This window comes from Coccinella septempunctata, chromosome 2 (genome assembly GCF_907165205.1).
Source record: "Coccinella septempunctata chromosome 2, icCocSept1.1, whole genome shotgun sequence".
Taxonomy (NCBI): domain Eukaryota; kingdom Metazoa; phylum Arthropoda; class Insecta; order Coleoptera; family Coccinellidae; genus Coccinella; species Coccinella septempunctata.
Window position 1 is genome coordinate 36,215,677 of NC_058190.1, and position 144,179 is coordinate 36,359,855.

Here is a 144,179-nt window from a genome sequence, read left to right on the forward strand (position 1 = left end):
TATCTTAAATAGAATACATTTTAGGTCTTAAGGACATCTTTGATGAAAGTCTCACGTGAGCTTTGAACCCGAGAACCAATCGTGGTAAAAATAGGTCGAATGTGAAATGTTTTTAGTTGCCTCGACAGTCGATAAATTGAAAATAATCGTTTTGCTTTCGGTTCGTACGTTGATAAAATTTGTGCACACGAAATCATTCCAAAATTTTCATATTCGGAAGCCATAACCAGAGAATATGATTTTTTGTAAGTAAGGACTAACTTGAGATTGATGGGGTTTAGTCTTCCTCGTGTATGGCTGTTGAAGGCCCCAAATCCAAATCCCTTATGAAGCTTGAACGAACTATCTGACGAAGTATCGAGGAGCAAAAACCAGAACAACCCATATATGTCGTTCGCGACTTGGCCCCGAAAAAGCTTGGTAGGTCAGACGAAATAACGCTAAAATCCCGTGGGAAATATGTGACTAGACGCCAAAGCACGCACGGCATCCAAAGAAACGTACGTAGCATCCGAAAATGTAAAAGAGCACAGAGCTTCCGCAAGGATATAAGGACATGTCGTCTGTATTCTTTGTTTCTCTTTAATTTATTTGTCGGTTCCTATACACGAGTATAAAAGACAATCGGTTTTCGTTCCTTGTGACATAATCCGTTCAGGTTTTGTGGAAGAAAGGTGGTCTTAGTAAGTTCATAGAAATATGAAGTACGTTGTGCTTTTGCCTTTTATGTTTTGTGCTGTGTACGGTGCACCGAAGCTTAGGGTGAGTGTCGACTTATATAACGCTATTGGATAGTTTTCATTCAAAAACCGGAAAGAATCGCAAATTGAAGAGTTAAAGTACCTAGGTACTTGATTTCATCAATCCGCCATAAATATCGTTTGGATGTTCTATGGTCCTACAACTCACAAAATGAAATGAATAGGACTGAATGGACTGGAGAAGACTTAATATGGCAATAATGGACATTCAAATCCTAAAATAAAAGTTGAATATAATATCTTATATTTGACTGAATGAATTTCGATTCTTTAAATGAGATAATGAATGATTTGCTGAAAAAGCTATCTGAACTTTTTATAAACTAAAGAACTTTCAAGTGGAATATTTTCAAAATCAAGGCAAGGACAGTATAATTCGACTTTTTGCGTAACCTGCTATAAAATCTGACCAAATATTGTGTCCGATTTTTTCCTCACTTTGAAAATCATACAGAGAATGTTAGGAAGTTTCACCTTTGGTGAAATAGGAACTGAAAGAAATTTTTTTAATAGTTTCTATTTTCATATTTCATTATTTTTCCACACAAAGTTGACATTATTGTATTATGATAAGTTCTTGGAATAATTTTTATTTGCCAATTGCAATTATTAAGCGCATGTTTATAAAATATCAAATATAGAGTTTTTATATGATACAATTCCTGAAAACTTTATATGTGTTTCTCCATACCATAGTTTAATATCATTTCATTCATGGAAGTTTAATTAAATTTCATCAAACCAGTATATTTTTCGTAAAACATAGTTATCAATTTTTCGTAACAATGAGGAAGTGTCTAATTTTTTGACTTTTAGCAAGTTAAAAATCTCTTTTGATGAGGAATTATTACTGATGCCGATCATTGAAACCAATCACCTAGATATAATGAAATTCCTAAATGTTTAACAGAAAGTTCATAGTGATTTTTGCATTTGAAAACCTGCAAATTGTTGGAATTATGATTTGAACTCTGTTTTTCTGTATGGAAATTCTAATTGCTGAGAATATTACCTTCTCCAAGAAGTGTTTCTTCAGAGGTTTTTTAAATGAAAAAACGAGTACGAGTTTTTAACTCATACTTATTATAACAGTAGATCTTGGAGCTCAGAAGAAACGCTTTTATTCCTATACCATTTTTTTTCGATTCGGCCCTGATATAGCGACTTTAAGTTTTCATAATGAGCTGTGCCACCCCTGGAAAAACAAAATTACCTTCAGAATACCTAGCTAAATATGTGACACTAGACATCTATGGATCTTTTGAACAGAGTTGTATTCAGCCAAAGTACCCAATTTTTCAAATTTTTTAACATCAAATTACTCGAAAATGTCGCATTATTTGAGAAAATATGAAGAATACTTTCATTTTACAAAACGTTCAAATATTCATAAGATAGCATCTAACTTAATTTCAAGAGTTGAGTTCTTTGAATTTTTGGTAATTTTATGATACATTATGATCATAATGAAAAAATTGTAAGACGTGGGCGATATCTTGTGTTCGAAAAAGATTAATCGAATAAATAAAAAACTATATGCCGAAATTCATTTCATTCGATTAAACAGTCTGTGAAACAGAACTAGAAATAAATTTTTTAATGGTTTATCAATAGCCTGTATGTTTTAAACCGAGCCGATTCGGAAAAAACAGTAAACGAAAAAAGTGTTTCTTTCGATCTCAAGGATTTACGGTTAAAATATTTGAATGAGACAAAGCCTCAACCTGTATAGTATAGGGTGGGGTAAATTCGTTGAGATTAAATCGCAGCTCTGTAACTGCGAGAGCTAGGAAGTAGGAAGAAATGGATATTTCCACGCTTTTCAAGAGATGGGTGATGGAAAAATCGCAAATCTTCTTTTGTTTTCAAGTTATAAGAGAAAACTAATTTTTCGGCCTTTTTAATTGGCGACTCTGTATCTACTAAAGTCTTAGTAATATCGAAAAATAAAAAGTAGCATTTATACTTATAGTCACTATATTATGTAGAAGTCAGTGGCGTAGTTGAAAATTTTTTTCATTTCATCTCTTCAGTGATTAGTCGTAACTTCAAATGTTGGTAGACTGAAAAAAATTTCGACTACGCCTCTGAGTTCTACAATAAAACGTGAGTATTGAATGTAACATTTGAGACTTTATGAGATAGAGATTAGAGGCGCCAAATCAAAGGACCTTTTTTTCAATTCTTGATTTGAATTCGAAATTTCCGAATTTATTCACAGCAAGTCGCTTCAGCAGACACTCTCAAGTCGGGTTATTGCGGAATTTTCTCTCTGCGAATAACAATTCGCAGATCTCCTTACAAAATTCCTCATTTTTCAGGTGATGCCACAAAGTATTCCTCCTCCACAACTTCTGACTTTGCCAAGCAACGCTACAAGTATCAGAACAGATATCAGCGATAGCTTCCAATGTGATGGCAGAGACTACGGTTACTATGCTGACGTAGACAACGATTGCCAAATCTTCCACGTGTGTCTTCCAATTACATACTCAGATGGCCACAACCAGACTTTCAGGTGGAGTTTCATCTGTCCTGAAGAAACTGTCTTCAATCAGGTGAGCATGAGATTCATTTCGAAGTTGTCGAATATAGAGTAATGGAAAGAAACAAATCATTGATATCTTCTCCTCTTCTGCTAGTTTTTTTAAGTATGTTTATCCTTTTTTTTGTTAGAGTTGTATTGTACTTTTGTGTTTGTATTTGAAACCAAACGCTAATGAAGTGAGTAGGTATGTTTGCTTAACCAGTCGAAAGAAATTTTCCAAATAGGCCATAAATAAGTTCTTAACTTTTTAAGTCGATACTCCTTAGTCCACCTAGTGGGACGATTAAAAAAAATCTCAAATCATCATGTTTTACCATGTAACAGAAATACTTTTATACTTTTTATTGAAGCTGGTTAAACAAATTCAGGTACAAAGCTATTTCTTCCAATATCTAACAGTAACTTTCAGTTAGGACGACTTGATACTTGAGACACTTTGAGGACCTGTTAAGACTGGTAATCAAAGCATATCTGGAAATATCGATAATTTGTAACGATCTATCATCTGTCAATACTAAAAAAGATAAATCAATAAATCGATTTGCAGGAAATTTTCACATGTACCAGGGCTGACGAGGCTATGGACTGTTCTGATAGTCCAAGGTTCTACAATTTGAACCGAAACTTTGGAAACATCGAAGAAGAGGCAGAAACTGAAAGCGCCCACATCGAAGATAATCAAGAAGTTTCGGAAGTTGAGCAAGATATCCAGGTTCCTACCAATACTAATGCCCATGTGAATATGGGTAGAAGATCTCGTAAAGTTAGGTTAAGTTCGAAACAATGATAGACGAAAGGTTTTCCAGAATTTTTTTATAAGTTGATGAATGTTCTGATTATAACATTTATTTTTTGTATGGAGAGCCAGTATTCGAATCGATTTGTTATGGGGTATTCATCGTTGTTCATGGAAAGACTGAAAAAATCAAAATAAATGATAAAATGGATGTGCTTTACTGTTTTCCCTTGACTGAAGGTCCGAAACTGATCCACTGTTTTGTAAATGGCCAAATGGTTAATATTTGGCGAAATGCTGACTATACCTACTTCTGATAACCCATGGAAAATCCTATTAAATATGAAAAAACACGTCAGACAAGAAAATGCTTATTGTTGAGATTAAGGAATTTAATAAGTATTTTCCATTTAATGAATTTTTAGATTTTCTGGGAATCCCAGATATTCCAACGAAAATGAATTGCATGAAAATATCTTGATTGATACATTAAATTTTGTGTGATCTTAAGACAGAATAACCCTGTAAAGATGGGGTAGGCATAGAGCATAGAGTAGCTCTGTTCTGCGAAGCGTGCTTGGGTGAGATGAGATTTGAAATATATCCTTAAAACTGACACCAAATGTTTGAAAACGCATATCTGAATATTTTCCTGGAAATTATGATAGCACTACTTCTGTTTTATGATTAACAGCTATGTCAAACACCAATTTATCTTTAGTAGAAGTAGCTACTTATAATAGGCTTTTAGAAGCCATAAATGTCTAAGAATTGCTCAGGAAATCTAAAAAAATTATACAGAGAACTTATGTAAATCAATCAATTCGAATTAACTTATTACCTTACCTGCCAATGAGAGGACTGGTTTAGTGCCATCAGCCTTCGTCAAACCCTACGTCGGTTATTTGAAAATGAAAATAAGGTACATCCTATTCTTTATATAACTATCTTTTCAACATGAAAAATAATATATGCACATAAAATAAATATCTTAGAATTAACACTTTTGGTTTCAAGCATCAGTTTCTTCATCTTGTCCTTCCCCAGAAGCCTCAGCTGCTTGCTGTTCAGGCGTCCTCAAATCAATGGCAAATTTCTTCTGTTTGATTATTTTTTTAGAATCCTTCATTTTTTGTGCATAATCCGCAAAAGCAGCTGCAAGTGCGTATGTGAGCTGCCTTGCTTGGTGTTTATTCTCGCAAACGAAGCTATGACAAATGAATGTCAGTCCTGAAAAATATGAATTTTGAACAACTTGCATCTTTTCAACTGAGCCGAATTGGAAAAAATAGTGAAGAAAAAAGTGTTCCACTAGACCTCAGGAATCGTCTGTTGAAATATAAAGGGTGTTTCAAATTGCGCGGTTTTTTTTAAGAATAAATAAAATATGGATGACGCACCGAATTCGTCTGGGTATTTTAACATTTAAAAAGTACGATGTACGACATTTATAAAAATGGCTTCGTACACGATACAACAACGCGTTCAAATTGTTAAATTAATTAATGAAAATCAGGGTTCTGTGAAAAGTGTTTTTAGAAAATTACGTGAATTTTATGGTTTACATTATCGTCCATCTGAAAGCACTGTTGGTTGAATTATTAACAAATTTCAAGAGACTGGTTTGGTGATAATCGAATTCTTGTGGCCAGAATATTGATAAAGAGGACATTTGGTTTCAACACCTCACTTTGCAAATGACACAATTAATTTATTGAAACAATAATTTCCTGAACGAATAATCTCCATAAACGCTGATGTCAATTGGCAACCAAGATCATGTGATTGGACACCGTGGGACTTTTTTCTTTGGGGGTTATGTGAGAAGCCAGGTCTATAAGAATAATCCACAATCGACTCCAGAACTAAAGAATGAAATAATTCGTGTCATAAGTGAGTTAGAACATTAATTATGTCAAAATTTCATTAAAATTTAAACAAAAGAGTAGACGTCTCTAGAGCTGCAAGAGGAGGCCATTTGGCAGATATTATTTTTCGTACATAAATGTCATAACTGATACTTCAATTACCAATAAACAGTTTTTGAAAACGATTGCAAATTATGTGTTTTATTTATTTTAAAAAAAAACCGCGTAATTTGAAACACCCTTTATGTATAAAACAAAGAAAAGCACTGCCGTGGAGAGGATTTTTAGAATGCTTCTACGAATTCATAATAAGAGGGGTCACCTATCCAACAGCTCCCAAGAAAAAAATATTTTCAATATTGATGTGGCAGATTACCTGCTGAAAACTGTCAATTGAACCTAGGAGACCGAATGATATCATAATCAGTAGGATGAATTTTTTATCACTACAAGTTGTAAGTTGTAGTAGCTGAAGAAGCACTTATGAAAGCGAAACAAGAGGAGCCCTAGTAAAAATCATGTTATTCAGTCTTTTACTTCAAAATTCAGATCTGAGTTACAAACTATACAGGGTGTTTCCTAATTGAATGTCAATATTTATGGGGGTGATTTTTGAGCCCATTTTAAGAAAAAAACTTCATATGAACATATGTCCTAAACTTCTTACCTTTTGAGATACAGGGTGGTAAAACTGGTAAAGTCTTCAAAAATAAATAAGACGCGAAGAACTGAATCTAAAGACTGATGAACTGTTACACGAAATAATGACAACCGCCTTGACAACAGAAATATCAAATTTTTGGCCACAGCTCACTAGGATAAGTACCAATTCTTACTTACATACATAATTTAATTTATTTCAATGCAGAGAGACGTTTTTTATTTTTACAAGCGAAAACGATGCATCGGATTGAAAAAAATCAAGTGATTAACCATCAACCTAAAAATAATTATTATTTCAGGAAAAATCTGTGGCGTACCATCGATGTCTGCCAAAATAAGTAGGTCAAATTACGTACGAACGCCACTGGTGGAAATTTTAAAAAAAGTGACACATTAAAAAATGCCTTTTGATTCATAGTACATGTATGACAAGTTTCATTAAAATAGCTGAAGTGTTATTGTAGATATTAATAATAATTAATTAATTTTGAAGACATTACCACCCTGTATCTCAAAAGGTAAGAAGTTTAGGACATATGTTCATATGAAATAATATTAGGAAACACCCTGTATACAGTTCTTGGCTCTTAAATATCTTGAATAATCTTGCAAAATTTGATCAACATGTACTTCCTGAGATGCGAAATATTTTATTATTTTCTTGTAATGCCATACTTGACTTACCTTCCTCCAGTTTCTTATCAGTAACAACAATCATGCTGAAAACCCTGGTGTATATAACATCTTGTACCCCATAGGAAATTTCGTTCACCCCATAGAAATGAGATAATGGTGAGGACGACTTCTTTGAAATTTCCTTATAAGAAAGACCCTCTTTAGTCACTTCGACTACAACACGGGGAAGTATGTTATTTTCTGGCAAGTTCTTAGCTTTGTTAACTAGAGTATCCACAGGTTTTCTGGTGTTTTTCATGCCCCAAAGTCCCCTTGCTGGTTCCCAGCCTGAAATAAGAAAAAGAATTTCAGTAGTTACAATTTTTAGGTCCTTACAGCAAAGTCTTCAATCGTAATCGAAGCTTTTCTATTTGGAGAAGAAAAGTTTTTGAAATTATCTCGATCTTCATTCGTAAAGATTTCTGTGCGAATTCTTTAATTTAACGTATGTGATTTTTGCTATTGAATAGTATTAAACGTCAAGTTAAAGGTTGATCCTGAAGTGTTTTCTGATAAAATGAAACCAAGGAAGTAACAAAATCATCAGAAAAATAATCAGATAATTACCAAATTAATTAATCTAGTAGCACATAAATATTCGAGAAGTTAGTTATAGACTTTATACACAAGGCACCAAAGCACACTGGTAAAACAGAGCCGACTCAAAATATAGGCATTAACGGTTATAGATTTTTCTGGATCATTGAGCACTCAGTAGTACCACGGCTGGAAAGCGGTACTTTGTGCGTCTTCAAACTGTCGCATTTCGCATTGATCACAGAAGTCAAGTCATTCCATACCCTAAACGATGTCTTTGAAACTCTGTGCACAATCTTCTAATTGATGTAGGTATATTTGCTATCTCCAAGGTTTGGCGATCTTAAACTACCACATATAAATCTGTCAAACGATCTCTTCAATTTGGATAAAGATTTGTTCCTCCATAACAGATGTGGCTTTTATCACTCCTTATTTCAACTCTAATTACCTGTCGAATTCAGTTTCGTTTACGAAATGTGAGCTGAATGATATCCAAAACCGGTACTAAATAAATACCAAATTTCGGTCTAGAAATTGGAAAAAACAATTGCAAAATGTGTTGAAATCAACAATTTGAGCTGTATATGATATCATTCTCAAATCATGAGATCAAATATGATGAAATTCATCAAGTGGCATCAGAATTGAAATTAGAAAGGAAATGAGTAATCCAAATGATATCAATTCATAATGTATATGTATATTATAGTAAATTACGAATTGCGATAATAATCACAATGAGGTTTTCCATTTGTCAAACAATATCAATGTTTGTGAAATGTTTTTTTATGACTTCTGCCTTGCGGCTTTCACACTCCTCTCCAGAGGGACATTCACTTATTCCAGATATCTTAGATGTCAAGAGGATTAAGCTATTTTGGAATCCCAGGTGTCGATCGAGTCATGTTTCCTCCTCGTCTCCTTAGAAAGCTGTTGGTCGTTCAAATTCTCTGGTAGTTTCTTCGGTATCAGGCCCGTTGATGAACTGACAATGAAGAATTGGGGATGGTCTCGATATCTTTCAACTTACATTGTTATTTGAAATCGCCAAATAGGAGTAGATGAGTTTTCTTCAACATTATTCAGCAAGGTCTGTTGTGAGTTATTTGTCGATCTGTGAGAAGCGTGCTATGCCAGTAGAATACCAATTCATTGTGCAAAATCTTGGCAACAGCATAATATTCTATTCTTGTACTCCATGCTCGCGAACTTCGGTGATGGGCTGGATGGTTTCATGTGTCACACAGCTATAACGACAGCTATCATCCACCACTGAGGCACAATATATTTCACATAGTTGCCTGTTGGAATCACTTGATACTGGATGGCAATGATAAAGCCTTCTGTCTTGGGAAGCAACATTCTGGAAGTCTTTTAGGTCTGGTTCATGCAAAGGTTTGCCAACCCATTTCCGTATTTTTCTTTCTCCTGAGTGTTCAACGATTTCTAAGTGATCCTATTACAGCTTTAACGAAGTAAAACTATCAGCATCACATATAACTCGATGAAGTTCTGATGAAACTGTCTTGTTGATCAAATATTCTCGGAGTCGTTCAATTTCCTGTGACAAACGGTTGGATAAATCAACAATTCCTCGACACCCAAGATGTCTCCGCAGTTTCGTACGTTCTAGTGAGCTTTATGGATGATGTTTATGTTGATTCGTCATCATTGTTCGCATTTTTCCTTGTAGGGCTGCTAAATCAGTGGTAGTCCAAGAGATTATACCGAATAATAATTTGATCAGATTCCTGCTGTTCCGACTAGTTTTCATTATCCTTTTTAATCTCTTCCGACAATAGGAAATACTCCTTCGGACGAAAATGATGTAATTTTTATGAAATATCTTTGAAACGTCACATTTTGAAATAGCCATTTCAACCGTTTCCCAAAGAAATTATTTTAAGTAGGTACTTAAAAATGAAAAATAAAAATGGGTTTTCAAAATTTAAAGCGCTCGTTTCTATCGCACAAGTTGGCAACATCGACTGAAATATACGTTCATAATAAAAGACAACAAATACACTATCTTGATGAGATAGACAAAGATGGCTGTCTATGAAGTCTGCGACGAACGAGGAAGGTCGTAAAATTTTATGGGATTTTTATGGCCGGTTGCTGTTGAGGCTCGCCAGTGAGTACGAGCCTTATGATGGCTGTAAATCAACAGCTGTTATTTTATAAGCAAGACAATGTACTTTTTATTTTCTAGTAAACGCTGTTGCCAATTCGTTAACTAGAAACGAAGCGATTTAAATTTTGAAACCTCATATGTGAAGAATGATTTTGAATAGTTTTCGCCGTGCATTTGAAAAATTCATGAATGAGACTCATAATTATTCAGTTTAAATTTGCATATGCTGTGATAACCCAAATTGAAGAGAATTCCCCATTCTCTCTTCATCTGTTTGATTGGTCCAGCCTGTTTGATCCCTAGATAGTTACATGTATTTCCTTTCTTTAATGTTTACTTGAGTTTGAATGTACCGTCTTCTGTTTCGCCTCTTGTTTTATCGAGAAGACGACTTATTTAGTTCAAACTTCATTCAACAAATCATTGTTATCATTATTATTCAGAGAAACAATCATAGACATATTGAAAGGAGTAATAAGTGAATAAGAACAATATACAAATAGAGAATTGATGCAACGTTACTGAATTCACGTTTTTTTGAGGCAAATTTTCCAATTGAAATGGCATGTACCTTCATCATTTAACAGGAAGAATCTGTTGTTGACAAGTATGGGTAAATATAGGACTTCTTTGCATTCATTACTTGACTGAATAGATTAGTCATTTGTAAAGATATCGCAAAGATATTCTTGAAAGGAATAGTATATAACATTACTAGCAAGTTAGCAGGTTTTTACTCACTGGCGAATGGAGGATATAACTGACGAGCCGCAGGCGAGTCAGTTACCTCCTTGAGCCAGTAAAACCCGTTACCTTGCGTGTATTGTTTTATGTTTTATTTGTTTCTCATTTGTAAAAAGGTTAGATAAATTCCAAAAAAATCTCAATAATTTGTCGCAAATGTCGTAATCTATGGAAGCGTTGCCACGAACATGTCTGTTTATTTTTCTTTACATTTGTTTTGGCGAAAGCGAAAATGAATGTACCAAAAGAAATTATTGAGGCAGCCAGCAGTGTAGCTTCAAGTTTATAACCTGCAAGATCAGCTTCAAGGTACGAGCGAGAATACGACGACTTCAAAAAGTGGCATAAAAAAAAATAGTGTGATTGGGGTAACTGAAGATGTTTTGTTGGTCTACTTGAATCAACTATCAGCTAGATTCAGCCCTAATACTTTATGAGCAAAATGGTCTATGCTGAAAAGCTGCTTGGAAATGAAAGAAAATGCCCCTGTTCGCAGGTTTCTTTTGCCTAAAAAATTTATTGAAAAATATGACGTTTAGTTGTCATTTGCAGATTTCAAAAGGTATTAGCCATAGATAAGCGTTTCTGAAACGAAAAAATGAGCGTTATACGCCGAAAAAGGCCAAGGTATTAAGTAAAGAAGAGGCTGAACAATTTCTTTTACATGCTCCTGATGACCAGTGGTTGCTGGCGAAAATGTTACAATATTTGGGATTTTTGGATGTTGTCGATGTGACGAAATTCTCTCCTTAAACATGAATGATGTAGAAAATATGGGAAAATACGTTATTGTGACATTGCGGCAAACAAAAAATTTAACAACAAGAAGATTCACCATAACCGATGATGGCTGCAGCTTCAAGCCCTGCATGTTATACAGAAAATATGTACATCTTCGGCCTCCTGGAACAGAAAGCCTAAGATTTTTTTTGACATACCGACATGGAAAGTGCATTTCCCTTAATGCTGGCCAGCACACTATTGGTGGTGTCCCAAAGCAAATAGCGAAATATGTGGGTTTAAAAGACCCAGAGTTATACACCGGCCACTCTTTTAGCAGAACTGGAGCCACTATGGTTGCGGATTCGGGTGAAGATATCTTAGCACTAAAGCGTGCATCAGGAGGGTGGAAGAGCACCGAAATTGCGATGAGTTATGTCGATGATTCGGTCAACAAAAAAATCTAAATGTCTAGCAAATTATTTGGTAGTAAGTTCAGCAGTTTCTGAGTCAACAGATGGTTCATGAAAAATTTGGAATTTAATGATTTACCTGACGAAATAACAAATTTATGATACGGAGTATTTATTATTTGAAATCACTTAAAAAGTTTTGTGTGTCATGTCTATTTTCATTATAAACGACTCATATTGAATAAAAAACCACCCGAAAACTTACCGAGATACTTCACAACGAAACTTATTGGCAAATCATTAACTGTGACAACAGGCTCCTCCATTATTATCTATAGTTTCCTATCACTTATCCCAAAGGCTCGAAACTCTTTCGAATACTCTTATTCTGCAGCACCACTCACTGAATAAAGCCGAAATGACTCACATCGTTACCAAAAGTCGAATAGCGATGGTCACCTGTTGAACTTCCGCTTTCAGCAAGGTTTTGCTATTAGGGACAAAGGTGCGCTGTCTGTCCCTTCACGCTTGAATATACATGACCCCCACCTGCTGTTTTATCATTTTTTCGTCCCAATGATTCTATATCAGTTTTAGAGGAGAATCTGCGATTGCACCATTGTTTGAACGGAGATTAGTGTTATCTTCTTGACGAGTTTCGAGAAGTGGCTGATTGGATTTTTTTTTGCTTGTTATGAAAGCTGGAGAGAGAATTGCGAAAATTGATTTCCACAATACAGTGCTTTTATTTGAATTATTTATAGGTGTGGTCACAAGAATAGATCATTGTTTGGTATCTAAGTACCACCGTTAAGGTTTTTTTTTTTGGTATATACAAAACTTAAAAAAATATGGTTTCATCTAATAATTTCTTATCCCTACACCGTTTTCGGTCTGTGAAAAATTTTGAGATATTTCAATTTCTGCACACACCTTGTTCAACCAAAATAAATAAGAGTTAATCAATACATTTTCCTTCACCACTTCGATATGTAAAAATTTTATTTCTCGTTGTGTCAAGGTAGAGACTTTCTCAATATACAAGGGGCAATCATAACAATGACATGAACTAGAGTCTAAACTAGACCAATAATAGGATAAACTATTCTGCTCATCTCAGTTTACTTTTTCCACTTGACAGATTTTTCAATCAACCTCTATAAAAAATCTGTCAATCCTCATCACACTATTGAAGGTTTTAAATTTGATGAATTGGATTTGGTCTCTGTCGTAGACTGTTGTCTTAATATTAAGCTAGAGATATGTTCATGGAAACGAACATAAACGAGGATATATTGAAAAATTCTTAGCCTACTATAAAACCAAACAAAATTTCAATGTCAAAATATTTTAATACTCAACATATTCTCCTCTTAATTGGATACATTTATTACAGCGAACCTGCCACGTCGCTAGACCTTCCAAAAATAATGTTTCTTCTTGCTCTGCAAACCAGACCTCCACAGATTTTATTAACTTCTCGTTGGAAGAAAATTTACGACCTTTTAAACTTTTTTCCAGCTGGGGAAAGAGATGATAGTCGGATGGAATCAAATCTGGTGAATAAGGCGGGTGTTCTAGTAATTCAAACCCTAAATCAGGAATTTTTTGCATGTGTGCAGGGGCGTTGTCCTGCAGAAACTAAACATCTTTGGATAGCTTTCCGCGTCTTTACTCATTAATTTTTTCCCGTAGAGTGGTCAGTAATGTCGAATAGTAATCTCTGGTTATTGTTCTACCCTTATCCAAAAAAGCAATCATGATTACTCCATGGCAATCGCAAAAAACTGAAGCAAGAACTTTTCCAGCAGATTTTTGGACACAAAACATCTTAGGTCTTGTAGAACCAGAGTGTCGCCATTCCATCGATTGTTGCTTTGTTTCTGGATCTTAGAAATGTACCCAAGTCGCATCCATAGTAACAATTCGGTTCAAGAAGTCTACATCGTTTTCAAATCGAGTTCAGATCGAACACGATGCTTGTACCCTTGCACGCTTTTGATGAAGATTCAAACATTTGGGGATCTATTTTGCAGCAATTTTTCTCATGTCCAAATTGACGTGAACTATATGATGAACGCGTTCGTATGACATATTCAGTGCTTCAGATATCCGTTTTAGCCCAATTCGACGATCTGATAAAATCATGTCATGAATTGCATCGATATTTTCGGGGACTGACACAGAAATTGACTTTCCCGATCGTTCATCATCTTCAATGGAAAATTTACCTCTTTTGAAGCTTGCAGTTCAATTTTTCACGGTCGCATACGAAGGACATTGATCACCAAGGGTATTAAGCATATCTTTGTGAATCTGCTTACCTCTTAACCTTTTTAAATACAGGTACTTGATGATGGCTCGATACTCTTCGTTTTTCACAATTTCGGTGGACATCTTCTCTCTTTTAATTTATTGCGTAACTCTGGTTTACTTTTTTGACCTCAAACTTCACACTGACAACTATAATGAGTTATTGTTCGTTGCTACGGTAAGGCAATATTTTTTTTCTTGGCTGAAGGACTTCGGTCGATGGCCTTTTGGATTGTTCCAATAAAGAACTGTTAATAATAATAAATATTTTTTTTATGCATGGAACTGGTCTAGGCTAACTAGATATCAATACATCCTCGTACTGTCCTCGAATCCTTCGCATCAAACTCAAAAACCTGTATGAACTGAATTTTTGCGTGTCAGAATGGTGCCATCCGAGTTGATTATTTTTACGCATACAAAAGAATCTATCTTTAACACCTCGTAAAGATGACAACACTCATTTCACAACAAGTTTTGTGCCGCCTAAATATCGCTCACGGGAAAGATACCATAATCTGCCGAAATCAAAATCGACCTAAAAAATTATTCAGATTTGGGTAAGCGCTACGAACTCATTGTTCAGTTAAAATTATGTTGCGTCCTGGTGAATATTCCAAATACCTACCTTGTTATTTGTGTAATCATCTACTTATGTCATCTCCTGGGAAGAATATCACAGGAAAATATTTTATAACAAAATCAGAATGGCGCAACTGTAATTTCTCACATTATAAATTGAAAATGGGTGGAATTATTCTTATATGTTGCTGATAGATATTATCATCTTATGTTCCTGGACGATATAAAAATGTATGGGATTGATTTTCGCATTGAGCAACTCGAAAACATTCATCTAGTTCCTAATCGTACGAGTGAGAAATATTCCACTACCTGACAACCTGGAAAACCAGAATTTTTATTATTTTGTGAAATTGAAGGGCCTTGATAAAAATATAGAGGGTATTCCTAAATTGGAGGTACAAACGAAAAGAGGAGATTCCTTCAGTAATTTTAAGAAAAAAAAGTTTTTCTCTTACAGTATCTGCACTCCGCAAGATATTTAACTGAAATTTGGTATAAATATTACAATTGATACTTCACACCATGTGACATGCTAATTCCGATAGCAAATCTACAGATTGTACTATATTTTTTCTGGAACACTGTTATCTGTCCTTCTCCAGAACTTTTATGGTGAGCAACTTTTTATATGAAAAAATGTAAAAAGAAGTTTGTTGTTCAACTAAACTTTATGTTCTCTTGTAGTTTTGTCGTATCTGCTAACGATTTCGAGAATAAAATGTGGAACGATCCTCAGAAGAATCCATATTGTCATAAAAATTCAGTTAGTAAGCTGTGATGAATGAATTCATTGTTAGTTTTGACACATCGAAACAAACTCTCTATTTATAATAATTTATTTATGTGTTTTCACAACTTTAATGCCCTGTATCTCGAAAACGAAACGTTTGCGATCCCATATTTATGATACCTTTTTTCTTCCAAGTCTTTCATATTGCATTTTTGTTAGGTTTTTGCTTTCACAGCTTTAATTCAAATGAATCGGAATTTTTTACTGATTCAACTTTTCAGCTTCCGATAACTCACCTGAGTAATAGGATGATATTTATCATTAGTTTTTCGTATGGGATAGGTGAAAGTTTATAAATTGTTAATTGGTTCCGTAACTCACAATAGTTTGAAGCCTGCTAAAACTTAGAGGAATCATGTCAAACATCAAACAGCTACAAGAAATTTCACACCAAACTATGGGAAATAAGTCGTCGTGCTATATAGAATTGTGAAGTGATTTATTTCTCGTATTTTCATATTATTTCCTCTGAACTTATTATGAACGAATTGGAAATAACAATATTCATTTAAATATTCAAAATATACATGGTGTCCCTTTTAAACTGAAGAAGTTCAGAGTAGAGGAAATTCAGCAGTAACAGAAAAATGAGCATTAGATGCTTTATGCGTCATTTTCGGTACTTTTACTTGCCTGTTGAGTTCCATAAACAGTGGACGCCAGTGAATATCAATAATGGGTCGGCAGTTTTTTTTTTGATATTTTCTATATGCACTGAACTACTTATTTTTATACAACTTCCTGGCATGTTTTTCAAAAACAGCCTATCTGCGTGTGTTAAACTTTAACCGCATCAATTAACAAATCAATTGAGTCTGGCATTTCACAAGAATCAACAAGTTTTTCAACCTGATAAAGAAATAACTTCAGAACAACACAGATGCTCAATGCGAAGAACGATGGGCGAGAAACAAACATCATCTCGAGCGCAAACCATAGAAAGAAAAAGGAAACACTTTTTTTACCATTTTTTCCCAATCAGCTCAGTTTAAAAGGTACGGGCTGTTGAAAAATCATAAAAAAAATTTATTATCAGTTCAAGCTCACAATCGGTTTTATCGAATGAAATGAGTTTCGGATTATAGTTTTTCATTTATTTGATTAATCTTTTTCGAACACAAGATATCAGCCATGTCTTCCAGTATTGTCATCATGACCATTACGTACCATAAAAATACCTAAACCTTCAAAGAACTCAACTCATTATACTAAGTTGGACGCTATCTAATAAATATTTCAACGTTTTGTGAAATAAAAGTATATTCTTCATATTTTCTCGTGAAATGCGCCGTTTTCGAGTAATTCGGTGTTCAAGAATAAAAAATATTTGTGTAATTCGAGAAATAGGGTACTTTGACCGAATGCTACTCTTTTTAAGATCTACAGATGTGTAGTGTCACAGTTTTAGCTAGTAGTTCTGAAGATAATTTTGTTTTCTATTGGTAGCACAGCTCATTATGAAAACTGGCTATATATTTTTAATAGGGCCGAATTTGAAAAAATGGTATTAAAAAAAAAGTGTTTCTATTGACATCAAGAATCTACTGCTAAAGTATTTGTACGAGTCACACTGTATATTTTGCTCATATTGAAGAAATTTTTCTTTTCTCAATAGCAAATGCAATTTTCGGACCTAATTTACTAATCAAAATCAATAAGCGGTACAGATATGTGGACAATGTTGTCCAGTATGTACTTACGTGCATTAGTAGAACATAGAGCCAATTCATCAACTTCATCAATACTATATACACCGGACCATAAGATTCTCAAGGAAAAGAAAGGGACAACCGAATTTCATTTTTGGACCTCTCAATCATTATAGGTACCTTTTGAATAGGTGTGACCGATAACTCCACAATAAAAATTATGGAATTTTTTTGAGCATGTCGTAAGTTCGCTTAACCGTTTGAAGGTGACGATGTGACGAAAGTTCCAAACGATACTCACCATAATATTATATTGGCAGTAAAAACAAAGTAATGCATAATATCTACATATTTATTGTACCTTGTACAAACAATTCGAACAGTTCATTCTAGCAGGCTCCATTCATATTCACAAACATAATTTATATCTATTGTAGTGAGGTCCGCAATAGTAAATGTGAAAGATCATTCAATTTCTAGATCAGGAACCATATTATAATTTTATTATTCAACCAGAATTGACCAAGAAGAGGAATTGAGTTGAACATCACAAAACGTCGATTATGCAAGACATGAGCCGTCCATCATCATCCTATAAGTATTTTCATGATGCTCAGATTACAAATCCGACTCCAATATGAAATTTGATCTGGATGAACTGAAAATCTTTTCATGTCGTTGATATTGAGGCAAGGATTCCCATATATTATATCGAATTTATCGAATAAAGAGAGCTGTTATACTTACCTATATTATTATATTATAGTTAGATGTATTTCTTTCATGTTATAGGATTTTCTGATTTAAAGAACTATGTATGTAATCTTCCATCTCTGAAAATTATTCTACAGATGAATAAAATCACATCCAAATAGTCAATGAAGAGAATATGTAGTTCAACAGAAAAATAGCTTTGAGTATTCAACTCAAGGGAAATAGCCTAATGAAGTTCAGGGTAAACTGAATAAAATAACTTTGACTATCTTCCAATAAGGCTTCATTATTTTGTTTTATTTTCATTTATTATTTATTTAATTTGCTGCTCAAGCTTACACAGTCGCACTGCACCCACTTTTTCATTCGAAATCCATAAAGAAGAAGAGACATTTTGTCCGAACATTTAAATTCGAATATTCAGTCGAAATGCTTTCTCTGAAAGTCTGAAATAGGCTAAAAATGAGAGAAATTAAGCATTCAAGAAACTTTTTCCTTTTTGCAAAAATTAGGTAGGCTTGTGTTTATGCTGCTTTATAAAGTGAGGTTTATTATTGAAAAAAAAACCAAAATCAAGGATGCAAAGAAGTTTACTTCAGAAATTGAAATGTTCATATTAGATATTATGTGATACTAGCTGACCCGGCAAACGTTGTTTTGCCATATAAATAATTTCCATGTTGTATCATAAAAAAATAGAAATTAAAAATTTTGTCTAAAAAATAGAAAAAAATTTAGGGGTGGACTACCCCTAACATTTAGGGGGATGAAAAATAGATGTTGGCCGATTCTCATAGATAGCTGACCCGGCAAACTTTGTTTTGCCATATAAATAATTTCCTAATGATTAAATTACTAAAATGGCTATTAAAAAATAAGGGTTGATCGTAGAAGGGTGAAAATTGAGGATTGTATGTATTTTTGTATGTTGTATCATAAAAAAATAGAAATTAAAAATTTTGTCTAAAAAATACAAAAAAAAATTTAGGGGTGGACTACCCCTAACATTTAGGGGGATGAAGAATAGATGTTGGCCGATTCTCATAGATAGCTGACCCGGCAAACGTTGTTTTGCCATATAAATAATTTCCTAATGATTAAATTACTAAAGCTATTAAAAAATGAGGGTTGATCGTAGAAGGGTGAAAATTGAGGATTGTATGTATTTTTGTATGTTGTATCATAAAAAAATAGAAATTAAAAATTTTGTCTAAAAAATACAAAAAAAAATTTAGGGGTGAACTACCCCTAACATTTAGGGGGATGAAAAATAGATGTTGGCCGATTCTCATAGATACCGGATAAGCACAAAAAATTTCATCAAAATCGGTCAAGCCGTTTCGGAGGAGTATGGTAACGAAAACTATGACACGAGTATTTTATATATTAGATTTAGTTTAGTCATATTATGTTATGCTTTCAATGATTGAATCATGAAAAAATAATAATCTTACTGCATTCTGCATTCGCAATAATCCCACTGGATCACCCAAAAATGATAATAGCAATATAACAATAGATATGATAAAATCATATTACTAAGTTATATTTATCAGAGATGAGATATCAAACAAAACAATTCAAATGTGTAATAATTATATACAAATTTGATGTTTCAGAGGTTTTTCCCCAATTTTTAATTTTCAATTAATCTCTTGGTTGTATGTCTGGTGTTAAAGCGGCTACATAATTTCCCGGGAAAGAAAACATGAACGGGTATGTAAGAGAACACGAAAAACGTTACGGAAAAGTTGAAACTTGGACAACTTTCCAGTTCCCGTTCTCATTACTGGAAATTAGTTGCTCATGAGTACTTAAAATATCTGTATCTTAACTATTTTTCTGATTCTTGTTCCCGCTCACACTCTCGTTCCCGGGCAATTCTGCAGGGGTCTTTAAAGATTGATATCCGTTTTTAGTTGAAACACGTTCACATTAGCTAAAACTACTCAACACTAAATGCATTTGTTTCAACAATAATTTATCTACTGCTCATATTTAAGAAGGCAGAAGACGGATAACCTCATCCTTTTTTGGTCGACCACTTACTTTGAACACTACGCGTTTTACGCGAAACAGTACTTTGAAGAAATACGGAGGCATGGGATACCTACTCGATTTTGAAAACGCTGAAACATAAGGTCCTTTCGTTTGCATAAAAAGTGTAGCACTTTTCTACACTCGATTTGATTTACACCAGTGTGGAGGAAGTGTAGTTCATCTACACATAGACAAAAGGAGATGTAGATAAACTACACATCCTCTACACTGATGTAAATTCAATCAGCAAACGAATACTAAAATCGAGTGTAGCAAAGTACTACACTTTTTATGCAAACGAAAGGCCCTATTTATCAACAGAATATTTCTAATCCCCATTTCTGAAAAATCATATATGATAAACAAGAGAACAATAAGCAACGCGTGGAAATCATTCGAACTGGAGAGCTGGTAAATTATTGCAGATAGAGATCACAGGAGACGAAAAGAGAAGAATAATAAAAAATGCCTGGAGAAAAAACTGATGATGAAGCATTTAATTTTGACCGAAAAAGTATGCTGAAAAATTACCTCATTCAAGAAGTATTGGACTCCATCTCAGTGCAACTTTCAAGATTTAGTTCTTTGCGAGAAGTTTGTGAAGACTTCAGCTTCTTCAAGGGAATATGTTTGAAAGACGTTTCACTTAGCGAACTAAAGAAGAAATGATAGAAGTATAGTTCCGATTCAGATCCATATGAATTTGTCGTAGTAGTGTAGAGCTTCAAAATCAAACTACAGGAATGCTGAGACCGATACTTGATGAAAACCCATAATTGAATGAGTTAACTGTTTACCTTCACTTTCCTCTTTATCCACCTGAAGAAGCTATTGTGATAGCCGAGGCACCCTAATTTAGCAGTCGTAGGTCTGTATAGGAATCACCACATCATTGATATTTTTGCAGAAACCAAAGAGAGAAAAGTCAATTTTTTTGTTTTGAATTCATAGAACTATTTCTACATATACAGGGCGAGTCTTTGACTCGTACAAATATTTGAACAATAGATTCTTGAGGTCAAAAGAAACAATTTTTTCATATAACATTTTTTCCTATTCGGCCCTGATAAAAAGCTATGTTCAAAAAACAAAATTACCTACTTTTTGACACAACATTTTGAACACCCTGTGGCAAGTGTTAAGTGTTTCAACATTCAGGAAATGTAGATACATTATTCCCACATTCTTAGACTTTTGGAAACGATTTGTGCTTAAGATTGTGCTTATATCAGAATAGGAATAACGAATATAATATTGAATCAACATACAAGGATGTATTGATATCTATTTAGCCTAGACCAGTTCCATGCATAAAAAAACATTGCGTTACCATAGCAACGAACAATAACTCATTAGAAGTGTCAGTGTGGAGTTTGAGGTCAAAAAAGTAAATCAGAGTTACGCAATAAATTAAAAGGAAGAAGATATCCACCGAAATTGTGAAAATCGAAAAATTAAAGTATCGAGCCATCATCAAGTACCTGTATTTAAAAGGTAAGCAGATTTACGAAGATATGCTTAATACCCTTGGTGATTAATTTCCTTCGTATGCGACCGTGGAAAATTGGAATGCAAGCTTCAAAAAAGGTAAGTTATCCATTGAAGATGATGACCAATCGAGAAGGCCAGTTTCTGTGTCAGTCCCCGATAATATCGATGCAGTTCATGACATGATTTTATCAGACCGTCGAATTGGGCTAAAACGGATATCAGAAGCACAGAATATTTCATACGAACGCGTTCATCATATAATTCACGTCAATTTGGACATGGGAAAAATTGCTGCAAAATGGATCCCCAAATGTTTGAATGTTGACCAAAAGCGTGCAAGGGTAGAAGCATCGCGTTCGATCTGTGCTCGATTTGAAAACGATATAGACTTCTTAAACCGAATTGTTACTATGGATGAGAATTGGGTACATTTCTACGATCTAGAAACAAAGCAACAATCGATGGAATGGAGACACTCTGGTTCTCCAAGACCTGAGAAGTTTCGTGTCCAAAAATCTGCTGGAAAAGTTCTTGCTTTAGTTTTTTGGGATTTCCATGGAGAAATCATGATTGATTTTTTGAATAAGGGTAGAACTATATCCGCAGATTACTTTGTGACATTACTGACCACTCTACGAGAAAAATTAAAAAGAAAAGACGCGGAAAGCTATCCAAAGGTGTTTTGTTTTTGCAATACAACGCCCCTGCTCACAAATCTGATGTTGCCATGCAAAAAATTTGTGCTTTAGGGTTTGAATTACTAGAACACCCTTCTTATTCACCAGATTTGGCTCCATCTCAATCATCTCAACAGAAAAAAAGTTGAAAAAGTCGTAAATTTTCTTCCAACAAGGAGGTAATAAAAGCTGTGGTCTGGTTTGCCGAGTAAGAAAAAATATTTTTTTGGAAGGTATAGAGACGTTGCAGGTTCGCTGTAATATATGTATCCAATTAAGAGGAGGAGTAATAAAATATTTTGACATTGAAATTTTGTTTGATTTTATGGTAGGCTAAGAATTTCTGAATTAATCCTCGTATGTCTCTTTTCTTTCAGATTTTTTTTCGATATTTTGAAAACTATTTAGAGGAATACAATGGTTTTAACAGAAATGTATTCGGCATTGAATACTAATTCATATCAGAACCGAAAAAATTAAAACAGAAATTATTTGAACAAATTCATTTTCACTCCTTGTATAACCGCAAAATGCTCAGGCATCAGAAATATTTTGGCTCCGTAGAGAATTTCAAACAATATCATAATCCCAATTTTCAGATTTCAAATATGTCCAGTTCTCCAGAAACGTCTAATAGGCCCTCGAACTTGGGATCCTTGTAAATATTAGGTCGAGGAAATGCTCATTGTTGGTAGTGATGGTACCATCTTCATCATCTGCCCCAAGGATCATTTCAAACAGCAGGGGAACCTTGATCACACAGGAAGGGTGTCTGTATAATCAGTATAATCCAGTCTCTACTGTACCAATTCGACTCGTTATACGTTCAAATGTGCGGAAGACTCCTAGTTTTGCAATACCAATTACGGATTTCACGGTACCATAAACAGCCCTTATCTCTTCACGCCACAGCCCATCTTCCGATTTGCATTCGGACGCAAGGTCGACAGACGTCAAAACAAACGCCAATTAAAACAATCAGATCAGATGTAGGTCGAAATATTGATGGGATCGGAGCCAATTAGCGGCCGTAGAACATCTTCGATGATCCATCGTGAGAGCAAAAGTGAGGAACATCACCGAAAGTATGCGAAAGACGAGAATATCGCACACCATGGGACAGAATCTTACCTAATCTTCTTCATCTTACTCCCACGTATATAACCCGCGGCTTTAATGACGGATGATCATTCGTTCCTCACCATTCGAGAAAAACTCAGGGTGTTCAGTGTACCGAAAGCGAAGTGCCAAAAGATTTCCGAAATGTTTTCCTTCAGAAATGTGTTCCTCGCCGTGTTTTGTGGATTTATGGTGCACCGTGCCTTCAGTGTAAGTTGAGATCGATGTTTTTGGCGCTTTCGGTTTTCGAAATTTCGATATAGATCCAAAGTGTCCAAATATTTTGTTTGCAACACACGTGTGTGTTCAGCAAATTCAAACGTTCCAATATTTTTCATATATACCTCAAGCTTATACCTCAAGTGGTTCTCTAATTGTAAAAACATTATTAAAATTTAGACCTATTTCAACGAAATTTGTGTGGACCTCAGCCATCTATGGCGTTCCAGATCCATAGATTTAAATAGTATTGATTTGTTTTCAAGGCGGAAACTGAAATCCCTAGTTTACCATTGTCATTTTTTGTAGTTTTATTACGATTATTTTCCGAGTTTTTCTTGTATTAATATTCAGTGATGCCGGTTAGATTTTCAGAAAAAAGGGTTAGGTATTGCTTGAATCGACTTAATAGTCAACATTTGAATAACGAAGCCCTGTATTGATCTGGGAGAGAATGGTTCAAAACAATTTTTCTTCTAATGATCAGTGACTGAATGAGTTTTTCAATTATTAACATTCCTGAATTCGATTGCTTGCTGAAAATTTGTAGTGAATGTTCCAAACTGATGGAGGAGCCAAATAGATTATACAATAAATTTACCATCATCAATTGTTTCACGTCGATTAAGGGAAGGAAATCCTATACTACAGAACTCCAAAAAAAGTCACCAATTTTTTTATGAAAGAGCAACACAGAATATCTGTTTGTACAGGGCAGGCAAAATTCGTTGCCCACTGAGGGGATCTCGAGCTAGAAAAAAATGGATGACACAATTCACAACTCTTTTTCAGAGAAACAAAGAATGGTGAAAATCGTAGCCTCCTACGATTCTTTTTTTTGGGTTATTAGTAGCAGAACTTTATTGTCTTTGAAGTTAAAGATCTGAAACTTGAACTTTTTTACGTAGAATCCACTGACGAGCTCAAAATATTTTTTCATTTCGAATCATTAGGCGAACTTTCGTCTATTTAAATGCAAACTTTCATTGAATTTTTTATTTTTGAATTGGGAAAGAATAAGTGAGTTCTACTTACAAAAGTACCTGAGAAGGTTCAAGTTCCCAATCTCTAACTTCAAAGAAAAAAAGTTACGAGAACTTTTTTAAATCGTCAAAATCTAATTTTTTGCTACTAACTCAAAACCGAAGACTCGTAGGAGTCTACGATTTTCACAATTCTTTGTTTCTCTGAGGTAGAACTCAAAAATGTGTCATCCGTTTTCTTCTAGCTCTTATAGTTATCGAGATCCCATCAGTAGACAACGAATTTTGCCCACCCTGTACAGATTTTTCCAACAGAACAGTACTCATAAGTACTTAAATTAAGTTCTCTCGGAGCAAATAATTCTATCAATTGCAATTTTATTGAAATTACATGATTATACGATTCCATGAGTAAGATTTCTTCTACGTCTTCGTAATAAAGTGCTCGAGAATGGGTCGTCCGTTTTCTTCTAGCTGCTATAGTTCCCGAGATCCCCTCGGTAGACAACGAATTTTGCCCACTCTGTACATATTTTTTCTACTCTGATATTCTGTTGGAAAAAATCAGGATAATCTAGATTACCTACTATCAGTTAAAGATTACAATTAGATATTTATCGAAGGTGTTTATGCGATAATGTTTTATTTTCAAGAATAATATATGTAATTTTGCTCAGAGTCAGTGCCTTTTGATGTTGTGTTTCAATGGAATACATCCTATAATATATGGAACAATTTAGAACAATGAAAATCCACTGATAGTTAACTGACTGATTAAATCCACCTTTCGACAATTTTTTTGCACCAAATATTATCCAGAAGGCTTAAGTATCCTTACTATGTTTACATTTTGCATCAGAACAGTCTAATAGGTACTATATCCAAAATTTAATTTATTGGTGATATTGTTTTGACTTGTGTCCATAAAATTTTTATCTATCTCGACATAAATTCACAACAAAGTGAAATAATATGAAATAAGATAGTTCTTATTCAGTAGATAAGATAGTTCGTATTCAGTTTTTATAGTTAAAAAAAACAGTTCTTCTGAATACTTCTTCTGATACCAAAGAAGGTTTTAAAATAATAAGTAAGACTACATTCGACAGCTGCCTTCAAAAACAGATATGAGGCAAAATAATTTTACATTTGGGTAATGATCTATGTAGGAATTTTTTCACATGAAAATATTTTTTCCAATGTAACACCTTCAACATGAAGTTATGTTCTTCATGAGAATTAAGAACAACATTTTTTCATGACTTATGAAGATTCAACTTTCTTTTTCCATTTAAATATGTATATAACATGTCAAAAGTATAAGGTCCTCAGATTTGTACAGATAAGATGAAAAATATAGTTTGTATGTGAAAATCAGAGTAGGCATCGGGCGATATATGCTTCCTAAGTCATTAGAAACAATTGTTCACGAAAGAAAAAATGAAACCCCTTGAAAAAATGAGAATGAGCAACCGCTGAACTACTATCAAAGAAGTGTGTCTGCAATGTTTTTATTTCCAGTTTATTTCACAGGAGGATATAATGACCACCTGAATGTCAAATGTCAATTTCGTCTCATAACTTAAAAAAAGCAGATGGGGGATTATATATTGTAAACGTCAATATGTATTCTTCGAAAATCTGTATCTCTAAGGAGTCTAAGAGTTAAAAAGTTGTAGTTCAGGTACCACAAATTTTGCCCAGCCTGTACAACCCTTTTCAATAGTATAATATTTCTCTCACTTTTACATGTTCATATCGTTCGATGGAAAGATAAAATCTGCTCTAATAACTGAATTGTAATTACGATACGACAATATCAATTCATCAAATTTATCCATGAACATCATTTCAAACAAATAATATCGTTCACACTACTTATCATGATATGGGTTGTTCGAAAGCATTTATCTGAATTATCTGTTTACGAAAATATGAATTGTTTGGCAGCATCACTCTCTTGGCGATTTATCCCAAAGAATATAATCATTTCTAAATTATTATTTAGGAATATTGGTATGAAAACATGTCTCCGATAAATGAATTCGAACTCATCAAGAATAGCAAATCATCTTTTTAGATCATTCAATAAGTTTTCAATATTCAAGAATTCAAAGATAAACTTACACCAATGCTCCACAACCTGAAAGAATTTCAACATATATTGGTATGTTCAATAGAACTTATTGGAAAAAGTGAAACAAAAAGTTGGATACTGCTTCAGAAAGAATATAGCTATGAGCAATTGACATTTCTTGTGCGTAAGCTACATATTGGAATATATTTGCGAAATTTCAGTTGAATATCTTGAGAAATTAAGATGCTTTGTACAAAAATCTTCATACAGTTTAACACCCTTTATATCAAGATTTTATTCTTGTCATCCAAGGATCCAAGTAATCTCTCCTCTTCGTTTTAGTATGTTGAATTCGAATATGAATATTTTTTTTAATTTTCTCAATTGCTTCTTCGTTTATACAGGATATAAATGAATACTTTTGCTATAAATTATTTTTGAGCAGCCCTTGCTTAAATGCAGCCCCCTGAAGATTGCACATAAAAAACCATTCCTATATTTTTTCTTGAAAACTAGCTAGCTCAAAAAAAATTGATAAGATATTATATGCGAGCGACAAGGAAAAAGAAAATTTTATGGTGTTCCCCTCTGTCACCATCATATCCACCTACTGAGTAAGCTTCATTTACTGTCATTTTAGTAGAGTCAAGGGAAAATTTAAAATTAAAGGCACTCGAAGTTTGATTATAAAACCAGCCGTAAATAAAATTCATTTCGAAGATAATCATAAATCATAAAATGTCCACACTGAATTTCATATGTCAATTTTCTCGTTTCTGAGAAAAAATTGAGAATTACTTTTCAAGTGCAGTGTTCAGGGGAAATTTTAATAGTTATTTTCCTATCAAGTGCGGAAAGTGATACTTGCCCGCACGAAACTGCCGTTGCCCGAACGATGCGAAGCAGAGTTCGGGTAAGCAGTTGAGTGCGGGCAAGACACTTTCCGCAAGAGTTAGGAACAATATTTTTTTTACAAGCGCTTGAAATATATAAATATATCAATTGCACGATACAGATCATATCTCATTTGATTAATTCATATAAAATGACAGACGTAACTCTGCATGTCGTTACCATGGGTTACTCATCGTTGACGTTCGGTGCATAGAGACATGATAGAATTTCATTTATTCTATAAGATTTGCGTGCGGGAAAAACCCCTGCTAATCCATTCCCGCACGCAAATGCGTGCGGGAAAGAAATAGCAGGCGTTTTTCCCGCACGTTTTGGAAAAGTGACTCTTTGCAACTTGAAATGCGTGCGGGAAAAAGGTTGAACGCGCACGCTTGTAGAAAAAAGAAATTACCTATTTGAAAGGCCCCCCTCTATTTTTTGACAAGAAATCATCCTTCGAATGTTTTCGCAACAATTCATTCAAGCCCTCTTTCTTCCACATGTCTACTGTCTTTTGTCTCATGCAAATGTTATATCTGAAAGGATGTAGTAATGTAGTAATGTAGTAATGTATCATTAATTCTTTATCCTATTTTTCTCCTTATGTTCTTTACATTAATGCCCCACGTATTAAAAAAAATCCAATCAATTATATCACGAAATAAGTATCTCACTATTGCTCAGTAATCCTCATGAGTCATTTTTGTTTCTCCGTTTCCCATCTCTCATTACTTACAGTTGGAGCGTCATCATTTCTATCTGACCCAAATAACAAATAAGGATGAACAGTATTGCTAAATTTTCCGACAATCGTGAATGGGCGCTGTATAATTTTAAACATTCGGCCATTCTTCATTAACTCGCTAATACAAGGGAACGTAATCTTTCGTATCTTCTCAACCATCGTGTGTTTCGTAAAAATCAAGACACCTCTAACCGTATCAGATCCCAGGCCTAACACGCAAGAAATTCATCCAACAAACCACGATTCGCAATCTCAATTAATGGTATGCATCATTGAAAAATTCCTCATCCGACGAATACGTCTCCGAATTTCGTAATCGGATCACATCAGGGCAATCTCCAACATCCATTGTTGGCATCGGTGATGGTCGTTATTCTTCTGGTCGATAGGGGATTCCGAAATGGTGCGAACGAGATCAGCGGTGTGTGAATCCTGATACGAGCACCATTGACTTTTTCTTGTTTCGGCTATTTATGGACACCAGAGATCGCTTGCACTTCCTGCGCGTGGTTTCCACAATTGCGGAAAAACGTAATTTGGTCGGGAAACAAAGGGTTGCGTTGGCGACGTGTGGAAATGGAATGGTTTATGTATTTTTAGGAAACGTGGCAGATGAGTTTTGGTTCAACGCAGATGGGACAGTCATTGAAGGGGTTTGAAGGTGATGTAAGCGCGTTGGGTAAAGATTACCAAAAGGTTTATTTATTTATTTATTTATTTAACATAAACAGGAATCCTAACAGGAAAACCCAATAACAAGGATTCACCAAAATACAAGAAAACAAACACCTACAATAATGATCATGAACTTATATTACAAGAATAATAATAATAAGGGAGGAAAAGTTTAAAAATATCTTCTTTTTCTAATAATTTCTACACGTATAATCACACAGTCTTCTCCTAAAAACAGCTTGTGAAGAGTTGAATATGTCAATGAAAGAGATATGCCAGTTATAAAATCGTGTTATTCTCAGAAAAGTGGAGATGTAATACAAGGATGTGCGGGCTCTCGGGATATAAAAAAGATCTCTATGGCGACCAGTAAAAACACGAGTATTGAAATAAATTTCACGAACAATGGGAAAATCGAAATGATTATTCATTACTCGAAATAAAAACATTTGATCGAGAATAACTCTTCTTTGCTCTAGGGTAATAATTTTGTACATTTTCAATCTCGTCTCATATGGACAAGCAACCTGCCTGTTACCGAATCTGTAATATAGAGTTCTTGTGAACTTCTTCTGAATTCTTTCAATTCTGTTGATATATTTGTGATAAAAAGGGTTCCATATTGGGGTTGCATACTCGACTATACTGCGGACTAGAGAAAAGTACAGAACCTTCATGGTTTCTTCATTCTTGAAATTCCGTGTTATTCTCAGAATAAAACCGAGCATTCTGAAACCTTGAGGTTAGTTTATGAAGAGTTACTAAGAACTAATACCTAAAAAAGGTGCCATTCTAATTGGCAGATGGCCAGATGGTCAAAAATAACAAAGTTGAGAAGCCTTTTGGTGACTCTAAGAGGTCCACAAACCAAGGAATATTAGGAATGCTGTTTATATTCGATGATTCAATTGAAATCAACCTGACTGTCAGCCACCCCACCAACACAGTAACATAACATATCGTTGCCAACTAAACTCCGCCAACCAAACATAAAACTGATTTAAACTTACATGGTTCTCCAACCGCCAACGAGCCTACAGCAAACAGCAAATTGCCAATATGGTTGGCAATAAGATTGGTCGTTTGTGGGCAGCGTTATGCTTCTTTGATTCTCCGTATCTATAATACTAAGTTTAGTTTTGAACGGTTGAGTTGTCTCTTTCGGGCCAATTTTTATGTGTTCTTCATATGGTACGAATAAAAATAATAAAATTTGCATTATTTTCTCGAACAGAATCTTGATATCGTTTTCGTGTAATTTGAATTTAAAGATAGATCACTTATTCTGAGGTGACACAACTCCTAGAAAGGAAATAACTATAGATAATTTTACATCTTAATCACATACATATATTTTAAAATAAATGAAGTCAATTCTAACCTTGAGATGATCCAGTAAACCGCACCCAAAATCAAAATGCAATACCTCAGCTCTATTTTTTTATTTGAAATAAGCGATTGAATATAAAAGCCTGAATTTTCATCAACAGCAATTAGACGGGTACATTCCTGGACAAGACTATCCCATTTACAGTGAGATTCCACAAGGACTATCCTTCAGATGTGATCAAAGATTACCTGGATACTACAGTGATCCTGAAGCTCAATGTCAAGTAAGTTCAGTTGCATTATTTTATTTTGGACCAGTGAAATGAATGAAATGATTAACTTTAATCTTTGGCTTCCACTTTTTTGTATCAGAGCATTCTTTTCGCCTTGAAGGGTGTATAGCAGGCAACTTCAAATACAGTGTACTGATTCATGTGTTCTATAATGCTATTGAAAGGCAGGCTGTGTGAAGTATCATCCCAGGTTATCGCTGTGGGAGTATCGAATATAGAAAGTTCGATTTTTATGTGTACCGGAGTTAAATAAGTCTAGTTTATTGGAGAGTTATGTAATAGAAGAATGTTTGGTTGTTACAAAATCACTCTCCACTCATCTTGAATAGGTATGCTGTATATTATTTCAAACTCCAATAACTCTAATAAATCAAAATGAGAACATAATGAAATGAAATTTTGATTCTCGTTGAAGATATTAATTAACTGTTGTTATGATTTTAGAATGTGAGGGCTTGCTGGTAGTAAGAAATTCATTTCAAAAGTAGATTTGGACCTAATTCCATTCATGAGTTTTTTCAATTCAATTCAGATTGTAGGTACCCGATCAGCCAAGAGCAAGAGTTATTGAAATTGAATGTCGTTATTGTCTGTCACTTACGGTGAGTTCATGCAGAGTTACTAAGAACAAAAACCTAAAAAAAGGGACCTATCTACTTTGCAGATGACGTGCACGCATTTGCCATCTGCACATTGATTGTACCCTTTTCTAAGGTATTAGTTCTTAGTTCTCAGTAACTCTACACGAACTCACCATTAACGTTCTGACGTCAGCTCAGATCTTCAAGTTTCAAATTGACCTACGTTTCTGTATGTTTTAGGTAATACAATCTATTTTATTTCTATCCTTTTTGGTCGACTATCAATTAACACTGATTTATTCACAATTTGATTCAGTTTCCTCACAATCAATATTTGCGTAGTTTGTGTAGGTATTCAACCCCAAATGGGAGTTTTTGGTATCAATTTTTGTGCAACATCGGCAGCTAGCTTATTTTTTTGGTGTTTTTCATCGCATGATCTGTCGAATAACCTCAAAATCCATATATCCATATCAACAGGACGTGACATCAGATGTTCATTACATTACAAATCTTATCAGCTACGTGTTCTCAAACAGGGTTCAACTCGAGGGATAGGAAATATCCCGTGAGAGGGGAAGTTGAAGGCAGATCGCATCAATCAAACAAAGAACGCATTCTAGAAAAATTTCTCCTGCTTGAACGTTCTAAGTCGCGCCTCATTGAAATCACAGAACACCCACTTGACTTACTTTATGATTGAAATAAATGCTATTAGCTGGCGCTCAGTTGTACTTGCACTCGTAGAAAAGAGAACATCACAGTCACTTTATTTGTTGAGGAGAAATGGAAGGAGGGGTAGAGAAATATTTGTTCTCTTCATTTCGCGCCTGGTCTTGTTCATACATCTTTGCTCGACTCATTGATTTGCTATCTCTAGAGCCTGTATGTATACACTTCTATGCTAAATATAGGTACTATTCGATATGCAAATAAGATAAGGTCTACGCAAAAATGCTACTTTTGCTCTTCCCATTATGAATGTTTTTCACTTTCAGGTATGGCACTGGTGCTTGCCAAACGGACAACAGTTCAGTTTCCTGTGTCCCAATGGAACAGTATTCAACCAAATAGCCAGAGTTTGCGATTGGTGGTTCAATGTGGACTGCGCCTCAACTCCAAATTTCTATGGAATCAATGAGGACCTCTACAGGGTTCCCTCTTACAACCAGAATCAACCTCAATAACGATAATGATAAGAACAGAGACTAGGGAGTATAATACAAAGAATGTTAACCTGACTTTTTCAGGTATCACTATGCTGCATCAATTCTCATTCGAAATAATCGGTTTTCATATTGTACACGAAAAATATTCATCTTCATTTACGGCTTACTTATAATACTTATTTATTGGACAACATTGTCATCCAAAGAACAGAGTTTGTAAATAACTAATTCTTGCCATTCCTGTGAATGAGTTATATTTTTGTAAGATTGAATTTATTTTTATAATATTTGTATATATGCCTATTGAATAAAGTTTAACTTGTGTAGAAGTATATTTCAGTGTGATTATTTTTTATTAGTTACAAATTACCCAATTTCTGTTAAATTCCTAATTTGAACTTTGAACAGAGTATTCAGTCAGCACCTCTATAATTGGTACCTACTCCTGAAAAGAAATAATCAAAAGGTGAGTCATCAGGTTGAGTACATTTCATCAATTTGCGGGTACTCCTGACGAAATGAATGATAATATTATATTTATCGAGAAATACAAATTTTTTTGATAAATGGTAGATAAAAGAGGAAATTTATAATTAGAGCGGAGTAAAAATAGAAACTACCTAATACTCTGGGCAGAATATTTCAGAGACCATTAACCAACAAATGGAATTTGGAGTTTGTTCTTTATGCATTTCGATATGTGTAATGTCTGAAAACATTATTTATAGTACCTCCTAATGTTGTTACAAATATGGGACTGAGATAATTCATGGCTGAAAAAAAAACGTTTTTGTATTTCTATCTATCATAAACCCTTCACAAAAAATTCACCGTCGTCAGCTTGCAACTTTTATGAACACCTATTGCCTAAAATCTTAAGCCAATAAAGCAATGAATGAAAAAGCGTCCACATTAATCATATTGTCCCGAGAAAGTAATCTTGCAATCAATATCTCAATTCGGAACGACTTGTGACATACAAAACTCATTTCATAAGAGTCTTGCTTAGTACGCCAAAAGTTTTATGCAAACAAAACTGGTTAAGGAGGGTTACATAAACGCTTTTAACATTCTAAGTCCACAAATTAATCAATAAAGCGGGCATGTTACTAATTGATTTCATTGTAGAAAATCATGAGTACTAGTGGTAAATAGTTACTTGCAAGAATTACCGATGCAGCAAGAGGAATTCAAGAATTTTAGACTGAGTAGTGAGCAGAAATATGTTCTGATGGTCTTTTTGATGAAAAGAATGCTCAGTTTGAATTCATACGGAGGCCACGTTGTCGATATTCTACTTCATCTGTAATCGAAGGAATAGAAGCTGTAGGATGAATATCTTCCATATGAGCCTCTATGAGTTATGGCCTTGAGTATTGACTTGAATACTCAAAGGTTATGGAGAGAATTTGAAAGCTCATTATAAATAGGCCATCTTAGTCTAGAAAATAATGTTATTTCATTTCATAATATACAGGGTGAGTTTTGGACTCGTATAAATCTTTTAGCAGTAGATTCTTGAGGTTGAAAGAAAAACTTTTTTCCTTCACCATTTTTCTCAATTCGACTCGGTTTGAAATATACAGGCTGTTGAAAGACCATAAAAAAATGTTGTTTTTAGTTCACACAAGCAGTTTTATCGAATGAAATGAATTTCGGAATATAGTTTTCCATTTATTTGATGAATCTTTTTAGAACACAAGATATCACCCACTTCTTCAAGATTTCTCATTATGACCATAACGTACCATAAAAATACCAAAAATTCGAAGAACCCAACTTCTCAAACGAAGTTGAAAGCTATTTAATGAATATTTGAACGTTTTGTAAAATAAAAGTATTCAAATTTTCTCGTATAATGTGAGTCGTTTTCGAGTAATTTTATGTTCAAAAATGAAAAATATCTCTGAAGTTCGAAATATTGGGTACTTTGACTGAATGCAACCAAAAAAAAAATCAAAACTGAAATTCTGTGGACTACACCTTTGATTTTTCGGAATTAACGCAACCATTGATTTTCTCTTCAAGTTATCTCTAGGTCGTCAGAACTTCACCATCAGTTCAGGAACTTCTTCTCCAACGTTGATAAGCCACTGACTTCGACTTCCCAAATACTCTTGCTCGACCAAAACTTCCCTATCGAAATTTCTGCTTTATTCCTCATTTAACATGAATATAAGTTCGGCCAGTTTCAAAATCAATTTTAGAACTTATTTCAGTTTCTCTTTTGAAAAAGCTTAAAATTTGAGAAACCTCAAAATTCATCTTGAAAACAGCTATATTTGCTCAATTTGACGAACCTTCGATGCAAATTATACAATAGTAAGGCAATGCTACTTGTTTTCTCAAATCTCAGTTTCGCGATCCATATCATGTATTCTTTTTCGATCCCAGATTCGTTGCCAATTTTGCAATGTTCAGTTCCCAATAATCCTTTTGCGTGAATGCCCGATTTTTATTGAGTTCAATTTCAATGTAAATCACGTATTCATTCAGGAGGTATCTGAATTTTCACACAATACAATGCAGTATACCTACTGTATATCCCTCAAAAGTTGAAAACGTTGGATGCTATTCTGAGGAAGAGTGGAATCTAAGGAAAGCTCTTAAATCTGACTCGTTGGATTCCTTCTTGGCATTTGATTCATCAAGACTTGCTTGCAGACACAAAAAATCAGCATTGCCTTGATTTCCATACATCAATAAAGACCTTAAATTATACCTCACCTACCTCAGAATGGCCATGACCACGTTTATAATAAAATTGAAGTTCAATACACCTAGATAAGGCACGAATTAAAACAGTACATTATTGCTCTGCGAATCGATCAAAGTTCCTTCAGCAGAAGGTTCAATTGCGCAATTCTCATTTCAGTCAATTTGCTGTATAATTTGGGCCATTAATGATTAATAGCGCAATATTGGGAACGGAATTACAATGTGATGCATCAACTCGATCGAAATCATTAATCGTGTTGCAAAGTTCAAAATATTGCTGGCATTGAATCCTTGAAAACTGAAACAAAGTAGTATAATTCCTAGAATTGTATGATTACCAACATGCGTTATTGGTTAAATGAATGCACTTCTCAGCTGACACCAAGGACTTCCGAGCCATAGTACAATATTCAGTACCTTATCATATCAGGAAGCTGATCTGTTATTTTTGTAATATTCCAATTGGGAAATCAGGAACTTATCACAGATGAGATAGCGTCCTTTTATAATTCCCTGCAGTGGCTTATAACCATCATTAAGGTTGCGGAAACTGTTCAGATCCAAAACCGTATCGCCAGTTTTTGATATCTCGAAGTGTGAATAGTATATTGTGTCTGTTTCTTCACTATCATTTTTAAAATCTGACAACGTTGTAGTACCCAATCTGCATATTCCGTCAGAACCACTGTTCGTTGACTTGACTTTCGCAGGCACAAGACAAGGTAGCTGGTACCCGACGAAATAGAGTACTGTGGAGAAGTGGTACCATCGCACAGAGTTGCAGCGCGTACTAGTCGAGTTTCGAGGCTCGTGCTCTGGTGAAATCCACGAAACGGTATCAGATTTCTCCACGGGCTGTTGTATTGTTAATTTTCAATGATTCCGTCAAGAGAAACCAGCTGTATCGTTGAGTGCGTGCAGAGAAACATCGAAAAAAGGCCGTGGATTTTGGAGTGCTGCAAATTGGCCAAATACGGAATATACGCCCTCTCACCAGTCTCCATCTTCAAAGTTAAGGGTTATCTGAGCAGTCTGATCCCCCTGTAAAACTCAATACTGGCTATCGTAGAGAACTTGACATCGATTGTTCGGATATATCTGACGTTTCTGTGCTATACCCTGGTCTTTCTGGTACTGCTCTTTTGGTACTTGAAGTATATGAACGAACTCTGAAACTGTTTCCCTGGGGTTTCTGGTGCAGTGTTTTGTACTGAGTGTTACTTGTATTCGAAAACGATAAATTTATGTGAGTATGAATAAATATTTTTCCTTTCATTTTATACTTGTATGTAGCATGGTCGAATGTGTTGTTTTGCTAGGAAAATCACTGTTTGTTGTGCTTTGGTTCCGAATGACTTCATGCAACTCATCATCAGAAATCGGACGTTTTATGTGAGCTTTCTCTAATACAAAGATGTTTTCCTATTAGAAATCTCAAATATTTTCAATAGAAGGTATTCGAATCTGAGTTTTTCTGTTGAATCAATAGATTTTTGAGACCGAAATATGCAGGTTTAAGTGCTAATTGTGAATATCATCTAAGGCATAGAATTGGGTTTTTTACTCATAATTGAATAACATTGACTGACTCCAAAAGCTATGAAGGCTTTTTTCAATTATGGAATGTGAATGTGTGAATCGTTCAAGGTAAATAAGATGCTTATAATGTTTATTTTCCGCAAAATTGCATTTCATATTTGCTGTAAAAAAACAAGTTATCGAAATAATCACTTTCAGTTTCAACGTTTTACACTTATCCTTCTTACTTCAAGAAAAGATATTATACCCTCAACTGAGCAATTTTAAGGAAGGTCACGAAATACTTCTTTGCAGAAGAATTAAATATCCAACCGGTTTTTGTGAAAAATATACATATGTATTTCCAAGAAAAAGGTCTTTCTTTATTTCGTTTGATTGGATTATGCACGAATATTTATAAGGTAAATCTGGAAATTTCAGAGACTCCATGAATTGAATACACACTTTGTATCAAAAATGAATACTGTGCGTCAACTTTTTCATTTGTCAATTTTGATCAACCTCGTGACAGCAATTAATTCAGATGAAGCTAAAGCCTACTGTGGCGGCACTATTTTATTGGAAAGTGAGATATCAAAAAATTTAAACCGGTGAATTCAAAATGACCTCAGTTTTTCTCAAAGGGAATCTGTTTTTTCCTGTATGTTTGGTACAGAAAATAAATGATGATTTCAATAGAAATATTTAGGCGAAAAATTCGTTCGTCAGTGCCATTGAAACAAAATGCTTCCGCAAAGGTTCTTTTTCCCCTTCTTGTACGGTTCCAATTCATTGTACTTGGGTATAAAGTTGGAGAGACTCAGACCTGAAGAAATGACCCGAGTCCGAAGAGAGGGAAAACCCTATTACCATGGGAATAGTGGGGGATGATGTTCCTAGGGGTATCATCCTTCACTCAATTAGGTTGCTAACTACAGATGAACAGGATAAGTTCATCAGGTTTATCTTTGCATCTTCATCAACACTATCAACAGCCCAGAGGAGAACCATATGATCTATTTATGATTATCAAATAGGGCTCAATTGCTGTCGCTGAGGCTGCGCTCAACTCAAGGATCAGGAGTTTTTTACCTCAGTTTTTGAGGACCGCCTACCAATAATAAGTCTCGGCTGCTTGAGAATACTCTTTGTGCGCTAGTCAGAGAAAAACTTCCTATCGAGTCATTTTACAAAGAAGCTCTTGGAAGATATTAAGACATTTGAAAGGAGCTGGTTGTCCTCAGGATATTTTGTGGCGTATCCGGATGATGATTGTTTATTTGTAATGCAGATAGAAAATTTCGTTTTCTCTGCATGTTCTTTGTTAAACTAGAAAATTCCTATATGTCTGCGTATTACAGTTTCCATATTAAGGAATGATTCAGTTCAATCTTTATTTTATTTCTTAATCAAAACATGGAGGTTGTTTTCTTTGGTGAATACTTATGTTAGATTTCGACTGAAAGGGGGTCTTCATCATCATCAACCAGTTCTTTATTTCCAGTGCTGAACATTGACATAGCCTATGGGCTCCCAACGATCTCTATCTTATTAGGCCTGTATCAATTTTTTAGCGACTTATCTCTACTATTATCTACTAGGTACTACTTACTTTCCTCAGCATAGGGTCTCCACTAAAGCAGACGCTTCGTCCAACTACCGACTTCAAATCTGGATACGTGTCCAGCTCGCTTCCATTTCAGTGATAAAAGAACAAAAATACGGAAATCTATCCATACTCATTTACCTTGTTTGTGGAAAATTTCCTATCTTTCCACCCTTAATCCCTAACCACACTCAATGAGAGCATCTTCTGAATTAAATTGATGTTGCCTGTACTTGGTGAGAATCCATAATTTAACCAATGGCAATGTGCTTTTTGCATTTGAAGTGGTTCTTTAAGTGGATGAGGTGTACTACCAACTGGCAACTTTGATTCGGACCATAATAGCAAATGTCTTCCAAAATCGTGGAGCTTGCATTCTGTCAAAAACTCATAATCTTTGAATCCTTGTGTCCTCTCACAATAATTTCGAATCTAATCGGACCATTAACACAAAACTTGTTGTCGAAATTTTGTTTTCTTTCCAACTATCAAATTTCAGCTCGATAGGACGACTTCAAATATTTCACAAAATTCAATAACAAGATTTTAGATTATGAGTGAAATAATATTGAAATTCAAATAAAAACTTGTAACAAAACATAGACCATTTGGTATTTTTGAAAGGTGCTTATGCATTTTACTTGAAAATTATTATAGGTTTTATCTCTCAGCATCTTAATCATAAGAAATATCAAGGTTCTCCACAAGGAGTTTGTTTTCTTATATTGTCGATGCTGAAATTAGAAGCCAATAATAAAAAAAAAGCAAATACCGTTTGAAACTTGTTTACATTAACATGTATAAATAAATGGATAGTGCTCTCGCTGTTATTCCCTGAACCTCACATTTTCATTAACATGTATGTTTGATATTTTGGATGCTTTGAAAATATCTGGGGCCTCTTACACCACTTTCCCTTTTTTATAATCATGTATTCCTACTCGAAATGAGGAGAATAATATACTGGGTGATTTCCATCATTGTGTGTTTCCTGAAAAGTTATCCAAATATGTCCCCTAATGATCAATTATTATCATTATCCAAAAACTATAGATCGAAATGGGAAATCATAACAATCACGGCAGTGAATGAGAACACAATGAATTCATAATGGTCCATTCTTGATTCGTGCAATCCCCATTGTTTTTCGACAATAATCAGGCACGTGTAACACATATAACACGCTAATTTGTGGCTCAATTACCTACTCATTGGAACTCGAGAGGTTTGTTGAAAAAATCTCACGAATTCAATTCGAAGGAATAATTCCTCTTGCACAGGGTCTTAATGAATTATTGTAATATCCCAGTTTGTATAAATATCCACTGTTGTCTCTTGTTAAAAGGGTTTTCAAGTAAATATAATAGAATTTCAAAATTGACATCCACATGTTGCAATCATTTATAAAGTCCCTCTATGTATGTGTGTATCCTGCATTATGTACCTAATTGTTCATGATTGGTTCATATCGAATTGTGAATTTTTTAGTGTGGTTGTGACATGTGCATTTCACCTGCATTTTCCTTGGATCATTTTTTCACAACAAATTGACCTTTTTTTTCATTTTCTATTAGACAAAGTTCATCCTTATAAAGTATACTTTTGCTTACTTCACTTGTTTCCCACATCTCGAATTGATAAAATTAATATTTCCAAATGATATCAGATGATTTTTCTCGAATTACTCGAAAAAAACTTTTTAGATGACTCATCTCATCACTCTTATCTCAACCTCAATATGCGGGTTAAATTATATTAATCTTTTTTGATATTCAATCTCATGCTGTTGAGAAAATAAAATACTATACAGCATAAGTTCAAGAAGGAACAAAATTATTCTGTTTTGACACTCTCTTTCTCCGTCTTTCTCCAAAATACATTCTGCGTATTTCTGAACAAACTCAGAGTCTGTGATATCTGAAATATCTCATGACTCTGAAACCTGAATATCACGATTCCCACTCTGGTAAATAATAGTAAAGCACATTTATCCCCAAAAAATTCATCTCAGTCGTTAAACTCCATTACAAATCATAATAATATATTGAAGCAAATTTTTGAAATGACCAATATTCTATAGGTTTTGGAATGTAATTGTTATAAACCTGCTCAGAAGCTCACTGTTAAAATGAAGAAAAATGTTTTCCACGTTGACATGGTATCCTATTCAAGTCATTTGATTCGAAATTCCTAGAAGGAACAATGCATATGGATATATATAATGGAGTTAAAATCGGCAGACGAAAAACAAGGAATTGAAACTGGTGCAGAGAATGGATCGAAGTGGCTCGTCACTTTTGAATTTTCGAATTGAATTCTGAACTGCATTTTTTATTCTGTTTTTTATTTCTCGATTTTTAAGAAATTATATTTTTTCAACATAATGAGTTCATTTTTTTTATTCCTTCATATTTTTTCTTTCATTCCCCAATTATAAAACTATTTAGATAAAAATACCCAAAAATAAAAAAGTTTACTACATTTCCTAAACATTCTTTCGTTTCAATTATTATTGTGAAGTGCAAGATTCATTGAATTGTGGTTTTCTATAGTGGAGTAAGTATTGTCATACAGGGGTAATTTTTTCTTAATCTCACCCAAAATAAGTATAATACGCAAAAGATATTTAAGAATTTTTTTGCACTGTGCTATTCGGGATGACGAGTAAATCTAAAATATAGTCACTCTTCTGTCATTTCCGGTTATAACGTAAGTAACTATCGCATGCAACTTGATTTTCCCAAATGTCAAACCAATACTATTATGACCTTTTTGCATTTCTCATCGAATTTTTATGTGATTTCAATTATGACGTCACTGATATTCCGAAGATTCCTGAGAAGCTTTCACACAAAATATTCAAATTATAGCTGCTTGCCCTTTAGAAAGAATGAAATAATTGGTTATTGTTGAAGCCATGCTGTAAGTTTTTCATTTTATTGTTTTGAATAAAAACTTTCACTGAGTATTCACAAAATAATGCCAAATTTGGATTTGATTTTCCACCAAAAACGTCGTTAATCCAAGGGTGTAGGGGAGAGTTCCTTTGTATTGGACAGCCCGGACGCTACAGTTTTCTACCACACTCGATAGTAATTTAGCATCCTTGTGTAAATCCCATTTTCGCAACAAGGCGCGAGCCACAGGGCCATTTTTCAAGAGATCTCGATCTATGTTCCGAAAATGGGATTCACGTAAAGGATGCTAAATTACTATCGAGTGTAGTAGAAAACTGTAGCGACCGGTTCATGGGCTGTTCAATTCAAAGCAACTCTCCCCTACCCATACAATCTAAATTCAATAAGAAAAATAAAGGTATCCATTTGAAATGAAGTTTTTGATGAGAATTTATAATAAAAATTTTGATTGCATTGAAAACATATAACATGGCATCAATATTATTTGCTGGAAATTCCATTTCTTCTAACATTGAGGAGCAAGTAGCCATAATAATTTTTGTGATTATCTCGAAAAAGAAATGTTTGTCTGAGAGCTAGAATATCTTCGGAAACTTCGAAATATTAGTCATGTCATGATTTCTTTTGATCTGCTCATCATCCTGGATAACAGACTGAAAATGAGTTTGATGAAAATATTTCTTGCAAATTATCTCAGTCTAATTTTGGGTGAGGTAAAGAACTTGTATAAGTGGACATTAGTTATTCGTTCAAACAAAATCTGCATCATTTTACATTACCAAGAGATAATTGAATCTGCGTAGATACAGTTAGAGCTTATTATGAATGAATGAACAAATCTGGTGAATGACCTACAATAAAATGTAACTGACCACGCTTCAGTTTTGATTTTTGTTTTTTACATTTCGAAAATTTGGTTGATATGGATATAAATATCGGATTTGAAACACTGACCTGTATGATCAATGCAGTTGATATGTTTATATTGACGACTCTTCACTTGTTTACTCTTGAAGAATATTGATAAATCGTTTCCAGATATTAGTAATATTAATGCTATTAAAATTCTTCGAAATATAGAATGGCAATATGAAATAAAAAATATAACGCATTTCCGGAAAAATACCTGAATAATTTAATTAGATATTTTATTATATTCAATTCGATTGAAAACCGCCTATTAAACAAACCACAGTTTTCTTCAAAATATTCCCTACAAGAATTTTTCTAGGGCTGCTCTACGAATCTTTTGTTGATTATCTTACTACATAGGTACTTATCTAACTCCAGAGGCTACTGCCTATGATTCTGAATATGCAGTTTGATAGACCAGTGAATAATGGAAGTGGTAAATGAATGTTCGATAAAAAATCATTTAATAATGGTTAATTAATCACTTGTGATTTAGGAATACTAGAATGCTAAAGAAAACGCATAGGTTATGAGTTATGATGATAGCAATTCATGCATCGATGGTAAATAAAAAAGCTTATCAAATCTTTTTTCACCCTGATTCAAATTTCATCACCTTATAAACTTCAGAGACTTCCCTCATCGACAGTTAGATGATTATAATTTTCATGTAGATATTTCCACGAGTCTCAATAACATCTGTACATTTCTCCAAGGTCCACAAATGATGCCATTATCCAATTTGAAATTGATAATTCTGTTTTCAAGCTGAGTTTCATGAGCGGTTGCCTTGAATCGTAAAAAAATTCTTAGGTTTCGTAACGTTCATTCATGTATTCTGAAAATTAATGAAATGAAAGAAAGAAACTCATAGATGCATTAAAATTTCCGGTGAATGATTCCGTTGAATGTGAGAATATCATTTTCGAATATCTTACATTGAGTTTCTCCCAGAACTGGATCCTATTGAATTTTATTTCTACACTTTTCGTCCGATTCGACAAGATAGGATATTATTGATTTTTCTATCTACTCCAAAATCATTTTTTTAAAAATACTCTTTATTTTTATTATGATTCAGATATCTGAATAAAGGTAAAATGAAACTTAGTTTTTGTTTTATTTTACATATTTTTTATCCAACACTTTGAAGTTTATCCTAATCAAATGATTTAAAGATAAATGATTGTTTGAGAATCATCCTCTTGTTACGTTCAAAAACTGATGTATTCGATCAAATGAAAATTAACGTTCAAGAATGTATATTCAATTGATTAAATTCATGAAGATTTCAATTTCATTTCGTTATGAGATGAATAGGATGTTAAATATCGACACGAGAGAAAAAATTATTGTCACTATCAAAAAAAAAAAAAATACAGTCCACGGCAACCTGGATAGTGCAGATAAGGGAAATCATGAAATTCATTGAACAGGGTGAACATTTACGAACTGTCCAAATTTATGTGATACGATTCTGCAAATCGAATGATGTTTGGAACCTCAAGGAAGCTATCTTCATTCCAAATTTCAGATGAATCGGTGATTCCGTTCAGGAGATAGAGTGGTTTTAATTTCCATTCAAATTTGAAAAACACATCAAAATGTTTCCCATCTTCTCCGGGACAGCCTGTGTATTATGAATCATTCGTTATCTGGCCCTCTCGATTTCCTGGAAATCTTTTACTACATCTCATTCTTCAGGAGAATTGAATAGGGCAATAAAAGTTGTTCAATAATTTACATAATTCCAAAACTACGTCAGCCTCTTCACCATTAGCACCACCACTCGAAACAGTACCAGGACTGCCAACCAATCAAAAAGTGCTAAATTTCAATTACCTAATCTTTCCACATAAAAGTAATGCATATATTGACAATCTAGGATTGTCTGTGAAGAAATCTCAAGTCATAAATCCCAGACTCTACCGTTGACCTGATTCTGGAGCATCTTCAGTATCTAGCATAGATTACGTAACTCAACAATGCATCTGCCTCAATCGAAAAATCTACGACCATTCAGATTGGGTCAAAGGCAGGCCATTCCCTCATCTTTTCTTCGATCGAAAGTAAAGATTCGCGAAATGGAAACTTGTTTTCCGTTTACCAGCTGATTGAACCAGATAAAAACAACAATAGAAACTAGGCGATTGTTTTCGTGATTCTCAGCTTCGATAATCATTTAATCGGCAGATTGATCAAAATGGTGATATCCATTTTATCACGATAGTTTGTTGGAATTCCACAGGTAACTATAGTCATTTGATTTACGTATCACGAACATGAAGAGTTGATATTGCTGCTCTAGTTATGAATAGGAATAACAGAAAACGGATAATGTTAATAGGATTTCGATAAGAATTATGTAGGTTTCCAAGAACCGTTGCACACGCACAAACGGATGCATTTATGTATACATGGCGTTCCACTTATAAATATTTCGTTCGAAATGAAGTTTTGAAGAGGTTTTAGGTAGGCATGGACGTCTTCTTCCTTATTGTCCTCAACTAGTTCTTCTAGATCTTAATATTCATCGTCCGATCTGTAGTTTTTTCTAGATTCTTTTTCAAACGATCCGCCAATGGCGCCAATGCTTCTACAGGGGTGAAGATTTGTCTTTTCTCTTCTCAGACATTCTTGCAATTTCCATGCAGAATGTTCGATTTAGTTCTAGAACTCTTTTGTTCCAGTTACTTGTTCTCAGGTAGATTTTCCGTTTTTCCGTTTTTCCGGATTTGGCTATGGTGCTTCAGATTTTTCTTTTATGTCCGTTTCATTATTCTTTTTCGGAATTTTTTTTATGGAAAATCATGGAACGCCTTGGAGTACCCGAAATATTCTTAGCAGTATGTAAAAGCCTCCATACCAACAACTCCACCAGAATACAGCATAATACCTATACAACCGACCATATCTTAATCAAATCTGGAAAAAAACAAGGCTGCGTGTTAGCGCCTTTACTGTTCAATATTTTCGCCATAGCTGTCTCGATAATTGCTGACATGAATATGCCTGTAGGAGGTGTTGGAATAAGATTCAGATTTGATGGAGGCCTATTTAACCTGAATCACCTCAGAGCAAAAACCCGTACAAAGTTTATCACGGAACTTCAATATGCAGACGACTTCGCACTTATCGCAGGAGACCAGAGGATCTACAGATGATGTTGGACAACTAAAAACATATATACGAAGCTTTAGGCCTTAGACTCAATATTGACAAAACCAAAATCCTGGTAAGTCCGCCAGAAAACCTTCAAACAGATATCAGCCTTGGAGGATGAAACTCTAGAACAGGTCGAGCAGTTCAAATACTTGGGAAACTTCATAAATACTAAAGCTAACCAGGACAGGGAAATACATCACCGTATCAATTCAGCATCACGGGCATTCTGGAAGCTGAAGCACAGAATGTTTCAAAATCACGACCCCAATCTGAAGACCAAAATAGCTGTTTTCGAAGCGGTGGTCCTCCAAACGCTTCTTTACGGAAGCGACCGTTGGACGCCCTACAGGCGACATAATAAACAGCTTGAACAATCACAACAATATCATCTAAGACAAATAATGCACATCAGATGGTTCCACAAACTTTCAAATGCAGAAGTCTTGCAGCGCGCGAGTTGTATAACAATTGAGACTCAAGTAACGAAGACTCAGATAGAGCGATCACATTCTGAAGATGCGAGACACAAGACTCCCCAAAATAGCTCTGTACGGCGAATTCACAGAGGGAACTCGGAAACGAGGAGGCCAGTATAAGTGGCAGGATATACTGCATCAATCCTGAAATCAGTTAATGACAATCATAGCTGGGAACAACTAGCGTTAGACAGATCACAGTGGAGGTCTTTGGTTCACAGTTATAATGAAGACTCGAGAAGAATACAGCGGCGGCCATATCTGGTTGGTGACTATCCATGCCCGGAGTGTGGAAAGATCTGTAGGTTGGGTCTCTTCAGTCACAGGAGGGCACACAGTCGCAAGTAGCCATAAGAATTTATGAGTTTGATCACACCGATAGTATTTTTGTAGATTTATTCTCGGTAACGAGATTCAGCAATGAATGCATGAATGAATATCTTTTTCGAAAAACATACGAATATCAGCAGGAGCATTGGCGGACTCGGTCCAAAGAGAATCGAGAATAAACTACAGATTAGACGATGAAAATGAAGATCTAGAAAAACTAGTTGACGACAATGAAGGAGAAAAGTATGAACCGCCAATGTATGATAGAATAGAAAAATCAACTTCACAAAATAAAATCAAGAAGATAATCAGAAGCTTGAAGAAGAGAAAAGCACCCAGAATCGATAAAACAACAAATGTTATTTTTAAGAAATTACCTGGAAAAGGTATAGCTGCTCTCGCGAATATCACGAAAGGAATAATCAGGACTGAACATTATCTAAAAAAAAATGGAAAAATGCAGAAGTCGTAGCGTTCAACAAACCAAGTATCTAAAGAAAAGAAATTCTCCCAAAACTACAGTCCAATAAGTCTATGGTCAGTCCTAGGAGAAGTTGTAGAAAGAATTATCGCTAGGAGGCTAACAGAAGAAACTTAGTCTCTTACTAACAGAGTTATTCGAATTCAGAAGAAAACATTCAACAGAGCAGCAATTACTATAACACTCACAGAATTCATAACATAAGGATTCCAGAACAAGTAACAGAGATCACGATTTAGTAGATGTCGCAGAGCTATTGACAGAGTGTGTCATGAATTATTGACTTATAAAAAGTGATATTCGATCAAGCTTATTCATGCTTTTTAGGTATTGTTTGAGGAACAGAAGATTCTACGTGAAAGTTGATGAGGAAAGCTCCACAATCAGATATAGGGAAGCAGAGGTGCCTCAAGGCTCAGAACTTGGGCAACTTTTGTACTGACTGTTTCATATACAAAAATATCCACTGGAATAACAATTCGACAATGCAAGCCAGAAGTCATATTTCATTTGTGCTTATTTCTACAGCAACACTACATACGTCAAAATCACAAATTTTACCATTTCTTCGACCATTAAGTATTTTCAATTTCCTTCATTTCACGAAAACAACAACTCATTACAATCTTGATTTTCATTTCGATTCTCTCAATCGTACTGTAGTTTCTCCATTCTCGCAATATGCAGGGTCAGTCCATGGAATGAATGAAATTGAAGTTTAACCGAAGAGCGCATAAAATTTATTCCTCAATAACTGTCATGAAGAGCACAATGAATATTTGAACATGTGCTAACGGCATATGACCATCAGAGGATATGAACTTCTTCAGAAGTTCAATGGACTGTACCAAGTACCTACATTAATTGGACAATGATCTTACAACAAGCAGCATGATTATGAAAAAGAATAATTTATTTTCTCGACTGAGTTATTACACCAATATTTTTTCAATCAAATGGATTGCTTCCAGTGAGGAGTTTCTTCATCATTAATTTTTTCGAAGTTCAACATCTGTTCCAGAGGCTATGCAGTTATTCGCAATGAATTTCTAATGAATTATTTCATGAATTTTCACCTCTCATCGGAAATTATGATGAATCGACTTCTAATTGAAGCGAAAATTGTCATTTCTTTAGAGGAGAATACTCTTTTTGCTATCGAATAACTCGTGCAGACCAGCATGTAGGTTAAAAAAAAAAATATATGACAAAGCCCCAGGAATTTCCACAGTCTTTTGATGCTGACACGTCTAGGTTTGTTTGGGTCTGAAAATTTCTTCTTCTAATTACGATTTATTACAGTGAATGTTCAAATATTTCGGTGACTTCTGAGGATAAAGAACTCAAATGTAAAATGTGGCCTTTTTCTGCTTTCGAACAACTTATATCCAACAAATCAGTCTTCTTTATTCTACAAATAAGTGAATATCTCCCAAAATGGATTTTTCGAATTACCAAAAATGGTAAAGAAACTAATAACATGTGTATACTCAAAATATAATTCATGTTTTATATTTATGAAAATCCTCGAGGCACTTTCCACTAATTATTTCGTTGAATGTTACACAAATAGCAATTTTTTATGACGCCTCCATAATTGAGACAACGCCCTGGTGAATTCAAACTCGAAGAGGAAGCAGGAAAAGTGGAATAGGAAGTGTTTCAACGAGGTCAACAGTTTTAATCACGACTACTTCCAATTTGAAGACTACTTTATTGAAGAAATAACAGTAAGCAAGTTTCTTGTTCACTGGTTTATTTATTGTGAAATTCTGGGTATTGAAGGTATTTATTAAAATCATTTTGAGGGAAATTCGAAGAATGAACAAATTTTGGAAATTTGCCTGTTGCCATCAGAAATAAAAGATTCTATACAGGGTATCTGTAAACAAATGCGATTGTTCCTCGATGAAAATAAGCAGGGGTAGTTCCTATAATTTTTTTTCGAAATCAACCTCCCTTCCAAGATACAGCCTTTGGAAGGCGATGACGAGTTGACAGTTTTTAATATTTTTACGGGTTCTAAAAAACACTGAGTCATGAAATTATACATAATATGAAGCACTCAGTCGATGGTACTCAAAAATTTTTTTTATCTCATAACTTTATTATTAGGGATTAAAAATAACAACCCCTTATGGTTTTCCTTCAAAAATTGTTTTCGTGGGATAGATATTCGAAAAATAAAATTCTCTTATGGTTTTCCTTTCAATTCTGGAGAAAAAAGTCTCTTGCAAAATTTCGATACAGTCGATACTTTTCGCGGAATGAAGAAAAACTTACAAGAAGTTCTGACCACTGTTCATTCCATTTCATCGTATTAAGTGTTCATAGAATGACTATATTTTCCGCTAAAATACATGCATCAACTCTCTGCCTCATAGACCTTCGTATACTGCTTGTAAGTTTTTATTCATTCCGACAAAAGTATCGACTGTATCGAAATTTTGACTTTTTTTTTCCAGAATTGAATGGGAAACCTTAGCATTTTATTTTACGGAAATCTATCCCACGAAAACAATTTTCGGAAGGAAAATCATAAGGTGTTGTTACCATGTACCATGTGTTCAGCTGTTTCTACTTCTGATCCACAGTGCCTACAAATCTCATCTTCTGACTCTCCCATACGGTACAAATGATATTTGTACCCACCATCACCTGTAGCTCAGCTCGTGACAGCTTTAGCAGTTTTTGCGAAATATTTCACTTTTCGTAATCACTTACGAAAAGAGGAACTTTTTAAAACGTCAATTAGTTTCAAAAACTGTCACTTCATAATATGTAAAAAAAAATTGGTAATAACTCACCGCTAGAATATTCATCTTACAAATTAACAATTTAAATGTACTGTTGTTGACAGCTCATTCCTTTAATTACCCTATTTTCAGCTATATTCCATCCATTAATTTCATGCCTAGAGAACCGCATCTGCACTTTCTGAATGAAAGCGAATAAGCGGATTTCATTTGAAATTTTGTCAAATTTCAAGGTCAACATTTAATTTTGAGGAGTTCATAAATCCTCCATATGGTCCCTCCTCTAGCTGGGAGTTTCATGAGCTCGAGAAGCCGTCAAACTGATCAATGATAGATTGATGATCTTGTTCTTCAAGCACCAGATAGGACTTCTTCTAATACGCTGACGATGCCGTTCGAAAGTAAACATTATCTATAGGTTCGGAATTCTTAACTTCCTAGTCCATTATCATCGGATCCAATGAGTTTAGCAAGTAGACTGTTGACGTATGGAGTAGAATGTGGAGACCGCTGTTATTAAAAAGTCGATCACCTTCACTTTATGCTTTGTACAATCCGCAACCGTTGAAAAAATAGGGACCGCGCCTTTCTACACTTCTACAGATGCCAATTTTATATTCCTATCATGACATGCGGTTTTTGTGTTTGTGAGACGAGCGTTCGAGGCTATTGTCTGATAGATCTTCGGTATCAGGTGCATTTCCTACATACAAAAGACTGAGAACTTCGTGGTTTCCGCACCAAACGAAGTTCTCAGTATGAGGGTTTGAAAATATTCCACACTTAAGGGCTTGATTCAAACTGAAATGAGAAATAATAAATGTCTTAACTTCTGCCATTATAAATCGAAAGGAGAAGTTCATCCAAGGGAAGTTGCTGCTACAACTAAACCCTTGTTACATATACATTGAGTATTAAAGAAAGAACAGAAGAAAAATTAAAAAATAATAGAGAAAAAAACAACATGTAATACACGAAATAAAATGATTCACAGAGACAATCAGCAATAATTTTTATGGGTAGTTATCAGGAAGTCCTCGATATTTTTGGTTCAAACAATAGTTTCTATAAACTAGAAGTCCCCGGTTACTTGAGATGATGTTTGGTCATGTGTGGGAGGGCACCAAACTTGCAGAAAAAACATCACATTCCTGAGCGAGGTGGCTCTTTTCTTATTTTGAAGCTAATGATTCGAGAATAACGGAAAAAATATAATTTAACAGTTTCATCGAGCCGAAACAATAAAACTTGGCCATAAAGGTCACAAGAATAAGTTTTTTTTAATTATCTCCTCTCCTACGTTTTAAATCGTTTCCGCATTGATCATAAAAAATGTAGAACATAACATTTTCTACAAATTTCGTCCGAAGCAATTTGTTCTACTTCCAAACGTTTCTGAAGGGGAGGAACATGAACATACGTTAGACTGGGATTCTACAATGACCCTGCCCTTTCGCATGTATGGCTATATAAGCTCCTCACACTCATTACCCTCTAGCTCAGAGATACTAAAAGTATGTAAAATTGCTTCACACAAAAGTTGTATGAAATATTATTATCTACAACTTTCATAATGTATACAAAAACGATTAGAGGTAGGTACAGGAATGGAGATATTTAAAAAAAATGTATTGTGGTCATCTTCAAAGTGTATCAGATTAAAGAAAAACCTGATTAGTGTCAGATTAATGAGTCAACAGTGTCTACACCGAGATTAACTATCTGTATGAAAATCTGACAAGCTCGAGTAACAATTTTTCTTGCATTTTCAAAGGACCGCTGTGACCTTGCGTCACCGCTGTGACCTTGCGTCAAGTCCGAATTGTTAGTCTCTTGAAAAGTAGGTTCCTCTGTGTTCAATGAACATATCCTATGGAAATCTGACACGTTCCGTTATTTTTACCATTTTCAAACCTTATGTACGTCCAGCCCCACTACGCAAACTGTCAGAATTACATGAATTTATAATAGCTGTATTCGGGTTCGACTTTTGGACAGTCCGAGAATGGTTCTAGAACTGCGCAGAGGATTTTATACTAGGGCGCAACAGTTTTGCGCAGTTTTAGAACAATTCTCGGACCGTCCAAAAGCCGAACCCGAATACAGCCAATAAGAGACACGGAGGAATTATATGTAAAGTACCTTAATCTGACACGCTCGAGTATGTACACCTGCCTTTTTTTTCATTTTTGAGAACCTACAGACGCTTTCCCTACCTCCGAATGTACATACATCATAGACCCTTTTTTCTTTTTACCATCTTGTCTTCAAAATCCACTAGGTCTCGACGATGCTCGAGTAAATCCGGATTAAGCATTGTGAGCTCCTCAACTATTGATACTAATCATTCAGTTTTGATTGACGTTTTATTTTCTAATGACCAAATAAACTTGAAACCAATAACACGAATAGTTTCCGTTTGAACAGTTTCACAATTTTTCGGATAGTCTTCGTAACCGGCGTGAATATAAGAACATTAATAATTAATGCACATACCCATTGAGGAAATCCATTCTTTGAATTGAAAGTTCTGAATAACCTTGTCAATACCCATAGCTCGTATTCTTACATTTACCCAATAGTCTATCGAAACCTAGCGTCCGAGCAGTAGGTACTTTCATGTGTTACATCGACTTCTTGCGGTTGCAACAGTGTCGCTACTGAAGAGTGTCATTTTAGATCAGCTTCAGATTATTGTACCATTTTCGCGGTTCGTTGTTTCGTTGTGCTTCCGTTTCGCCAAAATTTAAAGTTACGTTGAACATGAGTGCAACGAAAAATGTTGAGAGTGGTGAAATATTTTGATTCATCAATGAAAACTTGTTGAATAAGACAGATTTTGTGAAATTGGTTGTATATAATATTTTACAGACTGATTAATTCATTAAGACATCCATCGAGCAGTTAAAAGGTAATGAAATTTAAGGTTTAGTGAAAAATAACATGATGATTTATTAAAAACGAAAGATTAAGATAAAAACATTTATTTACACAACTCGAAAATTTGCAAGTAAAAGGTAATTTTTTGCTGAGGTCGACGAAAAAACTATTTTTTGACTAAATTCAAGAAACGTGATGTCTGTACCTACATATATTATCGAATGTGGAGGGTAGGCTTCTGAAAACGTAACAGACGGAATGAACTCATTTCGAAAAAACTCTTTGATACGTCGATTTTTGATTCGAGGGGGTAAACATAAAATCCAATTCTTCAACCCTTAGTGTTGAATGGGGAAAATGGGGTAAGTGATAACTCATTCAAAAGGCCCTTCTATCCTGATGGGTTCATTATATTTAATTCATTTGTTTTCGGAATTTTCACATTTAAATTTTGTACTATAAAGTGCATGATGTGTGAATAAATCAAATTTTCACTGATTTTTTAATCTGAGATTTCGATGATAATCATTAACTGTCATGCACAGGTCGTCAAAACGGAATAAATGAGTAAAAATTCGATTGATTTTCAAAACATGAGGAAACCCCAGAGTATAAAACCCGGCGCTGTTGAAAAATCATATTAATAATCATATTCTGTTGAAATGTCATATGAGTACTTCGGAAACGGGTGAATTAAATGAAAAAATATATAATGAATTCAAGATAAAAAGAACTTTTCAATGTGGTATCACATACACCAAAGATTATAGAGATAGAGACTTTATACACACAAACACCATCTTTCCCATTCAAAATTTAAGGGTTGGACTTGTAACACTAGGGGTTGAAGAGATAATAGTTGTAAATTTGATCCTGAAAGTTGTTTCCCTGGAATCCGAAATTGACGTGCCTAAGCATTTTTTCGATGTGCAATCATTTCTCCTGTTATCTTATCTGTTTTCAAAGGCCCACCATGTAGGTACAGTTATTAGGTATCATATAATACATAAGGCACTTGAACAAAATGTATTTCTGCAAGTACCTAACTAGAAATTTTCGAGAAAAGTTCTCATTAACAATACTGATTGATACTGATCAATTCACTCAGAAAATTAGTCCAGTGTCGACAACGAAATGAAATTATAGGTTATGGTGCACACTTGCCTTCGTTTTACCTGCAAATATAAAATAGTGTTTATTACATTGACCACTTCATGGTCGTAAACTAAAGAAGTTATAATTCGAAATTGAAAATGGTCGTGCAAGTCTTCAACTTCTTCGATGTTGTACCAACACCAAACATGTTTCCAGTTCCTCAAATTAGAAGTTGAGTCGTTTGAAGATGACATTAAGTCCACCTTTGCATGATATGTGGGATGACATAACTGTGAAACTAGGAAACGTTTGGAATATAAATGAATTAATATCGAATTTATCGAATTCAGATAGATCAAAGGATGTTAGGACTCAATATGAATATGTAATTGAAGAAATAACTGTAGATATTGAATCATAATACTCTTCGATATTTATATATGAGTTTTATTCACCTAAGGAAAGAAGAGAAATTTATAGCAAAATGTTTTTCACATTAGGTTTTTAGCTCACTAACCTGAAGCGCCCAATATCTTAGAAATATTGTTCTCCTAAACTTCTGTGTGTTTGTGAGGTTTGTGTTTACTTAAAAAAAAAGAACCTATTAGTAGGTTGGATTATCCAAATATTTGTTATTCTACTCAGGTGACCAGAGGTTTCGGCTATGCCCCTTTGTATTCGATAGCGTGTCATTAAAACAAATAGAAATTCTTGGAAAACAGGATGGGCAACATTGATGAAAATGATACTGGCTAAAGGACTGGGTGGCTTTTCACTAAAATGATAACTATACCTATTGCATCAAAAATCAATTTCCAGAACTCAAATTTTAGAGACTTATGAGTGTTCAAAATGTCAGTAAATAAAAACTGAAAGTGTCGAATATAATCAATTCAATTAACTTATAACGCATGTTTCTATTAATGTGTGCTCTCAGGTGAAAAATAAAGAAAAAATTCAATATTGAATATTATTATTTATTTTGAATGTGAGGATATATCACATTGTATACCTCGTTGCACTCTTGTTATGTTCATTATAATAATATAAGATTTGTGAATATGTACATTAAATTGATACCCATTCTACTTCAGCGAAAGTCTTGGCATGAATTACGTTTTCTTATGTTTATTTTCTTATGTCAGTATTCGACTGACAAAATATTAATACTAAATCATAATGAACGTATTATTTCGTCGGAAAACTCCCCGTCGCAAATTAGAAATATTTTTCGTACATTTCATATGAATAATATGGCAATTATCAATCGAATTATTGATCGTTTTTTGTTGTTGTTAGATTCTTGGAGACTCTTGTTAAACTCTGCTCCAAATTCGGGGACTGCATGAAATTATGAGCAAAAAAAGTTGCACTGCTATTATATTACTTCGAAAAAAAAATTGATCCAGTTTATGATATGTGGGTAACTACGTACAATGCAGAAAATTTTCAAAATTTTGATTAATTGGTTAGTAGCACTATGTGTTTTTTCCATCGATATACAAGGTGGGCTAAATTCGTTGTCTACTGAGGGAATCTCGACAACCATAGCAGCTAGAAGAAAACAGTAACAGATTTCGGAGAACTCTTTTTCAAAGAAACAAAGAATGGTGAAACCCGTTGCCTACTACAATTTTTCGTTTTTGAGTCATTAGCAAAAATGAGATTTTGACGATTTCGAAAAGTTCTCATAACTTTTTTGTCTTTGAAGTTACAGATCTGAAACTTGAACCTTCTGCAGGCACTTTTTTTACGTAGAATCCACTGACAAAAAATTTTTTCATTTCGAATCATCAGGCGAACTTTTGTTCTTTTAAATGCAAACTCTTATTCAATTTAGTATTTGTGAATTAGAAAAAAATTTTGTCAGTAGATTCTATGTAGAAAAGTGTCTAAGGAGGTTCAAATTTCATATCTGTAATATTTATGAGAACTTTTCGAAATTGTCAAAATCTCAATTTTTTTATAACTCGAAATCTAGAAATGATAGGCGGCCGGTTCTGTTTTCAAGATTTGGATTAGTCAGGAAAAAAGAGCTCAAGAATAGTCCGTTTTCTTTTAGCTGCTATAGTTCACGAGATCCCCTCAGTAGACAACGAATTTTGCCCACCCTGTACACGCTCAACATGCTGTTGCTATCTCAACAAGGACTGCAGATATTTTAAAATATCTCAAATTTTGTATCACTCCGTTGATTTCAAAATCTAAATTTCAATTATATGAAATTGAAATTATATTATCAATATTCAGGCAGATACAAAGAAATCCATTTGCTATCCATATGATATTTCAATAAATATTTTTCCCTCTGTTATGTCCACAGCAGAATATTCATTAGACTCTCAAACTACTCAAACTAGCTTCGAAAACCAGCACTATACCATATCTTTATTTCAGCAGGATTGTTATCTCTGAAAACCACTGAAGGTGCAGCAATTAATTTTAATTGTGATTCTATACAATTTCGGCATTCTCTAGCCATTACCGAAAATAAGGAAAGGTCGATCGGCTTATTAATTCGAGGAAAGTGCATTCGTTATATCCATTGTCTTCTTCATTTTGAATGGAATCTCCTGAGCTAAATTTCCACAATAACAATACTCAACTCGAAATCACTGAGTAATTATTGTGTTTTGATTTAAGATATTTTGGTGCATTGAAAACAATTTAACATGCGATGGGAAAACACATAATAAATTTACTAAGTGACATAGAAAAGAGAACACCTTGTATTAATGTCTAAAAATAATTTCTAGAGTATCTTTTTATATCAGGATGGGAAAGCAATCAATTTTTCAACCATATCTACGTCATTGGATTTCGTGTTATCGTCTGTTCCCTCCCAGAAAAAGTAAGTACTCGATGATTGTATTTTCTAGCAACAATTCGCCTTTGATCGTCGTAGGATTGTGAAGAGCTTGCTTTCATTCGTTTATCATGCCTAGAGTGAGAAGACGAGAAAATTTGCTACAGCTTAGCCAGTTTAATTGGGGAAATAGGCAGCTCATGCCAAGCTGGCTTTTTCACGAGGATGCACAGAAGTGTAAATGCGGTAATTTTTTGTTGTCGGGCATGGAATCAAGAAAGCTGTACGCGAAGAGCTAGTGTTTACAGGACGTGTCTGAAGAACTACCCTACTTCAAGACCGCCTCCTTAGGCTTTTGGCTCAATGGGACCGATTCAAGTCCACAAGGTCTATTGCGAACCAATGGATTGCAGAGCTTGACAGGCCAATCTGAACTGTTCAACGCCGGAGAGTTTCATACCAGAGACAGTCTCTTCATACCAGAGACAGTCTCTGCTTCATAACGTCCTCAGTTTTACCCACCTCTCACTCTCAGACACCGTGATCGACTAGCTTGGTGCAGAGCTGAACTGAGACCTTTAAAGGAATAACATTATCTTTAGTCATGAATCCAGATTCTGTTCGGGCATACATGATGACCTTGCAAGGGTGAAAGACGAGATCTTTAATTTTCTGTGGAATTATGGTATGGGGGGGGGCTATTGCTTATCGAAGAAGGTTACCTTTGGTATTTATCAGAGGCTGCGTTTACCCCATCCTGTACAATATCTAGCGGCACTTCGACATAAGGTACATCTTGCCTGGGGTGAGATACCTGAAGAGGAAATCGACCATCTTATCAGGAGTATGTTCCGTCGTGTTCTGAGTGCATAAGGAATCGTTGAGTTCAAACACATCATTAATTTTTTCTTTAGTCCCACGTTTTTTTTTTCTCAAATTTTGCTCCATTACTTACCTAACCCTGAAACACATGAACACAAAAAACTGTTGTACTTCATTCATTAATACTAAATTTTCTGTTTTCTATGTCACTCCGCTTATGTTCAGCGTCTAAGACAAGTTCTGAAATATCGATTGAAATTTATTTTGGGAGGATTTTGCATCTCTTCATAAACTTTTTAGGGTTTTCACTCCCAATCTCTGAAACAAAATCAATTAAAAATGAAATCAACGATTTGCTCCTGCAAAAAAAGTAAGTACCTAGATTTTTCCGTCTCATGAAGGAGTCTGATATAGACTCCGAAACGTTACGAAGAATTATAATTTCAACGTTATTTATTTTGAGTTCATTGTCAGGCAACAATTTTTTCTAGTTAATTTGCTCCTGACAAATTAGTGCAAGAATTTACGCAGGAGCAAATCGTTGATTTCATTTTTAATTGATTTTGTTTCAGAGATTGGGAGTGAAAACCCTAAAAAGTTTATGAAGAAGTTCTGAAATGTTCTTAGATTCATTTCAATCTTTTTCAGACCACTCCTTTTCTTTTTCTCTATATTCGTATAATTTGGTGATTTTTTGTGTCTAAGTTTAGAGGATGTATTCACCAGTATTCAGGTTATCTGATCGATACCTATAAAGGTAACCTCATTTTTGGAAATGTTTCAATAGTCGTGTCACGCTCACTGTATTATTTTTCAATGTTAGATAATAGTCCTTGAAAATACATAATATTAATTATTATGTTCTCCGTAAGAGACCGATTGGATAATCTATTGACAATAGAAAGTGGATAAATAATTACTTCATTTCATTATTCATTTGATACACCCATAAGAAATATGTATGTACAGACATATAAATAGTTGGAAAACATATACTCATAAGGAAAGATAGTTTCTACTCAAATTATTGAAGGAGATTTCAATACGCATCAACTTTAAAATATTAGGTAATATTTTATATCATAGTGCCGGTTTTATAATTTCCAAAAAAACATTGATTTTTTCTATCGGCTCCAATTTGTTAAAGATGGTTCAGCCTACCGTAGCCTGATGGGATAATTTATGTCGACTTATTGAGATTAGCTAGTACGAGATAGCTTTTTGAAATCTTCACCATAGCAAGTTTTTACGTAGTGGCCTGAAATATTGGCTTGAGTTTCAAGCAATAGCTGCAATTGACTTATTTGACAGCCGGTGAGCTTTCAGGGTGATTTGCTTGAATGTGACCTGTGATCGGTCCTAATTTCAGCTCATTTAAGTTCGAAACCTTACAAAGAGTCTCATTCATAGGTCTGTGATAGAAGCATCGCGGTGTATTTATCACTTCTCCATTGTAGTAAAACAGCTTTGATCCCCAGAATTAGTTGGACGCTTTTGTTCTGTAGAGGTGTTTTGGCAGAGTGAATAACTTCACTCATCTCCGACGACTCCGACTGTAGTCACGCTATAAGAAAGCAGAGGAGATGTAGTTATGGCGATATTCCACGCATTGCTATGAATGCCGCATTGAGCTTCGGGAGTTGCTTGATCCATGCCAAAATATTATATGATGTAAATGTTATATCAGTGCACACCGAAGAAAGTTTTTCTTTACCTACATATTGTACCATATATGATCTATTTATGATGTAGATTAATCTACTGCTTCAACTACTCCCAGAGTCGCCAAAAATGGTTTGAAGATTCGTCAGATTGACCTTCTCTTCCAACTAAATCATAAAACACAAAACAGCTGATCCAAGCAGTTCTTTGAAGGCAGAGTAGGTATGAGGAAGTAATCGGCAATTTCAGCATTTTGTTTTAACCTCTTTTTGGTATCCATCCACAAACTGTCCTCATTATCTTTGCTGAGGGAAAGTTGCCTCAAGAAATACCTAATGGAAATTGGTCGAGCAAAAACTGAACAATGTAGGTTCTGTGGGGAAAAGAAGGAAACCTGGTGGAAACACCAGGAGCAAGGACGTAAACCTCTTTACCATCCCAGATAATGGAGTTAATTAGACAAAGGTGGCTTGTGGGCAAGCTGTAGATGGCATAGTGACATATATGCATCTCGCCATCCAGTTCAAGAGTTCTAATGAAGTCCAGTACCTGGGATGGCTTCAAGGAGGTAACAAGTTTTTCATCCAAAAATGTAACTCCTCAAACTATCTTAAACTCTCTTGCATACAAATTTGTGTATTTGAAGCGTGCATTGAGAACTAATATAATTAAGCATTCTCAAAAACACTGCAAAATTGCAGTAAGTCTAGAAGGAGAAAGTAAAATCGAACCCATTATATCGCTTGCCACGTAAATCCTAATAAATTGGTTTGATAAACTGCTCTTGCAAGAGACCCATCATCAATTTACCATCACCGAAAGCGCCTAGTTATCGACTACAATGAGATTCGACCAGAATTCAGTTCACTTCGAAAGGTCTGTAGTTGCTTGTGGGTTTAAAAAGTTTTATTGTTAATTGTTGTTGTGTAACTCCTGGACAAAAGGTGTCTGTGTTCCGATTGAGGTAGGCATGAATATCCGTGGAATTGATTGGACTGAAGACTGAATTGAAGATCTAACGTTACATAAAGGAAGGCGCAGGTCAACCCTAATTCAGTAACTTTTATAACTCCCGAACTCTTCGCAGAACTGTGTATTACTAGCGGAAATTGGCACTCATGAGTGTTCTTATATAGTATAGTAGATACACTGTTAATCCTTCCTCAAACGAGTAACGTGTAGGTGCACAAAGGCTTCTGGATTTTGTGACCTGCAATAAAATGCACTGAAATGTTTTTCAAGTGCCATTAAAATGTTCAATTGGAAAAATTATTGAATAAATGCATAGAAAGTTATAACGGAAAACCCGTTTTTCAGGAGTCGACTTTTCGTTGGAGATGGAAAATTAATAAGTGAAATGTTTAAGTCGAAGAAAAAATTAAATATGTCAAAATATGTCCTATGATAATATGTTCCTCAAAGTCATGAATTTTGAATTTCAGTTTGACCACATGCATAGTATTTACTTCGTTGCGTGTACCTACTTGATTTGTAAAATTATGCCAACAATTTTTCAAATGAGGAATATGCCTATGTGATGTTCAGATACAGACCGAAGATTTATTTTTTTATGGACACAATTAAAAGGCAATAAAGTTTTCAGAAAAATCGTCATTTCAATGAAAATTCTTTGATGAGCCTGAATGAAAAGTTATGCTGGAAAATCAAAAATGGTTGCCGATTTCTGCCCCTGACTAACTGTGGGAGGTAATTGAAAATTGAGTTCTAGGTCCATTTTACTATTCGAGAAATGCCACTGCAATATTTCATTTGTTTAGCTGTGTCTCTCTGAAAAATTTGGACAAATCCATAATCAAGTCGTCATCTTTGAAGCAACGTAACCTTTAACAGAGCTATCCAGCGTATGACTCCAGAATAAATTTTCGTCTCGTTTTGAGGTTTTGAACCTTGAACCGATATCCCAAATTATTTCCATTAGTATTATCCTTGAGTATTCACCCTCAAAGGTACTCAAAGGTATTATGCAACCTGTATTATGCTTTTCTTTTGAGCAATTTCATTTAAAATCGCCCGAGGAAATTTGAATCGAAATCCGGAAAATAAGATATAGATGTAGAAACATTACCTACTTCTGATAGAATGTACATAACTAATCGTTTTATGGATTCGAAATAATGATTCCTAGAATATTCCATAACAAGAAATGGCGTGATTTCTGTACCTACCATATCACCGCAGCGTAATGATTGAAACACTAATTGAATGGATGGCTGGAAGAACGCGGTATGTTCATTATTTCGATTTCTTTTTTTTTAGTGGAAAAGCGAGATATGTGATTATGTCATTGATTCCCGTCGAAATATTTTTCGTGGTAATACTCTTAAGACCACAGGGGGATCGAGATTGAAGGGAAATATTCCGATTAAATTATGGTAAAACGCGGTATGTTCACGTCACACAGATTATGAAAAATATTATACTAGTAATCTATGATATTATGACTGACAGATATTAGCAGGTTGTCAAACTATTTTCTTTTTTCGATAGTATTCAGTTATTACGTTCTTTTATACCAAATGGATCGTATAAATTATACCGCTAGTGACCAAGAAAGTCTGAATAAACGAAAAAAAATGGTAAATGTAAGTGAGTGGAAGGACAAAAAACGGAAAAGGTGTAGTGGAATATCTTTCATAAGCCGGACAGGAAAGCAGATTCTCCCGAAAATAGCCCCAGATTCAGTAAGTATATATCTTGATCACTATTTACATAATATTATGTATGTCGTATGTATGATTGCTATACCTATACTTCATCAATATTGACAGGGCTCGATGATATACGAGTTCCTTCTATTGATATCTCGGCGCGATGAAATAGGAATATTTATATTGAAATTTTTTATTGAGGTATAAGAAAATCTCTCCCATAATGATATGTTTTTTATCCACTTATAGTTCCAATCTCATTCGTTTGTTTTAATATGATTTTTCTTTTACAGCCAAAAGCTTGCAGCGAATCTTGCAGAAAAGACTGCGGTAACTTGCGAATACAAAAAGTTCGTGATATATTCACAAAGTTTTATGATATCTCATATGACGAACAGTCTTTGGTCCTCTTGAGATATATTTCTCTACAAGAACCTATTCGAAGAAGACCGGGAATAACAGATTCGTCTTCTCGGAGACTGGCTACATTTAAATATAAAATTGAAAATGTAGATGTTTGTAAGAAAACATTCTGTAATGTTTTCCAAATAAGTCTCCGCCGGGTTGACACTCTTCAGACAAAATTGAAAAATGGAGATTTATCCCCCAAAGATCGAAGAGGTTGTCATACAAATAGACCTCATGCTTTGGATAATAATGTGAGAAATTTGATTAAATCACATATTGGGAATTTTCCCTCACAACCTTGCCATTACAGTAGAAATGCCAGTGTAAGGAACAACTGTTTGAGTGCAGACTTGAGCGTGACAAAAATGTTCAGAATATTTAAGAATGAAAATCCAGATGTTTCTGTGAGCCTCACTCTGTATAAAAAAATCTTTGATCGAGATTTCAAATTGAGATTCGGCCAACCAAGGTCTGATACCTGTCGAAAATGTGACTTACTCTTTGTTCAGTTGAAGACAGCTCCTGATGAGGTTGAACGACAGCGAGTAGAAGAGGAGAGTAAGTTACATCATTTCAATGCCGATCAGGCTTATAAAATTTTGAATAGTGACTCGGGCAGGGAGGACGTAATCACATTGTGTGTAGATTTGGAGCAGGTTCTGTTTTGTCCCACGTTGACACACTCAAGTATGTTTTATCAGAGGCAGCTTTCCTCCTTCAATTTTGCAGTGCATAATATGAACACCGGAGATGCCTATATGTACCTGTGGTACGAAGCTATTGCCAAGAGAGGCTCAAAAGAAATTGCTTCTTGTATACTAAAGCATATTGTGACCAATTACAAAAAGTTGAATGCTGGAGAGGAAAGAAAATTAGTCGTGTGGTCAGATAGATGCACTGGGCAAAACAACAACTGGTGTGTTTTATCGATGTACATGTTGTTACTACACACTGGATACTTCACGCAAATAGAACAAAAATTTCTCGTTTCTGGTCACAGTTTCATGCCCTGCGATAGAGATTTTGCAGTAATTGAACGATTCAAAAAATCACAGAAGCCCATTGTTCCTAGTGACTGGAAGGAGGTGATAGCCAATGCACGAGTAAATAAACCATTCCTAGTAACTGAGATGGAGCAAAAAGATTTCAAAAATTTCGATTTTTTAACAGCAAAATTAAGTAAAGGCAAACTGAAAATCACCGAGTTTGCTTGGTTCAAAATAACACATGACGATCCTGTTAATCTGTATGCCCGAAAATCACACAGTATTTTGCAACCTTGGAAGACTACACCAGTATTTCCCACAATTTTGGACATCACTAACACCGAACTTTTACCACCTTTATACCAGGAATTGATTCCTATCACAAAAGAAAAAAAAAAAGATCTTTTAGACATGCTTCAGTTCATGGACAAAGAAGAGCATCGACAGTTCTATGAAAATTTGCCATCTGCTTGACAGTATTCAACTGTTTATTATGTTTATTCAATTACCTTTTATGTATTTTATCAATCTTAGTTCCCAATAAAAATTGCTTTCATTGTTATATATATATATATGTATTCTTTTGAAATATGGTGTTACTAAACTTTTACAATCTGAAAACAATGAAGCGTGTGTGATGGCAACAAGAGACAGATCCCAAAAACCTGTTCCTCGTTCCAAATCTCAGTGTAAGCGGAGGAAAAATGACAACGGGGTACCATACATACTATCTTTATATAATACATGAAAACAGAGATAAAAACCTCAGAAAAAACTCTCTGTTTGCCCGTATAAGTGTAATGATATGAAGGATATGGTATGATATGAACTCATCGCGGGAAGTAGAATATTCACTATAGATTTTTTTCGAGTGATTCAGTTTGAAATCAATATATAATGTATTTTTGTAACGAAAAATAAAGAAATATACCATATAATAAGTACAAGCAAACAAGCTAAAGTACCAAAAATTGAGCTGTTAATAAAATCAATCGACGGAGTACAACTGACTTACCAGAAATATTCGAAAAAAATAAGACCTCATCAATTAAATAACGATGTCCAACGTCTGCTACTAAAGTAGGGGCGTCAGTAGACATTTTGTATATTTCAAGTGAGGTTTACAGAATGCATGAGCAAATCATTGACGCCGATCATCAAAGTTTTATTGATGCGGGCGCTTGAACTAGTGAAATGGTTTAGAAATTTTTTTTCAGACAAGGTCAGCAAAAGCAAAAGATTATAGGTACTATATAGGTACCTCACTGACTTTAAACGCCCAAACACATTTGGAACAACAAAAAAGTTCCATACCTAACGAATATCTTGATTCTGAATTTTTAAAACCTTCTTTAAATTTTCACTTTTCATTATTTCATAATTAAAGTGAAAATGACTCGAAGTTGCCCTAATCGTGAAGAAATGTGTCAACCATCCAAACATTAAAAATATGAAAACATAATACATTTCCCTAGCCCGATTCCGAGAATATATCTGGTGGAATAACGAGGTATGTGAGAGAATATTTTTACTTATATCAAATGATGCGTTTCGACAATAAAAACGCGCGTCCTGAAAACGTTGTCAAACTGACATACCGCGTTCTTCCAGCCAGCCATTTAATTATCAACTCAAATGTTGAACATGAACGTCAAATTGAAGCGGAATCGACAATAAGGAAATGTCTACAATGTTCTACTGTTTCCTATATAAAATTTCAAATTTTTGTTTTAACTCCCAATTTTTTTTTCAGAAGATGAAGAGGCCTCCTGGAATATGGATACTCTTGTCAGCAGGTGAGTTCATTTGTTAATGACGCTTTCAAAAAAATTTTATTCGATTATTTTATGAAATTTTGAAAGATCAGGTTCTGTGTGTTTTTGAATACACACAATTTGAAGTGCATAGCTTTTTACCTACAAGCTATGTCAATTTCCAAACAGAAATTGGGCTTACTTCGGAAACAGATTTCTTTCGAGGAAAACAATAAAAGATTGCTAAATGGTTCTTTCCAACGAATGCAACGATGCATTATGGTCAGAACATCAGTTTAGGTAATCGATACAAATTTGAAGGTAATGAAAAATTCTGTATAAAAATTCTACTTCAAAATCATAAACTTGGCTTGTAAATATCAACTGCAAGTTGTGCAAATATATGACATGATAAGAAAAGAGCAATAAAATTGTAAAAGTTGCTGGAATTGTATACCTTCCTGGTTCAACCACTTCAACAAGTATTTTGTCAGTATCGTATAGAACTAGGATAAAATTTATTCTTCATAAGTTTGACATCCTTCTTTCAACTCAATAGCTTCCTTTTTCTCTTCTGACACTTACGCTTGGTTTATTGAAATCCGTAATATTGATGATTAACGAAAACAATGGAATCCTTTCAGATATCTTTCTGGACTACAAGAAAAAGATCATTTGCTGAAATTTCCTACAATATCCGACTTGTTCATTTTACAGATTGAGGTGTAAGATGAAACGACAAAAATATTATGTTTCAATGTGAGCTAGGTAGCTAAAGGTACTATGAAAAATCCACCTTAGCCTGATTGGGGAGGAAGATCCGATATTATAAAATCTTAATTTTTCTAGAACTTGATTTCTGCGTGATTTCTTATTTATCATATACCTACTGCTCGTTCATGCTCCACGAAAATCTTGTTCTCATTGAGGGAAAAGCCTACCTCAAGGAAAACAGAGAGGGTAATTGCTTCTGAGAATGGACAAAGAATCTAGTCGATTGTCCATTTGCCGTATGGTTCGGGATTTGGGTGAAGGTTACCGAATGGATTCCATAGAACCCATAAAAAATACGCGCTTCCAATTCTCACCGAGATATTTACGGATTAAAGATGACACTTGGGAACTGAAAAGGTACTTGGAATTAAGATGATGGGGGCTTGGAAGGCCACATTATGTAATAGGTGTCTAGGTGACGGAGTTGGTGAATGTATAGTATGAATATCACGTAACAAGAAGAGACGTCGTAGATGACATTCAAGAAGGTTCGCGAATAAAATTTAACACCTTCATCCAGAAGGAGATTAGAGAAATTCTTGTAAGATTATACTACTGAAATGAATCTGCAGATGAAGTAACTTTTGCTACTTGAAATAAATAATTTGGATGTTCGAGGAATTTTTTTTTAGTCATGGATTTCTTTTATATCACTAAGGTCGACAAAATACTGCCAAATTGCAATTTCCTACTCAAAATTAGAATTTAGTTTAGCCAAATATATACCTGGAATTATAATATCAACCCTTTCACTAGTTTTGAATTAAAATACAAAGAGCATCAAAGGTCAATTTGACTTGATTTTAATGTGGTGAACTTCCTCCTTATTGAACAGCAAGTGGATGTAAATAAAAATATCCTTACTTTTATACTTTTGGGACAGCAGAGGGGAGAATGAACACTAGAGTGGATCAACAGAAATTGGCATTCAACAGATGTCATAATCAAGGAAAGCAAAACATAGTCAACGCAGTCAGAAGATTTGGTTACGGAAGAAGAATTATTACATCTGGCTTTGCTGGGTCTGGTTTGGCTGAAATAAGTGAAAACTTTAAATCGTAATGCAAGTTTTGGCACTTGAATTTCCCGGAATTAGCACGGTAAAACTGAAAACCGGTACCTATATTATTTGATAGTAGGTACTCAAAAAATGGAGCTTGTAAGATCCTGAACTCACTACTTCAATGAACCACACTGGATATAACGCTTGGTACTTTTTTACAATTAATACAAGCTATAAACTGTTGAATAGAATTGTTCGATGAATAACATAGGCTCTACGGAAAAAACTCCAGTTCAACAAGTTTCTTTGAAGAGGAAATCTATAATATATTTCGGGTTTTTCATGAGTATTCCATTTTTTTAGGGGGATGGGATTCAGTTGTGTCTACAGGGTAAGTCTTTGACACGTATAAATATTTAAACAGTGAATTCTTGAGGTCCAAAGAAACACTTTTCACTGTTACCATTTTTTCCTATTCGTCTCGGTTTAAAAGATACAGGCTGTTGAAAAACCATAAAAAAATGTTATTCTTAGTTCTATCTCACAAACGGTTTTATCGAATGAAATGAATTTCTGAATATATTTTTTCATTTATTTGATTAATCTTTTTCGAATACAAGATATCACCCACGTCTTCCAGTTTTCTGATTATGACCATAAGGTACCATGAGAATACCAAAACCCAAAACCCAAGTCTTGAATCTAAGTTGGACCTTTGAGTATTCAACTCTTATTAATACTCAAGGGTTGGACGCTATCTAATGAATATTTGAACTTTTAAAGTAAGTATTCTTCATATTTTCTCCTATAATGCACCGTTTTCGAATAATTTGATGTTCAAAAATTAAAAAGTATCTGTAAAATTTAAAGAATTGGGTACTTTGGCTGAATACAACTCTGTTTAAAAGATCCACAGATGTGTAGTGTCACAGATTTAGCTAGTTATTCTGAAGGTAATTTTGTTCTTCCAGAGGAGGCACAGCTCATTATGAAAATTTAAAATGGCTATATCTTTTTATCAGGGACGTATCGGAAAAAATGCAATAGGAAAAAAGTGTTTCTTTCGACCTCAAGAATCTACTGTTGAGATATTTAAACTAGTCGAAGACCCAGCCTGTATAACATTCAATGAAGTGGAGAATGCAATGTTATACTTAACCTTCCACATCTTCTTTAGTGTAGACTCTACATATACAGTTATTTGCAGGTGTCCTTTGGCTTAGTCTTCAAGATGTATACGGAATCAGAGCAACCTCACTTATATTTGGAAAATCCACAACAACGACTACACCTCCTGGTCCAGTACCAAATGTTACAGACGGAATTGATCCTGAGGTAATATTCACTAATATAAACAATTTTTTTATAACTTCCCTTCAACTGCAATTCATTGATTTTAAGTGCGCTGATTTAAAACCCAAAAATATTTTGACATGCGCCATAACCAAGGCCAACCGACTGCTATTATAAAAGTGAATGAACCGTACTCCAGTACACTCCTAAAAGAATATTTGTTGTGGAATGTATTATCTGATTCGTCCTTCCAAACATTCCTAGGATGTTACGGATCTCGTGCTCGATTTCAACTTATCATAACAAAAGCATTAATTTATTGTGCCACCTATATAGCCAAACCTCAAATTCTCTTTTATATCTTCCACTGTGAATTCAAAGTGGCGTGAATTCCACGGCAAGTGACATTACTACACGAGCAATTATTGAAAAGTAATCACCTTCACTTTCTATCTCGATGACGTTAAGAAGTCGACCGTGAAATGAAACTATAAAAAAATAAGCGTTTAACATTAAAGGAATCGTTCCAATGATTTCATCTTACCTGCCTACTGTTTTAATCGCTCCGGAGATGATACGGTCAATGAAAGGTGTAATGGCGATGATTTATTCGAAAAATTTCCGAATAAGGATTTCGGAGACATTCGTCGAATTATTTCTCAATTCTGCAAGGATATGAAAGCACACCTGCAAGGAATGTGGCATGACATACTTCGACTTTGTCTTGTAGGTTCAGCCTCGTTGCTGCACATTTTTCTTAGCAACTGAAAGTGAAACAGTTAGTTACATTTTTTGCATGAACGTATGGATTTTTGCTGGATCAATTTTTCTGGTGTGAAACGGTAAATTATGCCTGAACAATTTACATAGTACATATCAATTTTTCCTATACACAGATACACCAGTGAGCATAAGTAACGCACAATTTCATATCCTCGGCGGTATTTGCTATTTTGTAGAGAAATGCTCGATCATCAATCAATTCGGAAATAAGCAACTTTTGTTTGCGTATATTGCGCAAGGTTTGTCATGCACCCCTCTACGAATTATAGAAGGAAGTTGAGTTTTTTTTAAATTACAACCCTAACTTTTTGTGGCAGAAATGAATAAAAGGGTTAATTATCAACCCTTATCAATACTGCATTATAGTTAGGTCACCTAGGACATCTAAAAAAAGATCGAAAATCTCACTAAATCGTACTTTGAATTATATTAGTCAATATACAGGTAGGTCTTTGACTAGTTCAAATTGTTTAACAGTAGATTCTTGAGGTCAAAAGAATAACTTTTATCCTATACCATTTTTTCCGATATAGCCATTTTAAGTTTTCATAATAAGCTGTGCCGCCCCTAGAACAACAAAATAATTAGCTTAATCTGTGACACTACACATTATGGATACTTTCATTTTAAAAAACGTTCAAATATTCATTGAATAGCGTCGAACTTAGTTTCAAGTGTTGGGTGCTTTGAATTTTTGGTATTTTTATGGTACGTAATGGTCATAATGAGAAAACTGGAAAACGTTGGTGATATCCTGAGTTCGAAAAAGATTAATCGAATAAATGAAAAACTATGGTCTTAAATTCATATCATTCGATAAAACCGTTTGTGAGATAGCACTAAAAATAACATTTTTTTTATGGTTTTTCAACTGCCTGAATTTTTTAAACCTAGCCGATTCGGAAAAAATGGTAAGAAAAAAGTGTTTCTTCTGACCTCAAGAATTTACTGTTGAGGGTGTGTTACAGGGTGAGTCAAAGACTCCCATGTATTGTCAAAAATAGTCAGCCGATAACCAAATCATCCTCAGTAACATCTATCCAGTTCTGACACAAAAAAGTTAGGATTACGATTCGAAAAAACACAACAACTCTTCACCCATCTAAAGGGTAAATGACAAACTCTAGTATAAAAGGAAAGTTGCGCAATTCGGAATAAAAATCTACCTGGTCCTGCATTTTTCCAAAAAATAGGAAATATAGATAAAATTAATTTTGTGTGCCACTCTTAAATCACTCCGTATAGAAGAAAATAGATTCATACAAGAATTACCATTCATTCCATTAAGTTATTGCCAAAATGTGCAGCAAAAACACAGAAGGTAATTCGTTGACCTTTAAAATATGCAAATATGCTTGCATTCTGAGTTATAAAGTGCCAACAATTTTAACGAAATATCCCTTAATCTTTAAATTTCACCAGCCAGATGAGCCAGAATGTCAGAAAAGTTCTCATTTTTGACAGCCCATATCTCAGAAAAAATATTGATGTTTTCGAAATCATCCTGCATTTTTTTGAATGTTCAATGAATACCCAGTTTCAGGAAAACATTTTGAAATCCTGAAACTAAGAAGGATGAATTTATCAACAACCAGGAACCTATTGCACAAAACTACTTTGGCAACTTTTCACTTTCTGTTTGCTCAAATTTGATTTGAAAAGTTCATATTCTGGACCAACACAATAATACTATTTTTCAGTTTTCTTTTCACTACCTAACCTTTTTTCAATTCTCAATATTTTTCTTATAATGTACGAGTATTTCGTTTGAAAACTGAAAAGTTGCAAAGCAGTTTGCTGGAACGGCAGTTCCACCACCTACTAGCTTTGATATTTATTCAGTTCAATTTATGAAACGAAGAAGGATAATCAGATAAATTAGGATTTTACGATCGAAAATCCTTGACGTTTTACTTGGGTTGCAGTTTCAAGGACCGAATCAGAATTTTTTAGCTTATTTTTCGCTTCAGTATATCTAACAATAGTGGTTCAGGCGTTAGTGACAGGAACCGAATAATGAGTTCGATAGGATTGCTAGCTGAAAGGTCGTATTCGAAAGGTTGCAGCATGACCTTTGATCTTAGTTCGAATTATTAATTGGCCATTAGTCGAAGATGGTTATGCTAAATCTAATTTGTTGTTTTCCGCACCTCAGTTCCTGAAATATCTTAATCCTGATATCAGCCTATAATGGTGGTTGGTGGACAAAATTGTTATTTCTCTGAACTAAAAACCACTCTCCTCTTTGACCAAGACTAAGCACAATCAAGCCCCCAAAACCATACGATGAGGTACAAAAATACTGAACAACTGAACTTCATTTATCCTGAAGCAATTGCTGAAATTATAATCAATTATCACCTGATCATTGAAAGCAAAATTTTTATCAGCTGCCCTTCGGTAGTCAAAAAATGAATTCTACTAGGCTCTGGTTTCTGTCAGAATAATGGATATTATGTAATACTTCTTAATTATCACCTGAGACCCTTTGAAAAATAATAACTTTTCATTCTTCACAATACTCTAGATTTCAAAACAGTTTTGTGACCAGACCGAGTTTCACTATACAGGGTGTATTTGAAGTTGAGGCTTTTTTTCAGCAGAAGGTATTACTGGTCAAAATGAAGCTTTCCACCAAAAATCACCTATACAAAACTTTCAAAATGACAAAGTTGAAAAAGAAATTGAAAATGATTACCGAAATAGATCCTAATACGACCCCACACCGTTTATCAGCTGAATTATCGAAAAGCAGTGGAAAGAAACTTATCTCCTGATTCGACCATGTGGTTTCGTTTAGGATATTGGCTAGTATCTTACACGATCTTATGAAATGGCTCATTTCGATGTCAACTGACAGAAGAGACTTAGGACACAAGCCAAAAAAATAGAATAATACTTCAAACTCTCACCAATAAAATTCCTCTGAATTATTCATAATTTTTTCATAATGGGCATCACAATCTTCTTGTTCGAACATTCCAACAATCGTCGTAAAAATGGGATGAAATGGGGAAACATCATAGCATTTTTTCAACATAACTAGCATAAGCACTTTCAAGAAACTGCCTCGATTTTTAACTTTCTTTTTCACCCTAAATTTCACGATACAACAATTATTATTCTCCCAAAAGTGACCCGATGCATCTAATCCGATAACTTGGTACTGAACCATTCATGGTCCAGCCATATGTTTATGTTTTGTTTCCTTCCACAGGTTTCCTTCCACGGTTCCACCAGAAATTCAGTGAAATTTTGTCGAACTTCTAGGGGTTGTTTCTCAGCCTCAGAGAGAGAGTGAGATATCTATTGGTGACAACTACAAATGAAGCATTGTTTTCACACGTCATTAGGGGTAGTTCAAAAACTAGGAAATTTGAAAAAACTGAAAAACAAGTACAGAACAGGATATTTTATGTAGACAATTTTTGGTTGAACGACTTATTTTGATGAGTTCCACCTTCTGTCAAAAAAAAGCCTCACTCTCACTCACTCTGGAATTAAATGTAGGATCTAGTAAAAACTATTCTATTGAATCAAGTAACATAATTTGGGTTCCAGCAGTAAAAGCATTATTGATTAGTCATAATAAGTCGAAAACCAAGTCTCCAAATTAATTCGATATAGAGAATCTTTGTATTCTGCACAGACTGGTTGAAATCGAAAGGAATAAATTGTTTTTCGAATAGTAATGATCAATTGGATAACTTTAAATACCTTAACAACGACTGGGTCTGCGTAAAACATCGATATGAATTACAAAAGAATTTCTACACGCTCTAAATATTTCGCACTTTCTATTAGCGCTAGTTGCATCGAACTGTGAGAATAACTGAATTAACAAGTAGACGTGAACAATCGATTCAGTTTCTGAATACAAAATTTCGGTTGAATATTCGTAACCACCTTAATTAATATGTGTTTACTTCTTTCTTGTCTCTCAATTCCAATCTTCTCTGTAGAGACTCAGCTAGAACTTGTTACTTTAACTCTTAAAGACTTTTAGATTTCACTGGTAACAAGGTACAACTAGTAGCGGCTCCATTTTGGCCGCCATCAGAACAGTTCGGGAGTGAGAGGGTTGAACGTGATTTTGTTGTTAGGAAGTAAGAAATTGAATAATTCCTGTTCGTTACACTGTCTGAAAAGTTTAATAGGTGCGTGGTGTTATTTAGTTTGATTGCTTTCATTGATTTATATTGTTTTAAAAACGATGAGCCTTTTTAATAATAGTTGTAAAAGTTTCAAGAAAACATCTGTTAAATAGACTAAAGGGGAGTGCGGGAGGCTTGACTAATGCTATGGTCGGGAGACATAACCAGTGGTCCAAATTTCCCGTACTGAGCTCAGATAATAGTTTGCTTCAAAAAAAGAGAATTGAATAATAGAAATAAATATAAAAAAATGCGGAGGTTCAAAAAAGTAAGAAATATCTCGGAAATAAGTGAGAATGACTCTGAAATAGAAAATATGTATTTCATACGCTGATACATCTGATGATGAAAATCTAGATAAGACAATCGTTGGTAATTGAAAATTGTTTTCTTTCAATGTTTTTCCTGATTAGCAAACTTATTGTAGAGGCTCTCTCGCCCACTGTTCAAGTCTCCCATGGGTTAGAGAGACATGAGCCAATTTTTTCTGAAAAAAGAATTGCTGTACTCAAAATGTTCACCTCACCATCACTCTACTATTATCTATCGTTACCTATTTGGGCATGATTTCTTCAGGCAAAAAAATGAGTTGCTACCATTTATAGATACAACTTACCTAAGTGGCTTCAGAGTGAAAAGGGGTACAACTCTCCCGTACTCTCCATACTCATCAACTGTTAACTACCAAATTGTCGTCATTTTATATTGAAAAGTTCCTGCTAATTTTAATAATAAATTATCTTTCCAACAAGTAAGGACTGCATTGTTTCAGGTAGTCACGGAATCCAGCACCGAAGGGACTGGAAAAAATGCCTCCAAACCAACGCTAACTGGAATACCGCAGCTTGATTATGTCCACGATCCAAACCTGCCAAAAGAACTCAACGGTTACAACCTATCGGAATACCCATTTTACGAGAGAGTGCCAGATCCCGATGAAATCGATTTCAAATGCGATGGACTGCATGATGGTTTCTACGCAAGCATTCCCTTCAAATGCCAGGTAAGAAAAAGGGGTTTGCAAAATTTATCAATACATATCTTACTTCAAAATTAGCAATCGACTGAGTACTGAGTCGTCCATTCAAAAACATTGACCAAACGGTATTCTTGCTCAACACATGCAAATTGCGAAGGACTATCCTCATTTTTTGTTTCGTTTTTTTTTATGTCATAATGACGACGCTGGATGAAGTGTTGAATCTATCGGAATCTATATAGAATCATAAAAACAATCTAAGTTTGCAACCTTCATCGAAATAAAACCCTCTAGCATTCCTTTGAAATGTCAGGTAAGGTAAGAGGTATCATAATTTAGAAGACGATTCTCCTCTATTCCCAACCCATAGTATTAGCATAAGAAAGGTGAAATGAATGGTATTTTAAAAGACGAAATAAAAACCAAAGTGAGGACAATATAACTACTTCAAAATGGTCAATCTCGTACAACAGTTAATAGAAAATATTTCAGTTAGTTAATAATCATATAAATCATCTGAGAAGTTCAAAACTGTCTTCATCAAAGCGAATTTTAATGTTTTCTCTTGAATGCCACAACAAAAAGACTATAATTTTAGACAAAATTATTATATTATTCCTTTTACTTCAACTTTTTCAAATTAGAACTGAACCAAGCTAATCAATATAGAAAAAGGAGTTTATAAATCTCTAAACTACATTTTTTATCCGAACACACTACAGGGTGTCCCATACGACAATAAAGACATGGAATATCTCGGAGTAGTAGGGAATTGTAATTTTGGGGTTGTAAATTGGTGCAATTAGTGCAGTTATTAGGTAGGTACTGATATTATGTTATCCAATGAGCTTTCTGTTGTTGGTCAGATTAAATTAATAATGACAACCTATTAATTTTGGCATTTCTATGTTCCCACCGAGATAACGATTCCAACAAACTGTCACACTTGTGGTCTGAAACGATTAATTTAAGAACTACAAACTACGATTTAACAAAGGAGTTAAGAGGAAGTATAAGCGATGCTTGTAAGATACTTTTGACGGAATTTGCAAAATGCATTATGCATTTACGAAGACGGACAACGTTTCAAACATCTTGTTTAGGAATTCAAAGTTTTTACCTACGTTTTTCAATCAAATATGAATGAATAATGATTATTATAGTTTTAGCTTGTTTTACCCATCAAAAAAATAAAGCGCTGCCCAAATGTACACCCTAAACTTGAAGAATTGGCCAATGGCTCTTTTCTGACCTTTGTCGTCGTGGGACAAAGTATATTGTACAGGATGGGCAAAATTCGTTGTCTACTGAGAAGATCTCCAGAACTATAGCAGCTAGAAGAAAAGGTATGGCTCATTTTCGGAGAAACAAAGAATGGTGAAAACCGCAGCCTCCTACGATACTTCGTTTTTGAGTTTGACAATTTCGTAAAGTGATACTTGAACTACAACTTTTTAACCTAACGAGATAGAGGAAAATGAATGCCACACTACGTTCGTCTTTTTTCGGGAAACTAATAATGGCATCAACTGCATTCGTCTATCTTCTTTTGTTTTCGAGTTATAGGCCAAAATTTGAATTTGGGCGATTTCAATTTTGGTCATTATTTAGGTTTCGAAATCATTATTGAGACACTTTTTTTGATAGAAATCCAGTGGCGTACTATGACTTTTTCCAACAGGTTTATTTGCTGAGCTTTATATATTGTTTTTTCTTAGGACTTCAGTTGTTTAAAATGACTTAGAAAGAATCGCCATTTTCTTCCCGTTTTAAAAAGATATCATACATCGCCCTCAGTCTTTCTAAGTCATTTTAAACTACTGTTTTCATAAGAAAAAACACATCTTTATGTTATAGCTCAGCAAATATAACTGTTGGAAAAACTCATAGTACGCCACTGGATTGCTATCAAAAAAGTGTCTGTATAATGTTTTCATTTCAACATCCTAGCTTAAACAGAAACGGAGTTAATGTCCAAAGTTGAATTTTTAATTTTGACCTATAACTCGAAAAAAAAGGAGACCTATAACTCGAAAAATGACGACCGTAGTGTACCATGCATTTTCCTCTCTCCTCCATCTCGTTGGATTGAAAAAGTTGTAGTTCAGGTATCACCAATTTTGCCCACCCTGTACAAGGAGTTCCTGAATCTTCTTCCCGGAAGGAACATAGAAATGTGAAAATATACAAGTTTTTTCATTAATAATTTTTAATCTCATGTCACGTGACCGACAACAAAATCTCTTTGAGTTAGATGATCAATGATCAAAAACAGGTGCACCAATTGATTTAAACTACATCCCCAAAATAAGAAATACTACTCCTCTCAGATCACGAGAAATTCCTTGTCTTACCTAATCAACGTGGGACATCGTGTATGTGTAACAGTTTTTTAATCTTCCATTGGACCAACAGAACGGGCAGGCTCAATTTGGATAAACTTTACCAGATATTATAACTTTGAAATTTTCCGATTTTTTTTTGTCATTTCAAAATATGATTTTCAAACTCTCCATTTTCTACACCTAAAATTGTGTTAATTGGAACAAAGAGTCAACAGGATCGTTTTAGGATAGTACTCTATTTCTTTGTCACATTTGTCATCTAGTTACCTCCAGTACTTTTCAAGAAGATGTAGCAGGTTCATAGGCACCTCCTTTTCGAATTATTTTCCAAAACCTTTTTCACCACTTCAATTCATTGAACTCAAGGATCGATATGGCTGGCTGGCTGGATGACTGGAGCCAGCGTCTAAAAGAGGAAAGAGATATCCAGAGCCGGAACTAGGATTCTGGCGCCTGTGGCGAATTCTCATAATGCGCCCCTAAGAAATTATATTTCTTATGTTGACTTGTATTTATTTTTCATAATCGAATACCTAGCTTTTTTTGCTCGGAAAAATTTTTCCTATTTTAAAGGAATTAATACAAATAAAATCAAAATAAAAGGGATACAAAATAACAATAACATGCATTCAAAATGAACTATAATTTGACTTTTCTTGCTTTGGTTTCTGCAAGAATATCAATGATGTCGTGATTCTTTTTCTTTTCTATTGATGGGACTGCTATGCTAAATAAGTCAGCCTTTCCTGTCCAGTTAAAGACCTTAAATAGATTTTCACTAATTTCAATTTATTGAAAGAACATTAATTAATATGTAGCTGTGGCAGCTGTAGTTGCTGATAAAGTCAAGAATATTTTGAGTGGCCACAAGTTTGTATGGATCTGAATCGGGACTATACTTCAATGCTTTCTTGTTTAGTTCGCCAAGTAGAAAGTCTTGCAAACATATTCCCTCGAGAAAGTTGTCTTCAGCAACTTCTGGCAAAACACTGATTCTTTCTTCAAGTTGCACTGAAATATAGTTCAATACTTGAATGAGGTCCTTTTTCAGCTCATTCTTCTAGTCAAAATTAAAATGTTTCATCATCAGCTTTTCCTCCAGGCTGTTTTATTTTTCTTCTCTTTTCCTCTTCTGTAATCTCTATCTGTGATAATTTACCAGCTCTCCAGTTCGAATGATTTCCAGGCTCATATTATATTTTCACTCAATAACTAAGTATATATTATAAGAAGTAAAACCCTTAGAAACACAAATGCACGAGCGTTGTCTGCGATAAAAGGCTAGCTATTGTTGTCTATGTTCTGAAGGAAATGCTACCAATCGGCTAAGGTTTTGCGCCTCAATCGGTCTCCGATAGTTTTTTTGTAAGTAGATCTCGACATGGCCTTTGTTATCGCGTTGGTTGTTATGCGACGCCAAAGCCGTCTATAGAGACGTTCTTTAGAAGGCTGTGGCGACGCATTCTGTTTTCAGACTGATGGTGTGGACTATATCTTAAAAATTTAATATTATTTGATTATTCTCCAGTCCATGCTGTGGACTACAGACGTTGTTTACAATCCCACCTGTATAGCGTTCGTTCACGTTCACATTCACATCAATTTAATTCACACACATATGTATAATGTGTTTTGGCATATTTTAATAATATTATGTTTTCTGTTAAATATTAAATGAAAAATATTCAATTGGGGAGAATACTGGTTTTTTTATTATTTTTATTTTGCGCCCCCAGATCGCTAGCGCCCGTGGCGACCGCCTCTCTCGCCACGCCCTCGCTGCGGCTCTGGAGATATCGGAATCTTTGAGCAAGGAATTTTTTTCTTTCTTCTCCCCGAGTTGTCGAGTTTATTTACAATATGCAAAAGAAGTAGAAACTGAATGTACATGATTTTCACTAGGATACTTTGTTTAACCGCTCCACATGTTTTGCTATCACAATAGCATCTTCCGGTGGGTGAAGGTAGAATTCCATTCCATTTTTCTAGAGTATCTACTTAAGGTGTATGCACCTTCACATTCGTAAAAAATTAAGGAAAAGCAAATCTCAGCCTCGGAAGGAATTCTCAAAGCCGTTTATAGGAATTTACATATTATGCGAGAGTATTAATGTCAACCTGCCCGTATTGCAGGTAAGAAAAAACAGGTATCTCCAGTCACAAAACTCGAGTAATACCAGTTATATTTTTTCTGATCAAGACAGAAGCCACTTCATCAGAATGACGACCTTGCTCGCAACGTTGTTCTGGATCGTGATTATTATTTAAGCACTTTCACTTTCCCGCAATCAAACAATATTCGAGTCTCGTGCCTCCTTATTCCAATCGAAAAGTTGATTTCATAAGCGTGAAGTGTTTCTTTCTGGTTTATCAGTTCCGATTATAACTTTTGGAATCATCCAGGAAAATGAGGTTATAAAACCCTCATTAAATTTTCATAGTTCACGTTTCGAGATTCCCAATCAACTCTCATACTAAAAATGAAATGAATGCAAAAACTACTCGAAGGTTCATGATTTCCAAAATTTTTCTTATTTTAATTTACGATATTCCAAATCAAAATTGAAAATATTAATCCAAGCAGAAGATTCCCGACCTCTGACATCCTCCATCAGGTCTTAAGAACTGTGAGCTTTTATCTAGCTAGGCTATTATACAGGGTGTCCCAGTATTAATGGAAATAATGGAATAAATCGGTAATGTTCCGTTACTTCAAAGATGATGATGACTTGATTATGGATTTTGGATTATTGGATTTATTCAATTTTTTCACAGTGGGATAGAGAAAAACAAATGAAATTTTGTAGAGGTATTTTTCAAGTACAAATGCGCAAAGAACTCAATTTTTACTTATCCCCCATAGCTACAGAGGCGTGAAATCGAAAACCCTTTTTTATTTTACACCATACTCGATATTCACGGAGATGCGAATTCATCCACGATTCATTTGCATTTTCAGACAAAGAAAAATTATGAGAATTTTCAAATGAGCAAAATACCTACATTTCAAATTATTTTCCACTTCACTTCATTGAACTGGTGAAAATACCATTCGTGGGAGAGTGTATCAAAAATGCCTAAGCTTTGAACTAGCATAAAAAATATTGAATTGATGTGGCCGATACTTGATGAAAATCCATATTTGAAATAAAAACTGGATTTCCTGATTTTGACTAACACAGGTTATTTAACCTCCCCTTTACCTACCTTGGTGCACCTGAAGATGCTTCTGTGATACCGAAACTCTTGTTTCAACTGGTTGTGTCTTGATCTGATTGTTGCATATGTTGATCTAAAAAGTTCCTCGGGCTTCAAAATAATAAGATGACACACCAATTGACGGCCAACTGTACTCATTATCTATCATGAACTCATTATTGTTCTATATGATGCTGCGACTACTCCCTTTAGTCCCTTTGAAATTTCTCATGCCTAAGGTGTAGTAATTGAGATATTTTTTGACTACTATGATTTTTTTGCTAGATACAACCTTACTCGAAAGTTGAATAATGGAAAAATTAAAAATTTGTGAAGTCGCAGAGGAATGTAACCCGCTTACCAAACTACAAATTAATTCAAAAGACGGGCACCTAAAAATAGAATTTAATTCAGATAATACATACCTAGCATCCATCTATCAATTCCTTTCATTTTTATAGAGGAATGAGTTTTGTTGCTGTGATGAGGTCAAATGAGGCCGAAACCACGCTCAGCGTCTACTCTTCCTCGATGGAAATGATGGAATGGACTTTCTGTTGATCCTCCAAGAGGTATTGGTTAGCTGGTTCGATTCAGATCATACCATTTGTTGATTTTCATATCAATGAATGTAATGTAACTGAATTAATTTCGATTATACCTAATTATAATTAATCAGCAATAGCCAGCCTTAACCTGAAGGCAGATTCATTTGATTTTACATTAACATTGTCGATAAGAAAGATTTGACATGTGTCTCGGGTTACTTTATTCGTAAAAACAACTCATTTTTCCAAAAAACCTCAATATCTTCAACAATAGTACTATAATCTGTCAAAGAAACTGCGGTGCATTTCGAGCTCAACGTTTTCTCTTCAAACTGGACTGCAAATATTGCTTTCACCTTTGATATTGCATATTTAGATACCCATTTGTATATTAATTCAATATTTCTTCAATTTTTCAGGTTTACCATCACTGCCTCTTCGGGACCAGGTACGACTTCCTGTGTGCAAATTATACAGCTTTCGATCAGAAGACCTTCATCTGCCAGTTTGTCTCCGATGTTGACTGCGTAGGATCAAAAAAGTTTTGGCACAGGTAAAATATTGACTCGTCAAATCATCAATATCGTATTCAACCGAATTTTTCCGTAGGAATGATGCTCTCTACCAAGCAACAACCACCACTACTTCGAAACCCTTGAACATATATACAACTGCGCCACCAGAAAATTCTGCTCCAGGAAAAGGTGGTGGAAATCCTAGAGCAGGGGGAAAAAGGCGTCGTCCGCTAATAAGACGACCTCAGTATGAATACTACGATGATTATGCCGAGTATGATGACGAATATTATGAAGATAGACCAAGATCAAACAGAAGAAGACGACCAAGACCAAGGCCTAGGCCAATATATGATGATGAATATGACGAAGAGTACGAAGATGATGCGTATGAAAGAAGGAATAGGAGACCGTACAATAGACGAGGATCGGCAGGAAGAAGGAACAAGAACAGAAACAAGAATAGAGACTTTGACGAAGATTATGTAGATAAACCGAAAGATAAAAAGAAAAACGTTGATGATGAGGAGGGCAGCGATAGACCAAATGAAAGAAGAAATCCTAGCCGACATAGTGATACAGATGATAATAGGTCTAGTGGAAAAAGAAAACCTCAAAGGACAGATGGCGAAGACAAGAGATCAAGAAAACCATCCAATGATGAAGATTTCGAAAACGATGATACAAACGAAAAGCGGAAATCAATCCGTGAAGATGATTTTGAAGAAAATTACGACACAAGACGTCCTTCTAAAAAGACGCGAAGACCTTCAACAGATTATGACTACGACGATAGTCAAAGAAATAGGGAAAATAAACCTAGAAAAGGAAGTGATGAACCTGAAACGAGGGCTCAAGAAAATAAACCCCTAATCGTACCCACCACTGGTACCATTTATGACAGACCAAGAGTAGCGCCTAGAATCAAACCTCCTGTACCTAGAAACGAAGCTAACAAATACGCTTATAAGCCAATCAAAGCAACCACTCCAGCGGTAGCAGAAGATGAGGAATACTACGACGATTATGAAGAAGAGTTACCACCCAAACCGTCGAGAGGAAGAAAGCCTCAGTCAGATCCGATAACGCCAAAATCGAGCGAAATAAAAGAGAGGAAACAGAGCCCGTATTCTGCCAGGAATAGAATGAAAGAAAATTCAAATGAGGAGTCAACAACAAGTAGAGTAAAAGCTAAACTAGACGAGGGATCGTCCAGCGGTAGAATCAAAACAACTTTAGACCAAGAAGATGATGCCGTAACTCTCTCCCCGAAAAAAATCAATAGGGGAAAAGACAGATATCGTAGTAGATTGAACACTAAACCTACAGAATTGATTCCTGAAGATAAAGAGGAGGAAATTGATGATGCTAATCAAAAAACAACGAAGACGGAGAAACAGAATAAAAACACTGCCGAAAGTAAGAAATTTCCGGATCCGGAATATTATGATGAATATGAATTCGAAAAGACCAAAGAGGAAACCCAAATTAGCTCCACAGAAGCTCCAAGAAAGAAATGGAAACCAAGTGAAGCTACCTCTCAAAAACCTTCATTAAAACATACAACTAAACATCCAACAGTAAACGAGTTTCGCAAGGAGAGACCCGATCAAATTGTGAGAATTGTGAAAAGGCCTTTTTTACCGAGTAGAGGAGGTAATCCCTACGTGGCAAGAGGTCTTCAACCTGTAGGTTTCAAGGCTGCAAGGGAGGAAGCAGCGGAAGCACAAAAGAATGATGATACTGAAGAAAACCTAAAAGAATTTTACGTAGATGAAGGGTTACAGTCAGTGAATACAAAACCAAAGTATAATCAAGGAAGTGAACCATCTGGATTCGAAGTCAGAGAAAATCCAAAACCAAAAATTGAAACAAGTGTTAGAGGGGAACCCTCAAGAAGGCTTACTAAGCCAAAATTCAACGAACCTATTTCTGAAGATGATGATGATTTCAAACCGATCAAAAGACCCTCCAGACCTTACTTTGATGGAAATACTTATGAGGGCCCAAGAACTACCCAAAAGCCCAAAGTTCCTGATAGAAATCCACTGGATATAAACGAGCAAGAATATGACGTCACACTCAATGACGCACTGAATCCCACTCTGCCAAATTTGCCTCTGAAAACGAACTTCCCCACAGGATTCAGTCCAGCAAACGATTACACATTCAGTGCATTCCAACGTCCACGATATGTTATAGAACCTATCCTAAGTTCAGCTAACGCTGACTATGTTTATCAGCCTAAGCAGCCTGCTGTTAGACAGCAATTCGACGCTGTTCCCCAGTACAGCTCTAGAGGGGAATTTTTACCAAATTCAAACTACTACTCCCAGGTAGTGGGAGGTAATTTGAAGCGAGGTGTTGTGCAATCTCAAACACAACCTTATTACTGAAGCCATATCAGATCAATTTTTAGGTTAATGAAGTCGATATCGAAATTTATGGTTGTGCTGAATTGATATTAAATTAAGTAAATTAATTAGAAACGTTGATTATTTGTACACATGAAAACAATGCTAGGCTTAAGGTTAGTCATAAGATATGTAAAAATTTAATTAAATGAATAAAGACATGAAAGTAATACTCACATGATATATATAGTAGTATTAATAGTTATGGTTATTTATACATATACATATATTACATATACATTAATCCCCTTTAAAACTGGACGAGTGTCAAACAAATTATTTCCCGGACCAACAAAAGCTGTGCAAAATTAGATGTGTGGTTTTTGGATTGAATTTCAAGAGCACCTTTTTTCAAGAAAAACTGCAAACAATTCTATACTGAGTGACATATTGAACAGAACAACCAGTATTAAAGAATTAATTAGAAAAATTGTATACATGTGTCTTAGGGTCAGGTTACATCTCAATCAACATTTGAGAAAAATTCAACCGTAAAAAAAACTATTAATTATGTTGGTATATCTACTCCTATAATATGATCGAAGATACTCTTTGATATGATGGTGAGGGTGGATTTCCTCTTGAGATATTTTATCCTAGGCAACTTGTACCACGCTACATATGCAGTATGTAAAGGATGGGGTAAACGGAGTATTTTTTCCCATAATTAGATGAAAGATCGGGAGATCTGAGGGCCCTATGCAACAAACCGACATCATGGTCTTTGAAATGTGCCAACGTAATTCTCGTTACAGTTAGACAGCATCCGAAGGAAAGCTTATAGAGTTAGTCAATAAATCTTTGCATCCGAAGGTAAGAACATGTGATACCACCAACGCATGTATGTAAACGGACGGCGGTAATGTTCTTCTGATAAATACCAAAGTTGAGCTACTTTCATAAGCAGTTTCAATTAATTTAAGTACGGAACTGTGGAAGACGACGCTGGCCGCGGGAATATGAAACAGATAACTAAACACTTAAAAGATAATGAAAATATGAAATCCTGATATATCATATTCATTACCATTCAAAAACAGTTCTGTAATCCTGACCTTCGCAAAAACGCACGGGGGTTTCTAAAAACTTACCAAATTGGCCGCGAGAGTGCGCCTTTATTGGGAGGTGAATTGGATTTGGATCAGAGATATATCTCTGATTTGGATCTTCATTTCAAATTTCAAGAGCAGATGTCACATCCCTAGCTATATACTTTTTGTTTGACAAATATTTGTGTTCTGTCTTATGTCTCTGTGACTGTGACCTTCGGATCAAGGGAACCTAACCTATTTATTATTACTTGTATTTGTTATTGTTTCATATTATTTTTGATTTCTGGAATGTTGATGTGATTGTTATCTTCTATTAGCTTTTCTGAGAATATATTTTAGTCAAACGTATTTATTAGTGGAAATGGACAAATTACAAGTGAAAATCAGTAATGAAAAATCTGGTAGTGCTGAACAAGAACAGGACGTCTCCACTCGAATTGAAATGTTAGAAAGATTCCTCAACTTCTTCATGAGAATTTATGAAAGTCCAGCTTCTACTTTGAGAACTTTAGATAATGAGAAAGTGAAAAGGTACTTTCAGATAGCATTCTCAATAGAAAATGCAATACATCATATCGAAAGTATAAATCAGTCAAAAATTGGTTATAGTGTATTACAGACTTTATTTGAAAATAACAAAATATCTTCTAAGTATAATACCACATTTTTCAGAAAAGCATGTGACTATTTATTATCGAAATTTTTCAAAATCAATGAGTCGTTTTTGTTCAAAACAGAAGTTGCTGTTCGAATATACACTTCTATATTACCACTAAAACGTTTTGAAGAATTCTTATGTGAATTTTTTATAGAATCTGCATCTTACCAAGCAATGGAAGAATTCATTTTTCAGAACGAAAAGATAGATATAGTATCTCTACAGTTCAAATTGATAATTTTGGACTGGATTTCTGAATATAAGGAAGGTGGATATGTGGGATTAGCTTCTTCAATACAAGAGATGTTGACACCATATAAGGTCCAACAATCTTTATTCATTCTTATTGGAATAATTTCTTTAGATACTGATTCTGAAGATGAAAGCAATGTTCGAACATTAGTGCGAAAACAGGTTTTGCAAAAAATGTTTTGCAGAAACATTTTGAGTAAAAAATTTTGGTCATCACTCTTTGAAATTGATAAAACTTTACTTTTAAAAGCTTGTATAAAGTCAGAAGATTTTCATGTGTCTGTCTGTAATTTTCTCATTTTTATTGGTTCAATGATGGATATGAAAAAAGAAAAAGGTCGGACTCAGTGGGTACCAAATTTGACCACTTCAGTTTATCCAGAATTTACATATGATTGGTTGTTAAAAATTATTCAAAACTTGTCATGTGCGAGTTTTCCTAAGAGAGATGTAACAATGAAAAAGCTGTTGGATGCTGAAGAAGAAACTGATTGCCAATTATGGAGGCATTTGTTGATTATATTATGAATGTTCTCTATTTTTATGGAATGTGCACTTCATTTTAACAAAATAAATATTGTATATATGTAGGTTCTTTCAACTGATTTATTTCCTTGACACCAATATAATTCTTTTGAATGTTTTCTGGAAGCATCTATATTAGTTAAAACTGTTATGGCTTACACTTATAATATTGATTGAATACTTTAATCAAAGATTATAGAGCAAAGATTATAGAGTTACTAACTCTATAATCTTTGATTATAGAGTATATACTATAATCTCATCAAGGAGTAAAAGCGCCATTTACGCTCTCGAATGATAGTCCGGCTCTGTAATTGCCCAAGTTTCTTTTTGAAAGTTATTTTTAGGCTCTGTTGAAAAAAAAAGTTATAACGAGATCATTCCCCAGCTTTTAAAAAAATGGTGTAATTACCGTATTATGCCAATTTCAAAAATAATTCGTATTTTTTTCTGATTCTATCTAAAAGCGGAGCTCAAAATTTTCCCTTGTGAAGAAAGGAAACAAAGAAAAGGGTATTCTATGATATCTACCTCTCATTGTCTCTACTCTATGGCGCAAGCCGTTTTGTGGTTAAGTTTCTACACAATAACAAGTCAATGAATTAATCCTTCAATTATTAATATGGATTTCGCTAAAAGGCAGTTGGAAAAATACGGTTGGAAAGAAGGTATGCTTAGTCGTTCATAGCAGTTACATGTATCAATATTTCAACTATGCTTTTTTAAATTTGAAGTTACACACATTTATACTCATTGTTCACAGGACAAGGCCTTGGCAAAAATGAAAATGGCATTACAAAACCAATTAAAGCCAGTCTCAAATTCGATAACGCAGGTATTGGACATGATCATGGAGCAGAATTCACCAACAATTGGTGGGAAACTGTATTCAACAAAGCTTCCCAAAATATAGATGTGAGTATGTGAAGTTATAGTACTGCAGTACTATTATTGCAATAATCCAACTGATTTGTTATTCTTTTACTAGGTAAAAGTTGACAATGATGGTGTCAACATTATACGAAAATCTGATCCTGTAGAAATAACAACAAGAAATTATTCTATCAAGAAAGATGATAGAAACAGCTTATATGGATCATTCTTGAAAACTTCTAAATTAACCAGCGAAGGAATTGAGGATTATAATAGAACACCTGTTGATGAAGAGCCTCCAAAAAAAAAATTTGAAACAATGACTGATGAGGAGTTGTTTGCTGCATGTGGCGGAAGAACGGCACACAAGTAACTATTCTTGGTTTTATGATAAGATCAGTTATTGACCATATTCTGTTGACCTTCAATTACAGACACTTAGTATTATCAGAAGTCTATCAGACTCCCATTCAGAAATTCCTGATTTTAAATTAAACAAAAATGATAATACAACAGTATTTAATCATTGAACCGTTTTTATTTTATGTATTTCTGTACTTAAAAAAGGGGTTTATTATCAATCTTTAATAAATGAAACTGTGAATAAAGCCATAAATTTCCGAAATTGTGAAAGGCTTTAGTTTTGATTTACTTCTTAATTCTGATGGTTATTATTGGAAATAATGATAGTTCAAAAATAGTCTATCCATTTTATTCCTCATTGTAGTTTTCTTTTAAAATAGATCTGAGCTTATTCAGCTTCGTTTATTCTGGAAATAATGAAAGTATGAATAGTTAAAATAAACTTTGGTCTGATCTTCTATTACGAGTAAACGCTTGTATTAATCTTTTAGGGGTGCTAGGCATGGTCTTACTCTAAGTGGAAAGCTAGCAAGAATAGAAAAACAAGAAAAAATGTTACTCAAAAAAATGAAAGGATGTTCTATTGATGAGGACAGTAAAATTCTTAAAAAGATGAGGAAACTCAAATCACATAAAGAAACATTAGAAAATGAGGATACAAATGATAGTGTCGAGCCATATAGTGATTCATCTTGCAGTTCTGTGAAGAAAAAAAAGAAAAAAGGCAGAAAGAGTGTTTCCTTCAATGACACTGTTTTTGAATATCAGATACCAACTTCAGAGTGCGATCCACCAAATATTGACAATGATCCTAACATTGTTGGTGATAATGAAACATTAAATTCTGATGAAGGAATTGAAAAGGATATTGAAGATAACAAAAATCAAGATGACGGTCATAAAAGCTTTGAAGAACCACGATTCATAGTCAGTGATTTATCAAGTGTAGAGAAAAAGAAATTGAAGAAAAAGAGGAAATTGGAAGGTAAACCAACTAAACTGTCCTATTAATCAGTGACCTATGAACTGAAATTATAGTCTTCATTTTGATAACCTTTTTTCATTTTAATACTAACTGTTATACATACATACATGTTCAGTCCAAGAAGAATAAAAATTGTTTTTTTATTTTTATCACAGGTAAACAGAGGGCGACCATGAAATTCATTCAAACAGTCCAAGATGAAGACATGGAAGATGTTTCATCTACTCAAGAGTGTAAAAAGAGGAAACTCAACCTTGCAGATGCCAAATTTTCTGATTGTAAGAGGAGCCAGCCAGAATTAGAATCTTCAGAAATATCTAATAAAAAACAAGAAAAGAAAAAGAAACATAAGAAAAGTAAAAAATCAGAGAAGAACAAGGGTACAGAAGAACAAAAAATGAAGCATATATCCATGTCTTTGCAAAATGTCTGTAGAATATCAGAAGAAGAATAAATTTGAAAAAAAAATTATTACTAATTATCGTGTTTGAACTAGAGATAAATAGCACTTGCTCTGAATATTTTGAAATCGGTATCAAAACTTTTGAGCTGTATTAGATACTGATCTGTTATCACCTAAATTCTTCGCTGTTTGAAGCTATATTATGTGATACAATATACAATAATTCATTCTTTTGCAGTTGTTCATTGAATATGCTTTAATATTCTGCTGAAAAGGATGATACTTAGTTCAGTTTATTTAGTTCTGTTGTTGGTTTCATATTCGATTTGTAAAAGTTAATTATTCTTGTAAATATAATCTGGATTTATTATTGATTATCCTATGAATATTATGAAGATATTTAATAAAAAATAAAATTACAACAGGTTGTGTAAAATTCGAAACACTGTTTTCTTCTTTCACTTTGTTACATGAGGGTCTTGACGAATTTTTAATTGACCCCATCATTTTCGGAATTTTACGAAGGTCAACACGCGTATTTTGCAGAAAAATCGTCGTTAATCTAAATGTGATACATATTCTGAAAGAACACACTTCTAGTGATAAGTTTTATCGACCTCGGTGTAGACCTTTTGTTCTGGAAAAAAATTTTAGTGACCCCATATTTTTCGCAATTTTTAGAAGGTCAACTTTCAACACGCTTATTTCCCAGAAAAATCATCGTAGATCTGAATGTGATTCATGATACATATTCTGATATTCCGAAAGATAAACTCTTCTTATTTTTTCGAATCCGGAATGAAAAATAAATCCTTTTTTTCGCCCTACCCTTTTTTCAGAGGTCCGAAGTCGTGTATCGATGATAGTGGCTTTTACTTTTATTCATTGATGCATAGTTCATACGATGCAACAAATTTCCACTGTCTATGTACTTATTCAAATAGGCCAGGAAAATATTAGGACAAATTTAATGAATGAGCTAGATGCCAAACAATGGATAACGTTTGATTAACAAACACCAATTGGCGAATACTTATAGAGTAGTCCAAGATTCCTGCTTGCATGAGTAATGTGGTGTGTGTTTTTGGTGTTGCATTTATTCGCCAATTGGCTTGCTTCTCCCCAGAGACAACCTCTCTCTGTATCTGTTCTCCCTCATTTAATAAATTTGCCATATATTGCTGACCCTATTCGAAAATATTCAGTAATCTACGGTTAATTTTTTCGAGAAATAAACGACTCGAAAGCTGACCTTCGAAAAATCCTGAAAAAGCTGGGATCGGCTAAAATTCGTAGAGACCGAACTGTTGCGCCGAGATGGATGAAATTCTCAGATTTGTTACTAGAAGAGTTGCACTTTCAGAATATAAATCACATTTCAATGTACGGTTACTTTTAATGAAAGATAAACGACTCGAAAGCTGACCTTCGAAAAAGCCTGAAAAAGCTGGGTTCAATAAAAATTCGTCAACACCGAACGGTTGCGCCGAGATGGATGAAATTCTCAGATTCATTACTAGAAGTTTTGCTCTTTCAGAATATGTATCACATTTCCATCTACGGTTACTTTTATTGAGATATAAACGATTAGAAAGCTGACCTTCGAAAAATGCCTGGACAAATAAAAAAAAATAGGTGGACAATCATAGGCCTACGATGGACAAACGGACCCTGAAATTTAGATTCAAAAATTTTCATTTGGGGGTGCCAAATTCACACTTTCCAAAATTTTAAAAGATTGATTTCTATGATTCCGTGGGTGAACAAATGAATACAGGCCCGGATCTACGATTTTTTCTGACCGGGGCAAAAATTCATGATGGCGCCCCCCCCCTCCTCTAAGGTTCATAGGAAACATATAATTGCATATTCGTCATCGCGATTTCAACCCGAGATCCATCGAGAAATTTAGATTCAAAAATTTTCATTTGGGGGTGCCAAATTCACACTTTCCAAAATTTTAAAAGATTGATTTCTATGATTCCGTGGGTGGACAAATGAATACAGGCCCGGATCTACGATTTTTTCTGACCGGGGCAAAAATTCATGATGGCGCCCCCCCCCTCCTCTAAGGTTCATAGGAAACATATAATTGCATATTCGTCATCGCGATTTCAACCCGAGATATTTTTTTCACTAATTCGAGGTCGTTGATTACGAATATGCAATTTGATTTTTCCTAAAATGAGTACTTTAGGAAAAAAATATCTCTTATTTTTTTCCCATTGTTCCATTAAAAGTTATTTTTTTCCCACAGTACTCATCTTAGGAAAAATCTAATTGCTTATTCGTAATCTTCGACCACGAATTAGTAGAAAAAATGACTTGGGTTGAAATCGTTCCAAAAATAAAAAAGTTTGTTTTTAGAAGAATGTCGTTTGCAACCCTCGCTCACCTATCGTTTTTACCCGCGCTTTACGAACGAAATTATTCCGAACGAAAATTAATTTTTTCAGCGACATATATCGACCCGGGTCATTTTACTTATTAATTCGAGGTCGTAGATCACGAATATGCAATTTGATTTTTTTTAGGATCAGTATTTTGATATAAATCACTTTAAGTGCAAAATTTCGAAGAAATTGGTCAACTTTGAGGAGGTGTAGCAGCCAGAAAAAAGCACTAGTCATATGCTGATTTTTTTGTGATAGATTGGTTCCTTGCGAATAGAAATAACCACACTCCATTTATCTACCGCTAACAGTTTAGATTTTATAATTTTTTCCGCGAAGGTCCAAAATTTCCGATTTTCCATCGACCACAACTTGAAAACTAAATTTTTGAAAAATATCTGTTTGCATATTCGTGTTCTACGCCCTCGTATTAGTGTACAGTAAGAATTTGGTTTTGATCGGAGACCAAAAATATTTTTCAAAAAATTCATACAGTATGGAAAATTTGAAAAATTTCCGATCTCTACGATTTCCACCAATATTGTTGTATTTACTGAATCGAGGGCGTAGATTATGAATATGCGAACAGAATTTTGCTGAAATGATTAGTTTTTAGTTATGGTCCATAAAAAATCGGAAATTTTGGCCCTTAGTTCCAGATGAAATGGGGATGAGTCGGTAATTCCCCAGGCAAAGAAATTACTGGCTCTATACTTGCGACACATTGTAGACATATCCCATCTTTTAACCTATTTCACCCAAGTGTGGAGGTCATTCCTAGATGACTGAATAATACATATACAGTTAATTGATCCATCCCTCATTGATTTTGAAGATTTTTGGCATAGTGATGGTTTATCATGTTTCCATTCTGAAGTTTCAATTTTAGCTCTAGGAAGTTAATTTTTTCCGAGAAACTAAAAAAAAAAATTCAACCTCTGGTTGATTTTGGCGTCCCCTTAAGCTGACGCCCGGGGCAAGCGCCCCGCTTGCCCCCCCCTAGATCCGGGCATGAAATGAAAAAATTTGGCGGACAAAAGTGGACTTACGTTGAACAAACGATCTATTTCTGGATAAGCCAATTTTGCTCAAAAAATATATAGTACTTTTTTTCTGTCAGATAAAATGATTGAGCGATTGAGGAAACTTTCACAAAATGACTCTAATTCCTAGTGATACCCTCGTGAGTCTCGTTTTCGAGAGTAGCAGTGGTCTCGTAGAAAATTTTGGACAATAAAGGAGTTTTGCTTCCGAATTTGGAAACCTTCGTATCCACCATTTTTCTTGTTTTTTCCAAAACAATATTTCGTAAAATTATATTGTTTTCATCAAAAATTTCATCACAATTATCGAGAGCAGAAATAATCGATCTGCAATAAACTTAACAAGACGAACGCACAATAATTTTTATGGTATGTTCTTAAGTAAACATTGTATCTATCTATCAGCAAATCGAAAATTTAAAGATCTTCGTCAGAATGCACACTGTTCAATTAATAAATTTAAAAGTATTATCACTACTTGTTTCCTGTTAAAATCTCTTTGGTCTCTCAGACATTCTCGACGTATCACCGCCTTCAATGAAGTGTGTAGGTTTTTTTTTAGAAACGTTTGCAATTGGGGAATTGAAATCTCATTCTTCGATAAAAAATGCAAGCAGGAATTAGAAATCAATTTGAGAAAGTTTCCAGAAATAGGTATCTCCGAGGTTATCTCCTATGCCCTCCACTAATACAATTTGTAATGATCAATTTAAGTGTTTTCTCTGAATTTTCGGTTGAAACTTCCAAAATACTGATAGGCAATTCTTGATGGTTTACCTGGAAATTGTGACATGGTTCTTTGAAAATTGCTGAAGGATTATTTCTAATTTGTCCATATCCCTATTGTTATGGAATTTGGTTCAACTGAACAAATTTTGAAAATCACTTAGAGGATTCCTTCCAAGAATTTCGCATTACTTTTTCATTAACGAGAAATATCAAGTAAGTTGAAGCTCTAGCAATTTTATAAAAGCCGAAAGGCCATGAGAATATCCACATTCAGTTTCTACGCTTAGAGCCGCTTCAACTAAGTGTGTTTAACTTTTGAAATATTAGTTTCACCAGTGAATTTCTCATAATGTACACATACGAAGAATACTATGCTATTCAGACTTATATAATGGAACACTTGGAAAGTTTGATTGAAATCCAGTGTTATTCAGCAAATATTCCATTTCAACATTTCATGATATATCATGACAATGAGGAATTGCGATCAAGACAGGTAAATATTTTTTTTTTATTTTAGGAATGTTCTACTTATATTGTTTATATTCTTATTGTATATATCTCGTGAACCACTATTTTCAATTTTCAATTTGCGTATTGGGTAGATGAGTATGTAGATGTACAGAGTGTTCTTACTGAATAAGTGTGATAACCTAGGGGGTGATTCTGCATGAAAATATGGGAGAATTTCACAGTTTGCTGTATAATTGTTATAAATTTTTTATTCAGAATTCCTCCCCACATTTTGAAACTGTAATAAGTACCGCTAGAGTGCCATCTTTCATTGCTTTTTGGATATTGGATTACTTTATTTTTAGTTTCCTCAATCCTGGTACATAAAATAACCCCTAGTTGTTATATAGTATATAGACCATTGGACTACAGTTGTTCTCTCTGCTACATATGAACTTTTTGCCTGGGGATTAAAATTGCTACTTTAGTCTCTGTAGATTAATCATTTACTGTAATCGATTATCCAGTAACAGAATATGAAATTAACTTCTACTTTTCCAAATATTATATTGAAATATTTTTACAGCTTCAAGTGGACTTGCTCATCATCAAATACATGAGCTTAAGGTTTGGCACTAAAAAAAGACGAATTGGTCGAGGATGTTGATATTCCTTCAGCTAGAACAATATTTGAATTGTAAATTAGGGTACTTGTGAGTATAAAAGCTCAGAAATGATGTATGAAAACTCGTGGTGAATTCTTCAAATGTGTTCCAAAAAAAAAAACAGGTCCTTGGGAAACATTCATTCAATATTATTTGTTACAAGTCAAAATGTCTGTTATAACTCATTGATACTTTCATGGCTGCTAGTTCAATTGTAAAAATCTGTAATTTCTTACTTATCAGTCATATTTTTATTGTGCTATTTTCATATCTTGAAGAATGTTTCAATATATATTTTCGTAACTGTTTGAATAGTTTTTTCGAATTGTTTCAAATCAATGATTTTTTATTGGGTGTGTAATTCTCATATGGAATAGTTTTTAAATTGTCTATCCGATTATCCTCTCGTTTAAGAGAAGAGATGTTACATTTGCATTTGAATTATTGATGTACGTACTAGCCATGTATGCATTAGCAAATAAATTGATATAATATAAGCTCGTGTTTTTGAATTACTCTTGACTTTACCCTTCCTATCAATATCATGATTTAATTGATGAAAATCCATAGTTGAATTAAAAACCGGGCCACGCCCCCGGCCCTGGGTACGCCAATGGACCGGACTCTTTTATGTTAGCCACCATGTATAAACCCCATCGTGACCCCCTAAAAAACGACTAACCGGAATTTTTTCAGAATTGACAGACAAATCATATGTCAATGGGGATTTCTGGATAAGCCAATTTTGCTTACAAAAAATATAGTACTTATTTCTGTCAGGTGAAGTGATTGAGCGATTGGGGAAACTTCCACAAAATGACTCAATTCCTAGTGATACCTTCGAGAGTCTCGTTTTCGAGAGTCTGACAATGTTCTCATAGAAAATTTTGTACAATAAAGGCTTCCGAATTTGGAAACTTCCGTATTCATATACTTTTTCTAATTTTCTCCCATTCAATATTTCGTAAAATTAAATTTTTTTTATCAAAAATTTCATCACAATGATCGAGGGCAGAAATAATCGATCCTACTGCAATAAAGTTAACAAGACGAACGCACAATAATTTTCAGGGTATGTTCTTAAGTAAACATTAAGTATCTAACAGCAAATCGAAAATTTAAAAATCTTTGTCAGAAAGCACTCTATTTAATTAATAAATTTAAAAGTATTATCACTACTTGTTTCCTGTTAAAATCTCTTTAGTCTCTCGGATATTCTCGACGTATCACCGCCTTCAATGAAGTGTAAGGTTTTTTTTAGAAACGTTTGCAATTGGGGAATTGGAATCTCATTCTTCGATAAAAAATGCAAGCAGGAATTAATAATCAATTTGAGAAAGTTTCCAGAAATAGGTATCTCCGAGGTTATCTCCTATGCCCTCCACTAATACAATTTGTAATGATCAATTTAAGTGTTTTCTCCGAATTTTCGATTTAAACATCCAAAATACTGATAGCCAATTCTTGATGGTTTACCTGGAAATTGTGACATGGTTCTTTGAAAATTGCTGAAGGATTATTTCTAATTTGTCCATGTCCCTATTGTTATGGAATTTCGTTCAACTAAACAAATTTTGAAAATCACTTAGAGGATTCCTTCCAACAATTTCGCATTACTTTTTCATTAACGAGAAATATCAGGTAGTTTGAAGCTCTAGCAATTTTATAAAAGCCGAAAGGCCATGAGAATATCCTCATTCAGTTTCTACGCTTAGAGCCGCTTCAACTAAGTGTGTTTAACTTTTGAAATATTAGTTTCACCAGTGAATTTCTCATAATGTACACATACGAAGAATACTATGCTATTCAGACTTATATAATGGAACACTTGGAAAGTTTGATTGAAATCCAGTGTTATTCAGCGAATATTCCATTTCAACATTTCATGATATATCATGACAATGAGGAATTGAGATCAAGACAGGTAAATATTTTTTTTTTATTTTAGGAATGTTCTACTTATATTGTTTATATTCTTATTGTATATATCTCGTGAACCACTATTTTCAATTTTCAATTTGCGTATTGGGTAGATGAGTATGTAGATGTACAGAGTGTTCTTACTGAATAAGTGTGATAACCTAGGGGGTGATTCTGCATGAAAATATGGGAGAATTTCACAGTTTGCTGTATAATTGTTATAAATTTTTTATTCAGAATTCCTCCCCACATTTTGAAACTGTAATAAGTACCGCTAGAGTGCCATCTTTCATTGCTTTTTGGATATTGGATTACTTTATTTTTAGTTTCCTCAATCCTGGTACATAAAATAACCCCTAGTTGTTATATAGTATATAGACCATTGGACTACAGTTGTTCTCTCTGCTACATATGAACTTTTTGCCTGGGGATTAAAATTGCTACTTTAGTCTCTGTAGATTAATCATTTACTGTAATCGATTATCCAGTAACAGAATATGAAATTAACTTCTACTTTTCCAAATATTATATTGAAATATTTTTACAGCTTCAAGTGGACTTGCTCATCATCAAATACATGAGCTTAAGGTTTGGCACTAAAAAAAGACGAATTGGTCGAGGATGTTGATATTCCTTCAGCTAGAACAATATTTGAATTGTAAATTAGGGTACTTGTGAGTATAAAAGCTCAGAAATGATGTATGAAAACTCGTGGTGAATTCTTCAAATGTGTTCCAAAAAAAAAAACAGGTCCTTGGGAAACATTCATTCAATATTATTTGTTACAAGTCAAAATGTCTGTTATAACTCATTGATACTTTCATGGCTGCTAGTTCAATTGTAAAAATCTGTAATTTCTTACTTATCAGTCATATTTTTATTGTGCTATTTTCATATCTTGAAGAATGTTTCAATATATATTTTCGTAACTGTTTGAATAGTTTTTTCGAATTGTTTCAAATCAATGATTTTTTATTGGGTGTGTAATTCTCATATGGAATAGTTTTCAAATTGTCTATCCGATTATCCTCTCGTTTAAGAGAAGAGATGTTACATTTGCATTTGAATTATTGATGTACGTACTAGCCATGTATGCATTAGCAAATAAATTGATATAATATAAGCTCGTGTTTTTGAATTACTCTTGACTTTACCCTTCCTATCAATATCATGATTTAATTGATGAAAATCCATAGTTGAATTAAAAACCGGGCCACGCCCCCGGCCCTGGGTACGCCAATGGACCGGACTCTTTTATGTTAGCCACCATGTATAAACCCCATCGTGACCCCCTAAAAAACGACTAACCGGAATTTTTTCAGAATTGACAGACAAATCATATGTCAATGGGGATTTCTGGATAAGCCAATTTTGCTTACAAAAAATATAGTACTTATTTCTGTCAGGTGAAGTGATTGAGCGATTGGGGAAACTTCCACAAAATGACTCAATTCCTAGTGATACCTTCGAGAGTCTCGTTTTCGAGAGTCTGACAATGTTCTCATAGAAAATTTTGTACAATAAAGGCTTCCGAATTTGGAAACCTCCGTATTCATATACTTTTTCTAATTTTCTCCCATTCAATATTTCGTAAAATTAAATTTTTTTTATCAAAAATTTCATCACAATGATCGAGGGCAGAAATAATCGATCCTACTGCAATAAAGTTAACAAGACGAACGCACAATAATTTTCAGGGTATGTTCTTAAGTAAACATTAAGTATCTAACAGCAAATCGAAAATTTAAAAATCTTTGTCAGAAAGCACTCTATTTAATTAATAAATTTAAAAGTATTATCACCACTTGTTTCCTGTTAAAATCTCTTTGGTCTCTCGGACATTCTCGACGTATCACCGCCTTCAATGAAGTGTAAGGTTTTTTTTAGAAACGTTTGCAATTGGGGAATTGAAATCTCATTCTTCGATAAAAAATGCAAGCAGGAATTAATAATCAATTTGAGAAAGTTTCCAGAAATAGGTATCTCCGAGGTTATCTCCTATGCCCTCCACTAATACAATTTGTAATGATCAATTTAAGTGTTTTCTCCGAATTTTCGGTTGAAACATCCAAAATACTGATAGCCAATTCTTGATGGTTTATTTGGAAATTGTGACATGGTTCTTTGAAAATTGCTGAAGGATTATTTCTAATTTGTCCATGTCCCTATTGTTATGGAATTTCGTTCAACTAAACGAATTTTGAAAATCACTTAGAGGATTCCTTCCAACAATTTCGCATTACTTTTTCATTAACGAGAAATATCAGGTAGTTTGAAGCTCTAGCAATTTTATAAAAGCCGAAAGGCCATGAGAATATCCTCATTCAGTTTCTACGCTTAGAGCCGCTTCAACTAAGTGTGTTTAACTTTTGAAATATTAGTTTCACCAGTGAATTTCTCATAATGTACACATACGAAGAATACTATGCTATTCAGACTTATATAATGGAACACTTGGAAAGTTTGATTGAAATCCAGTGTTATTCAGCGAATATTCCATTTCAACATTTCATGATATATCATGACAATGAGGAATTGAGATCAAGACAGGTAAATATATTTTTTTTATTTTAGGAATGTTCTACTTATATTGTTTATATTCTTATTGTATATATCTCGTGAGCCACTATTTTCAATTTGCGTATTGGGTAGATGAGTATGTAGATGTACAGAGTGTTCTTACTGAATAAGTGTGATAACCTAGGGGGTGATTCTGCATGAAAATATGGGAGAATTTGACAGTTTGCTGTATAATTGTTATAAATTTTTTATTCAGAATTCCTTCCCACATTTTGAAACTGTTATAAGTACCGCTAGAGTGCCATCTTTCATTGCTTTTTGGATATTGGATTACTTTATTTTTAGTTTTCTCAATCCTGGAACATAAAATAATACCTAGTTGTTATATAGTATATAGACCATTGGACTACAGTTGTTCTCTCTGCTACATATGAACTTTTTGCCTGGGGATTAAAATTGCTACTTTAGTCTCTGTAGATTAATAATTTACTGTAATCGATTATCCAGTAACAGAATATGAAATTAACTTCTACTTTTCCAAATATTATATTGAAATATTTTTACAGCTTCAAGTGGACTTGCTCATCATCAAATACATGGGCTTAAGGTTTGGCTTTAAAAAAAGACGAATTGGTCGAGGATGTTGATATTCCTTCAGATAGAACAATATTTGAATTGTAAATTAGGGTACTTGTGAGTATAAAAGCTCAGAAATGATGTATGAAGACTTGTGGTGAATTCTTCAAATGTGTTCAAAAAAAAAACAGGTCCTTGGGAAACATTCATTCAATATTATTTGTTACAAGTCAAAATGTCTGTTATAACTCATTGATTCTTTCATGGCTGCTAGTTCAATTGTAAAAATCTGTAATTTCTTACTTAGCAGTCATATTTTTATTGTGCTATTTTCATATCTTGAAGAATGTTTCAATATATATTTTCGTAACTGTTTGAATAGTTTTTTCGAATTGTTTCAAATCAATGATTTTTTATTGGGTGTGTAATTCTCATATGGAAATTGTTTTCAAATTGTCTATCCGATTATCCTTTCGTTTAAGAGAAGAGATGTTACATTTGCATTTGAATTATTGATGTACGTACTAGCCATGTATGCATTAGCAAATAAATTGATATAATAATATCTCGTGTTTTTGAATTACTCTTAACTTTACCCTTCCTATCAATATCATGATTTAATTGATGAAAATCCATAGTTGAATTAAAAACCGGGCCACGCCCCCGGCCCTGGGTACGCCAATGGACCGGACTCTTTTATGTTAGCCACCATGTATAAACCCCATCGTGACCCCCTTAAAAACGACTAACCGGAATTTTTTCAGAATTGACAGACAGATCATATGTCAATGGGGATTTCTGGATAAGCCAATTTTGCTTACAAAAAATATAGTACTTATTTCTGTCAGGTGAAGTGATTGAGCGATTGGGGAAACTTCCACAAAATGACTCAATTCCTAGTGATACCTTCGAGAGTCTCGTTTTCGAGAGTCTGACAATGTTCTCATAGAAAATTTTGTACAATAAAGGCTTCCGAATTTGGAAACCTCCGTATTCATATACTTTTTCTAATTTTCTCCCATTCAATATTTCGTAAAATTAAATTTTTTTTATCAAAAATTTCATCACAATGATCGAGGGCAGAAATAATCGATCCTACTGCAATAAAGTTAACAAGACGAACGCACAATAATTTTCAGGGTATGTTCTTAAGTAAACATTAAGTATCTAACAGCAAATCGAAAATTTAAAAATCTTTGTCAGAAAGCACTCTATTTAATTAATAAATTTAAAAGTATTATCACTACTTGTTTCCTGTTAAAATCTCTTTGGTCTCTCGGACATTCTCGACGTATCACCGCCTTCAATGAAGTGTAAGGTTTTTTTTAGAAACGTTTGCAATTGGGGAATTGGAATCTCATTCTTCGATAAAAAATGCAAGCAGGAATTAATAATCAATTTGAGAAAGTTTCCAGAAATAGGTATCTCCGAGGTTATCTCCTATGCCCTCCACTAATACAATTTGTAATGATCAATTTAAGTGTTTTCTCCGAATTTTCGGTTGAAACATCCAAAATACTGATAGCCAATTCTTGATGGTTTATTTGGAAATTGTGACATGGTTCTTTGAAAATTGCTGAAGGATTATTTCTAATTTGTCCATGTCCCTATTGTTATGGAATTTCGTTCAACTAAACGAATTTTGAAAATCACTTAGAGGATTCCTTCCAACAATTTCGCATTACTTTTTCATTAACGAGAAATATCAGGTAGTTTGAAGCTCTAGCAATTTTATAAAAGCCGAAAGGCCATGAGAATATCCTCATTCAGTTTCTACGCTTAGAGCCGCTTCAACTAAGTGTGTTTAACTTTTGAAATATTAGTTTCACCAGTGAATTTCTCATAATGTACACATACGAAGAATACTATGCTATTCAGACTTATATAATGGAACACTTGGAAAGTTTGATTGAAATCCAGTGTTATTCAGCGAATATTCCATTTCAACATTTCATGATATATCATGACAATGAGGAATTGAGATCAAGACAGGTAAATATTTTTTTTTTATTTTAGGAATGTTCTACTTATATTGTTTATATTCTTATTGTATATATCTCGTGAACCACTATTTTCAATTTTCAATTTGCGTATTGGGTAGATGAGTATGTAGATGTACAGAGTGTTCTTACTGAATAAGTGTGATAACCTAGGGGGTGATTCTGCATGAAAATATGGGAGAATTTGACAGTTTGCTGTATAATTGTTATAAATTTTTTATTCAGAATTCCTTCCCACATTTTGAAACTGTTATAAGTACCGCTAGAGTGCCATCTTTCATTGCTTTTTGGATATTGGATTACTTTATTTTTAGTTTTCTCAATCCTGGAACATAAAATAATACCTAGTTGTTATATAGTATATAGACCATTGGACTACAGTTGTTCTCTCTGCTACATATGAACTTTTTGCCTGGGGATTAAAATTGCTACTTTAGTCTCTGTAGATTAATAATTTACTGTAATCGATTATCCAGTAACAGAATATGAAATTAACTTCTACTTTTCCAAATATTATATTGAAATATTTTTACAGCTTCAAGTGGACTTGCTCATCATCAAATACATGGGCTTAAGGTTTGGCTTTAAAAAAAGACGAATTGGTCGAGGATGTTGATATTCCTTCAGATAGAACAATATTTGAATTGTAAATTAGGGTACTTGTGAGTATAAAAGCTCAGAAATGATGTATGAAGACTTGTGGTGAATTCTTCAAATGTGTTCAAAAAAAAAACAGGTCCTTGGGAAACATTCATTCAATATTATTTGTTACAAGTCAAAATGTCTGTTATAACTCATTGATTCTTTCATGGCTGCTAGTTCAATTGTAAAAATCTGTAATTTCTTACTTAGCAGTCATATTTTTATTGTGCTATTTTCATATCTTGAAGAATGTTTCAATATATATTTTCGTAACTCTTTGAATAGTTTTTTCGAATTGTTTCAAATCAATGATTTTTTATTGGGTGTGTAATTCTCATATGGAAATTGTTTTCAAATTGTCTATCCGATTATCCTTTCGTTTAAGAGAAGAGATGTTACATTTGCATTTGAATTATTGATGTACGTACTAGCCATGTATGCATTAGCAAATAAATTGATATAATAATATCTCGTGTTTTTGAATTACTCTTAACTTTACCCTTCCTATCAATATCATGATTTAATTGATGAAAATCCATAGTTGAATTAAAAACCGGGCCACGCCCCCGGCCTTGGGTACGCCAATGGACCGGACTCTTTTATGTTAGCCACCATGTATAAACCCCATCGTGACCCCCTTAAAAACGACTAACCGGAATTTTTTCAGAATTGACAGACAGATCATATGTCAATGGGGATTTCTGGATAAGCCAATTTTGCTTACAAAAAATATAGTACTTATTTCTGTCAGGTGAAGTGATTGAGCGATTGGGGAAACTTCCACAAAATGACTCAATTCCTAGTGATACCTTCGAGAGTCTCGTTTTCGAGAGTCTGACAATGTTCTCATAGAAAATTTTGTACAATAAAGGCTTCCGAATTTGGAAACCTCCGTATTCATATACTTTTTCTAATTTTCTCCCATTCAATATTTCGTAAAATTAAATTTTTTTTATCAAAAATTTCATCACAATGATCGAGGGCAGAAATAATCGATCCTACTGCAATAAAGTTAACAAGACGAACGCACAATAATTTTCAGGGTATGTTCTTAAGTAAACATTAAGTATCTAACAGCAAATCGAAAATTTAAAAATCTTTGTCAGAAGGCACTCTATTTAATTAATAAATTTAAAAGTATTATCACTACTTGTTTCCTGTTAAAATCTCTTTGGTCTCTCGGACATTCTCGACGTATCACCGCCTTCAATGAAGTGTAAGGTTTTTTTTAGAAACGTTTGCAATTGGGGAATTGAAATCTCATTCTTCGATAAAAAATGCAAGCAGGAATTAATAATCAATTTGAGAAAGTTTCCAGAAATAGGTATCTCCGAGGTTATCTCCTATGCCCTCCACTAATACAATTTGTAATGATCAATTTAAGTGTTTTCTCCGAATTTTCGGTTGAAACATCCAAAATACTGATAGCCAATTCTTGATGGTTTACCTGGAAATTGTGACATGGTTCTTTGAAAATTGCTGAAGGATTATTTCTAATTTGTCCATGTCCCTATTGTTATGGAATTTCGTTCAACTAAACAAATTTTGAAAATCACTTAGAGGATTCCTTCCAACAATTTCGCATTACTTTTTCATTAACGAGAAATATCAGGTAGTTTGAAGCTCTAGCAATTTTATAAAAGCCGAAAGGCCATGAGAATATCCTCATTCAGTTTCTACGCTTAGAGCCGCTTCAACTAAGTGTGTTTAACTTTTGAAATATTAGTTTCACCAGTGAATTTCTCATAATGTACACATACGAAGAATACTATGCTATTCAGACTTATATAATGGAACACTTGGAAAGTTTGATTGAAATCCAGTGTTATTCAGCGAATATTCCATTTCAACATTTCATGATATATCATGACAATGAGGAATTGAGATCAAGACAGGTAAATATATTTTTTTTATTTTAGGAATGTTCTACTTATATTGTTTATATTCTTATTGTATATATCTCGTGAGCCACTATTTTCAATTTGCGTATTGGGTAGATGAGTATGTAGATGTACAGAGTGTTCTTACTGAATAAGTGTGATAACCTAGGGGGTGATTCTGCATGAAAATATGGGAGACTTTGACAGTTTGCTGTATAATTGTTATAAATTTTTTATTCAGAATTCCTTCCCACATTTTGAAACTGTAATAAGTACCGCTAGAGTGCCATCTTTCATTGCTTTTTGGATATTGGATTACTTTATTTTTAGTTTTCTCAATCCTGGAACATAAAATAATACCTAGTTGTTATATAGTATATAGACCATTGGACTACAGTTGTTCTCTCTGCTACATATGAACTTTTTGCCTGGGGATTAAAATTGCTACTTTAGTCTCTGTAGATTAATAATTTACTGTAATCGATTATCCAGTAACAGAATATGAAATTAACTTCTACTTTTCCAAATATTATATTGAAATATTTTTACAGCTTCAAGTGGACTTGCTCATCATCAAATACATGGGCTTAAGGTTTGGCTTTAAAAAAAGACGAATTGGTCGAGGATGTTGATATTCCTTCAGATAGAACAATATTTGAATTGTAAATTAGGGTACTTGTGAGTATAAAAGCTCAGAAATGATGTATGAAGACTTGTGGTGAATTCTTCAAATGTGTTCAAAAAAAAAAACAGGTCCTTGGGAAACATTCATTCAATATTATTTGTTACAAGTCAAAATGTCTGTTATAACTTATTGATTCTTTCATGGCTGCTAGTTCAATTGTAAAAATCTGTAATTTCTTACTTAGTAGTCATATTTTTATTGTGCTATTTTCATATCTTGAAGAATGTTTCAATATATATTTTCGTAACTGTTTGAATAGTTTTTTCGAATTGTTTCAAATCAATGATTTTTTATTGGGTGTGTAATTCTCATATGGAAATTGTTTTCAAATTGTCTATCCGATTATCCTTTCGTTTAAGAGAAGAGATGTTACATTTGCATTTGAATTATTGATGTACGTACTAGCCATGTATGCATTAGCAAATAAATTGATATAATAATATCTCGTGTTTTTGAATTACTCTTAACTTTACCCTTCCTATCAATATCATGATTTAATTGATGAAAATCCATAGTTGAATTAAAAACCGGGCCACGCCCCCGGCCCTGGGTACGCCAATGGACCGGACTCTTTTATGTTAGCCACCATGTATAAACCCCATCGTGACCCCCTAAAAAACGACTAACCGGAATTTTTTCAGAATTGACAGACATATCATATGTCAATGGGGATTTCTGGATAAGCCAATTTTGCTTACAAAAAATATAGTACTTATTTCTGTCAGGTGAAGTGATTGAGCGATTGGGGAAACTTCCACAAAATGACTCTATTCCTAGTGATACCTTCGAGAGTCTCGTTTTCGAGAGTCTGACAATGTTCTCATAGAAAATTTTGTACAATAAAGGCTTCCGAATTTGGAAACCTCCGTATTCATATACTTTTTCTAATTTTCTCCCATTCAATATTTCGTAAAATTAAATTTTTTTTATCAAAAATTTCATCACAATGATCGAGGGCAGAAATAATCGATCCTACTGCAATAAAGTTAACAAGACGAACGCACAATAATTTTCAGGGTATGTTCTTAAGTAAACATTAAGTATCTAACAGCAAATCGAAAATTTAAAAATCTTTGTCAGAAAGCACTCTATTTAATTAATAAATTTAAAAGTATTATCACTACTTGTTTCCTGTTAAAATCTCTTTGGTCTCTCGGACATTCTCGACGTATCACCGCCTTCAATGAAGTGTAAGGTTTTTTTTAGAAACGTTTGCAATTGGGGAATTGAAATCTCATTCTTCGATAAAAAATGCAAGCAGGAATTAATAATCAATTTGAGAAAGTTTCCAGAAATAGGTATCTCCGAGGTTATCTCCTATGCCCTCCACTAATACAATTTGTAATGATCAATTTAAGTGTTTTCTCCGAATTTTCGGTTGAAACATCCAAAATACTGATAGCCAATTCTTGATGGTTTACCTGGAAATTGTGACATGGTTCTTTGAAAATTGCTGAAGGATTATTTCTAATTTGTCCATGTCCCTATTGTTATGGAATTTCGTTCAACTAAACGAATTTTGAAAATCACTTAGAGGATTCCTTCCAAGAATTTCGCATTACTTTTTCATTAACGAGAAATATCAGGTAGTTTGAAGCTCTAGCAATTTTATAAAAGCCGAAAGGCCATGAGAATATCCTCATTCAGTTTCTACGCTTAGAGCCGCTTCAACTAAGTGTGTTTAACTTTTGAAATATTAGTTTCACCAGTGAATTTCTCATAATGTACACATACGAAGAATACTATGCTATTCAGACTTATATAATGGAACACTTGGAAAGTTTGATTTAAATCCAGTGTTATTCAGCGAATATTCCATTTCAACATTTCATGATATATCATGAAAATGAGGAATTGAGATCAAGACAGGTAAATATTTTTTTTTATTTTAGGAATGTTCTACTTATATTGTTTATATTCTTATTGTATATATCTCGTGAGCCACTATTTTCAATTTGCGTATTGGGTAGATGAGTATGTAGATGTACAGAGTGTTCTTACTGAATAAGTGTGATAACCTAGGGGGTGATTCTGCATGAAAATATGGGAGAATTTGACAGTTTGCTGTATAATTGTTATAAATTTTTTATTCAGAATTCCTTCCCACATTTTGAAACTGTAATAAGTACCGCTAGAGTGCCATCTTTCATTGCTTTTTGGATATTGGATTACTTTATTTTTAGTTTTCTCAATCCTGGAACATAAAATAATACCTAGTTGTTATATAGTATATAGACCATTGGACTACAGTTGTTCTCTCTGCTACATATGAACTTTTTGCCTGGGGATTAAAATTGCTACTTTAGTCTCTGTAGATTAATAATTTACTGTAATCGATTATCCAGTAACAGAATATGAAATTAACTTCTACTTTTCCAAATATTATATTGAAATATTTTTACAGCTTCAAGTGGACTTGCTCATCATCAAATACATGGGCTTAAGGTTTGGCTTTAAAAAAAGACGAATTGGTCGAGGATGTTGATATTCCTTCAGATAGAACAATATTTGAATTGTAAATTAGGGTACTTGTGAGTATAAAAGCTCAGAAATGATGTATGAAGACTTGTGGTGAATTCTTCAAACGTGTTAAAAAAAAAAACAGGTCCTTGGGAAACATTCATTCAATATTATTTGTTACAAGTCAAAATGTCTGTTATAACTCATTGATTCTTTCATGGCTGCTAGTTCAATTGTAAAAATCTGTAATTTCTTACTTAGCAGTCATATTTTTATTGTGCTATTTTCATATCTTGAAGAATGTTTCAATATATATTTTCGTAACTGTTTGAATAGTTTTTTCGAATTGTTTCAAATCAATGATTTTTTATTGGGTGTGTAATTCTCATATGGAAATTGTTTTCAAATTGTCTATCCGATTATCCTTTCGTTTAAGAGAAGAGATGTTACATTTGCATTTGAATTATTGATGTACGTACTAGCCATGTATGCATTAGCAAATAAATTGATATAATAATATCTCGTGTTTTTGAATTACTCTTAACTTTACCCTTCCTATCAATATCATGATTTAATTGATGAAAATCCATAGTTGAATTAAAAACCGGGCCACGCCCCCGGCCCTGGGTACGCCAATGGACCGGACTCTTTTATGTTTGCCACCATGTATAAATCCCATCGTGACCCCCTAAAAAACGACTAACCGGAATTTTTTCAGAATTGACAGACAAATCATATGTCAATGGGGATTTCTGGATAAGCCAATTTTGCTTACAAAAAATATAGTACTTATTTCTGTCAGGTGAAGTGATTGAGCGATTGGGGAAACTTCCACAAAATGACTCAATTCCTAGTGATACCTTCGAGAGTCTCGTTTTCGAGAGTCTGACAATGTTCTCATAGAAAATTTTGTACAATAAAGGCTTCCGAATTTGGAAACCTCCGTATTCATATACTTTTTCTAATTTTCTCCCATTCAATATTTCGTAAAATTAAATTTTTTTATCAAAAATTTCATCACAATGATCGAGGGCAGAAATAATCGATCCTACTGCAATAAAGTTAACAAGACGAACAACGCACAATAATTTTCAGGGTATGTTCTTAAGTAAACATTAAGTATCTAACAGCAAATCGAAAATTTAAAAATCTTTGTCAGAAAGCACTCTATTTAATTAATAAATTTAAAAGTATTATCACTACTTGTTTCCTGTTAAAATCTCTTTGGTCTCTCGGACATTCTCGACGTATCACCGCCTTCAATGAAGTGTAAGGTTTTTTTTAGAAACGTTTGCAATTGGGGAATTGAAATCTCATTCTTCGATAAAAAATGCAAGCAGGAATTAATAATCAATTTGAGAAAGTTTCCAGAAATAGGTATCTCCGAGGTTATCTCCTATGCCCTCCACTAATACAATTTGTAATGATCAATTTAAGTGTTTTCTCCGAATTTTCGGTTGAAACATCCAAAATACTGATAGCCAATTCTTGATGGTTCACCTGGAAATTGTGACATGGTTCTTTGAAAATTGCTGAAGGATTATTTCTAATTTGTCCATGTCCCTATTGTTATGGAATTTCGTTCAACTAAACGAATTTTGAAAATCACTTAGAGGATTCCTTCCAAGAATTTCGCATTACTTTTTCATTAACGAGAAATATCAGGTAGTTTGAAGCTCTAGCAATTTTATAAAAGCCGAAAGGCCATGAGAATATCCTCATTCAGTTTCTACGCTTAGAGCCGCTTCAACTAAGTGCATGTGTTTAACTTTTGAAATATTAGTTTCACCAGTGAATTTCTCATAATGTACACATACGAAGAATACTATGCTATTCAGACTTATATAATGGAACACTTGGAAAGTTTGATTGAAATCCAGTGTTATTCAGCGAATATTCCATTTCAACATTTCATGATATATCATGACAATGAGGAATTGAGATCAAGACAGGTAAATATTTTTTTTTTATTTTAGGAATGTTCTACTTATATTGTTTATATTCTTATTGTATATATCTCGTGAGCCACTATTTTCAATTTGCGTATTGGGTAGATGAGTATGTAGATGTACAGAGTGTTCTTACTGAATAAGTGTGATAACCTAGGGGGTGATTCTGCATGAAAATATGGGAGAATTTGACAGTTTGCTGTATAATTGTTATAAATTTTTTATTCAGAATTCCTTCCCACATTTTGAAACTGTAATAAGTACCGCTAGAGTGCCATCTTTCATTGCTTTTTGGATATTGGATTACTTTATTTTTAGTTTTCTCAATCCTGGAACATAAAATAATACCTAGTCGTTATATAGTATATAGACCATTGGACTACAGTTGTTCTCTCTGCTACATATGAACTTTTTGCCTGGGGATTAAAATTGCTACTTTAGTCTCTGTAGATTAATAATTTACTGTAATCGATTATCCAGTAACAGAATATGAAATTAACTTCTACTTTTCCAAATATTATATTGAAATATTTTTACAGCTTCAAGTGGACTTGCTCATCATCAAATACATGGGCTTAAGGTTTGGCTTTAAAAAAAGACGAATTGGTCGAGGATGTTGATATTCCTTCAGATAGAACAATATTTGAATTGTAAATCAGGGTACTTGTGAGTATAAAAGCTCAGAAATGATGTATGAAGACTTGTGGTGAATTCTTCAAATGTGTTCAAAAAAAAAAACAGGTCCTTGGGAAACATTCATTCAATATTATTTGTTACAAGTCAAAATGTCTGTTATAACTTATTGATTCTTTCATGGCTGCTAGTTCAATTGTAAAAATCTGTAATTTCTTACTTAGCAGTCATATTTTTATTGTGCTATTTTCATATCTTGAAGAATGTTTCAATATATATTTTCGTAACTGTTTGAATAGTTTTTTCGAATTGTTTCAAATCAATGATTTTTTATTGGGTGTGTAATTCTCATATGGAAATTGTTTTCAAATTGTCTATCCGATTATCCTTTCGTTTAAGAGAAGAGATGTTACATTTGCATTTGAATTATTGATGTACGTACTAGCCATGTATGCATTAGCAAATAAATTGATATAATAATATCTCGTGTTTTTGAATTACTCTTAACTTTACCCTTCCTATCAATATCATGATTTATTTGATGAAAATCCATAGTTGAATTAAAAACCGGGCCACGCCCCCGGCCCTGGGTACGCCAATGGACCGGACTCTTTTATGTTAGCCACCATGTATAAACCCCATCGTGACCCCCTTAAAAACGACTAACCGGAATTTTTTCAGAATTGACAGACAGATCATATGTCAATGGGGATTTCTGGATAAGCCAATTTTGCTTACAAAAAATATAGTACTTATTTCTGTCAGGTGAAGTGATTGAGCGATTGGGGAAACTTCCACAAAATGACTCAATTCCTAGTGATACCTTCGAGAGTCTCGTTTTCGAGAGTCTGACAATGTTCTCATAGAAAATTTTGTACAATAAAGGCTTCCGAATTTGGAAACCTCCGTATTCATATACTTTTTCTAATTTTCTCCCATTCAATATTTCGTAAAATTAAATTTTTTTTATCAAAAATTTCATCACAATGATCGAGGGCAGAAATAATCGATCCTACTGCAATAAAGTTAACAAGACGAACGCACAATAATTTTCAGGGTATGTTCTTAAGTAAACATTAAGTATCTAACAGCAAATCGAAAATTTAAAAATCTTTGTCAGAAAGCACTCTATTTAATTAATAAATTTAAAAGTATTATCACTACTTGTTTCCTGTTAAAATCTCTTTGGTCTCTCGGACATTCTCGACGTATCACCGCCTTCAATGAAGTGTAAGGTTTTTTTTAGAAACGTTTGCAATTGGGGAATTGAAATCTCATTCTTCGATAAAAAATGCAAGCAGGAATTAATAATCAATTTGAGAAAGTTTCCAGATATAGGTATCTCCGAGGTTATCTCCTATGCCCTCCACTAATACAATTTGTAATGATCAATTTAAGTGTTTTCTCCGAATTTTCGGTTGAAACATCCAAAATACTGATAGCCAATTCTTGATGGTTTACCTGGAAATTGTGACATGGTTCTTTGAAAATTGCTGAAGGATTATTTCTAATTTGTCCATGTCCCTATTGTTATGGAATTTCGTTCAACTAAACGAATTTTGAAAATCACTTAGAGGATTCCTTCCAAGAATTTCGCATTACTTTTTCATTAACGAGAAATATCACGTAGTTTGAAGCTCTAGCAATTTTATAAAAGCCGAAAGGCCATGAGAATATCCTCATTCAGTTTCTACGCTTAGAGCCGCTTCAACTAAGTGTGTTTAACTTTTGAAATATTAGTTTCACCAGTGAATTTCTCATAATGTACACATACGAAGAATACTATGCTATTCAGACTTATATAATGGAACACTTGGAAAGTTTGATTGAAATCCAGTGTTATTCAGCGAATATTCCATTTCAACATTTCATGATATATCATGACAATGAGGAATTGAGATCAAGACAGGTAAATATTTTTTTTTTTATTTTAGGAATGTTCTACTTATATTGTTTATATTCTTATTGTATATATCTCGTGAGCCACTATTTTCAATTTGCGTATTGGGTAGATGAGTATGTAGATGTACAGAGTGTTCTTACTGAATAAGTGTGATAACCTAGGGGGTGATTCTGCATGAAAATATGGGAGAATTTGACAGTTTGCTGTATAATTGTTATAAATTTTTTATTCAGAATTCCTTCCCACATTTTGAAACTGTAATAAGTACCGCTAGAGTGCCATCTTTCATTGCTTTTTGGATATTGGATTACTTTATCTTTAGTTTTCTCAATCCTGGATCATAAAATAATACCTAGTTGTTATATAGTATATAGACCATTGGACTACAGTTGTTCTCTCTGCTACATATGAACTTTTTGCCTGGGGATTAAAATTGCTACTTTAGTCTCTGTAGATTAATAATTTACTGTAATCGATTATCCAGTAACAGAATATGAAATTAACTTCTACTTTTCCAAATATTATATTGAAATATTTTTACAGCTTCAAGTGGACTTGCTCATCATCAAATACATGGGCTTAAGGTTTGGCTTTAAAAAAAGACGAATTGGTCGAGGATGTTGATATTCCTTCAGATAGAACAATATTTGAATTGTAAATCAGGGTACTTGTGAGTATAAAAGCTCAGAAATGATGTATGAAGACTTGTGGTGAATTCTTCAAATGTGTTAAAAAAAAAAACAGGTCCTTGGGAAACATTCATTCAATATTATTTGTTACAAGTCAAAATGTCTGTTATAACTCATTGATTCTTTCATGGCTGCTAGTTCAATTGTAAAAATCTGTAATTTCTTACTTAGCAGTCATATTTTTATTGTGCTATTTTCATATCTTGAAGAATGTTTCAATATATATTTTCGTAACTGTTTGAATAGTTTTTTCGAATTGTTTCAAATCAATGATTTTTTATTGGGTGTGTAATTCTCATATGGAAATTGTTTTCAAATTGTCTATCCGATTATCCTTTCGTTTAAGAGAAGAGATGTTACATTTGCATTTGAATTATTGATGTACGTACTAGCCATGTATGCATTAGCAAATAAATTGATATAATAATATCTCGTGTTTTTGAATTACTCTTAACTTTACCCTTCCTATCAATATCATGATTTAATTGATGAAAATCCATAGTTGAATTAAAAACCGGGCCACGCCCCCGGCCCTGGGTGGTACGCCAATGGACCGGACTCTTTTATGTTAGCCACCATGTATAAACCCCATCGTGACCCCCTTAAAAACGACTAACCGGAATTTTTTCAGAATTGACAGACAGATCATATGTCAATGGGGATTTCTGGATAAGCCAATTTTGCTTACAAAAAATATAGTACTTATTTCTGTCAGGTGAAGTGATTGAGCGATTGGGGAAACTTCCACAAAATGACTCAATTCCTAGTGATACCTTCGAGAGTCTCGTTTTCGAGAGTCTGACAATGTTCTCATAGAAAATTTTGTACAATAAAGGCTTCCGAATTTGGAAACCTCCGTATTCATATACTTTTTCTAATTTTCTCCCATTCAATATTTCGTAAAATTAAATTTTTTTTATCAAAAATTTCATCACAATGATCGAGGGCAGAAATAATCGATCCTACTGCAATAAAGTTAACAAGACGAACGCACAATAATTTTCAGGGTATGTTCTTAAGTAAACATTAAGTATCTAACAGCAAATCGAAAATTTAAAAATCTTTGTCAGAAAGCACTCTATTTAATTAATAAATTTAAAAGTATTATCACTACTTGTTTCCTGTTAAAATCTCTTTGGTCTCTCGGACAATCTCGACGTATCACCGCCTTCAATGAAGTGTAAGGTTTTTTTTAGAAACGTTTGCAATTGGGGAATTGAAATCTCATTCTTCGATAAAAAATGCAAGCAGGAATTAATAATCAATTTGAGAAAGTTTCCAGAAATAGGTATCTCCGAGGTTATCTCCTATGCCCTCCACTAATACAATTTGTAATGATCAATTTAAGTGTTTTCTCCGAATTTTCGGTTGAAACATCCAAAATACTGATAGCCAATTCTTGATGGTTTACCTGGAAATTGTGACATGGTTCTTTGAAAATTGCTGAAGGATTATTTCTAATTTGTCCATGTCCCTATTGTTATGGAATTTCGTTCAACTAAACGAATTTTGAAAATCACTTAGAGGATTCCTTCCAATAATTTCGCATTACTTTTTCATTAACGAGAAATATCAGGTAGTTTGAAGCTCTAGCAATTTTATAAAAGCCGAAAGGCCATGAGAATATCCTCATTCAGTTTCTACGCTTAGAGCCGCTTCAACTAAGTGTGTTTAACTTTTGAAATATTAGTTTCACCAGTGAATTTCTCATAATGTACACATACGAAGAATACTATGCTATTCAGACTTATATAATGGAACACTTGGAAAGTTTGATTGAAATCCAGTGTTATTCAGCGAATATTCCATTTCAACATTTCATGATATATCATGACAATGAGGAATTGAGATCAAGACAGGTAAATATTTTTTTTTTATTTTAGGAATGTTCTACTTATATTGTTTATATTCTTATTGTATAAATCTCGTGAGCCACTATTTTCAATTTGCGTATTGGGTAGATGAGTATGTAGATGTACAGAGTGTTCTTACTGAATAAGTGTGATAACCTAGGGGGTGATTCTGCATGAAAATATGGGAGAATTTGACAGTTTGCTGTATAATTGTTATAAATTTTTTATTCAGAATTCCTTCCCACATTTTGAAACTGTAATAAGTACCGCTAGAGTGCCATCTTTCATTGCTTTTTGGATATTGGATTACTTTATTTTTAGTTTTCTCAATCCTGGAACATAAAATAATACCTTGTTGTTATATAGTATATAGACCATTGGACTACAGTTGTTCTCTCTGCTACATATGAACTTTTTGCCTGGGGATTAAAATTGCTACTTTACTCTCTGTAGATTAATAATTTACTGAAATCGATTATCCAGTAACAGAATATGAAATCAACTTCTACTTTTCCAAATATTATATTGAAATATTTTTACAGCTTCAAGTGGACTTGCTCATCATCAAATACATGGGCTTAAGGTTTGGCTTTAAAAAAAGACGGATTGGTCGAGGATGTTGATATTCCTTCAGATAGAACAATATTTGAATTGTAAATTAGGGTACTTGTGAGTATAAAAGCTCAGAAATGATGTATGAAGACTTGTGGTGAATTCTTCAAATGTGTTAAAAAAAAAAACAGGTCCTTGGGAAACATTCATTCAATATTATTTGTTACAAGTCAAAATGTCTGTTATAACTCATTGATTCTTTCATGGCTGCTAGTTCAATTGTAAAAATCTGTAATTTCTTACTTATCAGTCATATTTTTATTGTGCTATTTTCATATCTTAAAGAATGTTTCAATATATATTTTCGTAACTGTTTGAATAGTTTTTTCGAATTGTTTCAAATCAATGATTATTTATTGGGTGTGTAATTCTCATATGGAATAGTTTTCAAATTGTCCTTCCGATTATCCTTTCGTTTAAGAGAAGAGATGTTACATTTGCATTTGAATTATTGATGTACGTACTAGCCATGTATACATTAGCAAATAAATTGATATAATAATAGCTCGTGTTTTTGAATTACTCTTAACTTTACCCTTCCTATCAATATCATGATTTAATTGATGAAAATCCATAGTTGAATTAAAAACCGGGCCACGCCCCCGGCCCTGGGTACGCCAATGGACCGGACTCTTTTATGTTAGCCACCATGTATAAGCCCCATCGTGACCCCCTAAAAAACGACCAACCGGAATTTTTTCAGAATTGACAGACAAATCATATGTCAATGGGGATTTCTGGATAAGCCAATTTTGCTTACAAAAAATATAGTACTTATTTCTGTCAGGTGAAGTGATTGAGCGATTAGGGAAACTTCCACAAAATGACTCAATTCCTAGTGATACCTTCGAGAGTCTCGTTTTCGAGAGTCTGACAGTGTTCTCATAGAAAATTTTGTACAATAAAGGCTTCCGCATTTGGAAACCTCCGTATTCATATACTTTTTCTAATTTTCTCCCATTCAATATTTCGTAAAATTAAATTTTTTTTATCAAAAATTTCATCACAATGATCGAGGGCAGAAATAATCGATCCTACTGCAATAAAGTTAACAAGACGAACGCACAATAATTTTCAGGGTATGTTCTTAAGTAAACATTAAGTATCTAACAGCAAATCGAAAATTTAAAAATCTTTGTCAGAAAGCACTCTATTTAATTAATAAATTTAAAAGTATTATCACTACTTGTTTCCTGTTAAAATCTCTTTGGTCTCTCGGACATTCTCGACGTATCACCGCCTTCAATGAAGTGTAAGGTTTTTTTTAGAAACGTTTGCAATTGGGGAATTGAAATCTCATTCTTCGATAAAAAATGCAAGCAGGAATTAATAATCAATTTGAGAAAGTTTCCAGAAATAGGTATCTCCGAGGTTATCTCCTATGCCCTCCACTAATACAATTTGTAATGATCAATTTAAGTGTTTTCTCCGAATTTTCGGTTGAAACATCCAAAATACTGATAGCCAATTCTTGATGGTTTACCTGGAAATTGTGACATGGTTCTTTGAAAATTGCTGAAGGATTATTTCTAATTTGTCCATGTCCCTATTGTTATGGAATTTCGTTCAACTAAACGAATTTTGAAAATCACTTAGAGGATTCCTTCCAACAATTTCGCATTACTTTTTCATTAACGAGAAATATCAGGTAGTTTGAAGCTCTAGCAATTTTATAAAAGCCGAAAGGCCATGAGAATATCCTCATTCAGTTTCTACGCTTAGAGCCGCTTCAACTAAGTGTGTTTAACTTTTGAAATATTAGTTTCACCAGTGAATTTCTCATAATGTACACATACGAAGAATACTATGCTATTCAGACTTATATAATGGAACACTTGGAAAGTTTGATTGAAATCCAGTGTTATACAGCGAATATTCCATTTCAACATTTCATGATATATCATGACAATGAGGAATTGAGATCAAGACAGGTAAATATTTTTTTTTTATTTTAGGAATGTTCTACTTATATTGTTTATATTTTTATTGTGTATATCTCGTGAGCCACTATTTTCAATTTGCGTATTGGGTAGATGAGTATGTAGATGTACAGAGTGTTCTTACTGAATAAGTGTGATAACCTAGGGGGTGATTCTGCATGAAAATATGGGAGAATTTGACAGTTTGCTGTATAATTGTTATAAATTTTTTATTCAGAATTCCTTCCCACATTTTGAAACTGTAATAAGTACCGCTAGAGTGCCATCTTTCATTGCTTTTTGGATATTGGATTACTTTATTTTTAGTTTTCTCAATCCTGGAACATAAAATAATACCTTGTTGTTATATAGTATATAGACCATTGGACTACAGTTGTTCTCTCTGCTACATATGAACTTTTTGCCTGGGGATTAAAATTGCTACTTTACTCTCTGTAGATTAATAATTTACTGAAATCGATTATCCAGTAACAGAATATGAAATCAACTTCTACTTTTCCAAATATTATATTGAAATATTTTTACAGCTTCAAGTGGACTTGCTCATCATCAAATACATGGGCTTAAGGTTTGGCTTTAAAAAAAGACGAATTGGTCGAGGATGTTGATATTCCTTCAGATAGAACAATATTTGAATTGTAAATTAGGGTACTTGTGAGTATAAAAGCTCAGAAATGATGTATGAAGACTTGTGGTGAATTCTTCAAATGTGTTAAAAAAAAAAACAGGTCCTTGGGAAACATTCATTCAATATTATTTGTTACAAGTCAAAATGTCTGTTATAACTCATTGATTCTTTCATGGCTGCTAGTTCAATTGTAAAAATCTGTAATTTCTTACTTATCAGTCATATTTTTATTGTGCTATTTTCATATCTTAAAGAATGTTTCAATATATATTTTCGTAACTGTTTGAATAGTTTTTTCGAATTGTTTCAAATCAATGATTATTTATTGGGTGTGTAATTCTCATATGGAATAGTTTTCAAATTGTCCTTCCGATTATCCTTTCGTTTAAGAGAAGAGATGTTACATTTGCATTTGAATTATTGATGTACGTACTAGCCATGTATACATTAGCAAATAAATTGATATAATAATAGCTCGTGTTTTTGAATTACTCTTAACTTTACCCTTCCTATCAATATCATGATTTAATTGATGAAAATCCATAGTTGAATTAAAAACCGGGCCACGCCCCCGGCCCTGGGTACGCCAATGGACCGGACTCTTTTATGTTAGCCACCATGTATAAACCCCATCGTGACCCCCTAAAAAACGACCAACCGGAATTTTTTCAGAATTGTCAGACAAATCATATGTCAATGGGGATTTCTGGATAAGCCAATTTTGCTTACAAAAAATATAGTACTTATTTCTGTCAGGTGAAGTGATTGAGCGATTGGGGAAACTTCCACAAAATGACTCAATTCCTAGTGATACCTTCGAGAGCCTCGTTTTCGAGAGTCTGACAGTGTTCTCATAGAAAATTTTGTACAATAAAGGCTTCCGAATTTGGAAACCTCCGTATTCATATACTTTTTCTAATTTTCTCCTATTCAATATTTCGTAAAATTAAATTTTTTTTATCAAAAATTTCATCACAATGATCGAGGGCAGAAATAATCGATCCTACTGCAATAAAGTTAACAAGACGAACGCACAATAATTTTCAGGGTATGTTCTTAAGTAAACATTAAGTATCTAACAGCAAATCGAGAATTTAAAAATCTTTGTCAGAAAGCACTCTATTTAATTAATAAATTTAAAAGTATTATCACTACTTGTTTCCTGTTAAAATCTCTTTGGTCTCTCGGACATTCTCGACGTATCACCGCCTTCAATGAAGTGTAGGTTTTTTTTAGAAACGTTTGCAATTGGGGAATTGAAATCTCATTCTTCGATAAAAAATGCAAGCAGGAATTAATAATCAATTTGAGAAAGTTTCCAGAAATAGGTATCTCCGAGGTTATCTCCTATGCCCTCCACTAATACAATTTGTAATGATCAATTTAAGTGTTTTCTCCGAATTTTCGGTTGAAACATCCAAAATACTGATAGGCAATTCTTGATTTTTTACCTGGAAATTGTGACATGGTTCTTTGAAAATTGCTGAAGGATTATTTCTAATTTGTCCATGTCCCTATTGTTATGGAATTTCGTTCAACTAAACGAATTTTGAAAATCACTTAGAGGATTCCTTCCAAGAATTTCGCATTACTTTTTCATTTCGCAATATCAGTTTCACCAGTGAATTTCTCATAATGTACACAGACGAAGAATACTATGCTTTTCAGACTTATATAATGGAACACTTGAAAAGTTTGATTGAAATCCAGTGTTATTCAGCGAATATTCCATTTCAACATTTCATGATATATCATGACAATGAGGAATTGAGATCAAGACAGGAAAATATTTTTTTTATTGTAGGAATGTTTTACTTATATTGTTTAGATTATTATTGCATATATCTCGTGAGTCACTATTTTCAATTTTCAATTTGCGTATTACAGTCCCTGGCCATATTATTAGACGCATTGATTCGATGCAAAATCTCAATATTGAATTATTAAATTGAATGTTTATGTTACATATACTTCATCTGTAAATGGTTTTCACATATAATATATCATATTCAATAAAAAATATTGATTTATTGATGATTAAACATGAAATTCTAATATTTTGCTGAGCCACCCTGTGTAGCTATGAGAGCTTCATACTATCAATGCAGAATTGTTCGGTTTGCTGCATTCGAAGATAATGATTTCATATGTGGATTATCGAAATAACGTCCAACCTGCAGAATGCAAGACGTCCACTGGAAAACATAGTACTGATTCATACTTAAGTACTAATACTACAACATCAAAAATAAATGCCAAATAGAACAATTTAATGAGAGTCGTAGATAAAACTGACATTCTGTGGAAATGAAATTCAAATATTCTGCTTTTTCCTCCGGCAATACCAGTAAATATAAAAAAAATCCTCAGTGCGTCTAATAAACTGGCCAGGGACTGTAGGTAGATAAGTATGTAGATGTACAGAGTGTTATTACTGAATAAGTGCGATAACCTAGGGGGTGATTCTGCATGAAAATATAGGAGAATTTCGCAGTTTGCTGTATAATTGTTATAACTTTTTTATTCAGAATTCCTTCTCACATTTTGAAACTGTAATAGAAAGCCATCTTTCATTGTTTTTTGGATATTATATTTCTTTATTTTTAGTTTCCTCAATCCTGGTACATAAAATAATACCTAGTGGGTATATAGTATATAGACCCTTGAAATTCCTGAAAATTTCATCTTTTTGGCGTGAAGGGAAAAGGAATAGCTGAAAATTCAAGACGAAAAACAGTTTTTTGTGGATAACTCAGAAAATATCCACTTTAGGGCAAGGGTGTGATGCTACACTCACATTATTTTTCAACGTAGATTCAATATCTGCCATAAAAAAATGGGGTTCTAATTTGAAAAAATTGATTTTTCACGATTTTGTCATCCCTAACTTTGAAAGCGATTTTTTCACCCCCTGTATCATGAATCGCGATTTCGATTTTTAAAGTGGATACATCAATCTTACATCTTGAAAAATCCCAAAAATGAAAATTTTCCATCCAAAAACCTCGAAGTTATTCTTGTTTCAGCGGAGCTCTATTTTCAATTTTTTTTTCGAATTTTTTCGCTCAGAGAGAATTTTCCAACCAAAACTGAAAAATGTTACATCAAAATAACTTGAAATTTTCTAAGGAATCTATTTCTGCAATAAAAAAATGGTGTTCTAATTTGAAAAACGGAAGTTGACGTCATTTCCGGAAAAACCGGAGGTGTTAATGCCTTGAAAATATTTTAGATTTCATCAGCATCGTGAAATACTTATAAGTGCTGAATTTCATGAAAATACGTTCAGTAGTTTCCCGTATAAATATGGGGGAGGTTCCTCGTGAAAGACCCTGTAGACGTCGTTGTCCGTCAATGTGTTAAAGATCTTCGTCAGAAAGCACACTGCTTAATTAATAAATGTAAAAGTGTTATCACTACTTGTTTCCTGTTGGTCTCTCGAGCATTCTCGGCATATCACCGCCTTCAATGAAGTGTAGGTTGCCCAGTGATGAATGAAATTCTCAGATTTATTACTACAAGAGTTGCTTTTTCAGAATATGTATCACATTTTCATCTTCAAATACATTTATTGAGAGATAAACGACTCGAAAGCTGACCTTCGAAAAATCCTGAAAAAGATGGGTTCAGTTAAAAATTCGACAAGACCGAACGGCTGCGCCGAGATGGATGAAATTCTCCGATTTATTATTAGAATATTGATTTCTATGGTTCTATGGGTGGACAAATGAAGTAATTGGGTGGACAAAAATGGACTAACGTTGGATAAACGATATTTACTATCGTTTACGCAATTTGGCTGAGCGGTTCATAAAATGCACCGTAAAAACCTTTTTATCCATATCTCTCAAACGGTGCCTGGATAAATTTTAAAAAAATAGGTGGACAATCAAAGATCTACGATGGACAAACGACCCTGAAATTTTGGTTTAAAAATTTTCATTTTGTGGTGCCAACTTTAGACTTTCCAAAATTTGCATAGATGGGTTTCTATGGTTCTGAGGATGGACAAATGAAAAAATTGGGTGGACAAAAGCGGACTCACGTTGGACAAACGATCTATACCATTAAAAATACGTTTCTGCAATTCGGGGGTGCTTCTCCTGGAAATGCACCGAAACAAGTTCTTGTTCCATATCTCTCAAACGGTGCCTGTACAAATGAAAATAAAAGGTGGACAAACATGGACCTGCGATAGATAAACGAAGCTGAAATTTTTGGTTCAAAAATTTTCATTTGGGGGTGCCAACTTCACACTTTCCAAAATTTTCAAAGATTGATTTCTATGGTTCTGTGGATAGACAAATGTAAAAAATTGGTGGACAAAAGTGGACATACGTTGGACAAACGATCTGTTTCTGGATAAACCAATTTTGCTCCAAAAAAATATAGTACTTATATCTGTCAAATGAAGTGATTGAGCGATTGAGGAAACTTTCACAAAATGACTCTAATTCCTAGTGAGAAAATTTATTTGGACAATAAAGGAGTTTTGCTTCCGAATGTGGGACCTTCGTATCCATCCTTTTTCTTGTTTTTTCCATACAATATTTCGTAAAAATAAATTGTTTTCATCAAAAATTTCATCACAATTATCGGGAGCAGAAATAATCGATCTTACTGAAGTAAACTTAACAAGACGAACGCACAATAATTTTCATGGTATGTTCTTAAGTAAACATTGTATCTATCTATTAGAAAATCGAAAATTTAAATATTTTCGTCAGAAAATTAATAAATTAATTAATAAATTTAAAAGTATTTTCACTTTTTGTTTTCTGTTAAAATCTCTTTGGTCTCTCGGACTCTCGGGCATTCTCGGCGTATCACCGCCTTCAATAAATTGTAGGTTTTTTTTAGAAACGTTTGCAATTGAGGAATTGAAATCTCATTCTTCGATAAAAAATGCAAGCAGGAATTAGAAATCAATTTGAGAAAGTTTCCAGAAATAGGTATCTCCGAGGTTATCTCCTATGCCCTCCACTAATACAATTTGTAATGATCAATTTAAGTGTTTTCTCCGAATTTTCGGTTGAAACATCCAAAATACTGATAGGCAATTCTTGATGGTTTACCTGGAAATTGTGACATGGTTCTTTGAAAATTGCTGAAGGATTATTTCTAATTTGTCCATGTCCCTATTGTTATGGAATTTCGTTCAACTAAACGAATTTTGAAAATCACTTAGAGGATTCCTTCCAAGAATTTCGCATTACTTTTTCATTAACGAGAAATATCAGGTAATTTGAAGCTCTAGCAATTTCATAAAAGCCGAAAGGCCATGAGAATATCCTCATTCAGTTTCTACGCTTAGAGCTGCTTCAACTAAGTGTGTTTAACTTTTGAAATATTAGTTTCACCAGTGAATTTCTCATAATGTACACAGACGAAGAATACTATGATATTCAGACTTACATAATGGAACGACTGAAAAGTTTGTTGGAAATCAATTGTTATGCAGCGAATATTCCATTTCAACATTTCATGAGATATCATGACAATGAGGAATTGAGATCAAGACAGGTAAATATTTTTTTTTATTTTAGGAATGTTCTACTTATATTGTTTATATTCTTATTGTATTTATTTAGATATAAAGAAATAGCCTTATTGCTCAAAAAACACCTCTTAAAATATACTAAATTTAATTTCCAATCAGGACCCTTTTTAAAACAATAAATAGATAGCCTGTTTTCAATGACAATTTTAACACACCGTATCTCGGAGAACGGAGTATTTGCGGACAAAAGTTATACAGGAAACTCTCATTATTTTTTCATCCAAAATCCCTTTAAGTTTGTCTCGCTTATTCTTAACACGCTGTATATCATTTCGAAAGTAGCCATTTTCTATAAAATTTTGTACGAATATCGGATATATAAATATGAATACTAGTTCTTGTATAGTCTATTCGTATCACAAAACGTTGAAACTATCGCACCCATTTCCAAAGATATTTTTACGTTTCCAAAACCAATTTTTTATTGAAAAGTTTATTTGGATATGTTTCAATAGAAACAGGGTTTTCATCATCATATTGAAATCGATTTTTATTTACTATTTTTTCCGGAAACCGCATTAATGGTGCACACAATTTTCATTGTAAATTGAAACGGAAAACTGGAAGAAAGTTTCTGAGCTTATCATTCATGTCACAGCTTTACCTATTCCTCCTAAAGAGTTTCAATTATGTACTTACTACTATTCGAGACATTCATCAAAATGTGTCATTCTTAAGTTTTTCTATCGAAATTATAATCATAAGATTCCTAGCATCCTCGTTTCCTAGAAGTATTGTAGAAAAGATTAAGGATATTTAGAATCACAAAGTATGTCATTATGGGTAAACGATTTTAGATGATTTATATTTGAAAGGATACAGTTCCTCGCAATTATTTGAATATATAAAGGATAAGGGTTTATTTTTTCCTACCATTTGGTTGACAATTATTTTAAAATTGGCAATTGTAGCTTTTGACGATGGCTATAAGTTTAACAACTCATGGAAGATTATTTTATTAATTATTGTTCGTCGGTCTCGTGTTTATTGATGATTTATTATTCGACATTATAACATTATTTCTTTCTCAATATATAACCTTTCGATTTGCTACACTAGTTTCTACTGTAATCATGGTATCTAAAGGTACGCATCTCTCATACAAATATTCCTGTTTTTTTTCTTCATATTCCTCCCCATTATTCCCATTCACTGTATGAGGTTATGCATCAATGTTAATGTATTCTGGTATAATTTGAAATTATTGTTATTGCGAACAAAGTTAGATACATAGCCAAATATTTAATTGAAATATTTTTACAGCTTCAAGTGGACTTGCTCATCATAGAATTCCTCAGATTAAGGTTAAGGTCAGGGCCTAGACAAAGACGAAGAGGTCGAGGATGTTGATATTACGTCATTTACAACAATAGTATTTGAAGTAAACAGTAAAGGTACTTAACTTGTAAGCAGAAAAAACAAGAAATGTTGTATGAATTGAAACGTACCTACTTCAGATCTGATTAAAAAAATATTCAGTTTCTTTGGGACGATTGTTCCAATATGTCTGTCAAAATATGCCTGTTAAAACTTCACGGTAGCTAGATTGATTGTAAAAATCTGTAATTTCTCACGTGGCTCTTATTTTGGAATTTATTATATTTTTATATACGTTCAAATAGTTTTTGATTTATGATTTTTCATTGAATGTGTAATTATCATGGAATAATTCTCAATTTGTCTATCTGATTATCATTTTGTTTCATAAGAGAAGAGATAATGATGTTATATTTGCATTCAAATTATTGAGTTCGATGTATCCACATTCCACGTATTAGCTGTGAGATGTATTAGGAATCCAGTTGCGAATAAATTGATATAATAATAACATGAGCTTTTAATTTACTTATAACTTTAACCTTCAGATTTGTTCCAAGTTGAAATTTTCTTCTGTCAAAGCAAAGTTCAACAAATTCTGATATTTCAAGTTGAATGTCAGTCAATGTGGGTAAAAGTTCAATTTTATGCTTCTCTAAATGCTGAAACTTAGTTTATCAGTGAGAATTAGATTGAAAGGATTTTTTCCCTAACATATATGAAAATGAATCATATCAACCGGGAAAATATGATCGAAACTAATGTTTACTGTTTCTAGGCCTCTAAAGTCGTAACAACTCGAGTTGGTAGCCTTTCACTCTGTAGACTTCTTCGATTATCATTTTGTCGTGAAGAAAATTGAAACTTTCTCAACTAATGGGAAACAGTATATTTCGTACTGCATGAGTACATAATATATACTTCTTACATCACATATCCCAATTTTCTATTTTTGAAATGGATGGAGTAGAATCAAATGCTATTGGATGATGTTATGGAATAATGCACGTAAATTTCAAAAACGATGTAAAAAACATACCTCCATCCCTATGCTTCAGGGATTTTTTATTTTTGTATATTATGAAAACTGCATTTGTATATCGTGCCTTACATAAAAAAAAAAATGGGAAGATATTGTAGTTGTAGAAAAAATCAAGAACGTTGGATTTGGTTGGTAAATTTTTCAATCGTTTTTGAAAAAGCAAATAAACTGTGATATTCAGAGTTACTAGGTTTCGTTTTTTTACTTTTGGAAATTGATAAATGACCAAAGTGAAGGTATCATCATTTCATGAGAAAAAAATTCAGGTATCTACCCATAAACTTAAATAGCAATAACTCAAATGAAACACGAGAAAACATTTATTGAAACAAAAATCTGATGGGAATAAACCCAAAATTTAACAGCCTCATACCTACATACATAAAATCACAATCAACTATAAGATATAAAATAATGATTAATGAATAATTGTGCAAATTCAATATTTCATTGTTTGTGCTTAAAAAAAATCTATTCTTGTATTGAAATTTATGTATTGCTGCAACAATTGCTTAAGTGCAATAATTTAATAGAAATGCATCAACAACCAATATCCATTATATTTTCGCCGTTCACACAAATAACCTTTATAAGAAGAAGGCTTTAGATCAAATATATAAAGTGCCAAACCTTCAGTCTAAGAATATGAAGATTTCAATAAAATGCTTTCTATTTGTCATTTCATTTTGTCAGTGAACGGTTCAATTTTTCCTCTTTCAACTTTAAAACCCGCAACTGTTGCAACAATACATATCTTTTCAATTGTTCATTTGACAACTGTTTTGTTTCATGCGTCTCATATTCATCTAATGGGTTTGCAAGTTTGATTTTTTTAGGTTTATTTTCTTCTTCGTCATCATCAGTAGACAAACCCCGGATCAGTGCACCTACAGAACAATGAAATTCAATTATTTGAGCTTGTTTTCTCTTTAAATATCAGAAGCACTTCCATAGGATTGAAATTTCACAAATACATATTCATGATTTAACTTGAATTGGGTGATTATTAATGTATCATTAAATATTTATCATTTTACATAAAATAATTCCTAGTTATTAGTACTCAGATTCATATTAAATTGAAAGTATTATTATGGGAAATGAGAAACAATTGAAAACTTCAAAGAACGTTTGGTGGACGTGGATTTACATGTTCAATAACATTTGTTAAATGTTGTAATTATAATTCATTTATTTACCTTTCAACCTGATCCTAGAGGGCTTCGATTTACCATCCATCAAATCGAGTATAATATTCTCCCATACTTGAAGATTCATTTCCCTGTTAACCCCACTCTTCAACTGTGTCTTCTCTGTCACTGTCTTTTTCATGTCATCTATCTTCGTTATCAACTCATCACAAGTGATTTCTCGTCCAAACGTGCCCTCGTATAATGTTTTCAAAGATTCTAAAGCGGAATTTTCATTTTTTCTTGTCTTTCGAGTTCTAGAAAATAAAACAGGGAACTTTTTCAACATCAAAGTGAATGCCATTATTTGAATATCCCTACTATCCATACTCTCTTTTTCAATAACAATACAAACACCGTTAATTTTGTAGACACACATGCTCGTTTCAAAAGACAAATCGTTAGTGTATAATCTAAAGGTATCCATTGACGAAATGTGAACAACTCCCAACATGGCAAATACAAATAAAAAACCCAATTTAATTGAAAAGTGTTTCTCATTGAATGTGTCTATCTGATTTGAAACTAACTAGGTAATTACATTCGGGATTATTGTATTTTATATAATTTTTTCGACTTTTTCTATTTACGTTAATATCAGAGCATCCTATTATATTGGCAGGGTGAGTAATAAATATTTTTTATGAATGCGAATATTTTTATTTCATTTTTTAAATTTGTTTTAACACGTAAGAAAAGTTTTTCTTACATTTACATATTAAAATTTCTTCATTGAAGTCTGCGAACTTTTAATTTCGAAATTCTTCGATAAAGTTGCTCCCTACTGTGGATCTGTACCTTATAGACTTCTAATGAAGTTTAGTGTTCCTCATAAATAATAATGGATAAGTATGAGATTTGAGGATCTGTTATTATATTTCATCTTCAATTTCTCGATTCATTTCCTAATTTATTTCGCAAAACATATTCATTACTCATCAGTTATGGTTGACTTGATCTTCTCAGATCATAAAAATTAAAAAATCTTATCGTGTCAATGTACAGGTGGTTTGATATTAGGTATGTATTTTAGAAAAAGTCAAAAATTTACCTAAAATTTCAGAACCCGAGGGTTCTGAAGGGCAGCTAAAATAAGGAACTTTGGTATGACTCATGTAACTTATCAGTCTATCAGATGCGTCTGAAACTGCAGGCTTCGAGGATAAATTTCACCAGAACTTTTTCAAAAAAGCACAGTTTTGTGATTCCAGAGATTTCTTTGATTATCTGAATTTTTCAATGTTATATTCTATGATATGACTTGCGTCAAATCCCATGACAAACATTATCCAATTTATTTCAACCATCATTAGTATCGAATGAAATCGATGAGAATAACGAAAATTTACAATTTTTTCAAGAGGAACGTAAATCGCCTCCTATCCCAGTATCCAAGGAAGAAGCGAAGAGGATTTTAGCATGGAAAGTACCCGCTATTGACATTTACTTCACATCCTACCAATTTTACTTTTTACTGACCCCAATGTTTGTGGGATGAAGATGAAGCTGAGTGATATGTAACTTTTGTTCTGAAGAATTGATATGGATGAAATATCTCGGGAAATTATTTGGTAATACTGTATCAAAATTATCGAAAAACCTTTGTATGCCTCTTTCTTATACATATTTTGTATGATTTTATTTATTTATAATTTATTTCATTCATTATATGCCGAATTTGGGCACCATAATACAATTATTAATTTGACTTATTTTGTCATTCTCTTTTTAACGAATAATAGAAATGATAGAATCATTTTTTATGATATGTGTACCCATTTCTAGTGATGTACTAGTATAATATGTTGCTTCATACATACTGAGGTAGTTATGCCAGTCAGTAAGTTCTAACTTGAGGTGTTTAATCAAACGGAGATCCGAATGGCAAACCATTCTTTCTGCCACTGCTTTTTTGGTTTCTTCTTCTTATTCACATAAATACAAACTGCAGTGGCAGCTAAGTTAACAAGTTCCTCATTCATATTATTTATCAAGATCAAATCACGGTGGATATGAATAGATATTTGCCAATAATTAGACTTGTATATAGAGGGAATTGTCTAGGACAGCCTCTCAGAATAGTAAAAAAAAAACGATCATTGTACAGGGTGGGCAAATTTCGATGTTTTAGCACTACAACTTTCAAACCAAGAGGAGATAGACAAAATCTGATACCCCATTCTCGTTCTATTTTTCTGAGAAACTAACAAGACCAAGAGTAGTAGTCATTTTTGGCCACCTTCTTTTGTTTTCGAGTTACAAGCGAAAATTGGGAAAATGGCGATTTCGAAATAAATTTATATCTCCGCTACTACTGATGATAGAGCTCTGAAATGAAAACATTATACAGGCACTTTTTTAAGTAGAATCCAGTGGCGTAACTGGCGTACTTGCCTTTTTAGCAGGATTTTTAATTACGAGGCTATGACCCAAAGTTATGTTTTTTTGAATAGGAACACTAGAGTCTACATTCTCGAGCGCAGTGGTTTTTTTCTTAATTTGAAGCTGATGATTCAAAAATAACAGAAAAAATATAATCTGACAGTTTCAGCAAGCCGAAGCAATATCAAATATCAGTTTTTTCATCAGTTTTTTTTCAATTATCTCTCCTCCTGAGCTTAAAATTGCTTTCGCATTCATAATAAAAGTTGTAGAGCATAACATTTTCTACAAATTTCGTCGGAAGCAATTCTTTCTACGTTCAAACGTTTTTAGATATGGCAATGAATGTTCATTAGACTGGTGTTCTACATTGACCTTGACCTTGTGTGGCGAAGCTTCTCGCCCTCATCATCCTCTAATTCGAAAACAGTTAAGAATATGTAAAATTGCTTCAGACGAAAATTGTATAGAATTTTACAATCTACAACTTTCATAATGAATATAGAAACGATTGGAGCTACAGAAAGGAATTTCTTTTGAAAAAATACATTGTTATCACCTTCAAACTGTTAGATTAAGAAAATCCCCCCTGATTAGTCTCAGATTAATAAGTCTACGCGTTCGCAACACCGAGATTAACCATCTGTATGAAAATCTGACACGCTCGAGTATGTACAAGTAACGATTGTTTTTGCATTTTCGAAGGACCACTGTAGCCTTGCATCAGGTCCGATTCGTCAGTCTCGTGAAAAGAAGCTTCCTTTGGATCCAATTAAAATATCCTTTAAAAATTTGACAAGCTCGAAAAAATTTTGTTTACCATTTTCAACTCTTCCGTACGGCCAGTCCCACCACGCAAACTGTCCGATTAACGTGAATTTATTATCAGAGACACGTAGGGCATATACAGTATGTTAATCTGACACGCTCAAGTAAGTACACCTGACGATCTTTTTTACATCTTGCGGAAAACCTGCAGACGCTTTCCCCACCGCTAAAAGTGCATACATCATAGAACCTTCTTTTCTTTCTACCATCTAATCTTCAAAATCCAATAGGTCTCCACGACGCTCGAGTAAATCCCGATTTAGCATCGTGGGCTAATCAACTAGAGTGCAATTATGAAGTAAACGGCTTGAGCTCGACGGAATCGATGGCTTGATCGTGAATTTGTATAAGGGTCCACAGATGTCCACAGATGTCCACAGATTACAGAATAAAAGGGTTATGACTCATGACGTGTGCAGACCTAGATCAATGGGTTCGGCGCGATGTTTTCGGCTCCACCGTGAATGGCCAGCTTAACGGTTTCCGTATATTTCCAAACAAACCCCCAGAGACAAGAGTCCCTTTCTCTATGCCACAGATTACAGAGTAGAAGCATCGTAAACACAGAGAGCGGAAAACTACGCTTTCTAATACACAAATGGGTAGATCTTTTCAAGAAGAACGACATGTCTGCGCAAACCTATTTTAGCAGGTAGTCCAAGTTCGGCAAGTTCCCGAGTCGCCGAGCCCTTAGTTCAGTTAAGTTAGCACAGATCTCTGTAATCTGTGTAAGTTAGTTTCGTCAACAACAAAAGTGCTCGTGGACCTCGTGGTCGATCAGATTTGTGTTCTGTGATCAGCATCAGCATGGATCACGATTATAGTTATTCCACAGAAAAACCACATAAGTGTGACTACTGCCGAGGAGAAGAAAGCAGTGACGATGAAGCTGACGATTCTCCAACCATTTACGTTCGACCAATAAGGCTCAATATACGAGGAAAAGTGGAAAGAATGAACATGACTGCCACTGAGGTAATTTTAACTAGATTTGTCTATATTATTCATAAATAAATAATGGTCTAATTGATTAATTTCTTCAAGCTACGGAGGGTCCTCATGTTATTTATCGCTTCACTTGGAACCCCACAAACAAGACTTAGGCGACCCGGTGCATCAAGATAGTGAATTTGATCATGTTCACACTGTTTGCCCTTTACTGATTAAAGACTGAGTATGAGAGCTTTATAGATTTTTTTTTATCCAATAGCTCCCACATTGTTTGAAGGAGATATCGGTTGTTTTATCACTGCTTACTTTTTGTACTGAATTCTGATGCGAATCCCATTCCTCCTCTATCACATTTCTTCCCAAGTTACAAGTGGGTGATTTTAAAATCTACATACACTACACCCACCACCGCAACCAGCCATAACGTGGACACTATACAAAATCATTCTTCAAATATGGGGTTTTAAAATTTAAATCGCTTGGTTTCGAGTTTACGATTTGGCAACAGCACCTACTATACAATGAAAAGAACAATGACCGATCAGCTTGTTTATAAAATAACCGTAGATAGAGGAAGGGGAAGATAACGTAAACAACAAGAAAAGTGTGTCCAACATCTCTATGTTTTTGTTGACATTTAGTGTGCATCTACTCCATGTTTGTTTACGTTTACCCCAATATTTGAATGTTAATTATCGTATTTGTGTTCGATGTAATAGTGTTTCGTTCGTTTTAAGACTTGAGTATCAAGAATTTCGTTGTCGGCATGCCAGGAAATTGTGTAATTTGTGGCAAATATGCCTAAAAAGATAAATTCGGATTGGGGTAAACGTAAACAAAAACAAGTTGATGTTGGAGTTTGGACACAGAGAGTTCTCCTTCGTAGCTGCGCAATGCGGTATCTTCTCTTTCCTCTATCTACGAAAATAACAGATGTGGGCGTACTTACTCGCGAGCTTCAACAGCAACCGGCCATAAAAATCCCATTAAATTTTACGACCTTCCTCGTTCGTCGCAGACAGCCATCTTTGTCTATCTCATCAAGATGATGTGTTTGTTGTCCTTTATTATCAAGGCATATTTCAGTCGATGTTGCCAACTTGTGCAATCGAAATGAAACGCTTTAAATTTTAAATACCCATTTTTATTTTCCATTTATAAGTGCTTGAAATAATTTTTTTTGGGAAACGGTTGAAATGGTTATTTCAAAATGTGACGTTTCAAAGATATTTCATAAAAAATATGTACATCATATTTTCGTCAGAAGGAGTATTCCCTATTGTGAATGCAGCTTTATGGAATTCCAATCGGCTGTAATAAATTGTAAAGTCTACATTAGTGAATTGTAGCAATAACCCTCTGTCTTAGTATTCCTTAGCGTAAGGCATTACCAACTTTACCCCTTGAAGGAGAATCACACAATTTTTCTCCCGCTACAGACCTCCTGTTTGTGTGTGGGTTTCAAGGATATTTCAAGAAAAATCTTTTTCAAAATCAATCATATTACATAAAAAAAAGATCATTTTTCACATTTCTCAGAAAAAAAAACTAAATTAGGCATGCACCGATACCTCCTCTATTTCAAACAGTTTCTATAAAAATAATAAAATAAAAATGAACATGAAAACCAGCAGAAGGAATCTTCGACATTGAAATTCTCTATTATCATTTTGTGTATTGTGTGTAGTATATCTCTATTCTCTTTATTATTTATTAGTGAACATTTGCACGTTCTGGCAACATCAACTAGATGAATCATTTTCTGTCCTGGTATTGTGTAAAGGAAATCAGAAAAAGACGTTAGATATTTCCTTTCAACTTCAATTCATTTCCACCTCAAAAAGTGAGGTGCTACAGACCCCTAAATTTCGACCCTAAAAATAGTCTTTTCTTTTTATCTCAGAATCTGGTCATACCGAGGGTCATACAAAAATCACTGACAATCACACACATCTTCCAGTTTTCTCATTAGGACAATTACGTACAATAAAATAACCAAACTAACCTAACTCTTGAAACTAAGTTGGACGCTATCTAATGAATATATGAACGTTCTGTAAAATGAAAGTATTCTTCATATTTTCTCGTATAATGCACCATTTTCGAGTGATGATGTTAATTTTCAAAGTATCTGTGCAATTTGAAAAATTGGGTACTTGGGCAGAATACAACAAATATCCACAGGTGTGTATTGTCACAGAATTCACTAGTTATTCTGAAATAATTTTGTTTTTCCTGGGGTGGTACAGTTCATTAAGAAAACTTAAAATGGCTATTATTTTATGTTTTCATATATATCTTCTTATCAGGGCCGAATAGGCAGAGGAAAAAAATGTTTCTTTTGACCTCAAGAATCTACTGTTAAAATATTTGTACGAGTCAAAGACTCGCCCTGTATATTATAAATACATATTGAAATAAAAGAATATAAGTGGGTACCAGCATGCACGCTCAATTTGGTGTTATTATCGAAAAAAAAAAATCAAGACTCAATATTTATCGCCAGCGAAATTCCGTAACTCTTTCACTGTATCATAAATACTACTCAGTAAATCAAATGGGATGGAAAATTGAGTATATCCTTTATTTTTCTGATATATTAGGTACCTAACTTATTTCGAATGTTGAAATGAAAATGGTATATTTAATATTTAATGTTTCGAAAATATTCAGTTTTGGGTTTTCTGGTGTAGGAAAGCTCATCGTGAAAATTTAGAATAACTATCTTTTTATCTTGACGTAATCGGAAAGAAATGCTAAAGATAAAAGGTATTTATTTACCTCAAGAATTTAGTGTTAAAATATGTGTACAAATCAAAGAATTACCCTATAGGTCATAGTTGAAAATTTATTGTGTTCAGTGTCATAATTTAAGTTAATTATCAATAAGCAAATATTTGTGAAGAGTTAACGATAGCTCCTTTGGGTGTTGGTGGTAGAAACTCAACCTACAGAAAATCATACAGTTTCTTCAGTTTCATTTGAGAATTTTTATGTTTCCACATTAAACTAGATATCCATGAAAATGTACCAATTCGTATAATTTCATCAAACATATTTTGTAGGTAGTTTATTTGAGTTGATCAAGTTACTGGATGTTGGGATTTTTTTTCAAATCAGAATAAAACAACAGCAATTAATACAGATTATGATCTTTTTTTCAGATAGTCCTCCTTAAGAACCCTTCTCAGTATTTTACCAGAGGCGTTTTTGGGAATCTCGCTAACTAAAGCTATTCCACCTGCTAGTTTTTTGTATTTAGCCACTTTATCATCAACGAATTCAGTTAGGTCCTTAACGTTTATCACTTCGCCGCTCTTGGGCACCACATAAGCTCTCGGCACTTCACCACTGGTTTCATGGGGAATTCCTATCACGGCAGCCTCTAAAACACCAGGAAAAGAACGGATGATCGCCTCAAGTTCCGCAGGCGGCACTTGATTACCCTTGACTTTGATCAGTTCCTTAAAACGGTCCGTTATGAAGAAGAAACCTTCTTCGTTGTAGTAGCCCACATCTCCTGTCCTGAGCCATCCATCATGTGTTATGGATTTCTTGGTTTCTTCAGGTCTGTTGAGATAACCCTTCATAACTTGTGGTCCTTTGACTAGTAGTTCACCTCTTGCGTTGGGTTTCAAGGGAGTGTCATTAGGATCTTGGGGGTCCACAATTTTGATTTGGGTATTTAGTATAGGTCTTCCTATCGTACCTTTGTAGGATGTACTTCCTTCTACTTCATTAGGGTAGAGTGATGTAGCCAGTGGTGAAATTTCAGTTAATCCATACACTGAAATGATGATAATAAAGTTGAGTTACACGATGGAAATGGAGAGTTATGGGTAAATCTGTCCTTATGAAAAGAGAAAGTGGCTTGGGAGGAACACAAATTTTGAATAAAGAGGATGCCGCAAGGACCTAGTCTCGTCCCTCTTATGAAAGTCTCTAAAATTCTCGTTCTCTCGTCATTCATAACTTTTTCTGACAGCGGAATATCAACCTATGTATGCAGGGTGTTTTTGAAAGTGATTGAAAAAAGGGACAGGGTTTCAGGAAGTGCTATTCAGAATTCAGGTCCGCTCATTCAAATATTTATAACCTGATATTCTAAAATCCACAATACGTCAGACGGTAGCGAACATATTCAATGTAAGAGAATTTATATAATGTTTCATCTGAATCTAAACGACTTGATATTTCAGCTGAATATTTCCACAACCAGAAAGATTGTGAATGAAGAGGATGACAAAGAATTTCCTTTTATTAGGGAACCCAAGAAAGTGGTGGCATTTGAGAATTTTATGTTTGCGTGAATTGATTGGAAAAGTTTACTACAGGATCTTCGATAAATGTCATCGTAGAATAAGTTCCCGAAAATTGATTTTTCTATTTTTCATTTGACTTTCCTATACATTGTAAATGTCATAAGGTAACAATAAATACCTAATTATTATTATTATATCAATGTATTAAGATGAACAGCGACAAATACGCTCCAGTTGTCCTGTTAATTGTTTATTCATGTGAAATTTTTGTTCAAAGGTGAAGTTCATCTTGACTTGAAACTTCCTTTAATTCCTTTTACTTATATAGATGCAAGATGACTTTTGTTGAAGAATTTAACATTCTTGTAATTATCTGTGAATTCCTTCGGGAGATACCCATTCCCAACCACTGCATGATATGCATTTCATCTTCGGGTTAATATATTTGAAATCTACAACTCATGTAAAGTATTCAAACTTTAGCCAAAGAAGATAATGGAAATTAACTCTTCTCAAGCTAGTGAATATTATGCTATTATACTGATCTCTTGTATTTTCCATGCAAATAACTGGATTTGGTATGCCTTCAATCAGTTTGTATAAATTTTAATTATGTTCGTCACTTATTTTCCGAAGAGATTCGACATTGTGATAAAATACGTAATAACAGAAACTTTTAGTTAGAACGGGCAACATAGCGTTGATTTAAAACCCAAAAATGTTTTGACAAGCTTCATAACCCCACATTTTCCTACTATACCGACACCGAGTGAAATGTGTCAAATTTCCATGGCCAACCGAGTGCTAAAATAAAAGTAAAAAGAGTATAGATATATAAAGCCTTCTTTTTATACAACTGAATTTTAATGAGTAGCAAAATTCGATTAATTATGATTTGAAATTCATTGGTTTATAGTTAGTTCAAAACTATATAGTGATATATAGTGATTTCAATCATGAAACCCCAACTTTTCTTTCCAGCAAATCCAAATCATTAAAAGGTTTAAATATGCTCGTATAAGAATAATACTCGGAATAATATTACACACGGGCAAAGTGCCTTTTTCGCAGTCAAAACTCAAAACTCATCGATTTTCGCTTCGCGTCTACTCCTGAGCGTTTTTATTCACTTTCCAGCGCTAATTTCCATTTAGAAAGTGTAGTTTCAACGCACTAGTGCAGGAAGCACTGATTTCAGTTCAGGAAGTGAATTTCTCCCCGGCTAATGGCGGAAAGTAATTTTTCCCACACTGGTGCGGGAAAGTGATACTTTGAAACCTGAAACCAGTGAAGGAATGTAGCCGCAGATGAAAGTGGATTCATGCAGCGTTGCTAAAACCTAGAAAAGGAACCAATTCAATTGGCAGATGATCCTGGTCGCTACCTGCCATTAGATTGGTTCTTTCTCAGTTCTTAGTAACGCTGCAATTTTTTTAAGTTCGTCATCTAAATACCTTGAAGCGTTTTGATGTGATTTCCAAACTTTTCGTTGAAGCGTTCTTCATCTGACGCTGCCAGAGAAGCTGCGCCACTCAATATAGCCTTGATATTTCTGAGATATTCCCTTTTTATGCGATCATTCCCGATCATCAATAAAACTGAAAATGAAATGTATAAGTGTAAGACAAAAATGATTCCAAAGGAAATTACCTATGGGTGGAACCAAATAGAAAATCGAACTATTCTGGTAATTCTCTAGCATGGATATGAATTCTCCTTTATTGAATTTTCCAATGGTAACTAATTTCCCTCCATACAATTGAATTCCATTCATCACAACATTGTATCCAAAGATGTGATAGAGAGGTAGGATTGTTGGTAATACTTCTTGGTAGTTATCTACAAATTTTTCATTATTAAATGGTTCGGTCTTGATGAGTGTGTTTTGATGAGGAGTTTATACCACGGAAATGTCTCGCCAATCGTAATAATAATAATAATAATAACATATATTTATTTCAACAATTATCACAGATACATAAATGAAATACAGTGATGAAATTGTGTGAATTGCGTGAGAGTAAGCGAACATTTGGGGAGGAGGTAAGGCACCATCCTTCTAGTATCGTTCGAATTAGAAAATTGTGAAAAGAGTACGTATAAGGCGTAAAGGGGGATAGACTATCAAAATGTGGGGTGTTGCTAGAACACTTGAACGATAAGTAGAAGTTACGAATATTACAATCGTTTCCACTTTCGTCGAAAAGATGGCAGCAATTAACGAACGTGCGTTTTCAATTTCACCAGGATACGAATTGTAGCCAAGGGCGAGACTTTTCTAGAAATTTTTTTATGTAGAAATTCAAAGAAGAGATAATTTCACCTCGGAAAGTTAATAATATGAATTAATATTTGTTCTTCAATTAAAAAAATTACCTATTTTTTTTCCTTTGAACGAATACAAAAATTTTTGACTTTCCGAGATGACGAACTGATTGAATTGAATTATAATGAAACCCCATATAAATTAGTGGTTGTTGACGTAAGATATTCATTTTCTCTTTTTCAACTGACCACCAAAACGGTGTAGACCTCTCTTAATAAATATTTATTTTACGTGCAACATCCAGTTGGAATTTTGGTTTTGTTTTTAATATTTTGTGCGAAATTTCTACCAATTGACATCATTATCATTGTTCGCATAAAAAACAGTCAAACTGCTAAGCAGAGAAATGTTTTTATTGCATTTTAAATTTGAAAATAACCTTTCAGATTTTCTCGTTTTTGCACTGCTTATAATTTTTAATGAAAATTACTGCATACATTTATTTTCATATAACTTTTTTTAATTGTTTTCATGTCGCTTCATTGCGGTGATAAATATTTCGACATAAATGAGTAGGTACTATTCAAAACAACTATAAAGGAAATTTGTTCATTACCTGTAGCGTATTCTTTGAATCGTAATTCTGGATTGTTGTGCTGGATTATGTTGGCTACTAAGTTCGAATGAGTGAGTTGAACTCCTTTCGGTAATCCAGTGGTGCCACTAGAATATGGAAGGAAAGCCACACTTTCAGGTCTCACAGACGATAGCACTAAATCGTCTATTTCCTTGTTTACAAATTCGTGAAAATCTATGCAGCCGTTCATCAGTTCTTGGTCAGTCTAAACAAAATTCGGAATTCCTTATTTTTAATTGTATCGAATTTAGTTTTTTGAGTGCAGGTCTGGTCTGAGTGAAGGTCCAATGGACGTGAACAAAAAAAGAAGATAATTTGAATTACCACAGTGTAGACTCAAAATGCATGAAATATAATGAAGATTGTTTACAAAGGTGAGTATTTTCTGACGGAAGGTGTAACTCGTCGAAATAATTCCAGATTATGGTATTTTATCATTCCTCAAAGTCTAACGCGTAGGTATTCGTTAACTTTTAAGTTTGGACTGGAAAGATACTCCTGCCACATGTGAAATTGTTTAGTATGATTAATATGGTCCAGTACATTCAGGACTATCTAAATAATTCTTCAAGTCATTTAACAAACTTGTTCTATCGTGAAATGGGGTAAAGTAAAACCAGTTGATTCAGAAGAATTGAGAAGCGTGTTGAAAGTGCTCGTAAAATTTATATTATTGATTGATACCGTATTTATTCCCCATTATCCCGACGGGTAAAACTGGGCAGAGGTAAAACATAATAGGGGCGGCTTTGAACAACTTTTGTACATAATGAAGACAGTGGTGAGATTTTGAAATTATATTCGAACTGTAACAATTAATAATCAAATTAATTCAGATGCATAAAATCCGCAGATAATGAAATCAACGAATGTTACGATCTAAATCGAACTAACAAACTACCATCGCTCGAAGTATCACCAGAAATTTCATTTCGTCGACAAAGAGTAGATGCTGACCATGGTTTCGGTCTTATTTGACCTCGTCAGAGCCACAAAACTCATTCGTCAACGAAATGCTATGAATTAGCGGCTCCTTTTATTCCATTTCAGTAGCGGGTATGATGTATATTCTTTGTAACAATTAATTTTTTCTTGATGGCAAATAACCTATGCCAAGTTGACCGAAATAATTTTTGAGTTCGTTGAGAAAAATTAGACACACGACGTATATATTGTATATTCTGAATCAGACAAAAATATGGGACTAGAATATGAAAATAAAACATTAGGTTTATATTTGAAATAATTAAAGTAAATATTATATAACTGAAGTGGCGTACTAAAAAAATGACTACGCCACTGCAACTACATAAAAAAGTGTCTGAAACCTTACAAAATTGGGGCACCAATCCAAAGAGCCGAAAAATGAGTTTTCACTTATAACTTGAATGAGTGATAAGGGTTTGGAGCTTAGCTACTTATGGGAAAGGCCAAGGTCAAGGACTCAGGGTAGAAACCCAGTCTAATGTACATTCATCGCCATATACCTCAAAAACGTTCAAACGTAGAAACAATTCCTTCGGACAAATTTTGTAGAAAACTTTATGCTCTACAACTTTTATAATGAATTTGAAAACAATTTGAAGCCCAGGAGAGGAGATAATTGAAAAAACTGATCTGACCTTTATGGCCAAATTTTATTGTTTCGGCTTTCTGAAACTGTCCGATTATAATTTTTCCGTTACTCTTGAATCATTAGCTTCAAAACGACGTTTTTTTGCAACTTTGGCGCCCTCGTCACGCTTAAATTGTCAGATCAAGAGAATATACGTTTCAACCTTTATTTAACTACCAATAGGGAACTCTAGCGATTTGTCAAAATCGTCGACAGCGTCCGCTGTCGTGGGGCACACAAGCTTTTCCCTCCATGCTGTTTTGGTCGAGTATTGTGTTTTGTGAATGTCTTTGGAAAAAATGTTCTTCCCTACGTTAGATGAGAGTGATTAGACTATAACTTTCTAAGAAATGCCTCTTTAAACTGATACTAAAAAGCTTTGTGTGCCCCCACGGCAATAAACAGTCAGCTGATTTTGACAAATCGTTAGAGTACCCTATATCTTAAACTGACATGCTGGAGAATGTACAATGATCTTTTTTTTACTATTCTGACAGGATGTCCTAGACAATCTACAGGGTACAAAGTATCTCCTCTTATATTAATCTGACACGCTTAAGTAACTCCCGAATTTCCCTCTTGGACTCCCCAACTATGTTCATCTTTCTCAATTCTCCAAGATTCGTGACCAGCTGGACCTTCTCTCGTTCATTCTAGTGAATACTTACTCTCGTTTTAACTACAATGAGGGGTAAGTCCTTCAGAGATTTCTGAAGAGCTTTTTTCACTGTCGGTGCAAGATCGACCTCTGTGATGATCGCTTTAGCGTTGGCATCAACAAGTTGTCTGTGTATTTCCTCTATAAAAAGTATGAAATGTCCTAAGATGATGAATCTTCAAAGAAACTCATTTTACCTGGAGTGAAAACTGGACTCACTGAAGTCACTGTGAGATTAGCCTTCAAAATTCCAAGATTTGCTATGGGGAACTCGGGATTATTCGTGAGAACAATGGCAACCACATCTCCATCTGTCAGTCTCAAATATTTCCTCAGACCTTTAGCGAGATTCGTACTTTTTCTTCTTAGTTCGCCATAATTGTATTTCCTTCTGGTGACTGCGCATTCCTGAATTTATTCATTTATCCAAATTACATCAAACAAGCATATACCCAATTAAAGATGTAAATAAGAAAAAGAACTATCCCAAACCGCGTCGCTGAGGAAAAATTGAAACTCGAACAACAAGAATTATGGTACATCTAGAAACTATCTTTCAATAAAAATAAGATGGAAATGTAATATACATCTGAAAGAGCAACTCTTCTAGTAATAAATCTGAAAATTTTATGGAGCTCGATGCAGCCGTTCGGTCTTGACTATTATTTAATTAATTCCATCTTTTTGGAAATTTTTCAATAGTCAGTATTCGAGTCGTTTTTCTCTCAATAAAAGTAACCGTAGATGGAAATGTTTTACATATTTTGAAAAAGCAACTCTTCTAGTAATAAATCTGAAAATTTGATGGATCTCGATGCAGCCGTTCGGTCTTGACGATTATTTAATTGATTCCATCTTTTCCGAAATTTTTCGATAGTCAACGTTCGAGTCGTTTATCTCTTTCGACACGCGCATCTTAAGTGCCAAAAATTTTCCTCTTTCGGGAACACTGAAGCTGAAGAATTCAGTGCATTTTTCTGTAATTCGAATTTTTCGTTACTCGAAGTCAACGAACTGGACCTTGGAGATTCGACTTGGAAAGATCCATTTCCTCAAAATTCGAATAAATCGTAGTTAGGTACTAGACATTCATGTATTGTGCATAATTCATAATGTGAATAATTAAGACTGTTTCATTTTCATGTTTTTACGAATTTATGCTATTCATTAAAAAGTCGAATTACCAACTGAAAAAGGTCGACATTCAATGCTAAAATCTCGAAAAATACTCTCGGGATGCGCTATTGTTCCTTGTCTAACCCATTGTAAGCCCTCGCCAACCAAATAAATGGTACGATAACATATTAAGCGAATTAAATTTGTATTGTTACAATAATACTTGTATTTAAATTCTTGATCTGCGTGAGAAATTCATTCTGATCGTGTTTTATGATTATTAAAACAAATTATCGTCATCTCACACCAAATTAAAAAATAAATTGCTGCTCCATAATCCATTGTAGATTTCAGTCTAAAGGGGAATGGGGAGAAAAGCTGAAAAAAGTTTTCAGACGTTTCAACCCCTCCCTCTTTGAAAAAATTTCTCAAATCATGTACTCACAATGGCAGTGAAGTTATGAAACTTCTCATGATACTCCTCAAAAAACTCCGGCAAAGAAACATTGGGTATTGCAACATCACTAAAACCGGAATTAACTATGTAACTTTTCGAAATATGGCTCTTAACCCTTTTCTGGTAAGCGCTCAATTTGAACCTAACCAACAAAGTTTTAAATGGGAACCTTCTATGAATCATCTTCGAAATGAATGGAGAATAATACTGGGATCCTTTCAAACTAATGCTATTGTGCTCTGTCTTATCTACGGCTCTGGTTATGACTGATTTGAGGTAACATGATTATTCAATCAACTTCTTTCTCCGAATTGTCATGTAATGTCCACCAGAGTTCCAAAGGTCAGAGCGTAAAGATAGAGATAGAGATAGAAACTTGTTTGAATATGTGGGTGATAGTTAGACTGAAAAAACAGTGGCGGATGTTTCGATTCTTTGAAATATATCTCAATTCTCAAAACACTTGAAATTATAATTATTGGATCATTATTACAGGAGCATCTTCATCTTCATCATTTGCCGCCATTAATATTCACTATTTAACAGAAAATTCAATGATCTGTTAAAAATTCTGAGAATCTTTCGAAGACGCTTAGCGGACATGCAGAAAATGTATTACCTATGTATTATGGCCAGTTGAAACTGGCAATTATGCCTAATCATGAATTTCAACTGGCAATTATGCCTAATCGTGAATTTGAACTGACAATTATTTTACTGAAAATAATTAAATATACATGATTGCCAGTTCATACATGATTGCCAATTCAAACTTGACGACAAACAGACGAATTTCGGTTGAAGATTTCCTACATTTTTTAACCTTGCATATTAACAATTTCTCAGGGCTGTTTGCAAGTATTTTTCTGACAGGGGGTAGAATTCTACGAAGGCGTAGGAGGGCGACATAATACATATTTTAAAAATATTTTTAAAATATTATGTGCACTTCTACTCCTTCGTAGAATTCAGCAGAATGCCTTTTACGAAAAATTGACAAACGAAAGAATTATCAATCATTTTTGATGATTCGTGGCCTTTTCACGAGCATTTTTTACCTTCAGCTCATGTTCCACTGTAATTTGTTACATTTTTTATTTTGGTTTTCACTATAATGAGTCACAATAAGTTAAAATAACCAACAAATTTGGCAACTGCTCAGGATTAGTTGATTTTTTCTTATTTTCTACTTGATCTTAACAGGAAAGTTAATACCTATCATAGATTAACTTCGATCTGAGATTTCGTAATCCGAAGTTAAAACTACCATTAATAATACCTATTAATGGTTTAGTGAAATTCATTGAATGAGAAGAGCTCATCACAATCATTGATCATTGCAAATGATCACTAGCTGAGCCGCCTCTGGTTTGAATCATATAAAAAGTTTATAGCTAAATGTGATGACCCTGTGTAAAATTAACAACTTTTCTCTTATTCGTTTTCTGGATTATTTATTTCTGAAAACATGAAAACTTCATGAAGGAAATTATGTTTTCAAGCTTCTTCTACAGAGGACGCAGATGTCGCAGATAGCAGAGATAAATGTTATTAGAAATAATGAGCTTTTTCAATTAAACAAGATTTAATTTTTCATTACTTTCATAGCTGAATTCATTCGGGAATTTGAGAAATAGCCTCGGAAATAATTGTTGAATTGCTTTTGTAAAAATGTAGGTACTAGCTCTCATTTTCAATCAAATGATTCTCATGGTTGAGAATTGGAAATCAAATTTGGGCGAAGCAAGTAGGTAGGTGTTAACAATGAAACTTCAAAAATGGCCATTAGGCCAATATATTATAGATGAAAATTTGAAATAATTCCTATATGTACATATTTATATATTTTATTTTGTAATATTTATGTATTTCAGTATTTGTCTATCATAAATTTTAGGTTTGCTACAAATAAGGACCTCTATTGAAGAATAGATACAATATGACTGCTTTATTCAGATTTACAGGTATCTGAAGAGGTCAGAGAGAAGGATTCTACTATAAGGTTTATAGTTTATTCGCCACCTAAAAGATATTAGCAGTATTCTAACATAAAAATTAAAGAAATTTTTTAACATGGAAGGACAAATAAAAGTTAGCATCATTTCATTGAATATGGCATTTCTTTTGAAAAAAATCTTATAATAAAACGCACCGTAAAACGAATAACTCATTCATCAAGAAATTCGAAGACGTGAAGTTTGCAAACGTGTTGGAAGAGGGCGCTACATATATTGATATGTAACGCCCTCTTCCAGCACGCTTGCGAACTTCACATCTTCGAATTCCTTGATGAATGAGTAATCATTGTATTACAGATCTGTAATCATTGGATTACAGAAATCTATGTTTGCATTTAAACGAATCTGAGTATATAATATATAGTTTACACGTTGCCTAAGAGATGTCAGCAGTATTATAACATGTAAATTGAAGAAATATTTCGACACAAAAATAGAATTGAAAATTAGCATAATTTTATTCAATATGCGATGTCTTTCGAAAAAATCTTATAATAAAACGCACCGTAAAACGAATAACCAATTCATCAAGGAATTCGAAAATGCAAAGCTCTGAAAGGTGCTGTACGTGGTCGCTATATACATAATAATGATTACAGAAATTTGTGTTTGCATTTAAACGAATCTTTGTACATAAATAACGAATGAAAGATTCGAGAAAAGATTGCAAACGAAAAAAATTAAACGTAGCTAATTGAATAAATTGTATAAAAACTGAGGTTCCTGGTGACTGATATACCCTTTCACAACATATAATATAGGAACGATATAAAAACCTAGTCTGAAAAAAATTAACTTGTTACAAATTTTGTGGAATGAATTTTTCGTATTCGTATCTATATGTGTCACCATACAATATCAATTTGAATCAAGCACTGTAACGTTTCCCTAATGAAACCCTAAATCGCTTTAATTTTAAAGCTTCCTTCAACCCTACTAAAAATGACACTAAAGAAACCTTTAAGCCTAAAGTGACTTGATTATGATAGTGGACGTAAGCAGTAATGTACCCCTCATTGTTTATGTGTAAATGATGTTGTAAAAATTATTAGAATAGGTATTTGAATATGTGCAGCAAAAAATGTGTACCTACCTACTTTTTTTATTTGCAATCAATTGCAATAAATTGAAATATTTGATGAATATAGGTAAAACACTTGTTTATCTCATCGATTTCTTTGTGCATTTTAGCATTTGTAATACATTTCGAGTATTCGTTTTTTTTTAGTTTTGTAATTCGTATTATTCGTGAAACTGAACAGTGATTATTTTGTTTTTCTTGATTATTTTCCGTATCCTGTTTTGTAACCTCTGTAATGAATTCATAAAGTTCTTTTAAGATCCAGTCCAAGCAATACCTAATACCGCAACTATAATTTTAGAATTACCTATTAGTCTGGATTAAATATATCACGTCAGTTTTATCTTTGAAGTCCTCATTTAACTAAACAATTCCGGTGAGAAAAAATAAAATAAATCAACAAAATATTAACAGCAAATATAGGTATACTGAATGAAGTGTTAGTTTTATTTATTTCTATTATTCATTGACGAGAGGAAACTGTATCTACTGAAAGACTCACCCTGTATGGAACATTGATTGAAATAAATTGCCCTGAAACATTTCATTTTCAACAAGAAAAAGCTTTATTGGTTCCTTTAACAATTAATTATCAATTTAAATTCGAGCCCTGGAACTTTATTACCCTTCAACCCAATTCGAAACTCCTTCCCCCTGTATATAAATGCGCCTAGCATGCACGCCCGGCCATTTGCAGTCAATGACAAGGCAAATAACTCTCCTTTTAATTACTTGAAAGAAAAACGAATAATTAAAGAAAATACTCATGAGAGACTGCCTGAGAGGCGGCGTAAGACAAATTAAAAAGTTCTTAATTGAACATTCTTCCAGCAGATAGACGAGCTAAAGAGGGTGCCCGCTCAAAAATACTGCCGCCAAACTTAATTAATCACCCGAAAAATCTGCAGTCGAGTCACGTGGCAACGCCAATTGATCTTTTACTTTGCCGGGCCTTCGTTGGACTTGTAGGGGCTTCACCGGAGGCAGGTTTCACTTGGTCGTTACCAAAATCGGGAGGATGCTTATGGGAAAGTTCTGATGCCAAACTGGCAGACTCACAAGAGGATAGTTCCCGCAATTTCTAGCAATTCATCAAGCTTGAATATCAGTATACAGGATGGATCGTTCACTCATACGGAATCAACCATTGATTTCCTTCATTCGAAGTTTTTCTCTTCTATTTCTCAAAATTTCAACATAGGTTGGTGACTAGAAGTGGTATCTCATTTTGGGACATTTCGATCTTCAATCTTTGGTTTTGAGGATTTGTCGGCCGAATCACATAACCTAAAAAATCTCCAAGAAGGGGAGGGGTTTTAGCAACCCCTAAAATCTTGAATGGGAAGGGGGGTTGAGTGACACATTGTTTTGAAGTTAATTAGATTGCCCCTTTCAAGAATGG

At 33.9% G+C, this 144,179-nt stretch overlaps 8 protein-coding genes across 10 annotated transcripts; 5 read left to right on the top strand and 3 right to left on the bottom strand.

The window, feature by feature from the left end:
• Positions 1-526: 526 nt before the first annotated feature.
• On the top strand, positions 527-4,256 carry LOC123308270. The gene is made up of 3 exons (XM_044890858.1): positions 527-762; positions 3,083-3,319; positions 3,857-4,256. Exons 1-3 carry the CDS (start codon positions 700-702, stop codon positions 4,094-4,096), a joined length of 540 nt encoding a protein of 179 aa, XP_044746793.1. The 5' UTR covers positions 527-699; the 3' UTR covers positions 4,097-4,256.
• Positions 4,257-4,968: 712 nt separating this feature from the next.
• Positions 4,969-12,352, bottom strand: LOC123308268. Its single transcript, XM_044890857.1, has 3 exons — positions 12,068-12,352; positions 7,261-7,539; positions 4,969-5,275 (listed from the first exon to the last, which is right to left on the bottom strand). The coding sequence occupies exons 1-3, from the start codon at positions 12,126-12,128 to the stop codon at positions 5,058-5,060; spliced, it is 558 nt and encodes a 185-aa protein (XP_044746792.1). The 5' UTR covers positions 12,129-12,352; the 3' UTR covers positions 4,969-5,057.
• Positions 12,353-22,858: 10,506 nt separating this feature from the next.
• On the top strand, positions 22,859-32,479 carry LOC123307482. The gene is made up of 3 exons (XM_044889807.1): positions 22,859-23,390; positions 30,264-30,386; positions 31,975-32,479. The coding sequence occupies exons 1-3, from the start codon at positions 23,238-23,240 to the stop codon at positions 32,161-32,163; spliced, it is 465 nt and encodes a 154-aa protein (XP_044745742.1). The 5' UTR covers positions 22,859-23,237; the 3' UTR covers positions 32,164-32,479.
• Positions 32,480-35,011: 2,532 nt separating this feature from the next.
• On the top strand, positions 35,012-82,298 carry LOC123306592 (claspin). Of its 3 annotated transcripts, none has more exons than XM_044888657.1 (6): positions 35,389-36,109; positions 64,107-64,149; positions 67,092-67,219; positions 72,887-73,117; positions 79,604-79,737; positions 79,794-82,298. In XM_044888657.1, the coding sequence occupies exons 2-6, from the start codon at positions 64,110-64,112 to the stop codon at positions 82,093-82,095; spliced, it is 2,835 nt and encodes a 944-aa protein (XP_044744592.1). In that variant the 5' UTR covers positions 35,389-36,109; positions 64,107-64,109; the 3' UTR covers positions 82,096-82,298. The 3 variants fall into 3 exon arrangements, 2 of the variants coding, with proteins under 2 accessions (XP_044744592.1, XP_044744593.1); XM_044888658.1 differs by lacking the exon at positions 35,389-36,109 and adding an exon at positions 51,876-51,936; XR_006536931.1 differs by lacking the exons at positions 64,107-64,149; positions 67,092-67,219; positions 72,887-73,117; positions 79,604-79,737; positions 79,794-82,298 and adding an exon at positions 40,068-40,371 and having other exon boundaries at positions 35,012-36,109.
• Positions 82,299-83,371: 1,073 nt separating this feature from the next.
• Positions 83,372-84,120, top strand: LOC123307238. Its single transcript, XM_044889467.1, has 2 exons — positions 83,372-83,696; positions 83,978-84,120. Exons 1-2 carry the CDS (start codon positions 83,527-83,529, stop codon positions 84,078-84,080), a joined length of 273 nt encoding a protein of 90 aa, XP_044745402.1. The 5' UTR covers positions 83,372-83,526; the 3' UTR covers positions 84,081-84,120.
• A 1,026-nt stretch (positions 84,121-85,146) lies between these two features.
• LOC123308156 (G patch domain-containing protein 4) lies at positions 85,147-87,667 on the top strand. The gene is made up of 5 exons (XM_044890709.1): positions 85,147-85,268; positions 85,364-85,515; positions 85,589-85,842; positions 86,328-86,821; positions 86,977-87,667. The coding sequence occupies exons 1-5, from the start codon at positions 85,223-85,225 to the stop codon at positions 87,273-87,275; spliced, it is 1,245 nt and encodes a 414-aa protein (XP_044746644.1). The 5' UTR covers positions 85,147-85,222; the 3' UTR covers positions 87,276-87,667.
• Positions 87,668-123,618: 35,951 nt separating this feature from the next.
• On the bottom strand, positions 123,619-124,977 carry LOC123307352. Its single transcript, XM_044889630.1, has 2 exons — positions 124,516-124,977; positions 123,619-124,203 (listed from the first exon to the last, which is right to left on the bottom strand). Exons 1-2 carry the CDS (start codon positions 124,958-124,960, stop codon positions 123,998-124,000), a joined length of 651 nt encoding a protein of 216 aa, XP_044745565.1. The 5' UTR covers positions 124,961-124,977; the 3' UTR covers positions 123,619-123,997.
• A 6,547-nt stretch (positions 124,978-131,524) lies between these two features.
• Positions 131,525-139,977, bottom strand: LOC123307302 (4-coumarate--CoA ligase 3-like). Its single transcript, XM_044889548.1, has 7 exons — positions 139,667-139,977; positions 138,303-138,513; positions 138,116-138,246; positions 135,812-136,037; positions 134,580-134,768; positions 134,384-134,527; positions 131,525-132,454 (listed from the first exon to the last, which is right to left on the bottom strand). The coding sequence occupies exons 1-7, from the start codon at positions 139,859-139,861 to the stop codon at positions 131,814-131,816; spliced, it is 1,737 nt and encodes a 578-aa protein (XP_044745483.1). The 5' UTR covers positions 139,862-139,977; the 3' UTR covers positions 131,525-131,813.
• Positions 139,978-144,179: the final 4,202 nt, after the last annotated feature.

Excerpts from the sequence above, each read along its gene's own strand:
- LOC123307238 (XM_044889467.1), top strand. The coding sequence starts at position 83,527 with ATGGACAAATTACAAGTGAAAATCAGTAATGAAAAATCTGGTAGTGCT. Across the intron at positions 83,697-83,977 it reads GATAATGAGAAAGTGAAAAG|AATCTGCATCTTACCAAGCA; the intron begins GTACTTTCAGAT and ends AATTTTTTATAG.
- LOC123307302 (XM_044889548.1), bottom strand. The coding sequence starts at position 139,861 with ATGATTCATAGAAGGTTCCCATTTAAAACTTTGTTGGTTAGGTTCAAA. Across the intron at positions 134,528-134,579 it reads CTATTTGGTTCCACCCATAG|TTTTATTGATGATCGGGAAT; the intron begins GTAATTTCCTTT and ends TTTCATTTTCAG. Across the intron at positions 132,455-134,383 it reads TCACATCAAAACGCTTCAAG|TGTATGGATTAACTGAAATT; the intron begins GTATTTAGATGA and ends TCATCATTTCAG.
- LOC123308156 (XM_044890709.1), top strand. The coding sequence starts at position 85,223 with ATGGATTTCGCTAAAAGGCAGTTGGAAAAATACGGTTGGAAAGAAG. Across the intron at positions 85,269-85,363 it reads AAAATACGGTTGGAAAGAAG|GACAAGGCCTTGGCAAAAAT; the intron begins GTATGCTTAGTC and ends CATTGTTCACAG. Across the intron at positions 85,843-86,327 it reads GGCGGAAGAACGGCACACAA|GGGTGCTAGGCATGGTCTTA; the intron begins GTAACTATTCTT and ends TTAATCTTTTAG.
- LOC123308268 (XM_044890857.1), bottom strand. The coding sequence starts at position 12,128 with ATGGAGGAGCCTGTTGTCACAGTTAATGATTTGCCAATAAGTTTCGTT. Across the intron at positions 7,540-12,067 it reads TTTCGTTGTGAAGTATCTCG|GCTGGGAACCAGCAAGGGGA; the intron begins GTAAGTTTTCGG and ends TTCTTATTTCAG. Across the intron at positions 5,276-7,260 it reads TGATAAGAAACTGGAGGAAG|GACTGACATTCATTTGTCAT; the intron begins GTAAGTCAAGTA and ends CATATTTTTCAG.
- LOC123308270 (XM_044890858.1), top strand. The coding sequence starts at position 700 with ATGAAGTACGTTGTGCTTTTGCCTTTTATGTTTTGTGCTGTGTACGGT. Across the intron at positions 763-3,082 it reads ACGGTGCACCGAAGCTTAGG|GTGATGCCACAAAGTATTCC; the intron begins GTGAGTGTCGAC and ends CTCATTTTTCAG. Across the intron at positions 3,320-3,856 it reads AAGAAACTGTCTTCAATCAG|GAAATTTTCACATGTACCAG; the intron begins GTGAGCATGAGA and ends ATCGATTTGCAG.
- LOC123306592 (XM_044888657.1), top strand. The coding sequence starts at position 64,110 with ATGAAGAGGCCTCCTGGAATATGGATACTCTTGTCAGCAG. Across the intron at positions 73,118-79,603 it reads GCATTCCCTTCAAATGCCAG|GTTTACCATCACTGCCTCTT; the intron begins GTAAGAAAAAGG and ends TCAATTTTTCAG. Across the intron at positions 79,738-79,793 it reads TCAAAAAAGTTTTGGCACAG|GAATGATGCTCTCTACCAAG; the intron begins GTAAAATATTGA and ends ATTTTTCCGTAG.
- LOC123307482 (XM_044889807.1), top strand. The coding sequence starts at position 23,238 with ATGACGGATGATCATTCGTTCCTCACCATTCGAGAAAAACTCAGGGTG. Across the intron at positions 23,391-30,263 it reads TGGTGCACCGTGCCTTCAGT|CAATTAGACGGGTACATTCC; the intron begins GTAAGTTGAGAT and ends TTTCATCAACAG. Across the intron at positions 30,387-31,974 it reads ATCCTGAAGCTCAATGTCAA|GTATGGCACTGGTGCTTGCC; the intron begins GTAAGTTCAGTT and ends TTTCACTTTCAG.
- LOC123307352 (XM_044889630.1), bottom strand. The coding sequence starts at position 124,960 with ATGTTGGGAGTTGTTCACATTTCGTCAATGGATACCTTTAGATTATAC. Across the intron at positions 124,204-124,515 it reads CTCTAGGATCAGGTTGAAAG|GTGCACTGATCCGGGGTTTG; the intron begins GTAAATAAATGA and ends ATTGTTCTGTAG.